The sequence below is a fragment of the Haemaphysalis longicornis genome, unplaced genomic scaffold (assembly GCF_048455015.1).
Source record: "Haemaphysalis longicornis isolate Haplotype H1 unplaced genomic scaffold, Haemaphysalis longicornis Haplotype H1 scaffold_4, whole genome shotgun sequence".
In the NCBI taxonomy this organism is placed as follows: Eukaryota; Metazoa; Arthropoda; class Arachnida; order Ixodida; family Ixodidae; genus Haemaphysalis; species Haemaphysalis longicornis.
The window spans coordinates 90,764,626-90,908,804 of NW_027526361.1; the positions used below are offsets into that span (position 1 = coordinate 90,764,626).

The following is a 144,179-nucleotide window of genomic DNA, read 5'->3' on the forward strand; positions in this document are numbered from 1 at the left end:
GCTGGAACAATCTGGGAAGTTCAAATAATTGAATATCTCTAAATGGCGGAGTCTAAGTAAAATTAAATTTGCCACGTTTCTTTAAATGGACGAAATATAAATTTCTTTAAATAAAAAAAAAATCTGTTAAACACCACCGCGTCTACCAACGGCTTCACACACAGAGCAAAACGGCAAAACAATGCAACGGGCTACTCGCTGCCTCCCCATTCTGTCTTGAGTTTGGATGTCTTGTTCATTTCCCTTGAAAGAGGTTTTTTTTTTTTTTTTTTTCACGCATTTTTTTCCTAGCACATCTAAACAGGAACTTTCATCCATGCAGTTAGACGCAATTTGCGAAAGCTGAAAGCGCATCTTGACTTGGTCACAGAATTAGGACGATTCGCGTCCTAATTATTGGTGGATAAGTAAAAAGAAACAAAAGTTTGTAGAAACTCTGAAGGGGGAATCGTCGGATACATGCACCATAAGCCACCCTGCTATACACCCAGCCTATTTATAGTTCGATTCACTAATATGCAGAAATGCATTGCTCGGAAGAATTTTTTTCCAGGGGTCATAGAAGCAGTTTGACATCAAGGTAGCACGGCCCCAGCAGTCTTTTTTTTTTTAAACTCCTCCATAAGGCCCTATGTATGACGATAGAGCGCTGTACAACAAGCCTTTAAGGTCGGCTTCACTACAAGGTGTAATGCTTTTCTGGGAAGAGATTTTTTAAGGGGCGATTTAGAGAGTGTGATAACAATATACTGAGGCTCTAGTGCCCTTTAAAAAACACGTGCATAAGACTCCGTCTATCTTCGTAAATTGCTATGCACCGAGCTTTTTTGAAAGTTGCCTTCAATGCTGCGCATAAATTCATTGCTGGGAAGACATTTTTCAAAACAATATAAGAAAGCTGATATCGAATTCAGAAAGTATACTGCTTTTTATTAAATACCTTCCATAAGACTTCATCTATCCCTACTGAAAGCTATCCTACAGGTTTCTTTAGGTCCGCTTCACTGCTAAGCTTACATTCATTGCTAAGAAGACACTTGTAGGAGGCTCTATCGCCATTTTTACGCGAAAACATGGATGCACTGTGGCATTTATAGTACGCAGCACTTTAGGGGCTCGGCCTGTCGGCATAGCTCGTCGAAGCATAGAGAAAGAAATACTGGTAAGAGTGGACACTCCCATAGAGCCCTGCGGCCGAATGACTGTACTGTAGTGTAGCGCACCGAGCGGACGGAGAGCCAAACTAGTAACCATACTTTCGTACGTTCACTTTCGGTTTCGCGGTCACCGATTTTGGCGGGTAGTTTGAAGGACTGGAAAGCGCTGCTCACAGCGACGGGCATCGGTACGGTATTCGGACGCTTTCATGCAATAATTAGTGCTTATTTGAACATATCATTCTCAGGCTTAGTGCCCGTATGCTTTTACAGAAAAAAAACCTTTTTCTGAAAACGTGAAATTGCAATTAACAGTACCACTCACACTTGGTTAAGAATTCTGTCGCGTGTTCACATGTTGCCGAGCCACATAAAAGAGACACACCATAAATGAAGAAATATTTATTGCATGGCAGTAAACGGAACAAGTTCAAATTGTCATCATTCTTTGCAACACACATATAATAATAAACAGTGAGTAATACACAACAGAGACAATACACAGTACTGAGAGGAAAATACGTTTCCAGGAATGAAAAAAAATGCACAAGTAAAGGTACCACAACCACACAAAGGATTTTTTCTCCACGGTAATTGAAAATGTAGAAAACCGAGAAACTCAGCCATCCACAGATTTACTTGTATCTACGACACCCTCAGACGCTGTTCGCTGTTGCAGTCATACTAAAATATCAACCATAACATAATCTAGACACTGGGATACTTGCAACTGTTTACAACCACTATCTCCGCAGATAATCTTCTTAGTCTGGCAATTTCTCCAGTTAGGATGTGAAAGAAGGGAAAAACTTTGGCTTTGATGGCCTCGCTTATTTGATGAACGCTGATGAGATCTATTGCCTCGGGGCAACTTCAAATCAGTAGCAGTAATTGAACAGAAATCCCATTTATGTGGAGATGCACACGCAAAAGGTTAAGAGGAAAAAAATCAACTTCCTATTGGTTCCTTGCAAGGGTGCATTTTCCCAAGAAGCCGGGTTACCTTCCGAAAGCGTTGCCTTCCCAGTAAAGGCAAAGGGCCAGGCAGGGATATTTTAGGTACGTGCACGTAGTCAACCGACAGGTTCCAGGCTCGATTAAGGCACACAAATTCATGCCTTCCGCTGTCAATACGAACAGTCTAATATAAGAAACAGGGAAGCAGTATATGCTTCTCGTGTATGAGACAATGGTGGCACATTACAGAATCCCATAAGCATTTGACAACGTAGGTCCCAACATGGTTCTCTTCATCTAGGCCAGTCCGACAACAGGCAGCACGTATGGTGACAAACGACATTTAGCATGACCTCTTACCCTGGCAGTCTTCATAATGTAAAAGGGTTTTTGTGAATGTACTGTTTTCACAATATTACAACTAGCAGCAACAATAACTTGCGAGTGGAGTTTGGAGACTATACGCTGCTGTTAGTGGTTTTAATGATATGAGGCATGTCAGTGATAAAAAACAGTTTGTTCCTTGAGTCAACGATAGTCTTTTAAGTGGTCACGCCTTATTGAGTGCCGAGACTTGCGTTAGATTTTAGGTGCTAATGGCAAGGTTCAATAGATGGAATACAGTTGCGGTATCCATCAGAAGCATCAATAAGGTAGCAAGAAGCATTGCAGGCAGTCATTAATACAACTGAATAACTCTGGGAGAACAGTTGGCACGGCCACTTTTGTGAGTCCTGTGAGGGCACGATTCATGAAGTGCTTGCACCATGTTTGGTATGAAGAATGCAGCTGGATGGTTGGCTCTGTCTTGAGGGCACCTGTAGACCTGCACAGGTGATAGGTGATATAGTACACAAACTGCTTGCAATAACAGATGATATGCGAATAGTCTGTAAATTTCACTGCAACTAGTATTCAAGTATTGCCTCCAGTGCATGCCACCTATTTAAAACACAAGTTCTCTTATTCTATTCAGCAATCATGCGGTCAAGCTATTAGCAACACTTAAAATATGGGTCTTTGTAATTTCGCAACACTGGTTAGGCACATTCTTAATGCAATTCACCTATTGCTTGGGTTAACAAGAATGATAACGCTGCTCACATAGCCTGAATCCCTTTGTCTTTTTTTTTTTGTAAAATCAGGACGAAGAGTGAGAGCGAGCTGAACGTTAAACAAACCTGTTGCCCCACGGGCTCGCGAAAGAAACGCATCCCGAGAACGGGCACCTGGCGAAAGTATATTTGGGCGCTGTGTGGGCACCATGGCAAGCAGCAGTGAGCGTCGTACTGAGTACTACTGGCCGCCAAAGGCCATGCCTTAAAAAGATATGACAAGAAACACACAGTTCCGACTAAATAGGTGCAATCTGCGCAATACGTGTTTAATGAAACTAGCCAAAATATGACCAGAGAAAAGAGAGCAAACGCTTGAAAAAACGGCAAGTGTGGAACAGTTGTATGCAATGCCTGCGATACCGGAATTGATATACGATGTAGAACGAAGACCAAAGTTGAAGGTTTCAATGCACTGCGCACTCACCCCGCATCGAGCAAAGCTGTTATCTGCCGACGAAAGAAGCGTTTTTACCGTACCTGGCGCGCCAAAGCGAAGCGACGAGCGCGCGTTATCTGCGTCGGCGAGCGGGTTCGCTTTGTACGCAGGCAGCTTGGTATGCACCCATGCGTAAAACTTACGATGAGTGTAGGGCTGCTGGTTATGCCCAGATAAGTCAAATTAATGCAGATACGGCTACTTCGCCGTGTACGTTAGCCCGGACGGCTTTGCAGCGCATCACGGCCATAATAGCAGTAACAGTTGGCCAAGCTAGCAATGGCTAGCTAGTATAATACAACGCAGCCTGCGGCTCACGTAATTCAGTGCAGCGACAGCGCACAACGCCTGCTTCGCCTACGGACCGCCGGCCGGCCGGCCACTTCCGCAACTCACAGCCGTCGTTTGCGGCACGTAAACGCTACGTGCGACGACGGGCGCGTACCGCTGGCATCCCTCAGCGCTAGATAAAACGGCACAACCAGCCTAAAATACCATTACGTCCAGCTAAAAAATGGTGTCTTACGCCTTTCCGGGGCGTTTCCAAAGCGCTTATCTTAAAGACGCAGCACCAGCTATGCCTGATTCCCTGAGGTTACGCAGTGCTCGCAGCGTTTGCAGTACAAGGAAACGTAAATATGATACGCCACACCAGCACTTTAAAGAAGAAAGTCTCACCTTTCGTTCAGGATGCAAAACCGATGTCGCAAATAAAGCGCTAGGCGTTTCCTTCTCAACAACAGAGGTTAGCACACAGAACAGGGAGGATTTGTTAGCACGAGGCTGCAGAAACGCACGTGCAAACGCTGCCGAAAGAGCCAAATGGCGGCTTGCGCTTGCGGCTTGGCGGCTTGGCCAGGCTTGGCGCAAAGAAGCCACAAAAATTTACATTGACAGCCATTCAACTTATTACACAAATAAAAATGTGTAGTCTAATGTGTAACAAAATTTTAAAAATATAATATTGTGTGTTAGCTTAATTTTAAATATATAGTGTTTTACCACTTGCGCCGACTGCCGGACGGCGCGCGAGTCACGCCACTCGGCCGCGATAAGCCCGTGTGTCCACTCTTCTAATTTTTTTATTTCTCTATGGTCGAAGTTCGCGGTATCTAGCCACAGTAGCAATGCGTAACACGGAGTCATGCACCCAAAGTGAGGCTTCGAAAAGATCCCCGCTTTCCCTGATGGGGATCGAACCTGGGTACCTCGCGTTACGAAGCGTGTTTACGTTAACTGTCGTAGTGGCTTAACGCATTGCAGAAGGATGTGATTCGTGTGAGTGAATAAACTTTTTCGCGCCAGTTTCGGGCGCTGATGGTTGGGCGCCCGCCCAATGGGGGGTTTCCTCTAGTCCGAAAAGCCCTGGACCGCGCTGGCTGCTCTGGCCTTTTCCACAAGACTACCTACGCTGGATTGAGAGGTCGGTGCTGGCCTGCTGGACCCCCCTCTGCTCGTACGTCGGGTGAGGGTTGGGGGTAAGGTATAGCGTTTTCTTCCAGTCCCACGCCATGTGGTACAGGGTGCCAGGATGGGGACGGAAACTACAGGTAGATCAGTAGGAAAACTGAACTGTCATAGCTCAAGTATTGTGCGAATTCAAACCTTTTAAACTGCATGCAAGGAAGCAGTGTCATATATCTGCTCAGACGGGTTACGCTTCTTAAGGCTTTTAATATTTTCAACACGTAGGGGATTTTGCTTTTCAACCCGACGAATTCACGTGGGAATAATCCAAGATGCTTCTTTGCCAAGACGAGGGGCTCGTCGACAAACATTCGATACAGGCGTACGTGTGCCTTAGCTTCAGCGGGTTTTGTAGCGTGACAGGCAGACATTTACCTACCACGTTAGAGTGACCCGAACAGTGCAGCCCTTGTTTCGTAATCTAGCATTGCGCAAGGTTATATCGTGTCTGGTTTTATTTTGTTTTTTTGTTTTTCCTTATGCAATGTCTCGAAGTTCTTAGCGTGCCACTGTGGCTGCGGGTTAACTCCGGTCGTGCGATGATGTAGAAGTTGTCTCGGCGTCGTGCGTTTTGTAAGCCGCATCAGAAGCAGGACCTGGTCGTGACCTGAAATTTGCCACTGGCGGCCATGCAGGTTGGCAAGCGAAGAAACGTTTTTAGTTTTGTATAAGTCAACAGCATAATGGCGGTAAAAATACTTCACGCGCGTACACACAGAAAGATGGCAAGTGATGACACTACATTTATATGTGCCATAAACGCCGAATCATATGGTTTTCGTATTGAGGTTTGTGGTTTGAAGATTTGAAGCCTTTACAAGGAGTCTCGGCCTTGACACGATTGCTCAGAACAGGCTTTCTTAGTCTATGGCTGCGTAAAATCCGCTTTTCTACCGCTACAAGGGAATCCCTGTTCTCTAGATCATTTTTTTCATGAGTGGCTCTGGGGACCGTGGCGCTGCGGACCATAGTCAACGGCTCATGCTTACATCACTTCGAAAGCGGCTAATGCGCTTATCATTTTTCTTAAGTAAATCAGTCTCTTCTTGCAGCTTAGATGCACCATCAAAATTAGACGCACCATAAGTGTGCGTAAAATTGCGTTAATTTGCTATCACTGTGGCCCCATAAAGGCAACTTGCAGAAGTTGCTACAAGAACTTACGTGCTAAAAAAAGGTAAATAAATTAGGATGGATTTCGTCCGCTACTAACATAGGCTACGCGCACGCTTTTTTCTCTTCTAACTTTGCAGGTAGCCAATCGCTGATTCAGACGCCACGGTCGCCTCACACATAGGAGACTCAGACACGCGCCAGCAAGCTGCGAGAGTCTCGTATGCACTCTTAATAAAAGAGGTCGTAAAAAGGTAGTAACGGCCGTATTTACTAACTCCTTACGAACCTTACTACCCCGCGGTTTTGTACGTAGGCTCTGGCACTAACAACTGCATGGTTAGTAAATTAACTGAGTGTAGGAAGTGGTAGCACTAGATTTAGGTCGTGCTCATGACTAGGTTGTGCATAGCCAGTTAGTAAACGCATGTAGCTCAGAAGAGTGCTATCGCTGGGGCTTTACTAGTTGGGGTAGTGGTGCTTACTGCCTGCTTCGGTTAGTAATTCTGACAAGGGCTACATTTACTACCTCCAGTTACTAAGTACCTAGTGTATACGGGGACAAGTAACTTGTTAGTATTCCATTAGTGAATGCTCCGACCTTTTTTTTAAGAGTGTGCCGGAACGTCTCCCCTCCAGCCCCTTAACTCAGCACCTCGTCCCTCACTCGACATTTGTCTCCGATGTTCATCATCGCGCCAACAACAGCCCAGACAGCAGTATCCGCAAACAAATATACTAAACCTGCTCTGTTCCTTTCACGCGCAGTAATGTTATTGTTCAACTTAAAAAAAGTAGGGGAAATATGTTCCACAATACTGATATAGCAAACCGACACGCACAACTCTGTGCATGAACAGTTATGCAATTTTCTCAATGATTCGCCTTCAACCTGCCTGTGACTCTAGGTGGTCCTTGCAAGCTGGGCGAGACTGATTCTTCGTACAAATGCTAGCTGAGAAAGAGAAAGCCCTTTATTTGAGCTCTGTGAGGTACGAAAGTGATCGTGGCGGCCGGTTTGAGCCCGGCAGCGCCATTGGCGGACCTAGGGGCCAGGCAGGTTCGGACCTGCAGGTCTGAGCTCAAAAGCGCGATCCTCCCGCTGCCCATTGGAGGAAATTTGGGGAGAGGGTCTTTCATACACTTCATACGACGTGAGAAAAGGTTGCGGGGGATCCTCATGTGTTGCACTTCGATGAGGGGAGGAAAGAAGCGTGGATGAGGCTGAGTTTGACTGGTTTTGCAAAGGTGGAGGGGTCACCACTTCTGCGCTTCGGAGGGTGGAAGCAGCACGTTGGCTGAGGGTTGTTTTCTGTGGAGGAGGCGGTAATTTAGGATCACTGGTTGATGTGAGAGCATCATGTCTCTGGTAGAGCTGGCACCACGATAGAGAAACGTGCTTGCCTAAGCTCCAATAGTAAGGCCTGGAGCCATACTGCGTGCATAGAAACACTGAAACACTGTGTGTTCACAAACGGCCCCTCACATTCCGCAAGACTGGCCAACTTTTGAGTCGCGTCCACGTGCGCATGACGAGCAGTTCCACCACTGAGCGAGTTAGTCTTGAGTGCATCGCGTGGAAGGTTCAGCAAACACAGCGAACGGGTCCTGCCATTGCCTTTCATTTATCTTTTGTGGAATGGCCTATAGGATTGCTTCCAATTCATCTCCTTCTGACCACTCCTTAGTTCAATCTTCCCTTTGGTGCGACAGACTATCCACGGCGTCAGCAGCGGTTCAAAACAAGCGCTTCTACAATAAAACATGTTTCACAGCATTAATTATGATTCATTTGTGCTCAAAGGTCTTAGTGTTACGAGCTCTAGGCACAAACTAAGAAACTTATGGAGCCACATTGATGCTATGGCTGCAAAATACGCTGCTGTAAAGAGCATAGCCGTTTTGAGGGGGCGCTAATACTCGCGGGCCATTAAATCCACGCGCCCTGAAGTCACGACCGGCGCTGATTAGGTGCGATGAAGCGTATCGGCATGGCGGGAACGGAGGGTGTATACCTCCGTGCCCCCTGTTGAACACAGCGGGCTTCCGAAATTATGAACGCCTCTGAGGAGCGCTGCATGGTGCGTGCGCCCTCCAGAAAGCTTATAGAAAGTATGCCGGGTACACTCATGCCTGTCGGCGCCACTCCGATGACGTCTGCTGTGACGTTAGGGTTCATTACCCACACGTGTCCGATGTGGGACGTAGATAAGAGTCTCCTTACTAGACAAGCAACAAACAGCGCTCATCGAATGGCCGGTTAGTGTGTCAGGTGAGTGTGTAATAATGAGGCGGTCATGAGAAAACAAATGTTGCATGAATTCGTTGAATTTCGTCATGAAGTGGTTACTCGCGTACAAACAGCTGGAGCTTGCCGGTGTTCTTGGGATACCGGAGAGGGCTGCAAAGACATGCTTCAATGTATGTGCTACTGTTGCGTTGCTGAATCTTCAAATACATTTCTTAAAGAAACGGAACTGTTTATTTACTGAAATTGACTTTCCGTGCATACCTTTTACCAATTGCCGTTCGCTTTCCTCAGATTTCTTCCTGTTATTGGTTCTTTCTTCATCGAAACCAGAGGAAACATGCGCAGCCTTAAATTTCCAGCCTTGACCTTAAGCCTCCTCGTGGGAGCTACCGCAGTGATTAAATGCTGCAACTGCGATATCCCAGCACGGGGAAGGAAGATCTTACTCGATAAATATAAATGCACTGCCGCATTGGAAAAAAGATTAGCATAAGTGAACGATCACCGGAGCAGCGAAACTGCAGCGCGTGACATGCACTGCTATTCGCGACCGCGGTGATAGCGAGGGGTGATAGCGCGGTGATAGCGAAACCATGGAAGCATTCCATAGTTTTGCAGTGGGGAGGGGGTGGCCGGCAGAAGGCCGCCCTTATCTAGTTGCGCGTTCCGAAAGCGAATCTTGTGTTCATATTTTTGGCTTAGCGATGCGCCGTCATTACTGCGAGCGTGGTGAAATGATCACATGAGAGCATTTCGCGGCGGCGGTGGTGTTTTCTGAGGCTCAACCTCGTACCGTGAGCAAGAGCTCGGCCAGATTACCAACTAGAAATCAAACATTCCAATGCATACCGCCTTCGCGCGGTCATCGTCTTCACTCTTCATTTGATGAAGCATCGTTTAGATTCTGGAAGCAGATTTTAAACAATAAGAATTTCGGTACCATAAGAGGGGAAAGCGCCACCTCCGGCTCTCTGTGCTGTTTGCCCGAATTTGCTGCGAAGTATAGGACTTGATCAGACCCTCTAAGTAAAGTATTATAAGCATGCGCTTCATCGTCATCGTAGTCATCATCATCACTCCATCAAATTAATTTTTATGCAGCACGTTAAAGATCCCCAGGTGGTCAAAATTAATCCGGAGCCCTCCACTACGGCGCGCCTCATCGCCTGCGTTGCGTCGGCGCGTTAATCCCTACAATCAATCAATCAATCATTTTTATACAACTGGTGTAGCAAGCAAGGCGACTTTGCCAGGCTAACCTCCCCAGTACCATTAAAGGCCATTTCTCTCTCTCTCTCTCTCTCTCTCTCTCTCTCTCTCTCTCTCTCTCTCTCTCTCTCTCTCTCTCTCTCTCTCTCTCTCTCTCTCTCTCTCTCTCTCTCTCTCTCTAGTTTACCAAGCAAGTGGCGATGTGCAGTGTCACCAACAAGTGGTGGGAGATGACCCCATTGGGTCAGCGCGCCAGTCTAGTATTTGTTAAGCGAACGTCACAATCTACAGGCAAAGAAGACAGAGGACCAGTACGAACGTCGACGCCATGCTAAGGAACCGATGGGCTAGGCGGGAGAGACATGCAAGGTCAAACTTAGCGGTTACACGTATTGTCAATACCTCGAGAGTTTTCCGCCCTTAAAGAAAAAGTGATCACAGTTGAATGCAACGACGTGTGTGTCTCACCAGCTCGAGAAGGTATACGTTGTGCTTGTTATGATAACCCAGACGGACATGGAAAAAAACGTACACTTTCACAAGAAGACGGTGCATGCATAATTACATGCATAATTAGAGTTAGGTTTAATGTGACAAAGTATGGACGTTTCACTTGCCCAACACAACTTCTTAAGTAAATCTACAACTTTTTTTTTTTTTGCGAGCATTGCCAGCATCGATATTTTCTTCATCCCGATGTAGGCTTAATTAAGAGAATTTGCTTCATGCCGACCACCCCTCCGCCGCGGACGCGGAATGTGCCAGGCACTCTCACTATCAGCGCGCTCGCCGAATCTCGCGTTGCGATTTCATTGCGCCGGCCATCGATCATTTACGCGATAGTGTTTCCGCTACGGCAGTGCCCCGCCATCGTCACAAGGCCGCAGTTTCTTAAGATGGCTTGATGGAAGCAGGCCCATATTTACTCCTGCTTTATGCGCCATGCGGGGCATTCTTTTCGGGGTCATGGGCTGTCTAAGCAAGTTCCCGTTTTGTACATCCGTGCGTTGCAAGGCCTTGTTGGAGCCTTAATTTGAGCACAGCAAAATAGAGCTCCACGTTTTTTTGCACATGTTAGCTGCCTTGCCGACTCGCAGTGCCGCAGTGCACAAGTTACGCCCTGAACTCATTATCCACTGCTGGCCTTTTCGTCCACTCCCTTAAAGCATTTGTTACGCCTCTGGCCAAGAAAAAAGGCCAGCCTGCACACGCGCCTGTAGGGGCGCTGGCAGAAAACTAGAACGCTCTAGAAAGGCGAGGTCGATCAGGGAGAAGTTTGCTACCGTTGGCTTATCCATAAAGCTGGCACTTCCATGTTTCGGATAGCAGGGAGACGTGTGCACCTTTTATTTTTCACACCACTACGATATTCATTAATACGATCTTGTTCCCAATCGCAGACCCTGCTCCCCTAGGTGTTATCGAACGCTTCGCTTTGCGTGCAGGGGTGCCTTAAAGGAGCCATGAAGAGAAAATACAACTTCATGTAATTTGAAAGAACTAGGATTCAGTATCTCACTCAGCTCCATTACAGCCCCAAGAGATGTTTTTTTAACGAAAAAAAAAGCAAGAAGTATTTAAAAACTTTCAAATTTTGCGCCACAGTGACGTGTTATGAGCAAGAATGACGTCATACGGGCCAACAATAAAACAATTTTCGGTGCGTTAACTGCCCGTTAGCATTCAAGGGATGCGGTCAAATGGAACTAGAGGCCCCATTACAGACGTCCAGTCATGTGTCGTCGCGACAGGTCAGTTAGGCGGCCGCAAATCGCACAAACAAGGTTCCGTGACGTCATAGAACAGTTGCGGGAAATTGGCTAGGGGGTCGCGACTGCTTCACACGTTTTCTTTAATATCTCTGTTATTTGTTCGAAGATTGCGATGATATTGGTATCATTGTTATCAGGACTCAGCAGTCTTTCTAATAAACCCAACTTGTATTTTGTCTTCATGGCTCTTTAAGGCGCTCCAAATACAAACGGGCAGTGAAAAAAGGGACTTTTCTTTTCTGTGTGGCTATTTCCGGCATAACTGACAGTGTAAATTTGGGAATTATAGCGAAAAAGTCGGTTTTTCACTAAATACGTGTGAGAGCCAAATTGAACAGGAACTTTTTGTTGGGAGGAGAAGTTCGAAGATTTTGGTGATGCGTGCTACTATGGGTGGCGTGATCGCCGAAATTGAAGCCAAAAAACGAATTTGGTAAAATATTAGAAACTAAATTTACTAATAGTAATAAAAAAGTTAGAGTCAGAAATTTCATCGAAAACCCCGCCCGATTATCGCCAACCCACTATGCAAATTTTAGTTGCAGAATATGCTGTCGTAGGTGGCTTCCTCCCCACACCAATACGGGCCAATACCTGCTCAGTAATGCAGGCGTCACGATTCTGCGTTCGTTTGGTTAATTTTTTTTGCATTGCACAAACATTTAAGTCCAAGGAGACTAGTGTAAAAAACGCCGGTACTTGGTTCTTTAGGTGTGTAAGGATTTGCAGAGCCTTTACGACCTCAACCTAACCCGATGTCCGCCAGTAAAGCATTGTAATGTTATAGGTTAACGGTTACAAGTTTCATTTATAATATGTTAGAATTATATTTCTCTACGACTATTCAGGAAGTTTAGGACTTTTTCCGAAGGAAAGTAGGGCGAGGGTGCAAACCGAGAGTGCAGCAAGCATGACGACGAATAACACCAACTAACCCAGAACTTGGACCTGTAGGCAACGACTCTACAACGCTGAAATTGGTTGTCGCGACGCCTATCATCCAACGCAATAGCAATGACGGCTGTGTGACTTTTCGACTCTTCGACGTGATTGATCTCAACGTAAAAAGTATAATGCAACACCATGCCACATAGCGGGGCACTCGTCACCAATCAGTGCACATAAGTGAGCGCTTAGAATGACGTGTTCTGTTAACCCGCGTATCTGTCGTAAATGCGTCACCACCTGCGGCAAGCTCATTACTTTGTAGCCAAACACGTGTGCCGATTCCTGCCCAAACCACATTGGGTTGCCGCAGAGCGTTCTCATGCAATGTTTGCTTACGGCCACAGGGAACCACCGCAGGAATAGGACCCCTGCCCCTCAATGATCTATGCATCTATCTTCATAAGCTCTTTGGGCCCGGCTTCACTGATATCTATGCGTCGATCAAGAACGATCCCAGGAGTAAATCAACCGCAAATCGGCATTTCTTAAAGCGGCGCGGACAACTTCGCAACCGCTGATATACTGTCACGGTCAGTCGAGGCGCCGCGCAGCCGAGTGCGGATGTTGTGCTGCGGGGGAAAGAGGACGTCCACGACGCGCTGTGCAGAGAGCGTTTCGCGGTCGTCGAACAGTGAAGCCGGTCGTGGACGATGCAGGCAAACATCGATTTCGGAGACAAACACGCATGGCTTGCCGCGTAGAACGGAATAAACATGAGTGTAGTCACATTTAGACGGGAACGCGGCTCAAAACGGGGGTTGCGCATGCGTGCCTTTTTCCGTCGTCTAATACGTGACATTCGTGAAGGTTAGGCAAACTTTCCGAAGGTCGCGACAACCGCGCCTCCTTGCACTTGTTTAGCGCTTAAAATATCATGTCCGATGCATAAAAATCAATTTTAGTTTAAATACGCAGGAATTTATAAATAATTTCTTGCTGGCTTCTGGGCGCTTGCGTCGCACCGGTGACGCCAGGTTTAGCGCCAAATGCAAACGCGTACTTCAGCGCGTGCGCAGTGCGTTATGCAACTCCTCCCCTAGAACAGGATGGGAGTGTATGAAGGGTAGGCCATGCGGAAAGGCAATAGCAACTGGAGTGGGGACTCTATGAGTTACATTCCGAACTGCAATATTTCTCAGCAAATGATGATGCGGACACAAGATATTTCATCGCATAAAAATTGACTTCAATATTGACTTCACTGCCTCTTATGACGCTCCCGGCGATCTCAGGCAAGTGGCTGCGGAAGTGATGAATCTCACCGGCGAATGAGGATATAATCGAGCAACGAGGTCTGGTGAACGCCGCGCAATGACATAAGCAGAAAAATATAAGCGACTGGACGGCTGTATAAACAGGGGTGGAGCAGCAGCCCTAGTATTACGGCTATTCGTCTTGTCGGGCACCTACTAGGAACTCAATAAAGCACATCTTAGGGCGCCTTTATTCGAACTATGTATGAGGTTTGACTGAACTTACGAGCATATTTGAGAAGAACGTCCACACAACACTATGTACTTTTGTTTTTATTTGATTGTCATGCTATAGAGGTCAAACTTAGAAATAACTAAATAAAAGTCAGAAAGGAAATGAAAGCTATCAAACTTCGCTAACCGTTTGCTTGTTCAAGCGAGGTCCTCGGAAATTATTTTAATAATCAGTTTACATTTTCTTTCAGTGCCAACATACGGCTCCAGGAAAATAATTATGCTACCAGTATAATGTCAATACTGCCCCTTGAGGTGGAGGCGTAACAAAATGTATTCATTCGGTATATCTTAACTTTCTGTAATACTTCGAGTAGATGTGAGGCTCGTTCCTCTTAATCTCGATAAGCCAAGCAGCGGTTAGCCGTTACGGTAGTTATAGCCACACAATCGCTACTCACGGGAGGCCGTCCCAATTACGCTACCCTCCCACAGTCCCAAGCGAGTTTATGCACTGACCAATTTTTGTAGTCGTATCCTAACGCCCCTTTTGTCAGAGTTACAGCTCAAACTGATTTCCAAATAGCGCATCTCTTATAATATGGCTACTTATATCATTGCGCTGCAGGCGAAGCGTCTAACTAGACGCTAACGGGTCTAACTAGCGCAATGCTCCTACATAGTGCGAAGAAACACGTGCACGGTAGAAAAAGGAACAACTTTGAAGCCGCTATCATCGGCTGTGGTAAAGCATGAAACATTTCCATAACGTTGAACTATAATATAGCTGTTAAGTGAAAATGCAGGTTGAAGGCGAACCCCTTCGTGAACACAGAAGACAAAGAAATCTCGGTTCTCAATTCTGGGGGATAAAATGCCAGAACAATGATTGTACGTGAAAAACATCCACCTGCTTTACTTGTTACCAGCACATGCAAGATCATTCGGGAACGGATAAGGATGCACACTCAGTAGATGTATCTGTTGTTTTAAGACGCATCTATTTAGCCTTTGCTACTCCTGTCTTTTTCTTAACGCAATTTACGCCACTAAATGCAGTCTTCCCAACTGACAAAATTCCGATAGCCGCGTCCTCACCTTCACTGTCAGTCAGACTCGGGTCCAATGCTGTGACGAACCAGAGAAACGCGCTGCGATCGCTCTACTGACAACCATCTTCGGGTGTGCACCCTTGGGACCTTGCCCAATATATACATAACATCGGGTGGAGCCACCGATGACACACTCCGCGCGTTCGTCAGCTCGAAACGAAAGCGCGCGGCGTCATTTATTCGACTTCGATTCATCCTGCCCCCCTCTCCTTCGCACCCGCTATCTCCCCCGGGCTCCAGACCCTGGGTTTCCCGAGTCGTCTTCGTAGAAGCGAACCCGCCACGTAGTGCGCTGCATTCTGATTTGGTTGCAAAGGTCGACCCCCTTTGTGTCTGCCGATGTCGTTCGTACGCACCTGACCGACCTTCGCGGTCACTCTGGCGTGTCGACGGCGTAGTAGTACTCGTAGTCGGAGCGCGGTGGGCGACAGGGTGGCGGCGTGCACTCTTCAGAAGAAGCGAACGATCGAGAGCGACGGCGGGAAATGAGTTGAGGAAGCAGACCGGCACCGCCAATGTCAGGGTGACGACGTCCCTTCACGCCTCACGCTCCACAGCGGTCACGTAACTGTTGTGCACGAGGTGCTAATGGGGTCGAGGCCAATGGTTCACTAACCCATAGTCGTATAGCGTCGAAGAGCTAGAACCGTGAACAACGCTGATGGTTTGGCGAGCTGGTGTTTCATTTTTTGTTTTAATCCATAGCGTGAACAACGAGTACGGCTTTAGTACGGGATAGTTACTCGAGTATGGGGTTCGAGTACGGCTCGAGTACGGGAGTCATTAACGAGCGGCAACAGCTATTCACGGTTCTTGAATTCACAGCGAAAACAACAAATAAACAAGGACGAGAAGGGCGGATGAGCATGCCAGCACCTGTGTGTGTAGCTGAACCTATCGTCCTTTTTTGTTTATTGTTCGCGCTGTGAATTCAAGAACAGTGAACAGCTGCTCACGCTCCTTAGCGGCCCCCGTACTCGAGCCTACATGCTAGCCGAACTATCCGACTTACAGCCTGGCTGTTAGGAAGGGGCCGCCTTAAAATCGTTGCTAACTAATAAAATGAATAAAAATAAAACCAATTTAAGACATAAAGAACGATTCAGTCATAAACCATGTGCAACAAAATTTCTTCCTAAAAGGTGGATGCGCCAATTTGCAAGAACCGTAGCGCAAGCGGGAACACCCATTCTTGAGCCTGCGAGGCATTATTCGAAAGAAAGAGACACTCAGCAAAAAGTGCGCATGCCAACAACTCCCCCGTTACGCCCCTACTTCTATCAGCGCCGGCATCAGCAGTCATGAAAAACTTTTCAGGGCAGTTAAGTCTGTTTAGGTCTATTGAAGGCGAAGGCCTTGCGGCACCTATGAAAGACGTCTTGACTGCTACATCGTGTTTGCGTCTCTTCGCTTTTGACGAGAATTACTTCCTCAGGCAGGCTGGCGACACTTCACGTCACAGTTTCCCCAGTATTAGAATTACCCGCGGCTCGGGTGTACCTTTTCTACTCACGTGCCGTCACGCTCCACTTTCACGCGATATGACGTCAGCGTGGCCCGGGCCACACTAGCGAACCCTTGTTCAACCGCTATCAAAGTGTTGAGGTTGGGTGGTGGCAACACATTGGCCTCCTTTTCACTTTTCTATAGGCTCATCCTACTTTGGACACCCGGATTCAATACCCATATGAACTCAAATTTTTATAAACTCTGTATACCGGCGGCCATCTTTAGCGCCGACAACAACAACACCGGTCTTGAGCACATTGGGGTGCAGCACAGAACGCATATTGTTGCACTGCATTTTTTCCACAATAAGGAGGCAACATTCTGGTTTAGAGACCGATACACGTTAAAAACAGCACGTGTATTTTATCCCTCCGCCAAAGCAACAAACACGTGGTGTCAAAGCGCGGGATTTCTGGAAAGAAATTCGCTTAATACGTGAGTCCTGCTTTCATCACAGATTATAACTTAATTTACACCCGGAAGAACATTGTGTCCGCCAGTTTTCTTAGTGCACCTCATTTTATCATGTGCTTCCCTGAATACTCGCAGTAACGCATGCTTTGCGGGCTATGGAGAGAGAGAGAGAGAGAGAGAGAGAGAGAGAGAGAGAGAGAGAGAGAGAGAGAGAGAGAGAGAGATGAAACATTTATTTGAAAAGAAAGGTCTTCATTGGGCTAGGGTATACCTTCCCTCCTTCTGGGTGCCCTGTTTCCTCTGCCCCGGTCTTGGCCCAGAGCTGCCTCCTATAGCTCATATAACTAGGTGTTGGTATTTACTGAGGGCCATATAATACGGCAACGCCAGGATGCATGCAATAGAGTGCATATTTCACCACACTTATTACATGCGGTCACCACTCAAGTATTCCCTGAACTTCTTCCCATCGGTGATCCTATGGAGGAAGAGCCGGTAGTGGTGGCAATGCGCAGGGGCAACTTCCGTTGTTGTTGTTAACTTGTAATCGGGTATAATACCTGGACGGCGCATTTTTCCCCAGTGACTTCTACCCTGTCTACTCCTCATATCTTGCCTCGAAATCACGTTTTTAAGCAGCGGCTAGGCATGCAGAGGAAACATTAGTGAAGATCTAGGCCTATCTTCCGTCCGGATCCTGCTTGAGGCGCGCCATGGGCTGTCGAGTCATTCAGACATAGCGCGTAGATGCGGACGCAAGTTCTTGCCTTAATGAACCTCTTTCACGGTGCGCCGGTTTCGGTCGAAAGGCGCTCATCACCGAATGACGGCCGTATCGACATAGCTCGTGAACCTTCGAGCGCTTCCGCTGCATCGTTCAGAGCCGCGTCATCGGATTACCGGGATGCGTCGCCCGCAGAATTCCATGGGCCCATTAAACGTTTAAGCGTGAGCACTTGATATGCGCTTCCTCCTGGTGATTTGAGAATTCCTTTAAGCGAAAATAGAAACCTCGGATGTCAGCAACCCATGACGTTGCACTTATGTGAAAAGCTTTAGGTATTGTATGCCTTCTGACGGAACGTATGCGGCGAAAGAAGGTTTCATTACAAACACACTCAGGAAGACGTTCCTGCAGTACACCTTGAACATTGCTTATTTGCATTGAGCATTCATTCAGCAATATCGCCCATTTCTACTTCCCAATGCCGCTCATTTGGATAACTATATCATTTCCACTTTTATTGAATGCCAAGTCCGTGTAGGTTGAGAACACTCATTTTTAAATGCTTAATCCGGGAAACATCTGGAAACAAATGTTTCAGACAAAAAATAAGTGCTTGTGCTTCTCTATGTGGATTGAACGACGCAGCCCGTCTGTAACGCTTGATGTGTCACGCCAGAGTCCCCCCTCAGACTTTGGCTGCAAACGAAAATGCTATCAATAAAAGGTCCCAATACCTTCATATTTTTATATGTCGGCTTATATTGCCCATTAAAATGCCTTCCACACCATTGAATTCATTTGCGCCTGGCAGTGAAGCCGACAGTGACGGCTTGGTGTATATATAAAGTCCCAACTCTTATGGACCTACTAATATACACGAGGGTCTCCATACTTTGACATGATACTCGTTATATTGCCCTGAAATGACCTCCTAGTCATAAATCTGTGTGTGGTAGTTTAAGAGGACTCGGTGTATAATGCTTTATAGGGGTACTTATACGTGTAACCCATAAACATACACATATAATATACGTATTATGAAGGAATGAAGTTAAATCCCCTGGTCATCATACTTTGATGTCAGACTTCTGATATTGCCCGTAAAAATGTCTTTGCAGTAAAAAAAAGAAACTATTCCATTCTATTGACGCCTACTTAAACGATGTTCGGTGCGTAGCACAGCGGCTTACGCATTTGTCCGCCAATTACCCCATGGGTATTTCGGCAATATTGTAGTGTTTATCTAGCGGATGAGTACTTTAATACTGCGGATGTAAAGAAAGTTGATGTTCACAAAGTTGCGAACTCTAGTAACTCAACGTTTTTAACTTAAAAACTGCTGAGATTGAGCTTTAGGTTGCTTTTTGTAGCGTAAGCTACAATGACCGAGGTTGAGCAGTTTCGCGTGGACCTTGAAGGGCCGTGCTGCCCAAGTGCGAGGAGAATTGGATTGGATAAGATTGGCTTGGCTTGGCTTGGCTTGGATGGAATTTGTATTTGATTGGATTAGATTGGATTAAATTGGATTGTATTAGATCACCACCACCACCACCACCACCACCACCACCACCACCACCACCAACATCATCATCATCATCATCATCATCATTAGCCTATCTACGCCCACTGCTGGACAAAGGCCTCTCCCATTATTTTCCAATTACCCGGTCCTGTGCTAACTGCGAACAGTTTATCCCCGCAAACTTCTACATCCCATCTGCCCATCTAACTTTCTGCCGCCCCCTGCAACGGTTGCCTTCTCTAGGGATCCACTCTGGGGTCCACTCTGGGGTCCACTAGGGATCCACTCTGACCAATGGTTATCTTGCCTTCGCCTTACGTACATGCTCTGCCCACGTCCATTTCTTTTTCTTAATTTCTACTAATACGTCCTTAAAACGCGTTTGTTCCCTGACCCACTCCGCTCTCTTCTTGTCCCTTAATGTTACACCTATCATCCTATTGGATTGGATATCCAAGCCAATTGGAGTACGGGTGTATAGAGAATTGGGTCTGCACATTCACCGGTCTGCGCATTCCAGAGGAGTAACGTCATAGCCGCGGAAGACGCACTGGCGGCAGCGCGTGCCCAGCTGTGGCGCATGCGCAAGGAGCAGTGACTGGACTGGACTGAACTGGACCGGACTGGACTGGATTGGACTGGGCTGGACTGTCTTGGATTGGATTGGATTGGAAATCGTTTTAGCAGCAGTAATCATGATAATCAGCTAATCCTAGACAACCAGGAAACCAGGTGAACCTTAGCTGACGCTACGTATATCCTGGCATAGCCGAGCTAAGCCACAGCTAATTTTTTCCCTGCTTAGACACAGCTTTCCATATTTGCGTTTTTGTTAATACACATTCTTGTATATACGCATCTTTTAAATATGAAATTGAAATATGGGCTTCTCCTGTGTGTGCTCTGCACAAATATGGGTCAATATAATTATGTAGTTTCTTGTGGCTTGCGCACTCTGCAAGCGGTGGCATCACTTCTTAAGCGTCACAGGAGGCATAACCTCGTATAAATAAAAAGAACTAGAGAATACACTTCATTACCTAACGTAGATGAATACGGTTTGCTTATACTGGAACGAATCTAACATGCACTATCGGCGTCAAATGAAACGCGAACACGAATATATGAACCGGAACGCGCAAAATTGAATAATACTGTTCGCAGAGTTCGTATAATTGCTTGCTATTGGTATGCTTCGAAATGCACTTTTCCCAACTTTGTTTTTGTGACTAAGCCACGCGTTATTTTGGCTTGCATGGAAAGGAATCGCGCCATTTGTGTGTTCATGTTAAAATCTTCGTGTTCGTGTTTCATTTGACGCCGATAGTACAAGCTAGTAGTTATATTACACAGTTCCCACAATTTGGCCGCAAAAAACAAACATTTTTCCCATTTACCCGGACTTGATAAGTTCAAGGCTGCTGTTTTGTGTTCCACTTTCCACAAACCTATCATTCCGACGGCAAGGCATCAGTCCATCTTGTAACCAATACCTTAGCTTCCGATAGGTGTCCGAGACGTACGAAAGGGTCTCCTCTGGGAGACGTGAACGTAGGAATGAGCAGGCATTTTCACTCCTCCTGAACTGTACAACCGCCACTCATGCCGTACACGTACGGCATCTTAATTGAACCGCAAGCCTGGCCTTCCAGCATCCCTTCTGTGTTTTTGGTGTAAGTTTGCGCAATTATTATTTTTTTTTGGGGGGGGGGGGTTGGAAAGGTGTACAGGGGGAAGACTCACTCAAAGTTAGCCGGATATTACATTGAAAACTGTCAGCGAACAGAACATGCCCGCACAATTATCACACAATATCCACAGGGAGCCTGGAGAACTTACGACAAACTTAGACCGCAGAAAAAAGCGAGTTGCTATAGGGAGTCAGTCAGGATTCCAAAGGCGATAACTTTTCTGACCCGGCGTGCGAGAAAGTACCACCATGATCAAACAATACAGAGTCAGAACGAGCCATGACACGACCACCCAACTTGACACCCAGAACGTTACTTGTAATATAGCTGTAGCGTTACGTTATACTAACATGCGAAGAACTTGGTCTTCCCTTCTAAAAATTCATTATGTGTCTTAAGTGTGCGTCTTCATTTAGTTAGGCAGGTCCACGGACGTTCCATTTTTCACCTTCGAAGCGGTGTCTGCCCAGAAGAGGGGAGTTACAGCATTGGCGTTATCATTGCAGGATACGTTTAGGCTAGTGGATGGTGGCGTCCTATGATCAATGTGCTGTCACCAGTGGTGCGCTTGCGTATTCGGCGCAGAAATCGGGGCGTGTATGCAACATCGAGAGGAAGCCAATTCAAGCAACGCTTGCAGCAAGAATATGCAAAAATATATGCAGGAGGAGGACCCAAAGTTAAACCGGCAAACGGAAAAAACACCCGACGACTTTCCTCTCCGCAAATGTATTGATAATTTTTTAACAGATTGGCTCGGCGCTGGAGGGTTACCTTTGTGACGTCAAATTAGCTCTGATCACGCAGTTCTACCTGCGGTTAATGAAGGATCTCCTTGACGGCTGAGGGTTAATAAGAGATTTTTGTCATGACTTGCCGAAATGTGTGCAGAGGGCGCCAGTTTTTTCAGCAAATCATTTCCGGATGACGTCCGCGTATACCTTGGTTGTTGTTCATTAAACTGGGTGTTTATATGCGAAGGAAATTTTAATGAATCCTGACAGGTTTTCTGGCCTAGAAATTTTGGTGCCCCTTTTTTTGCGTCGCCTTTCTGGAAGCCAATTTCAGCTGGCATGAACCAAATCACAGCAAATAACACGCCCGCTATAATTCAGAGGTATGTCGGTAGTGTTCGAAGGAACCGTCTAGAAGCACAAATCACCACGTCAATCGATGGCAGTGATAGTGCCTTCTGGGTACTTACCTCTAAATGAAGTTTATAGGCAATAAGAGAACTTTTACCACCACAGAAACGTCATTTATACGGTCTTTAAACATGCTTTACGACATGTTTTTATTTTCCTTCTTCAAATCACCAAGACAACCTCCACAGCGTCGGTTGTCTTAGTGTATTTGAACACTGGCCGCACAAAATAATTTATGGGCTAATGCTGCGTCTTCTTCTCTCTATTCAACAGTATGCGTTCAGACATAGGCGCCATTTAATTCACAAACGACCGCTGTGAAACTCAAAGTCTGACACCGACACAGAAGGCCTTCAGCTGCCAGGACGTCAATCGCATGGCTCCGAAAATAGATTCCAAAAGATGAACCCTCACTTTTTATCAGCTGGTTCAAATACACCGGCTTAGCTATACACGACGTGCGAAACAAAAGAGAGGTGACGGGAGGTCAAGGCAACCGAGACAACAACTTCAACTAGCCATGAATGGTGCTTACTGGGAACGGCTTGCCGTCGTTTCGGCCGCATCTGTTTTGCCAGCGACAGGACTTTCCGCGCAAGTAACCCGGCCTTCTAGTTGTTATGGCGAACAAGACGTCAAATCTTCAGTGGCCAGCCGACGCCCACGTCTCGGCGGACATTGCCGCTTTGACACTTTGACGGCTGCCCGATTGCCAACAAAACATTGCTTGGCAAGGTTGGGACGCTTCCAGCTGAGGCAGCTCCAAGAGCCGCGCCAACCTGTCTATATTGAGCTGTGCGAAAGTAATTAACGTGGGAGCGGCTTAAGTTGCGTGCAGTGCTAAGAAAAACACTCTATTATACGAGCTGTTTATGTCCCTGGGGAGCTAAACCACTTTGAATTTATTAAGCTTTTACCCTGCAGCCTTGTTTACAACTTAGAACAGGCGATCAGAGTGGGGACATGGAACAGGCAGGAGAAATGGTTGTACGCACAGTGACGTTATTTTCTAGCATCAGGGTTGAACGACGTGAAGGCTTTTAGAGACCTGACGAGTCTTTCTTCTCCCGCAGTTTATTTCTACACTTGCAAATTATAACTTATTGAAAGAATGTCTCAAGGCTTCACCACATATAGATGTCTTGGTCATTTTTATTTCTTGTTGAAACATTCCCTGCCAATACCAATTATTTTTCCGCCTATCTTCGTTGCATTAGTTTTGTGATCTCAGAAAACGCCCGTACACAAAGTTTCCGTGCAGAAGTACAGCGAGAAAACGGGTTTTGCTATTTGTATGGCCACAAAATGAAAACGAGGTATTGAGGTATCGGTTTCTCTAAATTTGGAAACCTCCTAACACAGTTTCAGTACTCGAATGGGTTAGCAACAATGCCGGCGATTGCTACCTGTCACAAAAGCTTGCCTTCGTTTGTGTCCAACGTAAGCCTACGTCTGACAACGCCTACCTGCTGTTGATTTTATGTGTGGATAACCACAAAACAATGAAGCAAAAGAGAAATACAGGAGAAATAGAAAAATAGAAGACAAACATTTAAACTTTGACTGAATTTTTAACGCTAACAACGTTAAGAGCAAAATAATTTGACCGCCGCTACCGATTTTTTCTCGAACTCAAAAAATTAAGCGTTCTACAATTGCAAATAATGTTGTACAATTCGTTTTTTCCCCTTAACAGTCTTGCTAACTTTGATATTCGAGTATTTTGCTAGGTTGCTATTCATACCGTGTGACGTTTGCCTTCCCCCATTAATACGTGGCTATATATATGCTCAAGTGGGCCATATAGGATTTTGGAGTCTTTCCCCTGTCCATTTTGTACGTTCTGCCCACACGCCATTGTGGCGCCGAGCAGGGACTCATGTCAAGGATCAAGCCTCACCATTTGCCCTACTTTCTGTAAAAGAACAAAAAAAATAAAAATACCTGCTCACGTTTCTTGCCGTCATTATTACATGTGATATTCGACCGGAATATTACCGCTGACGATTAAGCGATAAAGCCAGAGATCGATCGCCTTTAGCCACGCTGGCCTAATAACCAGCAGTTTTCCCGTGTAGTGCTGATAACCCCGCAACACGTTTGACGCGCACACAATTTGCGATGCGGGAGATAGTTTCCAGTCTGAAGTGTTTATTTCTAGAGAAGAGGTTTATCGTTTGTCTTTGAAAATCTATGAAAGGGGTAATTTTTGTCAAGCCATTCAGGATTTATTGCCAGTGCTATAAAGCACACAGGCTGAACTTTTTTAACTGAAGGGCCGCAGATTTTACAAGACTTGCATCTCCCTGGTTGTAGAAATATTACGCTTTGTTTGTTTATACATAATCAATGCTGTTATTTCTCCCTGCTACTTCCTTCCCATGTGTTCTGTGACGTAAAAGGGCACGTCACAAAGTTGGTGTACATCCTCGATGGCGCTATTTACCTAGGTGCTTATTTCACCTCATTCCACAGTACCTCATTTCTCGCGAATTAAAATACAGTTGGCATCTTCTTTGGCTAGTTGTACATTTGAGGCCCTATCACTTACTGAGTATAATCTGTCAAGCTCCCCTGGAATGATATCACCGCATCATTTACACTATCCGCAGTTATTAGGTCGTCTGCATGGGGCGTAGCTTAATATTATCGGTAAGTGTACGTTATTTGATAATGGGCAGAGTTAATGGCTTCGCCTAAATCCCCGCCGCTCCACCTCTGAGCGGAAAAATTTGGGGAAGGGGGGGGGGGGGTTAACCCGATCACTTTACTCGGAGATGCACAGTTTTGCTTTAATTTGAGCAGAATTGCAATTCTCTGATTAGTGCGGGCCCACAAATGCTTCCAGTTTTTTGAAACTCCCTTCACAGAAGCAACGGCTGCTCTAGAATCTAATCTTTCAGGGCGTACACCTCTTATACAAAGTATAAACAGTGTCTCAAGAGGCATATAAACCCCTTGTGACACTGCCAGCTCGTTGTTCTGCTTTCCTCCAAGTAGAGGGCTTTCACATAATTTTTAATCTCATAAAATATATAAATAAATAAGTAATAAATAATTGATTGATTGATTATAATGTTCCCCTCATTTTTATGCCATCTTCTCAGCTTCGTTCCCACCCAAAAGTCATCTCCTGTTCTACCTTTATGAATTTTGAATGAACGTGCTTTGCAAATTGCCTGCACTGGCGTTTGTTCCTTTGCCCCAGGTTGAGAGAATCCCATCTGTTTCGGTCTCTACGTCTGCTTTCATGTAATATTTTATAAGGTTCATTTTATTAATCACGGGGCATTGCCACACTCCGCTCGATTGTTTTCAGTTGACGGTGCATCGGGTTGTTAACGTCTTTTAACGTCCCGTCACTTAGCTGACATTGTTCTTTCCAATTACCGTATTCCTCAGCCGCGCGGGGTAAAATGCACGCATTTTTCCTCTTTACACAGCTAGCCTTGCGGCAGCCCAGACCTAATAACGCGCAGACTTCTTTGCGCGCCAGCATCCCGAAGCTGCCAAGCTCTGCTACCTGCCAATCCTAACGGCTGACAACAATATGTGCTTTCCCAAAGACAATGACCAACCTTTAGTAATTACCTAATATCCGGCAATATCTACCCATTCAAGGTTACCGGAAGTATTTTGAGAAAAGGATACTAGTATTAACCTTGCGCTACACACGCTGAGTGTCGTCGGTGAGCGCGTACGATGAGTTGTTTTTTAACTACTGTCGTCTCCCTCTTGCTCTTGTCACTGAACAGCTCACTACTTTTGGCCAAAGACTGCATCCGCAAGAGCACCGACGGAAGGATTAAGTACACTGATGTTACTGCAAGAAGCACCAAAGTCAAGTCGTTTACCGCGACACTTTTGCTCCCATAGATGATGTGCGAAATCTAGGTGATCTATGCATGGTCATATATTATTTTTGTTTGGTTTGTCTTTCGCACTTTGATGAGGAACGGGGCACGAGTTCTGGCCGTAGGACAGCGCACAACTTTACTTTGCACGAAAATTGTACCCTTTTACAGAACAACATCTCGTACAGAGTAACAGCTGAGTACTGGCGCATGACAAACGACCAAATGGAACAGTGCCTGAGAGGTGCCAGAGTTTTCCCGGGCACTACTCCAACGGCGTGGCTTCTTACCGTCATAGCAGCTTTCTACATTTTGATTTGGTAAGGCGTCGTGGACAACAAATATTGTCGGAGTTTTTTTTTTTTTTTTTTTTTTTTGCGGCTTTGGATCCCAAGGGTAGTGGAGTCCCTCGTATAGGCCTGAACCGCGCAGATGGAATTTTGTTATCGCATTTCGGTTGGTGTGGTGCTAGACGGGTCCATAAATGGTTGCTTCCGCGTGAGCTCGTCCAATCTTGAGTTGTTGTGGTGAATGACAATTTTCTTTCAGCTGTCAACCTTTCAGAACGGTCTTCCCCATTGTTTCTCGAGGGTGACAATGCTGATGACATGTCCAAAACAAACAAGACCACTGGTTTGGCTGTGACAGCCGCGGAATGTTGCGTGAAAGCAGCATGCACTCTCTCTTATAAAGCGTTGTCCGAAACATCACCTGTATGTGTGCGAACACTTCGCTAGAAAAGCAGCCGAAATTGCCGGATATGAAACGAAACTTGGGCCCAGCGCTAAGCTTTGTGGTCTTACGGCGCAAGCTGATTCCCACAGATTGAAGTGCGATGAGTGCGATATTAGACCTGTTACTCTGTTAGACAAGGTCAACCGTTGGGAATGCTGCGGAATTTAGGCTTAGGGCGTAAGGTCCAGACCAAGATGCGCCTACTGAGTTAAACTTGTACAAGTGAACTCATGCTGGTCATATTATACAGACTTACAGATGAAATGACCAAACTTTCTTCGTTATAACGAAGTTTTCGGTACAGGAAGATTGCTTTGTTTTGAACGATACTTCACTAAAAAAGGAAGGGTTTGCAGGTGATGCTCTGCCGTGGGAACCGTGCAACACTCGAGATAAGACGATATTCTGAATAAAAAGATCTCGTTGCAACATCGGTGTATTGTATACATGCTTATAGTCCACGGAGTGACCTGGTCGTTCCGAATTTTTTTTCTTTATTTCTGCAAAGAAACCGAGGAAAACCAAGCGAAGAGAACTAAGAAAACAAAGTCGAAGTCTAAGCCACAACAAGCACACTTGAGTGCCTAATGTGCGCGCCACGCCATTCACGCACAATGGACGTTAAACGGCATGTCCGGCATCCTGTTAGGCGTAACAAACTGCTGACAGAATGCGAGACCCCTATTTTTGTTTGTGAACGGTGGCCACAAACTGTAATCTCGAGACGTTGCGCGTCAGCGGCCTTCAAATCGCCTCCGCCTCGCCTTCGCAGTAAATCCTTTGCTCCGCGTTACCTTCTTTTTCGCCGCCACGTCACCCCAGAACGTCCCCTATCTGATTCCGTCTTTCCTTTTACGTAATGTGTCACGCACGAGGAATTGCGCATAAATTATTGACATTATTTTGCCTATTGCAGGCTTTGGTGTGCATAGGAAGAACGGCTGTAGGTTTCTCGCAAAGGCAGATGTCATGCACGATTCTCTCCGCGACCTTTTCACGCTATGCGCTAGACTTGTTGTTTGTTACACTGAAACAAAATAACCGAGTGAAAGAGACCAACAGCTTGCATTGACACGCAGTAGACGTCATCGGAATTGCAAATGCCACAAAAGACGCCGGCGCATGTATTCCACCTTTGCCGGTTGTAGATCGACGCTTGCAGACTGGAGATGCATCCGTAACCGCTAATGCTTCAGCGTTTTGGTACTTAGAGTGCACATTTACAAAAAGCGGCAAACTGTGTCGGTCGTTGTCGCATCGGATCCTTAAACAAAAAGCGCGTATATAATTATGTTAGAAAGTATAGGGTGTATTAATCCCCTTTTATGCCCGGTCTACACGGTCACATTTTGAGTTGTGCACATCTGCGTTGTTTTTTTTTATTGAAAAAAATCGCTAACACGAGAGGCTGCTTGCCCAACCACGCGCGCTCTTACTTTTTCTGACAGCAAAGGCGCGCCAACATGAACGTGACCTGCCATGTCGCAGGAACCCACTTGGTGAGCAGTTTTCGACGGAAACATCAAACTCCTTCATACGGTCAATGAACGTCGTCTGAGACCCCTTTTGGGGCTTCCATTGCTTGTTTTGGCGGTACGTCCTAAAGATTTCGCCGGCAGTGGAGAGCGTTTTGTTGTTGGACTTGTTTCTATTCTTTTCGCTACATGACGTGTCCCCTCTCCGGAATATTCTGCCCTGCCTGAGAGCCCCTCCTCACACGTACGTACAAGTGTCCATTGCCCGCTGACGTCGAAGGCTTTGGCAGAATGACTTGCTTGCGGCCATAGACACCGACAAACAAAAGACAGAACCTAGACAGGACACTATCCCTTGCAAAGCTTTCAACACTTTGGGCAATGACGCAATGATCGTATATTAGCTTTTCATCCCCTCTGACGCGCAAGCTCTAACGAAAAAACTTCCGCGATCACCGTTTACCATAGGATTTTTTTTCGCTTAGAGAATCGGATGTCACTGCCATCCAATTCATTAACTAAACATTGGGGCTAGTGTAGGACCAGGGGCATAGCAAAAGACAGCTGGCTGTCACATTAATCAATGTGACTTCAAAAAAGTTAATAAGAAATGCTTAATTTCCAATTACCGACTTCCAGGCACTCTTCAATGGACAGTGTCCTGAAGCCATTGGGCATAGCAACTTACCGAACCATTTGTGAATTGTTTGTAATGTTTGAAGACTAGCTGAACATTTATGCAGTCATGTAGCAACAGGATAATTTTTCTGAAATGGAAGAAGAAGAAGAAGAAGAAGAAGAAGAAGGAGAAGACTTTATTTTTCAGCAGACGGTGTTAAAATGCCTGCTGACGGGGCTGGAGCTGAAGGCATTGAGTGCCGGACGAGGGTTCCTGACCCTCTGGAGTTCATAACAGTGGAGTTCACAACGGAGACCACGTTTCAATTAAATAGGGGGCTGGGCGGGGGTCGGGCTGTCATATAGCATTGATAATAATGTAATGCTTGCTAGAATCTTAAAGACGAAGATTTTAACCGCCGCCTGGGCTACTGGTACCGCGCCGACAGATATCGTCCCTGTAGTTTTCCAGTCAGATTACTGGGAGTCTACAAGTTATCCTTTGTGTCTGGAGCAGCAACATCTTGATTGATTGATTGAGGGGTTTAACACGCTGATGCTTCACAGGTGATGAGGCGCTCCGTAGTGAAGGGCTCTGGATTAATTTTGACCACCTGGGGTTCTTTAACGTGCGCCGAAATCTGTCTGCCGAAATCTGCCGAAAGCCAGTACATCTGTCTGCGGATTTTGGGATCAGCTAATATAAGGACACGGCGCTATAAGTGACCGTGTTTTAAAGGAGTTGCAGATTTCTAAAAAGTTGATATAAATGTAGGACTTCCAAAATCATGTCGCGATAAGACTAGAAAACCAGTATGTATATTAAACGCATTTCTTCGAATACGCAGCTGGAACGGGGGCGGCAAAAAACAGTGGCGTTCGGCACGGGGTGACTAAACAGTAGAGGTGATAACAAACAGCCATCGTCTTGTATGCCAGAGGTACTTAGTGACACAAACATGATCTCGTACTAACATCTCCATAAATGCTACTCGATTTCCGGAATTGTTCAATATGCATAGACATCTTCAAGTGTCCACTATTTGAGCCAGAAATGCCGCAGAGGCGAAAAGGAAATACGCTGTACGATGAATAACGCATACAGCTATCTGGAAAAGGAATCAGCTGAGGTCACATGTAAACAGTAAGAACAGGAAAGTAAGTTTAGAAGGTACGTACAATCTTTGCTACATCGAAGATTGCCAGTTTTGATTTTGCATGCCGATTCTTCGCCATTTCTTGCCGTTCCTTATTTGATTTCCGGTGCACATATGGTCCTTCAAACCTGGGGTGAAAGAGTACACGTCTTTTGGTTTTGGTTTTGGTTTTGGTTTAGTAGAGCCGTATTCTTATCTCACGTATTCTTATTGCAGTGCACAATCCCCAAAAGGGCGCTTGTTGCCTGACTCCAGCAGTTCTGCCTTCCGTACGTTACGATCGCATTCAAGGCTAATAACAATGGTAATGATGGCTAATCCTAGGGACACACGAATTTTTTTCCGTGAAACATAACTTGGCACGTACTTTCGAGCCAAACAGCCGCATTGTCTCGGAATCGACAATTCCCCTAGTACGGAATCTTAGTTTGTTTACGTGTTTTGAAGGAGAAATCCCGGCGATTATCAAGACTTTCTTGCTGCTACATCGTGCTTGCGTCTCCTTCTTCGCTTTCGTTTCGCCGTCTGTTCACGCGAATTACCCTGACCGGCACACTGGCCGCAGTTTACACGGCCGCTTCCCCACAGTGAGAGCTCTCATCCGCGTGCACCTTTTGTACTCACGTTCCGTCACGTTCACCCGTAACGTGGCACGCACCCGGCTAACTCTTGTTCCCCCTCAGCCAATGTGTTGAGTTAGCGCAGTGGTAAAACATACCACTGGTCCGAAAAACCAGGTTCAAAGCACAGATGGATTCAAATCTGTTTTAATGCGTAGCATAACTTACCGAGTACCCCACAGCCAGGACCGTTTAACGCCCAGCATTTCCACAGAAAAGCATATTTCGAGGAAGCAATACTTTTAATCGTTATACTAACGTGAATGGGTATAATTGGGTGCACATATTATGAAAAAAAATAAGTGAAACAAAAAAAAATACAATTTTCGTGAAATGATCTGACAAAATCAAAAATATGCATTTTATACATCTCCCTCAAAACAGAAAAATGAACGAAGAAAAACGGCAAAAAAAAACGTTCAAAATACGAATAAAAAAAAGCGAAAAGTGCGAACCGCGTAACGCCCTGAATTTCCACAAAAATGCAGAATTTGCGAATGCAACACATGTAATAGCATAGATAAAGATAATTGGTCGGACAGAATTTCGAAAAATCCTGCTGCGGAACGCAAGGACGCGGGTTCGATTCCCGGCCGCGGCGGCCGCTTTTCTGATGGAGGCGAAAAGCGGACCCGCCCGTGTGTTCGAGATTTCGGCGTACGTTAAAGATTCTCAGGTGGTCAAAATTAATCTGGAGCACGGCGCGCCTCATCGCCTGTGTATCGTCGGCGCGTTAAACCTCATTATCAATCAACCAATCAAATAGAAATAAGCAACATACAAAGAAAATATTCTCACGAAAATGATCGCACAATATCAACAGTATGCTTCTGATACATCTCCCCAAAACGTAAGAATAAGGATATTTACGAATAGGGCCAGCGTTACGTACAGTCAGGGAAAAATGAAGCGCTATCCCGAAAAGAACGTTGGAAATACGTATAAAAACAGCGTAAATGGATTAACTCTGCTGTACGACTTGAATCTTCTGGAACAAACAACATAATTAGCGAAATAAAAGCACTTCATCGCTATAGTAGTGGTATAAATTTGCCTCACTGGGGGAAAGAAACACAAGAAAACCTAAAAAGAATAAAATAAGCCAACGTCTTTCGCTACTCATAGCCATATTGGGCTGTAAAAAGCTCAGACTGTAGACAAGCGGTGTAAGAATGCTGCGCATTAGTAGATAGTTCTCTGAATTTCTGCAAATTTTGTATCTATTTCCTCTTTACAGCGGCAGCCATTTTGGTATCGCTACTCATAGCCATATTGAGCTGTAAAAAGCTCAGACTGTAGACAAGCGGTGTAAGAATGCTGCGCATTAGTAGATAATTCTCTGAATTTCTGCAAATTTTGTATCTATTTCCTCTTTACAGCGGCGGCCATTTTGGTACCACTCCTGGTGACGACAACTACGGTCATTTTTCGCTTCTATAAGCAAAGAAGAGAGTACGCAGTATACGGATCTGCGGTGGCCCACTGTGCTGTAGAATAGAAAACCAGGAGGCCCCGTTCGCAAAGGCGAGTTTCAACGGATGCTGATTTTTATTTTTTCGCGCTGCTGCCATTTAAATTTTAGTTAACTTACCTGGCGTTGGAACTTAAATAGCGGAATGAGATGCGTACCTTGCTCCATAAAAAAAATTATTTACTGCGTCATCGTTATTTCCATCATTATCGTAACTACTCGCTCTTCGCTGACCAGCCGGTTACTTATTCCTCTACTCGGTAAGATTACGAGCAAAAGGAGTGCACATTCAGTGAACATGTAGAAAATACTGGAGGTAAATGAGAGAGCTGCAAAAAAAAAAAAAAAAAAAGCAGTGGCCTAGCTCGCCTATGCCAGGATATATGTAGCGTGCGCTGAGATTCAGCTGGTTATTCTTAGCTTTCCCGGTTGTCTAGGATTAGCTTGATTATCATGCTTACTGCTGCTTCAATGACACACACACACGGTATATATACGCATTATGTGACACATGTATATTTATCAAGCGGCTCCGGCGCAACGTCACCAATCACCTCAGAGCTAAGCTGGTTCCGCAGGCGCACGCCGGTGTAGCTGCGGTTCCACAGCCATCGGTTCCACACCTGACCTCCCCTCGCATGATCATCAAGTGGACCGAGCCGCCACGTGCGGAACGGAGGTCGGCGAAGACGCTGGGCGCGTGGAGTGTGAGAGACGCCAGGCAGCGAGCAACGTGTGACGTGACTACTTCTTGCGCATGCGGAGCACGGCTCTCCAGGAGCCACGAGAAACTGCTCAACCTCGGCCAGTGTAGCTCACGCTACAAAAGTTTATGCACAGTGAAAGGGGCACACTACATTCGATGGATAAAAGTGCGATGACAGAGCTTAAATTTGGATCGAGTGGCATCCACAGGGCGACTCATAAACTGTAGCCTATTATCGCAATGGTGCCACGAACTCGGCAAAGCGCGGCCCGTTGGGCGGGAAGGATCTTTACGAATAGGGCCAGCGTTACGTACAGTCAGGGAAAAATTAAACGCGATCAGAAAAATATGAACCAGAACACACAAATGGCGCGTTGAATTTTTCTCCTAGTACTTCCTGCTATCCCCTCCTTTATATCCCCCTCCCCTCCCCCCACGGACCTGGTAAGGTGTCGGCACCCCACGCCAGACAGTTTCGAGCCCTTTTCCCTCCCTCCCCCCCCCCCCCCCTTAAAACCTCATCGCATCGCATCGCGTGATTTCTTCCCACTCAAGTCGAATAAACGCCTGGCTTTATTACAGCTACCAAGTTGGGAAGGGTGGCCCTCCTAACATACCAATAGCGCGCCATTATTCGACCTCTACGAACAGTATTTTTGGATTTTGCGAGTTCTAATTCATATTTTCGTGCTCGCATTTTATTTGTGCATGACTGTACGTGTGTAGTGCAGGTGTTTTCCATTAATAAAATATACGCTCGGCGCGCTCGTTTACATCGCGCACCAGAGAGCCTCCGCTCGTGCGATTCAAGGTTGCTTCTCGTAGATGGTCAAGAGTGCACCGCACAGGGGTTAGCTTACCGCACGGCAATATGGCATTGCTCCTTGGGATCCAAGACATGGGGCTTAAAGTGAGCAGACAAATCCTCTGATCGACATTTGTTTCGCCAAGTAAAGTGGTTCTAGTTCCGTGGCTGGACATTAACCCGCCACATGGTTGTTGAAGCACTGCAATCTGCCTTTCAGTTAAGCGCCATTAAACGCTAGCGTTTAATGCCGCTTAAACACTGGCGTTAAAAGCTCACTATTTTAACCCACATGAATTTCAGGGACCTTAACATGAATGGCCTAGGCCATTCATGTGGGTTAAAATAGTGAACTCCTTGTTATTTTCATTTGATTGTTGCAGACAAAAAATGGGCGTGCATTCACCTTATGTTTTTAAAGCGAAGTTTTCTTGGTCTTACTGATGGTGTAAATGTGGTGAAAAGCCAACTTTACACAATGAGAGGGCACACGACGATGACGACGGCGACGGCGATCGTCCCAATCATCATCATCATCCTGAAACAAGAAAAAACGCTTCTCGTCGTCGAAATTGAGCCTGGGTCCCTCGCATTATAAAACCGACGTCTATGTGATTGCGCCATATCGCATTCGGGTCGCTCGGCATCTTCTTTGGGTTTATTGCGCGGGCTTTAGCTTTGGACTTCAGTTGAGTTGAAGTGGACTTGGGCTTTGAACTTTGGCAGTTTGGATTTTGGACGACGATTGGATTTTGGACGATGATCAAACGACGACGATGGGTGGATGAGAGGGGGAGGGGGGGGGGGCTCAGCTTTTTCGGGAGGGACTCGCATGCTCTCGTCCAGATATGGACTTCGTCTCTAGGAGTACACAACACGCTCTCGGAGATCAGCGAGGCGCAGCGAACGTCGCAACTGGAGCGCCTAGGGTCGACCCGCACGGGCAGAAGGGTACTACAGCGCGTGGGACTAAGCTGCTCCTTCGACGAGGAGGACGAGCTAGTACCGCTGCGCGACGACATCGCAAGCAGCCTGGTGATCCCGCCGCTACCCAAGAACGTGGCGCCGGGGCGAAACTCGGAGCGGAGGATGGCGCGGGCGTGCGCGCTCGCCAAGGGGTACAATGGGAGGAGCGATGCGGTGTACGTGACACCTACGCCGTGGTGGCGATACGAGCCGCCACGGGAGAAGTACTGAGTGCGGGCAGCGTGCGAGCCAAGACCGCCAGACAGGCGGAGGAGGCGGCCATAGCGCTGGCCCTGCTTCACCCCGACACGCGAACGGTGTTCAGCGACTCGAAGTCGGCCATCGCCAATCTCGCCAGGGGTACGGTCTGTAAGACAACGATGCGAGTCCTCTCCGGCATCGGGGAAGGCGCGCGCAAGAACGCAACGACGACCGTGCGCTGGTTTCCGGCCCACATGGGTCGGGAGCTGCGAGGCGGCTACAGGAACGTCAACGAGGCAGCCGACGCTGCGGCCCGTGATCTCGCCGCGTGCCGGGCCGCGCCAGCGACGGACGCCGACGTCGACGAGGAGCCAAGCAACGACGAGGACGACAACGGCGCAGAGCCGCTGACCACATACGGTGCTACGCTGTGTTGGTATAGGACAGAGAGGCAGGCCTATCCTCCGCCCCACCCGGGGCTCGCGAGGAGAGAGGCCGTGCTTCTACGACAACTGCAAACCGGGACGGTGCTTACGCCGGCGCTCGCGCGCCACGTGTGCCCGGACATGTACGAGGACGAGGTGTGCAGTGTGTGTGCGCGTGTGAACGCAGACTTGGCCCACTTGATGTGGGGATGTGCGGACCACGACTCAAGTGTGGGGAGGCCGATCCTCCCACCGGACATTGCGGACTCAGTGCGCTCTTCGGGGCGAGAAGAGCAGCTAAGGGCCATCCAGCGGCTCGAGGCTGCACTGGACAGGCAAAGGCGAAAGGGGAACCCGCACTCCCTTCGGCCTCCTCCTGCGGGAGCGAGGGCTAGGGGCGACAGCGGCGGCACTCCAAGTAGCCCGCGCCGACCAGACGCAGACCTCGGGGTCGGCCCGACGCCGCGGTGAGCGGTGAAGACTACGGGACGGTGAAGCCCTGCGTGGCCTGATCCGTCCCCGACTGCCGGTACCTCAATAAAGTCCTTTCTCTCTCTCTCTCGACTCGAAGGCAGTCTGCACTATGGTCGTTGACGCTTGGACTTTGATTGCAGAGGCTGTGACCTTGCACTTCGCCATTTTTTTTTTGAACGCAAGAAACCTTCTCGTTTCAACTGTGGTCATCGTTATACGGCGAGGCTTCTGATTTTTTGGCCAGTCTTCTTGCTATCGTCGTTTTTACGTGAATTGCAGCCAAAGAAAGAACAATCCTTCATTTCCTTTGATGCGTCGTTACTCAAACGGAATACCTGCAAGCTGCTCTTTTGCTTCCCGGTCCATTTAAATGCGTAAGCATTTCTCTGGAGACTCAACGATAAAACCTATCTGTCCGCCCATAACGCTTCATGTGCCCTATATTGGAAGCATAAAAAACTGCCATTAATAAAAAGCGCCACGCCCTTCTTATTTCTATTTCACCATCACCACCACCACCACCATCATCATCATCGTCGTCGTCGTCGTCATCGTCACAATCACCATCATCATCATCATCATCATCATCATCACACCACCGCCCCACCACCAAAACCACCCCATACAGCTCATTTGTGTCCCCTGCAAGATGAAGTCTCCTGCTGTTGACCTTTCCGAGTTCACTCCCTGTCCCCAAATTTTTGTATTTCATCCGTTTATAGTGTTTTTGGTCTTCTCTAAATGGTTTGTCGTATCTCGGTTTTCACTCCGTTAAACGGATGGTCCACCGGATTGTCCTGTTGGTCACTCGCATCACACCTTACGACTAATTGGAACTAGAATTCCGTCGACCTGAGTTTGCGACCCATTCCACAACGCAGTTTTTTCATGAATAAGTGTTAACCCCAGCACTGTTCTTTTCATTGCCCAGTGGGCCCACCTAAGCGTTCTTTCGAGGCACCTACTAAAACCCAAAGTTTCCGTCCATATGCTATCCTCGGAAGCATACATTGGTTGTACACTGAACGTTTTTTTGGGACAGGGGTAGCTTACTTCCCATCCTTTTTTGAAAACTTCTCAACGCAGCCCAGCCCATACAAATTCCGCGCTTATTTCCTTTTTATGATTTAGATAAGCCGTGGTAATTTGCTCAAGATAGTTATTTATTCACTCAGTTCTGCAAGCACATCGTTGTCTAACTTGAAGGTGCATTTTTGCATGCTTATTTAGCATTACTTTTGATTCCCTGGAGTCTATTTTCAATCCTGCTGCCAAGCTTTCCAATAAGAGTTCACTATGCATCCTCTGCTATCCTGTCTGGAGCGAGCCCATAAGACAATACGTATCATCCGCAAATCTTACCTGACCCAAGTGTTCCCCATTTGTTCGCAAGCGTGTTTTTATTCCAATTGAGTTTTATAGACACCCCTTCCAGACAGGTTGGGAATCATTTGGTAGAAACTGTGTTTCCGTGTATTACGTACACTCTTGCCGATAGTAAGCTTGTTAGTTTTCTTATGAAGAAGTACATTACCCGTACCCGCCGCGGTGGCTCAGTGGCTAAGGCGTTGCGCTGCTGAGCACGAGGTCGCGGGTTCGATTCCCGGCCGCGGCGGCCGCTTTTCTGATGGAGGCGAAAAGCAAAAACGCCCGTGTGTACGAGATTTCGGCGCACGATAAAGATCCCCAGGTGGTCAAAATTAATCCGGAGCCCTCCACTACGGCGCGCCTCATCGCCTGCGTTGCGTCGGCGCGTTAAACCCCACAATCAATCAATCAATCAAGTACATTACCCGTGGAACATACGTAGATGTCTTCAGAGTGCACTGTATACCGTGCCTGTACTCCGTGATGCCTTAAGAATTTTAGCACAGTGGTGGTCGCTACTGAATCGTCTTTACAGTCTGTATAGATTCCGGGTACAGAGAGAGAGAGAGAGAGAGAGAGAGAGAGAGAGAGAGAGAGAGAGAGAGAGAGAGAGAGAGAGAGAGAGAGAGAGAGAGAGAGAGAGAGAGAGAGAGAGAGAGAGAGAGAGAGAGAGAGAAGCAAACGGAAAGGCGGCGAAGTTATACAGGCTTAGGCTTAGAGTCCGGATTTCTGCTCGACACTGTGGAAGGGGTGCGCAGGGGATGGAAGAAAAGGCAGGCAAAAAAGAGGGGAAAGGAGCAGGGCCGCGCTCACACTTGAGTCCTTTGCTTAGTCTTTCGGCTAAGCCTGTTTCCTTCATAAAACGCAGGAGGGCTTTTGTTGCCTTCTGCGAAGTCGATTGTAGGGGTCGGTGTCCTAGAATAGTCTCTTGTGTGAACGGTTGATTGTCCAATCGGTTGAGCTCGGCGGCCAAACACGTATTTCTGATGAATACCGCGGGCAAAGACAAAGCACATGTTCAATTGCCTCTTCAACCTTGCAGGCGTCGCACTGGGCACTACTGGCCATCCCGATGAGGAAGGAGTAGGCTTTTGTGAAAGCCACTCCCAACCACAGTCTACAAAGTAAAGTAGACTGTGATCGAGACAGCCCACACGGAAAACGGCGCTGGAGTAGAGGGTCCTGGTTATGGAGGCGCGGATGCACAAAGGTCCTGCGCGCGAACTGACGAAGCACCCTAGCTGCATCAGTCCTTGAAAGCAGAAGCAAGATGTTCCTTTCACTGTCATGGCCTGTCCGGGCAGCTGCATCAGCCGTAACATTGCCGGTGATTCTACAGTCACCTAGCAGCTACTGAACTAAAACAATATGACTCTTTATGACGGCCTGGTGAAATAATTCTCGAATTTCTGTCACCAGTTGACAGGACTGCTCAGAAACTTTGCAGGCCGCCTTTGGAGTCGGTAAAAACAGACCATCTTTGGGGAGGAGCTTCCACAATGTATTGAAGAGCTTCTCGGATGGCTGAAAGTTCAATAGCCGTCGAGCTCGGGACATGGGCGACACGGAATCGAGATTTGTTCTATATACTCTGCGGATATGGATTTATCGATTATCTGGTTGAGCACATTATTATGATACATTGTTGAGAATCCCCTCCTAATCTTGCTTTATCTGACGGCCGTAGAACGTCTAAGGTGTCATTTATGCGGTTGAGTGCTACCTTGGTGGATAGCTGAACACATACTTTTTTTTAACTGCTTAATTGACCCTTAAAAGTGACTCTCTAGCAATGAATTTGTGCTTACGGTGAACTAAGTTAAAAAAGTCTTGGTGCGTGGTTTTGTATGGACACACACGGGTTCTTAATGAGGGGATTGATTGTAGGGTTTAACGCGCCGACGCAACGGAAGCGATGAGGCGCGCTGTAGTGGAGGGCTCCGGATAAATTTTCAGCCCCCCCTGGGGACCTTTAACGGGCACCGAAATCTCGTACACACGGGCGTTTTTGCTTTTCGCCTCTAACAGAAAAGCGGCCGCCGCGGCCGGGAATCGAACCCGCGTCCTCGTGCTCAGCAGTGCAACGCCTTAGCCACTGAGCCACCGCGACGGGTGGGGTCTTAATGAGGTGTTTAATAAAAAGATAATGAGGTATTTATTGAAAACTTAATGAGGTATTTCATGAAAAGCGTTCATGCCTTGACACTAAGCTGCTTATACTTGCCCTAAATGTTGTCTTCCCAGCAATACATTTGTGTATAGTAGTGCAGCCAACATTGAAAGTACTCGGAGTATATCAGAGCGGTGTATGCTTACGCGTTATACAACAATTCTAACTAGTGAGCTTCTGGAATTTTTTTAAACTAGGCATAGAGCGTGTGAGCATGCTCACACACACAGTCCGACAAAAACTAGCAGCATCCAGCAAGACTCAGGCTGCCTTGTTGGCCGTAGACACCAGGGAGTCCGACAGCAGCGGCGCGCGCTTAAACCTCAATACACAATTGTCCATTTGCCTGTCCAAGGCTAGAATGCCATCCTCATTTTCAATCTGTACAGGCAACCATGGTGGTGCCCGAACAGCTGAGGCTCGGGGACAAGACACCCGCATGTAAACAGACTACCAAGGTTGTCATATTCGTCGCACCTTGGCCTGACTTCACCGGTCGCGGTCGAAGACGTTTAACTACGCGCGCCCAAATAACGTCCGAGGGACATCCTTGGCACGCCTGTCCCTCTTTGTGTGACCCGCTTCGCACGCTCGGCCGTCCGTGTGGCGGGAAACTGCAGCTGCAGCACCACACAGAGTATAGCAGGGCTTGTGCGACACGTTACACATTTCGCCGCGCTTCGCTTCTTAGCGGTTGCAACTCCACATTCGCCCCTTTGTTGCTACCGGGGCGCTTGTGTTTGTCCTGAGCGACGGGTGGCAGCGAGCACGCGGGTGCTATTTTGTCCACGTCTGTTGGATGTGCTGCCAAAAGTGACCTTGTTGACCAATGCCACACGTTCTATAGCCGACGACTTCGATTGGTGGGAATGTAACGTGTCGATGAACACCGCGATAATGTCAGATGAATCAACTCGTACTAGAAAGAAAGAATGTACATAACATCCTTTTTGGGGGGCGGGCTCTTCTTAAAAGCAATTAACGCAATCGCTTTTCGGCGTTGGTGTGCCATAAGGGAAACAAATTCTGAAAAAAAAAACCGTACGCAAGAGAGAAATTTTTCTGGGCACCGGCCGAACCTCAGAAGCTACTGGCATGGCATGGGGAAGCCTTGGCCTTGCGGTATAGGCGGAACAGAGCTACCGAGCAATTTCATCGTCGGTACACAACCCGCACCAATTTCGTCAACCGATTCGCCATAGCCTTGTCGGAGCGTGCGTGTTTGTTGCCTCCGAGGTAATGCCAAGGTCGGGGCTTTCAAGTCTGAGTGCTTCGGTTGCGGCGAAGACAAGGGATAAAAGCTTCTTTTGTGTCTGTGTAGGCCCAGTGAACACGCCCGACGTCTGATTTCACGCTTCACGGGCGCTCATAAGCGGAACTAACTGGCAGCTCAATGCGTCAACACCGACGCACTTCTCCGTGTTTGATGAGTGCTAAAAGTGTTAATGCGTCTATACGTAGTTTGGGCTTCCTCAAACAAGACACTTGCCGTCCTTACCAGTGACGCGTTTTCTTATGTTTCGTATTTCAGAGACCGAGCGTCGAACGGCTTGCGAAAGCTCCTCGACGTAAATAGCAATATCCGTAAATATTAGCCTACGCTCTGCCGCTAACAAGCTAGTTCCTGTAAGGCAAAACTGCACCACGGGAAACTTCACTTGAAGTAACGTGCAACCACATCGTGTGTATTGTGTTGTATTTTTTGCCAGTACTCAGTTTTTTATTCGCTCACGTCTGCTGCATTTGCTTGCTTTGACGCAAAAACACCGTAACATAAACAAACAAATTCTACCCCCCTTATTCCGCAACGAATTAATTTGAATTAGCGCTTAATTTTGCCCTACTTGAAGGGCTTCGTGAGCCCACGAATACAAACGGTACGGAAGACGAAAAATCCTTCATTCGAACGTGAGATCGCACGGCCTCGATTCATTCGACCGGCCTGCAATCGACAAGCGGAGTGCACTTCTTCGAGTGCATGCCACCCTCACGACGCTCGTTGTCATTTGTATTGATCGTTGCTGAACACAAGTCATCTCCTTTGCTGTTGTCACACTAATCGCGTCCGCCCACTTGGTTGTTGCCGGGTAAATCGCAGCGTCGACGTATCTTGTTGAGCTGTCCTTGCCGTGGGGTTTTCTCAATGCCTTGACCCTGGCTTCCCTTCGCCCCTTGTGGTAAATTGATTTGTTTGTAGGGTTTAACGCGCCTACGCAACGCAGGCGATGACGCGCGCCGTAGAGGAGGGCTCCGGATTAGTTTTGACCACGTGGGGATCTTTAACGTGCGCCGAAATCTCGTACACACGGGCGTTTTTGCTTTTCTCCTCCATCAGAAAAGCGGCCGCCGCGGCCGGGGAACGAACCCGTGACCTCGTGCTCAGCAGCGCAACGCCTTAGCCACTGAGCCACCGTGGCGGGTCCCCCTCGTGGTAAACTGGGTGAATGTTGCGTGAGACGTTTGCAACCATGATGCATTCCCTCAAGGCATAGGAATGAATGAATGAATTTATTGACAAGGAAAAGGAAAGGAAAGACCACCAGCAGGCGTAAATTGTCACACCTAGGGGTGGGCACCGGAACGCATGCTGGTGTGGGAGTTGGGGCAGGGGTGAGATATTCATAGAGAGGATAGACAGAGGATAGCAGTGACATATTTACAGAAGACAGGGGGAGAGAGGGCATATTTACAAGTTTACGCACACTCACACACGCACACACGTCTGGTCCACAAGAGGGGAAAAAAAGTAGAAGTCTAGACACACAGTCACTGGGTCCGCAGTCACAGGGAGTGTAGCACCAGGCGGAGCCCAGAGGCGTCCAGGTATCCGCCCAGCGCCCCATGGACGCTGTCCCTCTCCCTGGTGTTGCCCGGTGGCCATAGGAGCTCGGCTAGCGGCCGAGCCCTTCCCCCCAGGGCTGCCAGCAGTTCCGGCCTCCCTGCCGCATACTCAGGGCACTAGGGGATGCGTCGTTTTTGGTTTTGGGGTCCCACGATTGGCCCGTAACCGAAGCGGTGCAGGGTAGCTCGGCCGGTCTGGGTAAGCTTGAGTCGCTCGATTTGGCTGGCTTTATGCGCCTCGGTGAGTTCCTGCCACGTGTTGTGGACACTTAATTAAAAAAGCTACCCTGTGGAGTTCTTGGCTTGTAGTTCTAATGCTAATTTGTAGATTTGCCGAATTGAAATATCGAGTTTCTTTATTTCAGGGATTTTTAGACCCAAATAAGGGGTGCCGTAGGTGATTCTTCTAATTACGAGGGCCTGTAGCAATCTGAGTGTGTGTCTTCTGTGTCTTCTGTGTCTTCTGGGCCTGTAGCAATCTGTGTCTGTGTCTTCTTCTTTCAACCCATGGTTTTTTTTTTTTTGCTCGGTACTCCCTTGATTAGGTGGGTTATCTGGGTGACAGTGGTTTGCAGTTTTTGGGGGGTGGCGGCCACAGCCCCGTCTTTTTGAAAAGTGAGACACAATAGTCGGAGCGTATCGACCTTTGGGATGGTAGCGCATTGAAGCGTCACTTCTGGGTCGGGGGTCTCGGCCTTGGTCTATCTCTTGTTCGCTTCTGAAGTATAAGAATTTCAGATTTTTCAGGAGCAATAGAAGGCCCACATCTTTTCAGATAGGTTTCCGTTCAGTCAACCGCTTCCTGCAGGGCGTCCTGTTGTATGCTTGCTGGGCCTTTGGTTGTCCAAAGCGCCACGTCGTAGGCGAAGATGGCATGCATGAGACCTGGGATGGCCTTTAGCTGGTCAGGTAGGTTCACCAATATTAAATTAGAGTAATGGCGAGATGACCGAGCCCTGCGGAGTGCCCTTTCCGGTGACTTCGAATTTGCCGCTCCGTAGTTTGCCAAGTCCCACCGTTGCTGAGCGATACGAGAGGAAGTCCCAGATGTAATTACAGGCTTTCTCTCCGCATTGGGTAGTCCTCAGGGTTTCAAGTAAGGCCGCGTGCTACAAGTTGTCAAAACTCCTTTCACGTCCAAGGCGAGGATGGCGCTTGTTTGTGAGGTGCTTATGTTGTCGATGACCTCTTCCTTTATTTGTAATAGGATTTCCTTAGTGGGCAAGTTGGGGCGAAACCCATACATGTTGTCTGGGAATCCTTTTCGTCTCCGGGTTGGTTTCTCCATGTGAGAGGTCAGCCAGTCAAGCACCATGTGTTTCATTAGTTTTCCAACGTATGAAGTCAAAGATATCGGCCTGAAATTGGATATCCCCAAGGGTTTGTTGGGTTTTGGAAGCATGGTAACATCTGCGTGTTTCTGCTTGGTCGGCAGCCTGCCGCTATCCCAAATCAAGTTTATTTTCCCCAAGTAATCAACCTTCATATTTTCTCTGGTGTTTCGTAACATCTTGTTTGTTATTCTGTCTTTTCCCGGGGTGGTGTTCCTCGTGAGCTTGGCCAGTGCAGCATCAAGCTCTGCCCTGGCGAATGGCTGACAAAGTTCTGGGTTGGGGTTTCCACCGCAGTCCGGGAGTGGGACGGCTGGTGACGTGTTTTCCCCAAGAAATCCTTCTTTTCTGCTTCGAGGACGTCTTTCTCTGCGTCCGGAAAATTGTGAATAGGCGTTTTATGTTTTTTTTTTTTGGTCGTTGACTTTGGCTCGGAATTCTGTGAACTGAGTGACATCAACATATTATTTGTTCCCCGAGTGCTCAGGGTTCCTAGTAATTTGCCACACAGTTTATTCCAATTTTGTTTTTCCAATTTATTGGCGTACTCTGCGGGTTCTTTTGTTGAAAGGGCGATGCGCCGTTGCAATTTGTTGTTGCATTTTTGTTTCCTCCACCTTCGGGTAAGGCTTCCTCACGCCTCCCAAAGGTGTAAGGCGTGCGGATTCACGTTAGGATTATCTGTCGTTAATTGAATTTCTTTTGTGTATTTTTTGGCCTTCTCCACCAATCGGCTGGTCCATTCCTCGAATCAAATAACTGATCGTCCTCTTCTTCTACCTTCTCTTCTTCTCTGAAGGCTTTCGAATCCGTGATTCTTGCCTTCCCCACTCTGGTAAGTGTCCGCTTATGGTGGTGTTCAGTGGTTAATTGGACAATATAATGATGACTTCCCAGTGTTTCATCCAACCTGGACCACTCTATGTGGGTGTTCCCCTCGAAAAAGTCAGGTCTGGAGTAGTGTCTCTAGACACGCTGTTGCCGATTTGGGTCGGGTACTGGATATCATTCCGCAGGGTCAGGTGGTGTTACTACCCCAATGCTACCCCCCCCCCCCCCCCCCCAGTGCTACGCATACTCCCCATGCATACCCCTATGCTACGTGAGGAGCGTTGAAGTCACCCACTAAACGCATCTTATCCCCTTTGGTCACTTTGCGGACTGAACGGAAGAATCTGTACAAGTCTCCCAAGTTGTCGGAGGGTTGACTGTATGTGTTGAGTATGAAAAGGTGCCACAGAGTTTTTTTCCAAGGGTGTTAATTCAACGAGCGTGTGTTCCATCCTGTGTTGGATCAGGCGCTGTTGCGTCGTTAAGCACTTCGAGGTGCGAACGGCAGTACGGGTCTTGCCCTCGGCTGTATGCGTGTCGTAACTTTTGAGGTTAAAGGAGCCATGAAGAGAAAACAAAAGTTTGTTTTATTCGAAAGATTAGGTGTTTCATAGTACCCCAAGCGCTTTCCCGGAAGCAAATGATGCTTTATTCACTGATAAATAAGGCAATTTAAGCCAAAATTTTAAATCTCCCGCTAAAATTGAACATTCCGTGACGTGTACAATGGCGTCATAGAGCCGGTCCATGAAACAGATACTTAGTATGTCGACTCCATATAGCACCCACACGCGGGAGTCGATCGAGACGGCGGCCATTTTAAAAATACTAGTAAAACCTAGTGCACCCGCAGCCCTAGTCATGGAATCGCCTGATCCGGAGAACAAAACTCTCGCCGAGGAGCTCGGGCTTGCATTTAACTACCTCACACCACAATAACGCTCAATGCTTCTAAGTGCACGAGCGGCAAGAGTTGTGGGATACGCGGTGGACGGGAAAGCGACCATTCCGCGATAGCCACAACAGACGAACGCCCAGCCGTCGGCACCGCTGCCTCGTCAGCCCCGTCGCGACGGACGAATATAGACTGGTACGTATGTGCCGTATTTTGATTACGGTTAATAATAGTTCAATTTAAGTAGCAGTATCACTTATGCCAGTTGGCCGGTGTCGTGTATGGAAAGCCGTTCGCGCGAGCTCTCTGCTTCGACCAGAAAGATACGAGCGTCAATGCGCGGTGTTTACGGCATTTTTTTCCCCAAGGTCAGAGCGATTTGACGAAGTCGGCAACGAGCGCCAGCATGTTCCAGGAGTGAGCTAACGTAAGGGTCCCTGCCGTAACTGAACAAACTGAAGTTTTCAGTGGTTGTAAACTGGAAACGAGCTCGTAACGACAGCAGCAAACCAACACCATTCGAAACTTACGCGACGACTGGCACTATCTCGTCGCTTCTTGCTGTTCCTTACTCCCCTCGTTTCTATTTTTACCTTTGCTGGTTGGCGATATGACGGCCAACCTCCTGTGAAGGGATTACGATACGAAGCAAGGTCGCGGCTGTGCGTGCTGGAACGGTTCGTTGGCCCCGAAGAGCCTCGAACCCGAAAATTCGTCTGCGCGACGGCGAGATGTCGAGCTCGGCCGGCGCGCTAGTTTCGTACGCATTGGCGCACACGCTTGCGAGTTCGTTCGGACCTTCAACCGTTTACTCCACCGTTCTTTGTCATAAAAAGAATGTGCAGTATGTTTCACGGGCATTTAGCTCGCTATGCAAGCTGTAAGCCCTGCCTAACATGCGTTTGCTTTTGCCGGCCTCCGCCAATCGCAGAGCTTAGCCCATGTGACGGCATAGGTTCTGTTGCGGGAAATGAGCTGGTGGGTCGCATGACCATTCCCGTTTTTCCTAATTATGTAGCTTATTTGAGCGAAGTTTGCGTTATAAGTGGTGTCGTTATGGTTCTAACGAGGCAATCTTTCGAATGAACCAAACTTGTGTTTTCTCTTCATGGCTCCTTTAAGGGTTTCCATTGCAAAAAAAAAAACAATTGACAGAACCCATGAGCGCATTCCACAAACAAAATATATTGGTCACCTGATCTACAGCTCTTCCCCGCTGGTGTCATCGTCTTCACTGGTGCTGCTGCTGCCGTCACAGCTGCTCCGGTCCCACAGTACGTCATCGCCGAGTGTGAGCCCACAATTCGCAAAAAACTGCGTCACAACCGTGCGCGTACTGGCTGACCATACGGAAAGCACTCACCCGCACAGAGTAGCCAGGGAGTCCCTCTTCACAGTGAGCCCGGCTGGTATGAGTTCTCGATGGTCCACCGACAGCCACTCCGAGTATTCGCGGCGCAAAATGCCCTTGAAGGTGGCCCGCCACAACACCGCGAATCACCAGAATCATTACCACCAACACCGGCGACAGGACGCTGCTCATGAGAGCGCCCCGAAGCGGCGAACAGAAGAGGCCAAGTGTATTACTGTGAGCTCAGTAAGAGCAGGCAAAAAGCATTGCAAACGAACGTTAGACATAACTACTATACGAAACAGAGTCGGAAAGTAAACCAACAGTTGCGACTACTCCGTTGTGTCCCTGATTACTCGTTTGGCTTACCATAACCGGCGGTACAAGGTTCTGTTTCAATTGCAGGTCGACCCCCCAGCTTCAAATTTTCACATTTAAAGAAACAGGCCGACCCACAATCGTGTAAATAGTACGCTAAGCCCTTGTTGTGCGTTCTGAATGAGAAAGCATGAAGGTCCAGTTTAACACCTGAGATACCTTGCTTCCGCCTCCCGTTATCGAAGGGCTTTGTAATCTTGCCGCATGGAACGCTTTGCTTTGTGATCCGCCTTACGTTTTTTAATATTTTTGATCTGTCTCATACGCGCTCCGCCGCTGTGCGTTCCGGCCACCATGTAATGGGAAAGCTAACAAGGTCGTGAATTTCTCTGCGATGTTTTGGTGCAGACGACCCCGTCTCTGTACTGGCGAGTTTAGGCTTCTGCAATTGAACGCTTTTTGCTACGTAGTAGTATAGAAGGCTCTGTACGAAACCTTGTCGCCACGCCCTCTATACCTACTACAATTTCTTGTCCGCGGACATTTCCTTGCTCGGGCACTCCCCTAGGAAAGCATGCGAAGAATGTATACAGGAGGTAGAGGTGAACCAAACAGCTTCGCTGTAATAAAACTGCCCCCGGCCGTATGGTACGCCACCAGCAGCGGAGGCGCCGCGTGCCGAAGTTGGCTCACTGGTTTAGAAATGAGAGCTGCATGTCATATGCTTGGAACGCCGGCTGCTGAACGCGTGCTCCTGGCCCAAGAAGCATACACGTTGTCATAGCTACAGTCTAATCTCGGTGGCACCACTTGAGCTTGAAAGCGCCTACGCCTATTCGCAACTCCAAAATCACGACGTAGTCTGGCAACAATGTTGAAAACAGCCTACATGGCCGGCATATATGCACGTTCGAGGCGTAACTTTCCTTTGCTTCTGGGCTAAGATTCTTTACAGAGAGCTTTTATAGGATAGGTTCTGACCAAAACAGCCTGCGTCGACAAGAAATCGCGTCGACAAATCTGACGGCAAAGCGAACTTTCTGGTGAATGCTCTGTAGCGCTCATTCTAATGCGGGTATCTTGAAGAAAATTGCGCTGAAACTGACCGGTAGGACGACTCTGTCATCACGCCGAGTTTCGTTTACCTCTCATGAGTAGTTCGTTCACAGTGAAGATGTAAAGGTTACAAAATTCCCGGGTGCTACCTATACATGGCCATCTGCCTAGGGAGAACGGTTACAGAAAACGGCTGTAACTCTAGTTATCGAAAGTATCACGAACGAAGATATGTTAAAATTTGAAGCTAAGATGACTCTAACATCACCCTGAGTTTCATTTACTGAGTTTCATTTACATTAGCTTACAGTGAAATTGTAAATACTGAGGAATGTCCGTCTAGGGTTAATAGGTGGACTGCAACGGGCGGGCAACGGACAGCCCAATGTTTCTCCGCTGGAATAAAACTTTAGTGCTTCGAAGTTTCATTCAGCTTTGTAACTAGGAAGTATGCTCGGTCGCAAAGTACAAATATACGTGTTTTGTTTTGTCTATTCCTTGAAGTGCGCCCCGGTCGACGGAGCCACAAACAGCTCCGCTCGTCATCGCCCTTCACAGAGGGAAATGGCACTAAATTGTTTTTATTTTGCAGCTTCTTAGTGTTGTCTTTGATCGAGGCAGAGTACTAGCGACAATGCACTCTGTCTCTATGAAACACTGAATAACCTGGAACGGCTACAAGGACTGCAACAACTGCAGAGCCGGAATCGTGTTTGCTGGCAACAGACGTGCAGGAGACCAAGGGATTATAAGGTATTTTGATCAAGTGAGAGGCTTTTGACTGAGCCTGAGTTTCTGAAAGATACGACACCTGTGCAAGATTGCAGGACAATCTTGTTTCTCCAGCGCTCATTTGCTGCTTCCGGTAGGTTTATGCGTATTTCTGGCAGTCCCCGATAGATAAAATCGGGCTGCAGAGATGCTCCGTTGTGGGCGAATGAACGACAACTCAGTGAGAATATGTATGTACCTTGTTGTACCACACTCCCTTTTTCCCCTGAAGGGCATCAAGCAAGCGGGTTGTGGTACCCGTGAACATCTCCTAATCAATCACACAGCAGTTTTTACATCTACGCATGGCGATGTTTAAGATTAAGAAATGGCTACAGAGATTCTGAGGGCTCTACTAAAGCGTAAGCATTCTTACGTCGCTACTCCGTTTCATCACCTTACGTTCCTGTGGCACATTGAAGGACACCCCAACCCAGACCGATTTCGAGTTTTGTTAGATTGGTTTTTCTTATTGTGTCAGTCTCATAAGGACTCCGGACCACGTAGATCTTTGTGACTACGTCAGTTTATGTTCGCATTTTTGTGTTGTTTTTTTATTAATCGCGTGACGGTGCTGGATTAGAAACATATTTGTGGTTTCATTAGCTTATTTTTGGTTGCAGTTCCCTTTTTAGTTTTGTGATCTTGTTTTATGTTTCCTGAGCTGACACTCAATTTACTAGACATTGGTGATTTTGTTACTTCATTTTCAGTTGTTTCTTATCTTCATAGGATTTTTTTAGTTGCCTGCTACTGACGGTAATTGGCAAATTTGGATATAAATAGCGAAATCTGCAGATTTGGCCATAAAACCCGTATTGGGCGACTTTTGGCTTCGTTTTTTTTTTACTTAGTGCTTTTTCTTACGATGATTCACATCTGCACAATTATAACATTCAAATTCCCTAACTTCGCAGATCACGTAGTCTGGTGCAGATTCTGTTCGTGCTGGCGTACTCGCAAAGAATGCTATGCGTAATACATATTAGGGACGCATGATCAAATCTTCACCGCCCCTCACGTACTCTTTGTCATTTGGTTGTCGCCATCCCTGTTTCCGAAGGAATCCATGGAAGATTCTTAAATATCCGATTTCGGGGGTTGCCGCGGCGAAACCAGACCTGGGCTGTGAGGCACGCCGTAGTGGAAGGCTGACTACGGAATAATTTAGACAGACTGAGATTCTCTAACGTGCGCCGAATCTAGACTCATGGCTTTTTCATTTTTTTTTTCTTTCTCCTCCATCACACACAAAAAAAAAACAACCGTAGTGGCCAGGGAGCGAACCCGCGTCCTTTTGTGATCAGCCGCCGAGCTCCCCAGCCGCTGGGCCATCGCGGCGGGTTTACATAAGGATACAACGCAATCCACCCACCCTTCTATTCTCTGCAGTCAATTGTAACCCTCTGGGCCTTCTTTTCCGCCCACGAAAGGCGTGCTTCCGGGCTTCAGCGTGCGTTCACCCGGCAGCACACACCCAAGTGCGGAAAGCCTTCACCCGAACCTCGTTTTTCGTTTTACGCTTGTCAGCAAGCAAAGGGGCGGCGGGTTGTTTTCCGACGTTTCTTCGATTGCTATGCACGCGGTAAATTCGCGTGACGCTCGTATCGAGGGCGGTCTTGTCGGCGCGAGATTTTTTTTTTTTTTTTCGTTTTCTCCCCTGGATGTCAGGGTCACCGTCGGGACAGGCTGTCTGCTCGCCTCGCTTGAGGCGGTACTACCACCGGGCTCAGTAATTGCCAGGCGCGCGCGAATATTGAAGGGGCGAAAGTGGAAGAAGAAAGGAGCGGGCGGAAGGGGGGGAGCGTCCGTTTTCATAGAGCCAGACTACCGCGCGCTCGGCCAGCCTGCGCTGCTCGATGTCACGTAACCTAGATGCGCACCGCTGATTGAGACGGCTGCTGGTAAGGAGAACGCCGGCGCCGCAGCTCTTGCCTTTCAATAGGGAGGAAGAAAAGAAAGTAAGATTCGGAAGGGAATAAAATGAAACGGAAGACTGGGGAAGAAGGAGGCGGGTGAAAGCAACATTCAGGCGTTGATACGGCAATGAAAAAGAAACAAGCGAAATGCGCGCTCTTGGGATCAGGGACGCGCACACACCGTCGGCAGGCATTGCAGCACGAGTAGAATATTGCGAAAAAGGCTTGACGAACCCGCCGGCTGGCTGCGCCCAGTGCACCCGGCTGACGGCGCGACAGAAGCGTGCAACGACTCGACTTGGAAGCGACGACGTCGAAGACAGCGGTGACCCCCCGGAAGCAGTACCTGCGGAAGCAACACGTGCCGCCGGAAGGGCGACCAGCAGCTGTTCGATAGCGACCGAATCGAAACAACCTTACGGGGTGAGTCGCGGCCTCGTATTCATGCCCTGCCCGACTAATCTCTCTTCGAGGCGGTCCATTCAGCGGGGGTGAGATGTGATGTCCCTTTTCGCGGAGGCCTTCCTCTTTCTTCCGTTTGTTCGCCCGCGGGATAAGACAAGAGGTTAGCCGCCGGACCTCCTCGGTGCATGCCGTGCCGGGTCACCGAAACGCTGATTTTCGCGAAAGCATGGAGGCAGTTCGAGCGGGATTGTCGGGTTGGTGCGCCTGCGTGGCTGCGTCGAAAGCTGAAGCGTAGACTACAAACTGCTCATTAGCGAAAATGCCGCGCCGACAGTACCTTCAGGGCCCCCCGCAGACAGCGCCGCGAGGGCCCGTGTAAGACTGCGGTAACACGTCGACACGAGTGACTGGCGCCTCTGGACGCTCCTGGCAGTGTCTCGCGGCGCTTAGCTGTGGTGTATGACCGTTTAGCCTCCTTCGGCTACAGTGAACCCGCGTTTATGTGCCGGGCGATTACGCGAAGTCTTTCGCGCCGTATAATTAGCGTCCGTGGCTTTCTCGCGCACACTACGCTCGAGTCCGCCGCTCGCTTTCTCTCTACCCTTCCGTTTCACGTGCGGCTTCAGCACGAGGCACAATTAGGGCCTCGCTCGAGGCACCTACGGTCTGGCTTGTGTGACCTCTGCGAATATCTGGGTCTTTTGTTGCCCGGCTGGAATAGGGATGCACGGAGTCGTCCTCCACAGGCTCTCTGGCGAGCCCAGCAGAGGTTCTTGCGTAGAGAAGACAAAGAACTCCAAGGACACACTCGTTACGCGAAATCTCTACTGCTCGAGCTCAATTTGCTCGGCTCTGCCACGCGCCTCTACTCATTCAACCTTTTGGTTCGAGGTTGTCAGCCTTTATACCTCTGCCGGCTGGGTCAGGCTGATCGTTTACCGCCATTCGTGACCAGCGAAGTGGTGTCACGTAGGCAGCAACTTTCACTTTGCGTGCGCTGATGGGCTTTAAGATTGGCTGCTTCAGAGAAAATGAGGAAATGGGAGGGAAATGCGGGATAGAGTCGGGTGAAGGTGGTTGGCCTAGGGGGAGGGGAGAGGGGGAAAGGGCGAGTGCGGTCAAGGAAAATGTAGTCACGATGCGCAGACAAAAAACGCGTAACTCACGACAGGAGAAGGAATTGAGGCAAAGTGGTAGTTTTTTTAAAATCAGGAGCACTTATCAGCCACCCGCTTGCTACCAATTCTTAAATGTAGCACCACTTTAAGTAGAACGCAAACTGTGTACAAAAATTAGTACTAACGGCGCGTGCCGCATAAAGAAGGCGCATGGTGGCTCCATTGCTTGTTTTGCTCCGCATCACGTGGCAGCACTTATCCTGAACATGTAATTAAACACCTTTTACCTTGCAGTGCAAGTCACGAGTGAGTAACGATGTCGTTTCGAGGTCAGTCAAGCAGGCACGAAAAATGAGAGCTTTCAGTTGTAGTATGGGTTACTGTGCAAGTTGTTCCGGATTCTAAATAATCGTTCCGTCCGCCTGCTCTTGACCCAATACTAGATGGAAGGAACCGTGATGGAGTGGATATCGGGGTGTATCCTTCGCTTTCACTACCCATGAGTCGTGCTTTGCTACACATGATTCTGCTTCTCCACCATTTTTTCCTCAGCAAACAGCTGCGGAATTTCTACCATGCGACCATCCTGCAAGGGTTCTTTTTGTACTTGTACGTAGAAAAAAAGGAAGCTGGTAGAAACACCAGCGCAAGAATGGACAGAAAGTTCAGGGGCACATCTCCACGCTTACGCTTGTATCTTTTTTCCATGCGAGACCTCGACCATAGGCTTCCAGGGGCAAAGTCCCTTATGGGCTGGGGCTGTTGGCGTCTCCTGTCGTCGTCGTAATCGTCATCTATTGTAGTTACGGTACTAAAACACAGGGGAACTCGTTTACGCCTCGCACTAGAAAGTAACGCGTACTAAAAAAAAACCCGGAACACTCGTTTACGCCTCCCGCTAGAGAGCTTCGGGCTTCAAAGACTAGATACTTTTACAGCACAGCTGTACACCTCTATCCTCCAACGGTTTTCGCCTCCGTTGGCAAAAACGCCAAGGCGCCAAGAATACACTTATACACTGGATGCTTCGCCGCTCCACAGGTTTCACGTTAGTGGAGATGACCCGGAATTTTGTAGCGTGAGCTACACAGGCCGAGGTTGAGCAGTTTTGCGTGGCTCCTGGAAAGCCGTGCTGCGCATGCGCGAGGAGCAGTGCCGCCTCACGACGCACAGCTGGCGCTCCGGAGCCGCCACCGCCGCGACTGGATTGGATTGGAGTGGCATGGAAATCGTTTTAGCGGCAGTAACCAAGATATTCAGCTAATCCTAGACAGTCAAAAACCTAAGAATAACCAGCTGAACTTTAGCTCACGCTACGTATATCCTGTCATAGCCGAGGTAAGCCACTGCTAATTTTTTTATTAAAGAAACTTTTATTGAAACGCATTTTTATTATTGCAAAACGCTAAAGGTTCTTTGAGACATAATGTCTCTCATTGTGTCACGAGTTACAAGAGGACGGACGAACAAACTGTGGGAAAGTAACCTAAGAAGGCTTACGCACTAAAATTGCCAAAGCGAGAAATAAATCAAAATTATAAAAACGGCGTCATGGTTCAGTGAGAGTAGTGTACATGATCTTCCCGTTGTTTGGTTTGCTCTTGTTTTGTGTCGTGCACTCGTTTGGCTTCGCTGTTCATCCACTTTCACACGGTTTATTGTGCCCGATTTCTTGTTCTATTCCCAGGAAGAAATCCTGCGTTCTGCTTTGGCCTTTCATAAAGAATATCTGTTTATGGCTACGTGGATATCAAATTGATTCCCTTTTAGAAGCATTAACCATGCGAATGACAAAAACGCGCTTTAGAATTAGCAAATATTGATGTCTAAGAGGAAGAAAGGGCAAAAATTATTCTCAAGTGTACGGAAAAAAATCTCACTGTGTTCCTCTAATAGATTTCCGTCCCTCTGGGGTGACCACTAATTCTTTCCTTTACCAGGATAAAATGTACTTATTCATGGCGCATTACAAAGATAACTATATTATAATATATATTTTTAAGATTTTGCGTCTAAGGGAAAAATAGCCCCACAATATTCACGAATATCTAGACCAAATAAAGGGCTTATGACGCGCCCTCCAGATCCATGTTTTGTAGTCAAACGGGTGGCTGAGGGTGGTAATCAAGGAGTCGAGGCATTTGAGTTGAGGTGCTTTAAGCGAACGTGTTGCGGAACCGGGCAGCCCGATAGAAATTTGTCGCCTACGGCCTGCATGGCAGTGGCGAGGCAGAAGGGCCGCTTTGGATAAGAATGGGGCAAGAAATTGGTCGCGTATTTGCTAATTTTAGTTGGAATGGCGTCGAAGGGCGATAGCATTTCCCCCGCGCAACCCCGTACCTCTCCTCCTCCCTACCTTTTCTGCCTGATTTCCCCTTCCCCACCTCCCACCTGAATGGAATAGGAATAATGTTTATGGTGGTCATATATGGATTACATTGATGAATATACAGGAGGAGGTCCCAGAGCAGGTGGCTGTAAGAGGACCTCCCCCTTGCCCCTTACGCTTGACTGTTCTTAACCTCCACTCTCCCGAATACCTTTCTCTACACACCACTACCTTCTACTTCCTTTCCTTCTTAATGCACTTCATCCGTCATTGCCTCCTTTTTCTACCTCCGTATACCCTAATTTTTCATCTTCTCCCCCCCCCCCCCCTCTCACTATTTTTCTTTCCTTCACTTCCCACCCTTCCCTCCTCCCCGTATTTCCATTCCAATACCGAATTTAAGTTCGTTGTGCGGACCGCCTCGGGCTACGAAACGCTTCCTACGGAGCCGATACTGCTACAGATGCCAGACGCCAAATTTTTAAAGACGAAAGTCTTTCCTGGGCTAATTAAACGCTGATATTTTGGTGTCTGTCTGTGCCTGACTTCCCCTAGATTTAGCCTTCCGGGCAAATGCTGAAACAATTCGTCAAAAAGAAGTTTATATGGGCGGAAGTGTTCCAAACTAATAAAGCTGGTGGCGCTGGTCTTACATGTCCCCATTACTTAGCGACAAGGAAACCTCAGGCACACTTGCGATGCAATGTGAGTACCTAAATGGTAGTCCCCGCGTTCATTTAGTTAAGAACATACATTGGACAGGATCTTAAAACAGCAAATCAAAATACAACGCGTCAAAAATGGCACAGAAAGGCTCCAGCTTGTGCGAGATAAAAGCAAGAACAAATAGAATAGAGCTTCCGCTCGTGCTGTTCCAGGCAGAACCGAAAAAGAAAAAGAAAAAAAGACGCGCGCTGTCTAGACAGATGGTGCGAGCGCAGTGTGAAGGCAGCAAAGCTGAATGGAACTGAAGTAGTAGTAGTAGTAAACGTTTATTGGAGCAAAAGGGAAAGGGAAAAGGGTGGTGGTGAAGCGTCCCTAGTCCAGGATGCCTCTCGACCGGGCCGACTCAATGGCCCGAGAAACCAAGGCCCTCTGGCGGGCCGGGTCCGGGCTGGTCAGCTCAGTCTCCCACTGCTCCGGGGTGGGGAAGGGGGGTGGGTTAGGGGAGTGGGGACAGGAGTATACGAGGTGGAATGTGGTGAGTGGGGTGTCGCAGTGTTGGCATTGACGGGGGTAGATAGTGGGTGCGATCTGGTGGAGGATGACGTGGTTGTAAAAGGTACCGGTCTGAAGGCGACGATATATTATGGCTTGCTGATTGGTTAGGGAGTGGTGTGGAGGGGGGTAGACTCGGCGGGTAAGGGTGTAGTGGGACAGAAGGGCATTGTACGTGTTATAAAGAGGAATTTGGAGGAGGTCGTCGTTCGTGCGGGGTGATGGAATCACTTGACCATCGGTGGAGAATGCCCGGAAGTGCAGAGCTCGGGCGGCGGCGTGGGCCGCTTCATTCCCCGGAAGGCCGGAGTGTCCGGGAGTCCAGACGATCGTAATGGTGGTCTCGTCAGGTAGACGCTGGAGGAGTGGAATGGCCTGGGGTGGGGCTACACCTGCCTGGTAGAGGCGGCATGCCTGCTGTGAGTCGGAGACTACAGTGATGTGCGGATGCTTGGCATGGGTGGTGGCTGCGAAGGCGATTGCCAAAGCTTCTGCCGTCTTTATTTTGTTGGTGTGCGTGGTGACAGCCGTGGAGATTCGGCCAGCGTGATTTAGGGTGACCAACGTTGTGCGTTGAGCGCAGTAGTCATAGGCGACGTCAGTGTAACGGACCTGGGGGTCATCTGCTAGCTTCTTCATGAGATAGCGGACCCGCGCTTCCCGACGGCCTCTGTTGAAGGTGGGATGCATATGTCGTGGTATGGGGGAAACGAGAATACGGTGCTTGATGGTAGTTGGGAGGCGTTGTGGTCGGTCTTGATTTAGCGGTGCAGGGTAGCCGAGCGTGCGGAGAACGGAATGGCCAGTTGGCGTTAAGCTGAGGCGTTAAAGTTGGGAGTTTCGCTGAGCCTCCACAAGCTCGCCAAGTACGTTGTGTATGCCCAGCTTGAGCAGTTTGTCCGTAGAAGTGTAAATGGAGAGGCCAAGAGCCGTTTTGTATGCTTTACGAATGAGGGCTTCAATTTTAGCGGTTTCTTGTGGTCGAAGATTGAGGTACGATGTGGCATAGGTGATTTTGCTGATCAGGAGAGCTTGGACCAGACGACAAATTTCCCATTCAGTGAGGGCGTGATGTCGGCTGCGGATTCTGCGAATAAGATGGGTTAGGCGAGTAATGGATGTCTGGAGTTGCGGAATGAGCGCTGTACCCCTGCCGTCCCGATGGAAGGGGACGCCGAGGACGTGGAGGGTGGTCACGGAGGGGATAAGGTCGCCTTGAATCGACACTTCAGGATCAGGTGTGGGAGGAGGAGGGCGGCCACGTGATCGGGCCCGCAGGATGAGAAGGGCTGATTTGGCAGGTTCACAGGTCAGGCCCCTGGGACGTAGGTAGTTGACGGTGGTGTCTACAGCTTTTTGGAGGGCGTCTTGCTGTTCTCCACTGGAACCAGAGGTAGTCCAGAAAGTAATGTCGTCGGCGTATATGGCATGTTGAAGGTTGGGTATTTTGTTCAGAAGAGTAGGTAGTTCAAGTAATGTGATATTGAAAAGTAGGGGGGATATTACAGATCCTTGCGGTGTCCCTTTAGGGGGTGTTCTGATGATGGCCGAGGTTAGACTTCCGAGCTTGATAGTAGCCGTGCGCTCTCGGAGAAACGCCGCAACGTAGTTGAAGGTGCGAGACCCGCAGTGGGTGGCGTTGAGGTTGTCTAGAATCGCTTGGTGAGTAACGTTGTCAAATGCGCCTTTTGCGTCCAGCGCAAGGATGGTGCGAGGCGTGGTGCGGCTGAGATGGTCTAGCACCTGCTCCTTAAGTTGTAAAAGAATGTCCTGCGTTGACAGTTTGGCGCGAAAACCAAACATTGTCAGTGGGTGTAAATGCTTTTCTTCGAGGTAGTCGGTGAGGCGGTGATGTACAAGTCGCTCGAACAGTTTGCCAATGCATGAGGTAAGGGCGATCGGACGTAGTGATGTTAGCGAAACAGGTTTGTGGGGTTTTGGGAATAAATTAATTTCCGAATGCCGCCACTGCTCTGGAAGAGTGCCCTTCGTCCAGTGAGTGTTGAACAGTTGCAAGAGGGAGTCGAGGTCAAGGATGTCGAGGTTACGAAGGAGGCGGTTTGTAATACGATCTTTGCCAGGTGTGGTATTACGTTTCAGATTAGTTAATATGGCCTGTAATTCTTCCATGGTGAACGGGGCGTCGAGTGCAGGGTTGGGATTCGTTACGAGTGGAGCGAGAGGGGATGGTGCGAGAGTTGAGCGGAGAAGGGGTTACGTGCCAGGGGCGGCTGGCGGCTAAGAAGATACACGGTGAATTTTTTCTCATTCAGGGCTTTCGACTTAAGAAGACTGCGTCGCATGCCCGTAAAATATCTCGCTGAGCGAAACAGCAGCGACAAAAGAGTCCGGTCGGGGAAATTGATTTTTAAAGCTATCCGCGCCGTAGAACTCCCTGCGGCGCTATATTGCGCCCTCAGGGTGCAACAAGACATTAATGCTTTCGAATTCCAATCTCGTTAGAAATACTTAGGTGTCTTAGGAGTTTTCTTTTTTTGGAAGCATTAATGGCTACCTGGCGCATGTTTTCATGCGTTTAATTGTGGGCGTGTGCATGTCCGTCATAAAAGAAGACCGGCATTTCAACACCGCTTCTCATTCAGATCCTATAGATGGAGAGGAATGCGATTATACGCGAAGCCATGGTGATAGAGATTATTAGAGCCTTCATTCACTCTATGCCCGAGTTTGGAGCGGGATCGAACGCCACAGCCTCTAATATGTGGAGCCGGATTCCTTTGTCGCTCGTCATATCACTAAACGTTTTAGAGATTATAAACCGGTAATTGTATTCACAAAAAGGTGGAGAGAATTCTTCTATTGACGACCATCCATGTTTTTCTTCTAATGTTGCCTTGGATTACTCGGAGATATGCAAAAGTCTGCGAATGTTTTAGCAGGACTTCACGACTTGAAACCTTGTCAATGTCGTGTTTGGCAGTGACGTCGGCATGACCGCGTTTGCTAGGCCTTGCGTCGCTTGCGATTCACAAATAGGCAGTCGAATAACCCAGCTGGCGGACCAGTAAAAACTATGGGAAGAAACGAGCCCTTTCTTGCACACTCTTAATCTGGTTACACATAAGTTCCTCTCAATGAGAGTAACTTTGTTGCAAAAAGTTCCTCTTATTTAGCAGTAACATGTGATCCACTTAAAAGTTTTAAATACTGAGGAACGATGCCCCACATGAATACGCAAGGCTGTATGTGAAATAACGAGCCAACTATTCTTGTGTCCGGAACGCTGTTTCACATAACGTTGCTGTTAATTTATGTGGAAGGATGTTCCTTATAACTGTATCTACCTTTTCGGCTAAAAAGGCAGTTGTACTCCGCTTCCTCTGCCACATTATGTAGCAGACGAAACACCCGAAAAAATGCCACACATAAAAGAAAACTTGAAAGTCAAAGTCACTGGGTACATACTTTATTTATTAACGTGCATTAACATAAAAAACATTTTTACAACTATTACGTGGTGCTTGTGTAATATGCACACAGAGAAAGGTTGTGACGGGAAGCCCTTGCCTGTCGTAACCTGTGCAACACTGCCGTTAACATTAAAACATTGTGACGCAACCAAAAATATACACCTCAATTGGAGAACGTAAGGCATCCAGCCCAGCCTTAGGACAACAGAGACTCACAGAAACGTTTCCCTGAGTAGTTTCATTATAGCCGAACTTAAATTTTGAACCACGAAATACACTACATACAACACAATTGTCATGTGAGTTTATCAAAATTCCACGCTTTTTCGACACATACACACGAAACAGCAATGCTAATCAAGAAAGATGCAAAAGAAACAGGGTAGAAACACAGCAAATTGCAACACGTCAGTACAATAGGTTCTGGCTCTCGCATCATGAGGGTCGTTTACTTATACCCAACACGAGTGCATTGCAGAAAAAATAAACGTTACAGCAAGAAGTTCTACGTTCTCAAGGATTAGTGAAGCATGCAAGAAATGTGAAAAGATGCCAAAACCAGAAAAATAATAGTGCTGGTCACAGGATAGTTAGCCTTCTTTTGTTATTCCCCAAGAATAATACTTCAACTGACTCAAACTGTCTTCCAAAAAGTACGACATACGCAAACCCTCGAAAGCTTCGCCTTTTGTCAGCACTGTTGCAACAACGGGACAGTTTTCCCTGAACGCTGGGACATGAGGCGTCTAGAATGAGGCAAGTGACCAGGCATAAAACAAGACCATGCTCAAGTGCACATCCTGGTTCAACCTCGATAGTTCCATTTTTCTACATTTCCTTCGAAATAACTGGGGCGGCTTAAATGTGCACCACTGTTTTCCAATATTAGCCTGCAATTTTCGAAACGCTGTTGTAAGTTAACAGGATTAATAAAAGTATCACGTTTAAATAGGCTGTACACGAACGTTTGAAAATCAACACAAGTAAAGGGATTCGGATGAAAAAAGAAATCATGACCCTTAAGGTTTACTTTTACAGGCTTGACAGACGATCTTGAAGCGCATGCCTTAAAGGAGTACTGACACGAAATTTTCATGTTACGTTTTTTTCGCTGCTATGCGTGCCTACTAGCCCACTAATCATAGAATGACAGATTAGACGGTCGAGCGCAGCGTAAACATTCATTTACGGCGGCGTTTATTCGTGCCAGTTTCGGTTTCGAGAAAAAACGCCGAGCGGCCGCCATGACAGGCTTTATCACATGGTGTCACCATTCTTGCCGTATAGCTGCCTCTCTGGAAGCGCGCGCGAGCGAGCGCACGCGCGCGCCCAGACCGGCCGAGGTCTTCGCCGTCCCCACAGGCCCGGGCAGCATGACGTCAGTCCCAAAACCATGACGTGTACACACGCCCGAGCAGCGCGCGCCAACCACAGCCAGCGCGTCGGCTTCGTCACGGGAGCCCCGATGTCGGCAGTTTGGGGCAAGTAGCAGATGATGTCACGTCGGCCCGCTCTGGGCTTTCTCGTGCGGGCGAAGATTAAAATGGATTTTAAATATGTTTCGCTGAACGGTTGCTGTTGAAACTTGCTGGGAGATATCTCCTGATAAAAAGGAAGCGTTTTACATAGTTATCTCAGCTTTGAAATTTCGTGTCAGTGCTCCTTTAAGAAGCTACGGGTACAGGGTATGCTGAATGGCCAGTAAACAATAGGAAATACTGCACAACACAGAACTCCGAAAACCACTTAAAAATTTTAGCCTACTCATACAACATCGGGTTTCCTAATATATCCCGTACTGATATTTCGATGAAGTTTTATAACTATTGTGATGTTTCACTAAGCCAATCTGATGCTCTGTGAACTGCGCAGTGGGTGGAGCTTGATTTTTTGGTTTTCTTTCGGCCGGGCTCGCAGTCTGCGCGTATTTCATGGTTTGCCATTCAAGGGACGCAGAGGCATCGTCAGTTTCAGCCATGTTGCTTCAATAGTACAGCCTGTAGGAAGTGCAGGGATAAGTAAGGTGTTCGCGCAGGACTTCTTTCATATGTGTAAGCGAGAAGCTCGGGAAGAGGACTACTGCAAGCATACTTTCAATTATCTTGCAAATAACGTATTCACGCGAGTAATGGGAAACTCACGTAATGGCCCCATATTGCTAACGTTGGTGCGAAAAGGGCGGCAGGACGTTTAGAAACACGTATGTAGAAGCTGTGTAAGAATTTTAAGAAGATTTAAACTTTCCACTTAGCTGAGTGACAAGTTCAAAGAGCTTGTTTTCTACTTACACTAAGTAACTTTAAACAAAAACGCTTTACACTTTCCTCACGTATCAGACTATCTTGTATATCTGGTTCGTTGGTGATCATACACGCTCTCAAATGCCTTCGTGTCACTGCCAACGATCAAGCAAATGAAAATATTTACTCTCGATTTAAAAAGGGAGCCCGTTGCTGAAGCTAACAGTGATAAAAATCTGCACTAAGGTTTACTCTAAGACCATGGGAAAAAGCCCCAAGGTAACCGGAATTATCTATTATGGATACGACGGAAGATGACCTGATCGAAGGAAGATTTCTAGACAAGCTGGGGAAGCGAGTATACGGATCAGTGATAACGCCTCCCCATGTTCGTTACGCAGAAAATTGAGTTTCCTTCGTTTTGGGTTAAGGCGAGTGGGTGCTTTTACCAGTACAAAACACTAGCAAAAAGAATGTTTGATACTTACGCATTTTTGCAGTTAATATAAAATGGGGAGTTGGCGAAGTAAATATATTTAATCTTTATAAGAGTGTAAATGAAGATCAATGTAAAGAAAATGCGAAAACAGAAAAGCAAAAAAAAATATCACCGTACGAAGCAAGAAGTCGTCTTTTGCCATGGATATCGAAGTTTGCCAACCATCGTGCTTCGCAGAAAACCTAACAACCAAGAAGAGCTAAGCTATACAAATATCAAAGGTGTATCTAGTTATTCGTCCTTACGTGATTTATTTAAAAAAAAAGGAGAGAAGAAAACAACAAGAGGTATTATTTCGATTGACGTGTTTCTTCACTGCCAAAATGGAAGCGTAAGGTGGGTGAACCCACCTTAGGTTTCCATGCATTGAATGCATGCTAATAAAATGCTCTAAGTGCATACTTTGCTACGTTGCCTCGTGGAAGGTAGCCACGCATAATCCATGGGCCGCCAACAAACGGCCTGAAGGGATTCAGCGCATTTCTGCCTGGCATCCCTTGGTGTCCTGCTGCCTCCTCAAGATATGGAAACCCATTCCATCCTGTCGCTCCAGTGGCTTCTTATCGCGCAAGTGATGCTTTCAAGTTCCGAGGAGGGAGTCAGTCCATGAAATACAATATATTACTTAGGTAGTTAATAATCAAGGTTGTCCAAAGAAAACAGAAAGCCAGGCACCCCTCAACTGAATAGGCAGTTCTTGCCCTAAGCATCGGTATAATATTTGCAAGTCACCGATTTAATAAAAAATAATACCTACACAAACATAATCTGTAGTGGACGCCACTAAGCGCAACCAACAAATCAAGGATATAGACATTATTATACGCGCATCGAAAGCATGCAAAAAATTATGCACAGTGCGCCGTTCGCAGTAACGTGAAGACAGCATGTACATAGTACAATACTAAGAAACCTTTAAGACATTAGTGCGCGCAAAACTTTTTGAAAATGTTTTAAAAAGCTGTGTGTTACCATCACGTTGAAAAAGGCCGTTTTGATTTAAGCGCGCAACCAAAAGTGTCCCGTTTCAAATTAAATTTGTAATTAGGCAAGCCTAAGCATAAGGTTCTAAAAAATTATCTCCGTGAGCTAAAACGCTTGAGTAAGGTTTTTATACAAGGCAAAAGAAACTTAAATGAATCTGCGACAAACTGTTTTTACGGTTCAAACTGTTATAGCTGCAGCATGGCGCGGGTCGGGCCGCCTCATAATGTACGTAGCGCGCACGGTATCAGGTCGGAAAGGCGCTTGAATACGACCAAGAAGCGACTGATCCGTTAAAAGCCTTCAGTCTACGAGGTAGGGGTTTCAGCATGTAATATCACGCGTAAAGTCCGCTCAGCATACTGTCAGGTACACTTTTTCTAGCCTACATGTTCGACGCCACCAAGTCAACACAACTGAACAATGGGCGCTCAGTATATTTCTCATCACTTAAAAGCCTCGCAACATACAAATTCTTGCTAACGTAACGCGTATACTTAGCTAGAATGAAACAAAGAATGCGTGTCTTACTACAGCTGTCATTGGAAAACAAGCATGGACCATTCTAACGCGCGCAAACATAGCGCACCGAGCCGCCATTGAGTAAAGACAACGTCGTCGACGACGCAAAGCGATCTGTATCGGGTGCATTCGCGTCAAATAAAAACAAATGTTCCAGCATTTCGAACACTTACATTTGCGCCGCGTTGAATGGTTGAGTACTGGTCAGAAAAACGCCTCCGGGTGCTCGGGTTACGGTCCCACAAAGACAGAAAAACATTCGTGATGAGCGCGGCTACAGCAGTTTTTTAAGTCTTCGCGAACGGCTCTATTCGCCAACGCTCTATTCGCCAACGGCCCGCCACCGTTGAGCTGTGAGCACCTTTCACGGCTCGGTGGCGCTGCAGTCTGGATTAATCGGAACACTCGGGAGTAAACGGAACCAGCGGTGGGAATGGTCCCACATAAATACATGTATTGATACCGTCTTCCACCTGAATTAGCAAGGCATAAAGCAAACAAGATTGTTGTTCCTCATATTTTGCTTGAAAACGGCCAGATCCAAGTAAAATCCTACTGTGTTCCAGATAAAATCTGGAACGTGTTTTTAACGGGAACTTATGTGTAACCAGTTAAGGAGTTTATTGATTGGTTTATAATCATGCAATTTATACGGTGACAGACTCACCGAGACTACGACCATTATTCTTAAACCAGTTTGTTGTACTACTACTTTGTTATGTTGGAGCTAATTCGTGGTTTGGGGTAAAAGGTAACATTGTTGTTTTGTGTCTGAGGTAGCTAAAGTACTGCAGTAGCATTTTTTTTTGTTAATCGCGGCCTGCTAACTATCTGAAGACTAACATGGACACTGCTACAATTAGTGTTGACCTCATAATACTTCGGAAACAAAGCCTTTTTCCTCGGCGTGACTGCAGAAACTTACGGCCAAGGGCAGCCTGTTGTAGTCTTCCAACATAATGGCGCCCTCTCAGAGAAGAAAAACTAGACAAGCGCAAAATGAACTAGTGCGGCATAAACCAGCGCTGGCCGTGTGCTTCCGTGTCCTCACTAGCCCTCTCATCACCTGACCTTATCCATTTCGCACTCTGTCATTACAAATGCTGGAACCAGAATGAATTATACTGCCTTCGCGGAGCTCTTGCTCTACACCCCTATTCACGTACTCTTGGTTGCTTAAGTGTAATTGCGCAAACGTATTATTTTTCTACTGGCAGGGACTATGATGGCTAGAAGTGGACTGCATGTTTATAGGCTTCTGTACTGTGAGTCAGAGACACGGCGTGCAGGCATGCGGGCGTGGAAAGGCACATTTACTCAGGAACAATGACCATATAAAGCAGTCCCCTCGACACAATGATTAGAAATTGGCCGGTACCTTGCGTGGAATGAGGCGTACCAATCACGCAATGAAAACTTCACGCCAGATATTAAACAACCGGCCATCCACAGACCGTTTTTATGAGCAACGGTATCCCTCATATTGATTGTTTGTTGTTCGTCGCTGTATTTTTTTGCAGAACTGACCCATGGAACTCACAGTAGTTTTAATGCTTTATATTTTAGTGTGTTTCAGTGTGTAAGCTCCGAGTTGAGAGCAACCTGCTCATTACCAAGAACTGTCAGATGGGCAACACAAACGACTGCCGAAGACAAACTCCGATGCTGTCGACGAGCCTTTGTATCCGCGTGCTCGGCACCCCTTCAGTAGAGCCTCTAGGATTTTGTTTCGGGGAGGATCGTTGTGCAAAGTGGCCGTTACCCTTCACGCACGGGCGGAAAAGGAAGTTGCGCCCGTCAAGTACACGCGACGATACTATTCCGACGTACACGCCTGGACATCCAGGATTGGCGACGAAATGCGCAGCAGATGGCCTCTTTTATTTGTCATTTTGGGCTGCTAAGAACTGCTCGAAGGCAACTCCGCATTTTATTTGCCCATAAAATTTACATTGTAAAAGCAGTTTTAAACGCCTACGAACTGCTCAGAACTGCTCAGCACAGGTAAATAAAAGAGATCAAGTGTCTGGCCTGGATTTGAAGCAAGACACGCACAATAATCGGTGGCGATAGCCTTTCTAATCATACTTTCCTGGACTATATATCCTGGAATTTAGGCTGCGTCCTTGGGCCTGGTTCACTCATTAAAACAACGTTTAACGATAACCACCCTGATCGATGCACCTTGAAATACTATTAGTTTGTAGCGGTATCGTCATCAACGCCAGCGCCCCATCGATCATCCGTTCTTCAGATGATGACGCAACACAGAACATCATGGCCTCCGCGCTGCTCAGCCGAACTCCACGGGCGCTCCCCGATTCTCGGTCCCATGTTGTCGTCCCCCCGCAACTCTGAATAAATGTAGGCCCTGCACATCGGCCGCCTACAAGTTTCCCAGTTGGGTGGTAGCATACGTCAGAAACCAAGACGCAGAATCTTATAATCGAAGGTAAGTGCCGGATATACAGAGCAGTTTCGATACATATTTGCGTCTGTTGCCGCTTATGGTAGCATTCTATAAAATGTAACCTAAATACTTTATGGCCTAGCGTTACAACCGGATCTCCGATTGCCATCGTGAGAGCGCAGGTGCTAGCGTTTGATTGCACAACCACTTGCGCTATGCGTAAACCCGATTACTATGATTAAAGAAGCCAGTTTGCTTTCCCGTTGCTTTCCTGCTTGCTTTCCCTGACGAAAAAGAGAGCTCTGAGTCGTCATCAGATACTTATTGCTCAACGGTACCAGCTTCGACAGACAAGAAAAGCAATATACAGGTGCGAAAGGTGCAAGACTAAAATTTCAAATAAAACAACAATGCAAATTTGTCATGCTCTCCTCTTGGACACGAGGAGCGAGCGAGTGAACTAAAAGGAGCAGAAATACTGAGTCAAAATCTACGTCATCCAAACGTTCACCTGGTGTTCACGACGAACACACCACCTGTGAAAGAATGCGACAGACGAAGGTTGCTGTAGTATGATGAGCCCTGATGACCTTGGCCACAATGAAGAGGAGGGGCAGGAGAAGAACGGAACGAAGGGGTATAGAGGGGGAGAGCAGAAAGTGTAATGAGGCGGCGAAGAGCATGATAATAACAATGATTAATACAAGGAGAAACTGCAAGAGAAAGATATTGCGCGCGGCGCTTCCCCGCATTATCGTGACAGGGAGAGTTGTTTGGGATGCTTTGTTTACATCGTGGACATGTTGCGGCGGTAAAATTGCGGTGCATTTCATGCCCCGATGGCGCAAATATTATAGATGTTGTTCATCGTAGTCGATAGCTTGTAGGGAAAACGTTCAGTGCTCTTCAAGGATTATGATGCCACCTTTTCTTTCTTTCTTTTTTATTTGAGCTCCTGCCGCGACTGAGCTCCCACCAGATTCATTTCGAAATGGCTAATAGGGGGAACCTTGGACGCATGTATTGTCGTGTATAATGGTGGCTGACCGCGGCCGTTCGGTCGCGGCCCCAACGCTCGTTCTTTTGTTTGGCCTGCTCGTACGGGCAGCAAATTGCATGTTTCATCAATCGTATCACATCGTACCGATCCCGAGCCGGGCTAATTTTATGGGTACACTAACATTCTCTCGCTCTTTATCACTTCCCCCTTTCCCGCTCTATCATGTGACGACGTTTCACGTAACGATGACCGCGGTGCCCCATTGAATCGTACGTGACAGCCATGTCAACACCTTGGTCATGCCAGCAGGAACACAGGCGTTATCGAATTTTCGTTTTATGACCTCCGCTATGCCCAAAACTGAGTTAATACCACCTGTTTAACATTGCCTTTCAGATCTTTCGCCTAGTTACACCAGTCATCCGGGATGCGGCGCTCTTTGACGTGAGGCCCTGAAAAACGAAATGGAGGTGGAACCATGAGCCCCAGGACTTATGTATACGGACTACAGACCTTTTATGGTGGACAATCAGATATGCAGCGCCTTATGGATATATGATGGGAAGTGCCGCCTGGCGGCGGGCTGGTTGGTTGAACATCGTTGGTTGGATTGCGCTGGTTAAAACACAAGACGGAATAAAAAGTACACATACAGTTGACGTATACTCTGCGCACTGACAACTATTTATTACAATTGAAATGACAACATTTATATAAAAGAAAAGCAAACAAAATATAATAAAAAATGTCCCATGGAAGGGAGGGGAAGTGACGATTAGTACGTCTGAATAACCTTTTCGGTGGCACGTGCCGGTTTAGAAACGATCGTTTCAAAAATTGCATTTCACGTTTGGTGAGTGTGATAGAAAGGGAGCTGACACATTCTCACTCGCGCCCTGGCAACATTGCAAATGCCTAGAAGATATCCCGCTTGAGTGCATCTTTCGATCTTACCAAAATGGTTTTGTTTTGTTGGACTGGGCTTCGCATTTGCACCTCGCACAGTGCGCGGCCAAGTTCCCTGCGGCAGTAACTTGCTGGCACGCATACCTCTGCTCTCGTAGCCTTTCGTTGATACAGCGACCAGTTTGGCAGATGTAATAACTACCGCAATCCAGTGGGATTTTATAACCGACACCTTGGAAACAGGTGGCAAATTTGCGCATGTGTCTGACCTTACCTGCTGTCTTGGGCGCACCGCTTTCTGTTTTGCCTCGACAGCCCTGCGCACCCCACGAAGTTTTAATGCTGCCGCAAGAACTGCAGGGAGGTCATGTTTCCCCCCGACTTTTTTTTTAACCGGTGTGAGATACCATTAGCACTGGTTAAAAATAGTCGGGGGGAAACATGACCTCCCTGCAGTTTTTACGGCACCATTAAAACTTGGTGGGATGTGCAGGGCTGTCGAGGCAAAACAGAAAGCGGTGCGTTTAAGACAACTGGTAAGGTCAGACACGTGCGCAAATTTGTCACCTGTTTCCAAGGCGTCGGTTATAAAATCCCACTGGATTGCGGTAGTTATTACATCGGCCAAACTGGTCGCTGTATCAACGAAAGGCTACGAGAGCAGAGATATGCGTGCTAGCAAGTTACTGCCGCAGGGAACTTGGCCGCGCACTGTGCGAGGTGCAAATGCGAAGCCCAGTCCAACAAAACAACCATTTTGGTAAGATCGAAAGATGCACTCAAGCGGCATATCTTCTAGGCATTTGCAATGTTGCCAGGGCGCGGGGGAGAATGTGTCAGCTCCCTTTCTATCACACTCACCAAACCTGAAATGCAATTTTTGAAACGATCGTTTCTAAACCAGCACGTGCCACCGAAAAGGTTATTCAGACGTACTAATCGTCACTTCCCCTCCCTTCCTTGGGATCTCTTTTTTCCATTATATTTTGTTGTTGTTTTTTTTATATATAAATGTTGTCTTTTAAATTGTAATAAACAGTTGTCAGTGCGCAGGCTATACGTTATGTGCATGTGTCCGTTTTAGTCCGTCTTGTGTTATAACCAACGCAATCCAACCAACGAGGAGAAGAGGCGACGCACCTAAGGCTGCCTTCTAGCAGAAAAATCAGGGGTCGTTGTTTCTAACGGTGGCACAGAACACAAATCGCTTTCAGTCAAACAAGTAGAAAGACCAAAGGTAAAACTGCAGGAACATTTATGAGCGTGGCTTAACGACGGCGCGGATTACATGCACCCGCATGAGCATCGCATTAGGAACATAGAGCCCCATGGGGCTACAAGTGCGAATTGGTGACGGTAACCCACCCGCAACGGTGTAATGACGTCAGGAGTGACTTTTTGGAAAATCGGTTCCGTGCATGACACCAGACAAACCCAAGCGGGTCCCTGGAGATAAATCAGAGGGCTGTGGGTAGACTGGCTCTAGAAACGCACTGTAAAACTACGAACGAAGCGTTGCAGGGGTGGCATCGGCTGGTCGTCTTTTGAGGCAAGAGAGGCGCGACCAAGACAAAATTTAATGATGACTTCGAGCAACGGAGGAAACATAATTGGCCGCGAGAGTGTTTAGGAACCTGTATATAAGAGGCATGGACGCTCGGTGAAGACGCAGGACTAGACGGCTGATCAAACGGTACGGATAGGGGAAAGTGGGGTATACACAAGAGTTGAAAAACTGGTAAAGGCAGTAGAGACGACGAAATTTGCCAGGAGAATGGAAACAAACAAAAAAAAAACTCTAGAGACCAGTCCTACAGAACGGGAAAACTGGAAATCAGGAAGGAAGGTTTCTATGGCAATACGCGAGGTAGTGCATTCGCTTTAGAAGCAAGAACGGGACACCTTGGAACACGGACATTAGTGCGCCCGTAACTAGAGGCAACAGGCTGAAACCTGTGTATGCTGCGGCAGCGATCGGGAAACCATAGGGCACATTGTCACGGACATCACAGATATACAACAGCTGCAGGACCAAGAGGACACGCCGTTAACTAAGGCTTTGCGATTTGTGGGGAGAGGGAGGCTCAACTTCAGGGCCGTAGAGTTGACGAAGAGGCGGCTGGAGTGGCGGTAGAAGAAAAGTAGCGAAGGGATGAAAACGCAGGAGGGGGCTTTGACAAAAAAAAAAAAAACTTCCGCTGAATGTCTAATTTATATGAGGAAACGCAGAGTAGGTTCATATGCGTACAAGTCTTACGGCTTTTCCTGGTAAGGCGTACGGTGGCGCCCGAGTTAAGTTTTGGCAAATCCACTGGGTGTGATGCATGCATATCGACGGGGTAATTAACGCCGTATGTGCGTCCGAGCTCCGTCCGCTTCCCTTATTATGAACGCGACCCAATGCTCTCTGCCGTTCTTAAGACAATATTCCAGTTCCACATAAAAATATTCGTGACAGTATTCCAGTTGACATAAAAATAACTATTTACAGATATAGATAGGCACCCGTCTCTCGGAGGCCGGCAAGAAGGGAGCGGTAGTGGGATCCCCAGAGCCACCACGGGAACCGCGCGATTTGTTCCTTAGTTTGATATCGACCGCTATCCGTGACGCATCACCATCAGACTGACATCCCAGGATTCACAAGGGTCCTGTCGACTCAGGGCGCGGTTGTAGAACTTCTGAGAAATATTTCTTTAAGGTGCAAGGCTGCTCCGTGTACAATAAAAATCTTGAAGGCTACATCTTCAAAACAATGCATACGGTGCTAATTGTGGCAAACCTTGAAGCGCTTACGCCGCCTCTACTGGCTAAGACGCATAGCATAATCATGACCACCGCAGTAAAATTTCGTACACGTACATGCAACGCCTCTCGCACGAACGATTGTCGCGCACTCAAGGCTGTGGACGCGGACCGAGTTTGCCTTTTTAAGAAAGCAGCGAAACAGCGCGCGCACAGTACCTTAGATTCCACCTCGCCTGTGTGGTGCATGTAGTAGGGAAAGGGGGCACAACCTTGTTCTTCCTTCTCGTTCGCACCTTTTCCGGAAGCCCATCCGGGTGATTAAGCGAAGCTGGTCTTATTACGCGACCTCGAGCGCCGCACAATTGCGGCTTCCTCGTTTGGCGACATTTAGCACCTGGCATCCCGTCCTTGACCGGATTAGCAGCTTTCGAACTTATGCATGGAACGCGACCTTGTGTCCGAAGAGAATCCGCTAATCAAGCCGGGTAAGACCTCGCTAAAACCCGGGTCAACAAACGCGCACCGCTTACCTTTCCCAGTGATCGGCTCGTAAAATGTCACGCGTGAGCAGCCCATGGCAAAAAAAAAAAGAAAGAAAGAAACGTGCATCTAGCGAACGAGGAAAGCCTGCGCTACGAAAAAGAAAAAAGAAACTCAACCATCCTGACTCCAGCGCCGCACTTCCGAGGTCACTCATATCGCCAGTGCTGAGAGCTGCGAAGACGTGTACTTCTTAATGAGGACACGGCTCAAGACTGCCTGCCGCATGCAGATGACGTCCGCCGCCGTTGCGGTGGCGGGCGTTATCCGCCACGAACGATTTCGCCCGCACGACCCATTGCTTACGTCGTGAATGCAGTCGCGTCGTAACGCTCGGACGCCGGCGGAGTCCTCCGAAACCCCTGGGCTGCGCGCGGAGCTTATTTGCGCCGTACGCTCGCCGAACGCGATACGGCGCCGTACGAGACACGCAAGCGCGGCGGCCTTGCAGCGGGGGGAAATAGCACAACAACCTCCTTCCGCAATCGGCGCTGGGTTTGCCAGCCATTGGAAAGGGCGGCGGTTGACTTCTCGGTGAAAGAACGTTTGAGGCAGCAGAAGCAGCAGCCGCCCCGCATGACTGCCGTGGCGGGAAAAATGGCCAGCGAGCAAACGCCCAATACTGGATAATGATGATGGGGCATGCCCAATGCGTTGGTTGGAGGCCGACCCCGAAAGTAAGATGCACTGGGTGTATTGTGAAGACGCGTAATGGCTCTCTGGCAAGATAACGTGCGCTTACGTTTTGGTCGTTGTTTTTTTTTTTTTTTTTCTTGCTTCCTTTCTTGCGTTCTTCTTTTTTTATTAATTGCGGTGGGAAAAGTTGGCGTCTAGGCATGGATAATTCGAAAAGGGAAGGTGGAACACTGAGTTTATACTTTTTTTCTATGATGAGTTCAGTGCTAGTTTTCGAAGGCGTACTCAGACAGCCTTCGTTCGTGAATCAATGAAAACGAAAGCGAGTATCAAGAAAAATACAAGGAATCTTTTTTTCGTGATAACTGATCAAGTTTTCTTTCACTGTTGAATAGCTGAGTTGGATAAATGGAGAGGTTTAGTTCGATGATGAGAACATTGAGCACACCTGACAGCATTTGCCTCATAGCGCTGAGCCTTGAGGATCAATTTTTTTATTTGCTTATCTCCCGGTACCTACAATCTCCCCAAGCGCCACCACAACTCATATGTAATAGTGCGAGAAACCGAGGCACATATAATAAAACTGAAAAATAATTTGCGCCAAACCATACATCAGAAGAAAATGTTAATGCAAACCTTAGAAAAAATCCCTCTTGCAAAAATTCGGCCACCTTCGCAATTGAGAGGCGAATATTGAGGGAACATCGGAGCGGTTGGTCTTCACTATAGCTTTAACTTACTTATACTTAGGTCTGCCATCTTATTCGTTGATCGGAATCCAAACTGCCGAAGTCCAAACCCAAAGTCAACTTCAACTCAGCCAAAGTCCACAGCCAACACCAGCACTACGAACCCAAAGGAAAGGCTGATCACCCCACTGTTTTGTATATTGCAGAGATGCTGTCTTTTTCTAGGACATTTCACAGCGAACGCTCAGAAAAGGCAATGATATCACGCCTTTCTCAATCCGATTTTTGCCATTCGACTATCCTGGTGAGCCACCCAATGACATGTTTGTGTTGATCGGTTTGTGCAGTCTGTGGCGATGCCGCTTATGTGATAGGCATGCTGAGCCACCAAGATCAACTAAGTCATATTGCCGAGAAACTGTGGCATTTGTACATAGTGTGTGTAGTTCGCTTGACCAACCACCTGACTGGTTCCCTCTTTTGAGCGCTTGTGTGTTTGCCCGCATTTTGATGTATTTGTGCTTCTTTTGTGTATTCTTTTGTTTGCTTGACTATATATTCCTCGCACTGGCACGTCTGAGCGTATTCTCCCATGTAATAAAGAAAAAATACCATCATAACGCAATCGAATGAACGCCGGTTCCGTAGCGCGAGGGACCCAGGTTCTATTCTGACCACGGGAAGCGTTGTGTTTTATTTTATTTTATTTTATTTTTGAGGCGCGCACTACTATTGCTGCTCATCGGCTCCTTGCCTCCTCGCCAGTTTCTCTCACCCTTCTTGGCCCAGTATTTCCCTCATCTCCACTTTGCTCTGCCGAGTTTTGAGTGTGAACTCATATATAATCGCTCAATATGTCCCCAAAATTCATAAATTTGTACACCTTGCCACCGAATTTTGATGCAGGTAATTGCTATAGAGCCCCAACAAAATGTCTTCTTACTAAGCTTTGAATGCATCTGCGATGCCTACAAAGGTAACTAATAAAGCTAAACGTGCATTTTCTGTAAAGGAAGATCGGCCCACTAACACTGCGTGGAGTAAATGGATTGCTGTCAGTTTTTTTTCAGACGCAGACGATGCTCTAGGCTTACGCTGGTTCGATGTGGGCTCTCGTTACTCCCAGCAGCAATTCTGCAACGCCTTTAATACAAGAGTGAACGAAGCATTCGGAAGGTCACACATAGAGTACCATCACGGCATCTCGAAGTTTGTTTTAAATATAATCTAGCCAAACAATACCTTAGTTGCGCTTTTTTGCTTTTTTTTATTTTTGTTACATTTATTTTTTTCCTACGTCCTCCTCCTCTCTTTTTTCTTAACGTCCCCCCCCCCCTCCCCAATCTCCCGAAATGCAACCCTCCGCGCTCCCCTTGGGCTTAGCGCTGCGATGTATAGCGAGCGCTGTGGTAAGCTCTCTACATAAAGGCGCTGCATTGGGGTTTGTTTGGTCCTCAGAATCTTGCTCTTTTTTGTTTTTAACGTAAAATGAATCTATCGTGGTTATGCTAATAAGAAACAGGAAGCGCGGAATTTTAAACTAAAATTGAGTGAACTTGTAAATGTTTGATCCTCTTGAATTCCCTCTTGGGCATTGGATGCCCGGAAACTTCTGGACTGTGCACATGTGGGTCAAGTGGTTTATTAGGGGTTCACATTCAAAGCCACAAGGCCCCGACTACTCCATCTCCTTGAGTGGTGTGTCATGCAGAAAGAATTCCTATGACACCTAAGCACTCCTTAATATGTAGTGATCGAGCAAACATTAGTGTCCAAATGGAACCGCGTCTTTTCATTGTTGTCATCATCCTTTTCGCTTACTGTTTTCCTGCATGCTGACATTCGTGGCCGACCGTACTCGACGATCGATTTCCGTGATGCCTTGAACATTTGCCTTGAGGAAAATGGCCAACCTAAAAGATACCTTGTCCAAATAAGCCACGTGTGGGTGGTGACGTGTGCTAATGGGCTCGCAAAGGAAACGCTGTTTCACCTTGGAGAAAGCTACGTGGGAAGGGCCTCAAATATCTCGTCGCAAACCCCACCCCACTGATGGATGCCGAGTTGAAGCTCCCGTGGTTTCTTGAGCTCCTGCACAACGGCCGTGTTTTTGAGGCTATTGAACGCTTCGGTACCGTTGATCTGTATTCAAAGAAAGCTTGTGCAGAATCGCGTGAGAACATAACAGCGCCATCCGCCACACCTAACAAGGAAAACACCATCGAAGACATATGTCGTCTTATCTCCGTGCACGGCATCGAGACCATCGTCGCCGTTCATGGCAGGCCGCCACTGCGACTCTTGAAACGTGGTTGGTCCCGTACGCACCCGCGCAGGACACCGTGCGGTAACAAATATGGCCAGAATTGCAATATTCCGGCGAAGCGTGCGTCACCACTCAAGCTAGCAAGCTTAGGAAGGCTAAAGAACAGTATGACCCTCGCCATAAACTGCTAATAAATGCTGCGTAGGCGCTTGATGCGGCTGTAATGGCTCCTAATTGTTCTGCAGTGGCTGGTACGCCTTGCACTTCTGATTAGGAAGCAAATGTTCCGGATTAAACACCTGCAAACAACATGGCGGATGGTGGTATGGTGTTGGTCGAGTCGGCTCCGTGCAAGTTAGCCCTCCGCGGTACCGGCAGGCACGTCATTTCCGCTTCCGGACATTTACTGCCATATCCCACCCCTTTTCCTGACAGGCTGTGGAGTTTGGCCACGATTTCACTTGCCTGGGGGTCACTGAGGGTTCGGACAGTTTTCAGCCCTATGTGCTGGTGCAGCTGTCTCAACAGGCACATGTCGAACTCTACGGGGACTTTACTCCGAAGCGACCTCATTCTGAAGCAGCTTTTGTAATGACTATCGCTGAGGACGGTTCTGGGCCAAGGTCCCGGAAGAAAAAAGCTTGCGGCTGTTCGGCCCAAGCCTTATGAAAAACTTGCAGGTCCGCAAAAACCGCAGGACGATGTTCGAGCTGCTAACTTTCCGCCCGTGTAGAATTTTGTGCTATCAGAAGTCCTTCCTCTTCAAATGGCTTTTTTAAGCTTTCCGGATATTTATCCAGTAGATGGAAGTGATAACTGTTGCGGTCGTTGCAAGTGGAACAGCTTCACATTATTGAAGGTCAGGCGGACGCATGGTGACATGCGTATAATTAGCATTTTCATGGGATCTTCTCGCGCTTCGTTTGGCATGTCGCGCTAGAGCACATGCGACAAGAAAATCTCTACCAAAGTGTGAAACCATTCCATTTCCGTGTGCTCTTTTTCGCTATGAGACATATCTTGCCGCTTGATGTGGATGGGGTTGAACTCACGCGTATGTTCATTCCGCAACTGGTCGCCACGCTTCCTCTACTTACGGGATATTACCCACCAGTTCCCTCGCGCAGTACTGTAGCATCGCCTGCCAGGTCGCTTGCCCGTTCTCTTTGTTTATTCCGATGCTCAGAATTGTCGTATGTATGGTTTTTCTGGGAAATACTATTTTATCGTTGCGAGCGCCGTTTTCCATTTTTTCTTTAACATCACCTGGAAAAGTCTAATCATGTATATAACTGGCAGACGCCTATTACAGACAGCCTATATCCGTATTCCTGTTTTAGTGTTAAATAAAGAAGATTTGATTGATTGGAGGGTTTAACGCGCCGACGCAACGCAGGCGATGAGGCGCGCCGTAGTGGAGGGCTCCGGATTAATTTTGTCCACCTGGGGATCTTTAACGTGCGCCGAAATCTCGTACACACGGGCGTTTTGCTTTTCGCCTCCATCAGAAAAGCGGCCGCCGCGGCCGGGAATCGAACCCACGACCTCGTGCTCAGCAGCGCAACGCCTTAGCCACTGAGCCACCGCGGCGGGTTTAAATAAAGAAGAACCTTCTGATGCTTTTAGGCTTGCCAAAGGTATGTGCGCGTCCCGTCCACAAAAACCACTTTTATGGAAACTATTGACTATAACACTACCATTTAAAACGTGGCAATGGCAAAAGGAAAAGATCTTTGTACCTTTCTACCCCAACTGCATGCTATGCAAGAAGCCCGAGACCATAGTCATTGCTGATATGACATGTTTTTCCCCTTTTTATTGGGGGTGGTGTTTGTAGCACACACTAAGAAAATATTTTCTGAATAAAGTTTATTCCATCCATCCATCCACCTCAACCTTGCTATTATTCAGTTTCTCTCGGAAACAAGTTGCAGCATTTTCCCCTATGACCTCTTATTTCTGTTTGGCTTGCACAGACTCTGGATATTTTAGATGATAGAACGTTCACGGCCACTCTATGAATACCGAGCGGCCGTGGAACGTCATGCCAAGCCTGCGCGCTCTACAAAAATCCCTTTTCAAAAAAAAATATTTCCCAATTACTCAATAAAGGTGTTCCACCACCACCAAGTGCACCCTGTACATGAACACACTGGATCTAGTGTTTCGATTGCTATGCCTGTTAACGCATTACTTTTGACGTGGCATTTCGACTTTTGTTGTAGCTTTGGTTTTGTCATGCTACGTCTGCTTTGTTGTTGGTTGTACCCGATATGCGACCATAGTTTGCTTCTGTCCTGCGGGAAGGGGGGCGAGTTATTTGAGTATTCTGTGACTTTTTTTTTAATTCTTTAAGCCATGAGCCATTTTGTGTGCCATCTGTAAGGTATCTTTCCGTTAATCTCTTGGCCACGACACCAAATTCTTGACCTAGGGAGTCAACCAATGCTTTCGCATAAAAAGATCGCAAATCCGCGGAAAAAATGTCCGACTGTTTGCAGGCTGGTACTCATGGGTTCACGTGGTGCGCTCATGTTCGCGGGTTCCACTGCAAGTGTTCTTAAACGCCTACTTCAGTAAAAATGAGAGACGGATTTACGAAGCTGCCCATCAGCATGCCGGCGATCTGGCACACCAGGCTAGTCAGGAGTTCGGCGAGCAGTGGCGTGTCTGTCCCCTCTTGCCCTGCAAAGAAATCACGCAGCAGTACCGCTTGCAGTGAACAAGGTACCCTCCTCCACACAAAAACCTCACAAAAGAAAAAAAATACCACCTTCGAGGTATGCAAACCAACACCTTTCCCCACCCAACTAGAGCCCACATTCTGGCCCCCACCCTGTACTCCTAGAAATGCCGCTTCTCTGAGGCTGCTCCGGGCATGCTTTACCGTATTGTGTGGGGCTGCGATAAGAACCCCAACCTAGCCCCCCTGCCCTTACCCTCCCCTGAGCACTGGGAGAGAGCACTGTCCAACTCGGACCATGACGACTGCAGCTTAGGCTGGTGAAGAGGGCCCAAGAAGCCGGACGGTCTAAATGGGTCCTGGAATAAGGACGCTTCCCCAAGGCGAACTGCTTCATCGGGACGTTTATTCCTCCTCCTCCTTTACGCTGCCGGTTAATATTTTAAAGCAATCCGTGTACACTACAATAAAAAATGAAGGAAGCTCACACTAAGGCGTAAGACTTGAATGTAGCGAAGCTGTACGCAACCTTCACTGCCTTCATTTGCTTCTTCTTTGCTACCGCAACTACCTTTACTCCATCATTGTTGCTATAAGTGTGAGCTTCTATCATTTTTTTTGAAGTGATAATCATTGAACATTACCTTGGAGGGGCGTACGCTATGACGTGTCTTTCTCGTTCCGAGCAAGTGTCGCCACGATTACGGCGAATGCTGCAGTCTCTCTCGTTCTGAGCAAATGTTGCCACGATTACGGTGAGCGCTAGAGTTTTTGCTTTGGCCAATCTTGGCCAATTTCCCTAAGTGGGCATTCTTGGCTTGACAAACGTGCGCAGGGTACGCTGGGCGGTCATCGCGAGGCACGCACACATGAGCGCTAGGCATTTTGTTGGTTTTGTTAAATTCCGGGCGGTCGCCGTGAAGCCCGAGCTCACGTGCGCGCGCTCGGAAAATTTCTTGGTATGTTTAAGTGTCCACAAGAAAAATTACGATTTGCTAAACAGCTTCGCTGTTAAAACGCACCTAAAATGCGGGCAGCCCAGTTTTGAAGGCCAGCGTCGCAGAATCGTTGCTGAACGCACCAGTCGACTGTTAGGTTGTGGCAACTCACTGTAGATCTCACATTTTTTACACGAGTACAAGGGGCACTGTGCTACTGTCGAACCTCGTTATAACGAAGTAGTACAGGGACAGTAACTTAGTTCGTTATATCCGATATTCGCTGTAACAGTAGAGCTAAAAATCGGTTCAAACCAATCGGTAATCTGGCTCCCGCAAAAATCCGTGATACAAAAACGCATTATTTTAATATGAAATTTTGAATCTACTATAAACCAGGCAAACCGTATCTTTCACCTTGTGGCATTTCAAGCTCAATGAACCAGAACATGAAACGGGGAATAACAATATAACAAAGTTTTTTATTTGACAAATCAGGCCTTCGTTCCTATTTTTTGGAGGAAGGATGTGATTTATGTCTGGTTGCTATTCACAGTACTGACCAGAATGAAGTTTTCAGCAGTGTCCACGAACAGAGCTAGAGGCCTTTTCTACTTCTGCAGTTTCGGACGCCGGGAGTTTTTCCAAGTGGCTTCTCAGCCAACTGGTCAAATATTTCTCCGTAATATGCAATAGTGCAAGCGGCTCTCATGGTTTGACTTTCGTTATAAAAGAATAAGTGTCATTGAAATGAGGCGTGGCAAACCAATGCTAGTATTTAGTTCGCTATAGCCGATAATTCACTATATCAATGTTCGTTATAACGAAGTTGAACTATAACATGTTGGAAATTTACCTTCACCGGGCTCTACACGCACTCACGATGGCGAGCGCGCACAGTTAATTATAAAAAGAAAGAAAATTCTGTATGCAATTCCGAATCGAAGACGATGCAAAAGTGCTTCCACATTTTGCGGTAGTGTAATATGCAATGGAAACTGTAGAACTATGTGTCGTAACTAATAATGTGCAGTAACTCCCGGAGTTAAGGCTACTAGTTGATGCGCGGTAAAATCGGGAAAGACACGTGCTGCACCTTTAGCAAAGAAGAAATGCTGAGCTGTGGCTCCTGTCGCCTCACAAAGTGGGTGCGTGCTTTGCTTTGACGATTCCCTGCATCACATTTGGCTGATGAAACGCATTCCACTTACAAAGCCCAATACATAATCTTGAATCTGGGCCCCTAGAGTTCAGAAATAGCCTTCAACAAGCCATCACCACGTGCTTGTTGGGCACATACACGTGCTCACGCACAATATCACAATATTCTGCGGAGTTTCTGAGCTTTTTGTAGGTGCCGAAACACACACGTCATGCTTTGGCTCAGCAAGCGGGCTCTGTACTAATTTCGACAGCTTTCGAAACACACTCGCCTCCGGGGGGAGTGCCAAAGCAAACAGTTCGCGTTCGTAAAGGCACGCGCGGTGTCCGATTTCCATATTTATGAGCGGAACCTGAGACTCTGCCCTGCGCAACTCGTGATGTGGACACCACGTGCACCTTACCTTGAACGACAGCCCGTGTACCCCTTCAGCAGAGGGCTTTACCGCTACCCACGCGTCACTTTTACGGCTCTCCATAGGCTGCGCAACGCACATCCTACGAGTGACGTGCCACGTTTCTGAAAAGCGAATTTTGGCTCACTTTCGTTTTTTTGTTTCTTTTTTTTTTTTGTTACTCCTGCCAAAAATAATAAAGCGATACACCGAAAGCGAAAACATTTGCGTAATCGGTGCTGGTGCGAAAGTTTCGGCAGCTTCTTGCACTCTACGCCTCTGCTTCGGGGCAAGTCGTTGCAAACAGGATGCTGACGACGATATGGTCATAAACGGGCCAAGTTGCCCTTGCGGAATGTCCCATCTACAGTGACTCCTCAGTGCCAGTGGCCGTGCTGGTCCGGTTGGGAGGTAGGTAAGCAGTTCGGACCGTTGGCAAAGAAGTACGCACCACTCATAACAGGCTGATTTGTCAGTTCGCGTCATTCTTTTGTGTAACAGATGAATCAGGAAAGCAGTGTTAATGATGGCCTGCAGACCTCAGAACTCTCATGTACACTCCCTCTCTAGAGCTGAAAATTATAAATAGCTTACTCCGATCGCCGTGTCTGATATACCTCTTTCTGCCTAAAAACTTGTTTTATTAGGCTAACACCCACCTCATGCGGGTTTAAGCTCATTAGCTCATTCGCAGTCTACAACGGCGTTGCGATCAAACTTACATTTCAAGTACACACCTCACGTGGAAGCAACTTCTTTACCTGCCAGCGACACCTTTCCCAAATTCGGCAACGTTTGCCCCGTCACTTATGACACACTCAGCTTCTTCGAAGATATGACCCGGGGCATTGAAAGCCGTGCTTCTCGAAAAGTTTATTTTCTCGTGAGTAGGTGAACTCATCGATACGAGCGCAGAAAACCACGCTTCTTTTCCAAGTGGTGGCTTCTATCTCCCTTGGTATTAATATTAAAAAAAAACACAGAAATTATTTAAGAACATGTATTTCCGGCAAAAATGTCGTATTCGCTGTCGCTATTGCTCGAAGTAGGCCCAGTCATGTGCACTTTATTTCCGCTGGCTGCTAGACGAACTATTAAACGTTTTTACACGGTGTTGGACTTTCGTTAGAATCTGAGGGTGACAACACGGGTTCCTTAGCGGGAAGCGGTGAAGTGTTTGTACCGCGAGAGATGCATGTAAATAGCTGTGTTGGATTCTGCTGTGAATGCTGCCCGCGCCGTGGACGCATTGCGGTTAAGCGAACTTTACGGCGAAAGCTAAATTAAGGAAAAGCCAGCAATGCCCGTTGATGCAAACGATCTAGCCATGCATGTCCCTGACTCTAACTCCGTAACCAACATAAACCTTCCTGTTACGTTTCATATGATGTACAGTTGCGTAAGAGCATAGAGGGAAGACGAACGTGGAGAGTGCAACGTCTTAAACGGCAGAGGTAAGAAGTCCACCGTTACTCACGTTGTTTCCGGAGGTCACGTTGCTTTGTGTAACTCAACTGGAAGTTACCTTACCGGACGCGACGCTGTAATTATCCGTTACGTCAGAGTGGTTAAGCTGTATTAGAGGCAGAAACGAGCAGAGTAGTTGTGCAAACGATGTTTTTTCCTGCTATTAACCAAATTGACACAGTACATGAGAATTGTATGAGCATGTAATAAAAGGGTTCTTGGGGAACTAAGCCGCTACGGAAGCCGAAACAAGGACGCAAGCTTTAAAACGGTGCGTTGAATACAAATCGCTAGTAACAACTGTTTTTTTTTTTTTTTTTGCACGAAAAGACATCCGTGAATTTGGGAAAGACGAAGGGTGAGAGTGATACGAAACAATGTTGCTTCGCTCATACCGTTCGATTCCTTCGTACTGCCTAAAATTGTTTCGAAATAAAGTAATCTACACAAGAGGAAGGGCATTTGGATAACAAAACAGTGCCGAAAAATGTTGGGCTTCGATTTCGGGCAATACAAATTAGAGCATTAATTTGGCCAATTTTATTTCTCACCATCGATACTGTCACCTCGGGAGTCCGTTCCGGGTGTCCTCGCCAGTTATACATGATGTGCCGAGAGAGCTCAGCAACATGAGTGCAGTGCAGTGCAGTGTGATCTGGTATGTTGTGTGTAATACTATCAATGCCATACGGCAAGGGCTACACTGCCAACTGCTGCCTCAAAAACTGAAAGCGGCGTGCAGCAAAAAACGGAAGTAAACAGATACTCCATTTGTTTTCCCTGAAGAAAGCATGGTACGACACCGACGCCATGCTTAGCCGTTCACTTTTTCTTTTCTTTTTTTTCACCAACACTTTCTGAAGTTTTGGCAGCAACCAAATTTTCTATATCTAGTTTAAAACTCAAAATGAGTGGGTTTTGAATATTTGCATCCTATTTTCGGATATAAACACACAACGTGCGCCCGCACGCATGACGTACACACTCGCACATGCATACGCACCAAATGATTACGCGAGACTTGGGCCTAGAATTAAAAACAAAATCACAGAATTTCCCGCCCTTAAAGTATTTAACAATCACTGAGCGAGAGGACGGCAATGTCGCACTGTTTCCCTTTTGAGTACTTCACTACTTGACTCACTCACGAGTTAACGAGTGACTGACTAAACACTCAGGCGAAATATTAAGTGTTTAGTGAGTTACTCCTCTAGATTGAAGAAAGTTGTTCAAGAGCATGCAAAAATACGGCGATTATCAAAGTTACTCCGAGTCAGTATGGCGCTCGAATAAAACACCGAAAAATATGGCGGCGAGGGAGAGTGCGGGCACCCGATCCCAACAATGGTTACGCACGCATAATTCAGCGTGGTTAAAGTGAACTAATATATAAAAGACGTAAACGTAAGGCCGAGTCCTGTGTGCCTCCTTAAGTCTTTGTTTCTGTCGCGCTGTATTGTTAAGATGGATCACCAACTAGTCCAATACCACACTTTGCGAGTAAATAAGAGTGAATTAGAATACATGTATAGTCTGTTAAAAGCGTGGTGATATCCATTGGGAGAGCAGTTAAGTGGTAAGTGATGCGCTCCGTCAGCCGATACCCTTATTTGGTGTGCTTATTTTAAAACCAGAACAAGTTCTGTGCAATATTTAAATTTTTATAGAAACATATCTGCGCTCGTTGTTTCTTGCAGCAGTACACAAGGGTGTCACTGAAAATTTTCGCCGAGATTCACTTGGTTCAAAAAGCTACTTTATTTTAAGAAATTCGCCAATCAAAACGCAAAATCAACTTGTGATGGTTCCGCACAGATACCAGCGACGTGGGCACATATGTCAGATTCACCTATAACAGCTGCACCAAACCTTCTGAGATATCGACGCAAACACACATTACGATTTCATCGCAAATTGCCCTTTATGCAAAATTTTCGTTCTGAAGACTAGCATTCACCGTACTCGTTATTTGTTTTCAAACTTCACATTTTTACTGAAAATGAAAGGATAAACGATGCTCTTTCATGTCTTTATTTTTTTCTGGGAATCTTATATTCGCTTCCATAGGCTCTAATTACGACGCGACACTTGCCTAGAGCTTTTCCCGAGTGCAACCACGACTTATGGTGAAAGCAACGGGTGCAATATGACTCAGATTTCCTGTGTTATCATGATAAGTCGATGGCCAAAGGTACGAGTAGTAAAAGTGCAATGGTCTGAAAAGCTAACGCATCACCTCTTCCTTTCTGTCTCCCTCCCCCTCCGTTAATCCCATCCACTAAACGATCTTATAGTGATAACCCCAGTTCGCAAGGAAATGCCCGAAGGCACACCGGTTTGGTTATTTACGAAGCTTCTCCGGGCGAAAAGGAAACTTGGGAACCAATCCAGGCTCTAAAGATGGTTGGGTAGCCAAGTCGTGGGTATCACCTGTAATGTTGGCCCAATGCACTATGCCGACTGATTCACCAAAGACAAGTAAGCGCAGCCTACCACAACTTAAATCGTATTGCCGTTTCTGTTCCCCCTGGCCCTCGTATTGACGTTTTTAGAGTCCTCCCTGTGCGTTGCATTCCCAAGGTACATCAAACACAAATAAAATACCATACTAGACATGTCCTCTCTTATAAATGAAAATGTACCCTGACTGTGTCTTGTATACTGCCCTATCGCAAAGTGAAATATGATTGTAGAGCGTATTATAGAAATGTATTTTAAGTTACATACTTTATATGTATTTTATACGAGACGGGTATTCAAGTCACTCCTATGTCGCAAGCGGATGTCGCCGGAGCTGCTTATACAATAGCTAAGTGCTTTCCATTGTTAACGAGTGCCTTATCACCTCCCTGTGGGTGTGAGACGTTTACTACCCACGAACACAACAGAGCCCAGCATTCGAGCCATATACAGCCACGCTGTAAAGTGCTATGGGTCATCTAAGCAGTTCTTGCGAAAATGCGGGAGCGTTGCTTGTCCCTGAGTATGTCGCCGAGCGTAGTGTTATGGCGAAATGTTATGTATGAGTTTAAGGTCGCATCCTGCTGCCCCCAGCTCCTCTTTGCCGTCCTGCCTTGCTCGATGCACCGTTGTGTTCATCGCTTGTCTGTTGTCGGGCCATTGGCTGTACACGTCGCATGCTGCACCTTGCCGTGCTTTCTCCATAGACGATCGCTCTGCCTTTCGCGTTGTCGGGTGCTCAGTGGGTAAACGTAGTGTCGCTGCAAGAGGTCGTTTCGAACGTTCTGCTGCGTTCCGACAGCCTCGTTCTTTGTCGGCAGTGAGCTGGTGCGCACGGACACGCCTGTCTGTCTCGCTCGATTATGTGGACGCGAACGTTACTACGCGCCTCAGAACTGCTTGCGCCATCTAGTGAATATCCCGCAAGGCAGCGCTCAGCGGAGCCACATGGCATGTCGCCGCTAATGGAAATTGACGTCCTGTTCGCCTGTCATGGGTTTTCTCGGCGGCGGGGATTTTGCACAATGAGTCGAGTAATGCTCCACGTAACAAATAACTGTCGTGGCTATTTTGTTTTATTCACGCGATATATTCACTCGCATATCTCGCGGCCGGCTTCCGCACGACGTGCAAGTGCGGCGCTAACCATACCAAGGTCTCCGTGCCGGCTCAGACTCGCTGAGTTGCCTGATCCCGGCAGAGCATGTCTCAAGCACGGCGGCGGCGGCCGCTGCACCCGACGGAAACTGCCAGCCATTGCGACACGCGTCCACACACGTGCCGCACGCTCCGAAGGCTAACAACCCGAAGCCGCTGCGAAGTGCCCCGTTGACACAGAATCGCCCCCCTGTCGATGCGCCACGTATTGTGGTTTCACCGTTACTTCGACCTTCGTTTCGTTCTCTTTTATGCAGCGATACTGGGCAACCGCTGGTCCACTTCTCGGCGGCAGCCGTCAATGTCGAAGCACTCGCTCCTCCCCTTTGCGTAACCCTGTCCGTCATAGACAAACCACGCGAAGCGAAGGAGAGAAATGCGTTCAGAATGGAGTCAGTCAAGCCCCCGGCGCGTGCGTGCCTCGTCTCGGTGCATTGTCTCATGTTCGCTCCTTTGCGCGCGTACGCTCACAAAAAGCAAACCGCGCACACGTTGTCCGTCGCTCTGCGCGATTGGGAAAATGCATTTTCTGGCGTCTCAACCGTCGATCATGTAATAAACGGAGGGCGGGGGGCGAGGGTGCGGCGTCTTAGGCGTCCGCTAGAAGTGCGGCGCGCCGGTCTGGCGATTGTTTACGGGCGCAACCATCAGCCTAACTCCCACGGCTGCTGCGGCGGCTAGCTATTGCAATACTGGGAAAGCAAAGCTAACGACCCCATACAAGGGCTTACGGAATTGTGGGAACTCACGGTCAATGCTGCCTTTTCAATAGAGGCATAGCCGAGCGAACTCTCTCAGGCGCTTACGGCGATTTCTGGTAGACCTGCAGACGTACTGCTCTCAAAACGCGACGACTTTTTTACGAAGGTCAGACGCTAACAGAACAATGTGGGATCGCCCTATATGAGAAGACTATAATTGCTAACATGCCCTGTTTGAAAATCATACGGCTTGGACACCTGGGGTAGTAAATAATGAGGGATCTGAAGTTAAGCACCGTCCGCCTATATCGAGGCCTTTCACCTCTATTTGACTTAGAGCACGTGACCAAAGTGGTGATCAGGCTTTCTACGCCGTATAAGGTACCAGTAGACTCTTGGTATGGACAGGCCCGCCGCATGAAGTTGACTCTGGCAACGTCTATAGTGCTCTTCAGTGAAGGTAAGTTAAATGTACTTCTTGAGAAATTTGGCTGCATAAGAAGGGCCAGCCCATTTACCCGTTTAAATTACTACACTCCGGAGATGCCGTATGTAGCAACTGTTGTAAAAATATAAAGTGCTCGGTGTAACGTCTTTGGCTCCCACAGACATTAGAACGCATTATTGGTAGAAACTTAGTTTCAGCTAAGCAAAGAAGTTTAAATTTGGTGTTCAGTCACCTCATTGCCTCATTTAGTCGTTCTTAGAAAGAGGGGCAGAAAAATGACTGAAGGCTTCCTCTCGTAAAATCCAAATGTGCGCCGAAGAACAGGTCTGGCAAAGCCTAAAAGTAATCGTGCACAACCAAACAGAAAAAACAGCTCATCAGGATAAGTAACTTCCCGGTTAGTAAGACCCATGAATGCAGCTTTCTGGATCAAAATATCAACAGACACAGCATGAAGTTTAGCAAACCTGAACTCGCTCTACTAAGGTGAATAATGCGAGTGGCAGAGCTTGAGCGGGGGGAGCGCTGTCTGGTTATTCCTGGTTATCTTGTCTTTCATAATTAGTTTTAGCCACCAATTCGGGTATCATTGGATGCACGTTGAGCTTGTCGACGTCAACGCTTTTCTAAGGCTACACACGAGCGGGGCCCGAGCATCGATATAAGTCGAAGTACTCAACCCACCTTTCTCTAAAACTAATGCGAGACGGTAAAGGAGGTAGAGATGATGCGCTCCACAAACACGGGGAGATAATGGAACGTAAGCCAGAACCAGGCTATATACACGCAAATCTCCTCTCCATATTGTCGTATTATGTGCATTATCGGCAGCTATCACGTCCTCCATTGGCACATACAGCAGGCGTCGTGCCTGGCGACGATCATTGATCTAGCCGCTTTAGGTAGTTCCAAAGTAGTGAGAACACCGCTCACCAAAGGAGCACCCAAGATCGCGCCTGCTGTTTCGTCAACATTATTCACCGTCTCGTTCCGACGGAGTCGCAGGCCTAGGTGCACCTTCTAGGCCACGCCGCCGTGGATCACGCTAGCAGACAACGCACTCGGAACGCATCCGCCTGCAGCGCCGGACACTGACCGCCCCTGGGAGTAGCCGAGCAACGCTTTTTCTAGCCACGTGGCATTCTTCCTATCTATGACCTTGATTGAGAGGCTTCACATTCCGACAGAACAATGTTGTATAGCAACGCTTTTTATATATAGTTCCCGCGCTTCATTTTCTCTATTACCTTCATGGTCAGGCTTCACAGACGACAGACGTGGTTTTACGAGGGGGCACCTAGCGCTCATGCACTAAAAATTATGGGATCATCGATGGCTATTCGTTCTAGTTGAGCGAGTAAGCCTCATTTGTGTCAGCGTTCCCAAATTGATCTTGCTTGTTATCTTCACTGTGTGTGCATAAAGTTGTTATCTTTCTGAACCTGTCCCTATTGCTGCTCGCGGAGACAGTGCAAATACATCCACTTAAGCGCCTTCGCGCCGAACCATGCACGAGCGCAAGAGCCCTCTGCCACGCTCCCTTACAGCGCAGGCGCGGGGCGTAATGACATCAGGCATCCTTTTAGGGGCGAAGCTCCTTAAGTCATGGGTCTGTCCATCCCTTGTGTCTCGTGGTACGTGACCGCCGCATGCTTTCGGAGATGTCGCAAAGTGGGCCGCGTTGCACGCGCAAGAAGCGGCTGCAACCGGCAGAGCAAACTCGGCACCGGGAGCGCGAGCTTGTCTGTGTTCGCCAACGGAGGCGCGAGCGCACGTGCACTGCGAGGGGGAGATCACGCAAGAGATCACGCCACGAACGCAGGCAGTCGTTCTCGGAGATCGAACGAGACGCAAGGACCTTTGCTCGTTTCCTCTCGTCTCGTTCGGGCACAAGTTCGCCCTAAATAAAAGTTCTTTCTTTACCGTTGTGTCCCATCCTACGTGACAAATTGTGGTGGAGGTGCGGGGTAATCCTCGATGGCGCGGGGTCTTTCACCAGGTCTGGGCCTGGGAGCATTGACTCCGAAAATAGAAGTTGATTTGTACAATGTACGCACACAGTCTTACGTCTTTCTTAATGATGTAATGGGCGAACTTTCACGGGAGAGTTACGGTTACCGATGATCTTCCCCTCTCGAGCTTCGCCCCACTTATCATCATTCATTCCGTGGATATGGCGTGATTTTTTTTTTCCTGTACTATCGTTTATTCTCCGGCTTTAGTTCGCTGTAGAAAAGTAACGACATTTTGTTCCAGGCACTTCCGGCGCGATTTAAAACGTTAAAGAGAAAGACAACTCATGTTTGTCGAGATATATGTTTTCTCTATCCCAAAGGAAATGGCATCACTTAAAACAATTTTACTCGAAACAGCCTTGCTGATAGCGCCCTAGAACTTTTGAAATTGAAATTTTTCGACCTACCAGCCATACGTGGTCCGCTACTGGAATGCTGGCAACCACGACAGTGAGTCATGCGCTACAGAATTTTAACTGTCCCCTATTCTCGACTGCACAAATTCCCGGGGAATCGGGCAATTTGCCGGAAGTCTTTTCTGATTGGCTTTCAATTTTGGTCACGTGCTTCCTGTTGACAAAGCGGTTGTGTGTGCTGTCGTCATTTTGACGTTTCATGACGTTTACGGGCACCATTTCTAAAGTTTGCCTTATTTCTCTTTACTGAAAGCGCATAATTCTTGGCCGGCAATGAAAAACTGGACTAAATGCACCGTACATGACAACGTAAGCCTGTCTTTGCTATTCAACAACAATACTGCTTGCAATACTCACCATATCTGTGATTGGCTGAGACGGCGTGACGTAATTCAAACAATTGGCGGGAACGATTACGTCACGAATTGTCGACTTCAGCCTGAGTAAAAGTGACGTAATGTTACGTAACAGTTTGAAAATGGCGGCCGCTTTTGCCTCGAAATAGGGCAAAAAATTTCCCCGACCTTCGGCACCGCGAAATGGCCGCGAATTTGCAGAAGGCGCAGTTTCGCATGACGCGCGGTTTAAAGCATGTTTTCTACCAAAACAAAAAGTAGTTTCGACTGTTTCCAAGTCAGCAATCACGGAGCATACAAGTAATGAGAAGTATTTTGCTTTTATGTGTGGCAATAAAATAAAAATTATTTGCTTTACGCAACCACAACTTAAGAGGGAAGTACAAGCCTCTCCATAACAAAGAGAACAAAATGCATGGTATTAGTACAAACTCCTCCTAGTAGGCTGCTGGGTCACATGATCGAACTCAAGAGAAAAATAACAAAGAAAAGTGACTCTTTTGTTCATTACAGCGTTGTTTTAAGTTGAGCTTGACGAATGAGTGAATCGGCGACATCGGTACGCTCCGCGGTTTTCAGGCGTAGCGCTTTGCTGCTCTTATGTGTCATACAAGCGATGGTCGCGGCCGTCTTTTTATGTGATCAAGCCATAAACTTGTAACCTAGCAGCAGACAATAGCGTGGTGGCGGTCGCGGCCGGGAAGGGGATAATGCTACAAAACTTGCATTGAAGCAGAGAGCTCAACAATGTTATTAAAAGCGATTGAAAGAAATAAATAGATACGATAAAAACGATTGTGTGATGTTCTTTAGCTCAGCATCCCCCTTTCGCTCAAAGAATTAAAAATAGAGCACAGGACGAGGACAGAGAAACACAGTAGACTGGACGAGCGCTCACTACCAACGAGTTTATTTTGAAACCCTTCTCTGCATATAAACTGTGCGCGCCTGCGCACAGAACACCTGAAGAGCAAGCCACATGCGCGCTACCGATTACGGCATAAAAGGCGGAACTCGCTCTCCCGTAAACACACCGACGTGTCCCTATTTCTGATATAGTGGGCCTCCAAAAGTTCGCGTGCCACCGTGACTCTGCTGCGGCCCAGCACCCTCAACTCATGAAACAAAGGCACGCATTTACATTCTGCGCAAGGCGCAGGAAGATTCGCACCGCTATCACTTGTGAGTGATAGCTCATGTTCACGGGCACGGTCGTTGACACACCGGCCGGTTTGTCCTATACAGTACTTGCCGCAGTACAGTGGCAACTCGTAAACAACAGACATTGCACAATCCACATAGCGCCTGGTGTGCTTCTTACCACAAGCCACCCCTTTTCTTGCATCGCCAGGGATGCGCGCACACAACTTCCACAGTTTTCGCGGCGCTGAAAAAACGACAGGAACATTGTGCCTGCTCGCCACCTTCTAAAGGTTATGTGTCACCTTGTGGATATATGGTATCATCTCGGGCCTCTAGGTGCTCTTTTGCCTATCTTTTTCCCTCAACCTGCCTTTTAGTTTCTGCAGCAGGGATTCCGCAGTCGCCACCAGAGTGGTATTGGATGCCCTGACGACCGCAACCTCTGAATCTGTTGGTGAAAACTGGTGGGGGCCGCATGGTCGCAAGACTTTTGGAGGGCGGATTCTAGACAGAGCGTAGCAATTGCTCGTTTTACCATGTTTGTGTGGACCGAATTGAACGGGAGCAGTGGTTTGCGGGAGCGTGGGTTCTACGCCCAGCATACATGAGTTTGCAGCACAGAAAGTTTAAGATCTAGAAACTGCAAGTGCCCGTCGGCAGGCAGCAAGTGTGTGAAAGCCAAGCCTGGTCCAGTCTCATTAAAAGTGTCCAACACGTCTTTAAAACCATCACTAAAGTCATTAAAACCATAACTAAAATCGATAAAATCCAGCTTCTTAAAAACAACTAAAAAATCATCGCCATATCGAAACATCTTAGGCACTTTGCTTCCATTAAAAGAACTCTGCAGACGTCTGTCTACAGCCGACAAAAAATATTGCAGAATACCGGCGCGACACATGGCCCAATGCAGATACCTCGTTTCTGAACATATAATTTGCTGTCAAAGGACACTACCGTGGCACCTAAATAAAACTCCAAGAGGGACATGAAGTCGTCAACGCATATTCCAGCACTATTTTGAAGCGGTATGTCTCCATTCTCTTCAATGCACTTTCTAACAGCAACAAACAATTCCTTGTGTGGAATGGAGTAAAAAAGGCCTTCCACATCCACCGAAAATAAATATAGCCTATAGAAACATTGTCACGTGAACTGTGTTTCTTTGTCCTCGTCCTTTGCGATCTTTTTAAATTTTTGAAGCCATGAACCAACTCGCCCAACAAAGCATTCTATTAAGTCCCCTTTCGCTCACTTTTGGATCAACGTTACTGGATCGCCTTGTGGTGTTGACGACAATTTTGACCTGCAGCAATGTGTTTCCTTTACCAACCTCAGCTACCGTCTGAATTTTTATAATACGTGCCAAGGGTTTTTATATCTTTTATGCACAATATTTGATACCTTATTTGTGATATTTATGAGTGAAGCGTCAAATTACACTGCAAGTCGTCATAGCTGTAGGTGCATTACGTCACTGATTGCTTACGTCGTGCTTGCGCAAAAAAACATGGCGAATTCCCTGGGAATTTGTGCAGTCGATAATAGGGCCCCAGGTACTTCAATCCTTATCCCCGGCTAAAACCACAATAATGTGCAGTCTTTCCTATTCCTTCATGCGGTTTTTGAATCACGCATTGCAACCAACGGAGATGTTTGGACACGTACGGTAGGGTCAGGTTTTGACACTGCATTGCGCAACCTTTCAGACTTCAGAAATTTTAGTGCAAGATTAAAATGATTTTCGCCTGTTTATATGGAAATTCCTGGCGGTTACCCCGCCATATAACACGCTGGTTTTCATATAAGCTGGAGGACATGCACTCTACGAAAACGTGTTACGCCACGCCCCACCTCTAAACCGACCTAAAAGATACCATACCCCTTCTACTTAAGAAAATAATGAGCAGAATAATGGTCACAGAACACTTTACAATAAAAGAAAATACCCAGCCATCTGCTAACATGAAACCTGGGGAGCGGCGAAGCATGTAGTGTATAAGTGTATTCTTGGCGCCTTAGCGTTTTTTCTAACGGAAATGAAACCGTTGGAGGGTAGAGGTATACAGCTTTGCTGTAAAAGTATCTTGTCTTTGAAGCACGAAGCTGATTGTAGTAGCGCCAAGACCGCGCAACATGCATCCAGTACACCCTGCAGGCAGAAGAGAGGCAAGAGCACGTGCAATCGGAAGGGTCATTGACAACAGGGCCCGCATGGTCTATACTGATGTGGCTGACTACGCCAGAAGGGGATCGATGACTGCTGTTGTGACAACCACAACGTCGCATATTACCAGCATTGCCCTACCCTGCACGACCACTGACCAAGCAGAAGAGGCTGCCATTGCCCTGGCCATCTCTCAGACGACCGCAGATACAGTTGTCACAGACTCCCAACAGGCATGCCGAAATTACCTGCATGGAAGAATATCCAAATGTGCCTTAAATATTCTTCTTCAACGTCCGTTTCACCGACGAGTCAAAATACTCTGGACTCCAGCCCATTCGATCCTCCAGGGCAACAACACCGCCCATAATACTGCTCGAGAGCTATCCCGCCGGGCACCACGAGGGATAGAGGCTGCGAGCCCATTGCTCACTTACCACGAGATCAGTCAGCATTACAGGCTCGAGCGCAGGCTTTACCCCCCGGCCCACGAATCCTTAACGAAAGCCCAGGAAAGAATACTTAGGCTGCTTCAAACGAATACGTTTCCCCACTTGACGAAATTGCGCCTAATGTACCCGACGCAGTACTCCGCTCTGTGTCAGTTTTGTGGCGAACCTGGCACGCTCTACCATATGGTGTGGGGTTGTCAGAAAAATCCCAAGTTGGGCAGAATTCCTCGTCCGTTTTATGAGCAGTGGGAGAGCGTGTTGTTTAGTTCCAGTCCGGAAGACCAGCTTCGGTTGGTTGAAAGGGCTGTCGCAGCTGGCACCACAAATGGGGTCCTGAAATGAGGACACCACTCCACATTTTTTTTGCTAATAAAGAAGTTTACTCTCTCTCTCTCTCTCTCTCTCTCTCTCTCTCTCTCTCTCTCTCTCTCTCTCTCTCTCTCTCTCTCTCTCTCTCTCTCTCTCTCTCTCTCTCTCTCTCTCTAGCGCGAAGCGTAAACGAGTGTCCTGGTGTGTTTGGTTTATTTTTAGTGCGCGTTACGTTCTAGCGTGAGGCGTAAACGAGTTTTCCTGTGCTTTAGTACCGTGACTACATGAGACGAATGACGATTACGACGGCGACGACGCCGACGACGACAAGCGACGCAACAGCTAAACCCTAAGGGGCTTCGCCCTAATAAATCCGGGCTGGGAAGGAAACACTGGCATTGCTAGGGTTCGAACCCTGGGCGTTCAATCCAGAAGCCACCACATCACTTCTAGGCTATTAAGGCAGAGCAGTGGAGCCCTCTTTAGCAGTTGCATAAAAGCGTGGAAGTATTTCAAGCATAGCAGAAGGTGGCGCTGGGCTTGCACCCACAAGGAAGCGGACTTGCACCCACGGACTTGTGCCGGGATTGCACCCACAAGAGAACGGAACCTTGCGGTGTAGTATTCAGTCATGGGCGTGGCTCGTCTTCCTTTTCTCATGCCTTTGCTGATCGCGGGGGCCGTGGACATACATACAGGTTACTGCGACGATAATTGGAACACTTTAAAAAACTTTTCCTGAGCGAACCGCCGCTCTGTTCGCGCTCAAACTTCACGCGAAGGTCGAATTTTGTGGTCTATTTTGTTTGACACCGGGAACAACGATGGTACTTGCCTGTTTATTCTGAAAATAATAAAAAACGATTTTCGCCTAAGGGAAAATGGCGGCCGATTTGGACGTGCGAGCCAGCGCAAGTTGATCTTTGAACGACCGCGCCACCTGGGGTATGCAGAGCGAAACGGGTGGTGGCGATCCACACTCCTCCTGCGGCGGGATCAGAAAATGTGAAAGCAAGTTTTCTGATCGTCTGCTACCTCATTTGACTTCTTCCATGGTAGGAAGGAGAAATGGGATAACATACGATCAGCAAATGCAAAAGCAGGTGAGGAAACAAATCCAACGTTTATTGGCAACGATGGACCATGGTAATATTTCATTATGATGGGTATCAACTGTTATGCAAGTAATTGGGAACATCGTAAACGAGGGACAAAATAGATGTTCTGATCGTCTTCCACACCATTGGGCTCCTTCCTACCGTGAATCCCAACGTGCGTTTCGCTCTGCATACCCCAGGTGGCGCAGGCGTTTCAAGATCAACTTGCGCTGGCTCACACGTACAAATCGGCCGCCATTTTCCCATAGGCGAAAATCGTTTTTATTTATTTCAGAATAAACAAAAAAAGAAAGTTAACCTCGTAGGAAAGAGTCTGGATCCACGGGGTGGATAAAAAAATTAAAGCCGTTCCACTCAAAGTGAAAGCTGTCGGAAGTGCAGAGCAGTGATTCACCATAATGGGCTGTGGTGCCGTTATCCGCTCACTGCTACCAACAATCACGCTCTTAGCCTCCCTGTCTCACGCTTCTCTTGATGAATGGAACGGAGGTTTGTCCAATGCAATTCGAATTTCCCGCCTTCGCAGTCCTCCTGCACCCCCTGCCTGGAACAGCGCGAGCGGGAGTTTGTTCTTTTTGTGTTTGCTTTCATCCCACACGCGCCGGCGCCTTACTGCGCAATTTGGAACGCGTCATTTTTGGCGGCCACTTTTTTCGCTTACTATCGTAAAAACCAACCCAACGAGCGTTCCTAACTAAATGGACTCGGGGGCTGCCCGTTACATACGCAGATTTTGCCTCAGATGTACCTTCAGTTTTCTCTGCCCTAAACAACGGGAAGATGTACGACAAGCTCCAGCGGTTCAGGAGTTTAGAATGGTTATGACCATGTAAACCACTTGTTTTTCGAAGCCTCTGTTTGGGTCAGTTACGCCGTGACGTCCTGGGACTCTACCTGGATCCGTTATCTCGCCGCACAGCCTGATTCCGGCAGTCGCTAGACACTGTTACGGCGAATGAGCTACGATGACAAGAAGAGCCCCTAAAGTGCTCTGCATTTAAAATGGGATGGATGACCAGACAGCTAACGCGGCCCACAGCCAGTCGAGAGTCATCATCCCGATCCCATTCACTCGGCCGGATGCCGTGTCGCTTGCGTATTCTCTGGCGAAGAAGTTCTAGCTTTTATGCGGACAGGCAACACACAAAACTACTATCCACTAGAGGAAATATATCCTGCCTGCACCTTCCGGATGCCATATGGTCTAAGCAAGCCGGTGAAGCCATATCAAACTTCGCTTATGCCTCAACATCGCTTCCACCAACGACTACCGGCACAATAAGCGCGGAGTGACTTCCCCTCTTGTGAGACTTCGTGAGTACCATCAGTTAAGCATTGTGTGCTTGTTCTCGCTTCACTGCGCCACGACTGTCCACGAAGATGGTATTGCGTCTGCGTGCTGACGCACGCCTTGCATGATGCCCTCGGACCATGGCACTCACTAACGCTGCGTCGTGTGCTACAGGGATCTTGTCTTTCCTCCGCGAATGCGGCTGGGGCGAAATTGTCTAAACTCTTTGCCCTAATCTAACTACCATGTGTGCGTTAATTTGGTGTTCCTGCGTCTTTTAGTGACTCTATGCGCTTGTTGTGCGCTTTTGCGCATTTTTGTGCTTGTGTTTGTGTCCTCGAGAGAGAGAGATGAGAGATGAAACTTTATTAGGCAGCTCAAGTCCGAGCCGCGGAGTTATCAGTCCACGGAGGAAGGGGGTGTTCCACGGTCCTCCGACGGTGGTGGGCTTGGCGGAGGTGCACAAAGAGTTTCAATGTGGGCACCCAAGAGGGACCACAGGGCTGCCCGTAGGTTTTCAGGGGGAGCTTCCCAGCTAGACCACGAGTACGGAATATCAGGGGGGAAGGGGTTGGTCGAAAGAAATGTGGAAGACGAGGTCGCCCGTACACAGCGCCAATATGTATGTTCATTGTCCGGATAGCCACCGCATACCTGACAGTGCGGACGGCCTGGTGACTTTTGTATGTAGTGGAGGAACAGATCACAGGGGAGGGACAATGTCTGCGCCTGTCTAATATATGTAGCGTGTCTCCGTGACATAAATTTAGATGGGGAGGGAAGTACCATTCTTGCTTTGCGGAGGTTGCCGAGATGTTCGCGGCGCCTTTTATGGTGCATTGCTCTATCCTCTTTTGGATTGTATTCCTCAGGCCACGGCTGAGGGCTGCCCGGGAAATGAGCGTCGCGGGCCAGAGCGTGAGCTCGTTCATTACCCTCTATGCCTTGGTGGCCAGGGATCCATTCGAGGAAAACGTGTAGGTGGGGATGCGCGTGCATATATGTTGTCAGGCTAGTGTGGACAGGGGATGGAATGTCATTCGAGGCGAAGCTTCGAAGTGCTCCCTGACTGTCCGTGCGGACTGTAATGTGGGCGGTCCGATGCTGGTGAAGTGTAATGGCTTCTGCGATGGCTTGAGTCTCTGCAGCTGTGGGCGAGGGGACGTTGACGTGATACCGTACGTGAGCTGTGCAGGGGCCAACCGATGCCGTAGTCGTTGTATGGTCCACAAAACGGGCGTCCGTGTAGTAGGTGTCATGGATTGGTTCGGGCAGATGTTGAGCGCGCGATGCTCTACGTTCTTGATCTGTGGCTTGACTCATGTGTTTTGGTATGGGTAGCACAGTGATTCTTGGTATGCTTTCCCAGGGTGGCGGCGAGGGAGTGATGGGTGGGAGGTGGTCGGTGGGATACCCGAGGGCGCGAAGAATCTCCCGCCCTTGCATTGAAGTTGTTAGTCGGTGGTGCTGAGCTTCATGATAAACTGAGGCTTTTTCTTCAAGCGTGTTGTGGAGGGCAGCGTCATTAATTAATGCTGTGGGAGCGTAGAGAGGCACTCCCATTTCTATGCGGATGCATTTTCTGATGGCTGTTTCGATTTTGTTGGCTTGTGTCTTGGTAAGGCGCTGAAAAGGGTATGCATACATGACGCGTGAGAACACGAGGGCTTCCACTACTTTGCGTAATTCGTGTTATTGGAGGCCTTGATGGTGTCGCGTCACGCGGCGGAGCATTTGGTGAATTTGGTTAATTTGAGCAATGATGGATTTGACCCATTCTGTACTTTTACCGTCTTGTTGGAGGATGAAGCCCAGGACCTTGATGTGGCTACGGCGAGGGATGGGCAAGTTGTTTACTGTCAGATTAATTAGGTTGCGATATTGGTTATTTTTCTTGGTTCTGTTGTCTAATACCACTACATATTCTGATTTCTCGTTTGAGCAGGTGAGTCCTACGTCATGTGTTTCGTCTAGTTTCGCTCTTTTTATTTCCATGCGGAGTTGCAAAACAAGCTCGGTGCTTGGCTGACTACTTCTTGACATCATTAAACTTCTCCTTACCTGTCCCTCTTCTCTCTCTCTCTCTCTCTCTCTCTCTCTCTCTCTCTCTCTCTCTCTCTCTCTCTCTCTCTCTCTCTCTCTCTCTCTCTCTCTCTCTCTCTCTCTCTCTCTCTCTCTCTCTCTCTCTCTCTCTCTCTCTCTCTCTCTCTCAATCTTGCGTCACTCATGCGGTGATCGTCCCGCATCGTTCCACACAACGCAATACCAAGAAGATGAAGCATACTAAACAACTACTGTTCGTGTCAGTATCCAAGCGATTTGTACCTGTTTTCCCTGTGGAGTTCAAGTCGACCCGTAAGAGACGGAGACCGACCACGTGTGCCGTGTGGCTACGGCCCGACAGGAGTTCAAGGCATCGGTACCTTCCAGATTCTTTCGCAGGAAGTAATATCAAGAACAAAAGGAGATAGAGTTGAGGGGCTATCAAGACGGTAGATTTAGGGATGGGGTATTAAGCTAAGGCGGCCATAGAGGTCGGAATTTTAAGTTACTGAGGAGGGAGGCGAAAGTGGAAAAAGACGGAACACTTCAGTGGGGGGTGGATGTCACGGCACAGTCGACAGCGTGAGTAGAAGAAGAAAAAAAGAAAGGAAAGGCCGGGAGAGCCCGGTTTGCTCTCCTGCACTGGAGGAATGGGGCTCAGGGAATAAAACGGGGGAGAGAAGAGGAAGAGATAGGAGTGGGAAAGCGCGCATTCTAGTCCCATTTCGGGCACTATAGTCTTTCACGCAAGTTTGTTTCACTCAGGAAACGTAAAAGGGCTTTCGTCGCCTTCTGCGAGGTCATGGTAAAGACCGATGACTTAGAATAGTTTCCACCGTAAATGGTCGATTGTCCAATCGGCTCAGCGCGGTGGCAAGCACGCTCCTCTCCGACGAGTATTCGGGGCAGCGACACAGCACATGTTCTATAGTCTCTTCCGCCCCGCAGGTGTCACAGTGGGCGCTGCTGGCCATACCGATGAGGAAGGAGTAGGCTTTAGTGAAGGTCACTCCTAACCACAGTCTACAAAGTAAAGTTGACTGGGGTCGAGACAGCCCATACGGAATACGGCGCTGAAGAAGAGGATCCTGAATATACAGACGGGGATTCGAAAAGTCCGGTGTGTTCCATTGCTGCATGGTAATCTTGCGTGCAAGGGAGCGAAGTGTCCTGGCGGCATCGGTCCTTGAAAGCGGAAGCAGAATGGTGCGGTCGCTCTCATGGCCTGTACGGGCAGCTTCATCCGCCAGCACGTTACCGATGACTACGCAGTGACCTGGAAGCCACTGGAAAATTACGTCATGGCCGGCTGTGATGGCTTGATGGAATTTTTCTCTTATCTCTGTCACCAGTTGGTGTAGGGGGCCGTAGCGCAGGGCTGCGCGTAAGCTCTGTAAGGCAGCCTTGGAATCCGAAAAGATCGCCCAATTTTGAGGAGTAGCTCCGATGATATGATCAAGAGCCTCACGAATGGCTGCAAGTTCTGTAGCTGTCGAGCTCGTGGTATGGCCAATACGGAATCGAGTTGTTACAAAATCTGCTGGCACAAACACTGCACCTGCCGAACTGGATGACGTTACTGAGCCATCTGTGTACACATGTTTCCGGTCGTTGTACCGCTCATGCAGTAACAGCAGCGTAAGCTGTTGAAGGGCCAATGATGACAAGCCGGCTTTTTTTCGAATTCCCGGAACACTGAGACGAATCTCAGGTTGTGCCAGGCACCACAACGGGGAGGTCGGTGTTGCCGCAGGGGCGTACCATGAAGGGATTTCAGCCCTGTGCGTTGTGGTAATGGCTGAAAAAGTAGATCGTGGTCTACTTTGAGGAAGCTGCGCCAGATGGTGAGAAGGCAGCCTCGTGAGGAGCCTGATGTACAGCGTAGTGTTTCAGTAGCCACGTACGTTGCTATTGGGTGTTCCTGTGCGATGCAAATGGTGCCCACTGTTGATGCACAACGCGGCAAACCAAGCCAAAGACACGTGCGCAGAGCCTGCGCTTGGACGCTCTGTATTACCCGCAGGTTAGTGGTACAAGTGTTGGAAATTGCTGGCAAGCTGTAACGCAAGGCGCCTAAAAAAAGTGCCGAGTACAGTTGCAGCATTCCTCTTAGAACCAATTCGGTAGGCCTATGAGAAAGGTGGCTCGGCAATCACCGCACCGCCACTTTCGACCATTCGGATCGGTAATTAAAGGTAGTATGCCTGAGTATACGTAAGGCGGTGACAAATTATCAGTCCCTCTTTTAAACGAGTATTGGGTAACTGAGGGGCTATGGCGCTGCTTCAAACCGGCGTATGCGTCAACCTTGTCCCTTGCGTTCCTTTTTCGAATTTCTGTAAATAACGGTAATGGCCCCGTGCGGGTAAAGGAAAAACTTAAGGCTAAATAAACATTGCGGGTTCGTAGAAAATAACAAGCAAAGGCATTCCGCCTCATTAAAACTAATGTTCAGTGCGCACAAATTGCACACACTACCGAGAAGTGATTAACTTGGAACTTGTGACATCGCAGACGACAGTTGCTGAATAATACTTAAGAATTGCCTCCCATTGTCCGCTCGTCATATCCTGGTACTGAGCTACGTCAAAAGTTCCCCCGCAATCTATCAGCACTCGCAAAGGATTGTTCCCTTAACGGATGTCTCGCTAACTTAAGAATCTATGCGTGTTGAGGTCCCCGACCTTGTTCTTTACAAGACTGCGAAAGCCTGCCGGAAAAAAGCAGGCCTGCATACCAAGTGAAAAACGCATCAGTTGCGGAGCCTCGCAGAAGACGCGAAGGCGCTAGCAACCTGCGTGAGAACGTCGCGCGATCTTATCAGCAGGCGAAGGCATCAAGGGCCGAGGAAGTATGCAGAGTCCGCTTGTGGCAGACATGACTTGCATGAGTTCCTTCCTCGCTAGTGATGTCACAGCAACTGCGTCAAGCGAAAGTGTGCCGACTCGTGTACAGATGAAATGAGAGCAGGGAAAGTGAGTTCTTTACGCGAATGTCCCATAAAGCACGTCTGAAGGTCGCACCGGAGGCCTTCGAGGGAATGCTGTACCGCTTTACCTGTATAGGGAAACTGAGGCAGTGATATCTGAGCGTGCAAGTAGGTCACAATAAGTTTCTCTGAATTGCAACAGCTGCTTGCCTTCAATAAACGCGTTAATTTGCTCGTAGGCAGAAAATGAAATCGTAGGAGCACACATGTCCTCCCCTTCCCCGAGAAACGTTATTTCAATTTGCGAGGTTAATTGCCTTGTCTGCGCTACACATCATTAAAACAAGAAATCCACTTCCGAACTGCCTCTTCCTTCTTCTCTTTTTTCTTTCCTGCTGGCCCTTTCTTTTAGGAAAGCGCTATCAACGGTTCGGTGGATTGGCCACCACACTGCACTGGCCCTTCACTACAGCGTTAATGTTTTTGAAAAGTTTGCTAAGAAATGCCATTGCTCAAAATTCCTCACATTTTTTTTTTTTTGTCCCAAACATTCCCCTCTTTCAAACTAAAAATTGTCTAAGAAATGAAGCGCTGTGACCACAAAATGCGGCAAGGTGTGCTGTTCGGAGATGCGGAGAAAAAAAAAAAAAGTGCTGAGCGTACGGCTCTGGATGAAACGATTGGCTGAAATTGAGTCACAATAGCTGCAAAAGTAACGCAATTGAAGCCAAAATAAAAGCCAGACATTGTGCTTTCTGAGCTCATAGTGCCCACTTGCAGGCACCTTGGACAAGCCAGAAAAAAAAATTGATTCGGGATCCACCATATCCAGATAAATCAACTTTGAAGGTCAATCTGTCCGATCTGATTCAAGTTTTAATACGCCGATTTATGGCTTAATACGTTACAGATCAGCTTGATTGAGGCGCCCCTACGTGGAGGGCTAGTGAATGAATGCACTGCCAGGTGTCTTTAAATGTCCTCTGTGTAGTCAATGCGCTCGCTTGAAACGACGAAGAAATAACGTATCTATAACACCCACAGTTTCTAAGGAACTTTGGAATAGTAGTTTTTTTTTTATTTCTGTAATAGAACTGCCACCCAGCCGAGAAAGCTATGATTACAGGCGGCCACTTGAAAGCCTATACTGGCCTCCAAAGCCGGCATGACGGGCCGCGCTCATTAAGACATTTCGGTTACGTTTTAATCACTCCCTGCTGTGGCTCAGTGATTAATTTTGTTTGTGAGCATGATGTCACGCCTGCAGTTCCTAGGCCCTTCAGCTTTTTTTTTTTATGGAGGTGAAAAACGTGCACCATTTTTTGAAAAAAACATATCGTGCACCTCGTAGTAATCGCCCCTCTGCGTCGCATGAGAGTACCTTCAGAGTGCCAAGAAGGCTTAGTAGTCGGAGAGTCCTAGATATCAGGTTAAGCTTGTTATTTATTCTTCGCCGCTACGTCGCATAACAAGGAATTCAAGTAGTGGAGGACGCACACCATCGGTTTGATGTAGTAAAGCCGGTGTCGAAATTGAAACGATAACGGCGTAGGCATTTCTGGGTGTAGGCGACGTCAAGAAGAATGTGATGTTATAATGTTTCGACCGGACGACTGAGATCAGGGCCGGTCCACTCAGTACGAAAGCGATCCACAATATTTATCTGTCGGCTGAGCTTTCAGAGTAATGTGTGTCCGCAGTTGTCTGAAATAAGTGTTGACATCACGTCTCGAAAAAAGGAACGATGCTACGTCAACTTTGAACAAGCTGTAGCAACAAGTTGCCTCTCGAAAATTCCCACGTATTCCAATGCAGCAAGAAATCCACTCATATATTATTCATGTAGGGCTCCTGCTTCGTTTGTAGGCACATCACAGATGGCACATACTAAAAGATTGTTGTGAATGTAAGCCGCGATTGGATGTAGAGCTTGAAGAGCCGTACATGAATGGATAAAAATGGCCAATTTAGATGAGAACGCAGTCTTCGTTTTCAAAAGCGTAGATCTTCTGTGCAATGACAGCGCAATTAAGTTTCAAATTTTAAAGCCCATAAAAACCAACTAACGAAATAAAAAAATGGATGTTATACACAGCCCTCACAAGATGAAGCAAAAATAAAAAACTCAGAAAATACCAAGGGAAACATGAAAAAAATTGTGAGAAACCACCAACGGCCTTCATCTGCACCTTCTGAAGCGTAACTGGCGAAGTTAGCGCATGTAACCGACATGATAGTGTAAGGGGGGAGGAAGAAAAAACTCAAATGAAGAGAACCATTGTATGTGCACGCTTGCGCATCAGTAGTCAATGCTCGGTATTCTTGTACATTTTTGGGTGAGCTCCAACTCACCGAATTGCTTGTGGAATCTGAGCGCTGATTCCTTTTTATAGTAGTTAAGCGTAGAATGTGTCGTAAGTGCGCAATTTATATCTAAATTAAATATTTCAGAGATGGCAATGTGACCCAGTTACGAACCAGGTCATGCGATATTTATGCTAGTTCAAAGTAGTGGCACACCGCTCGGCCTAATAGCCCAGCCAATAAGCAAAAGCTAAGTTTTTAGTCGTGATTCGCCGCAGCAAAATTTTGAATACAGTAGCCTTTCTTGGACACGCGAAAATTTTGGCCTGTCTGTATGCCTATCTGTTTTTCATTCCCTCGATTCAGCCCACGATGGAAGTATTCTTCCATCGTGATTCAGCCGCCCGGCCAGACGTTTACATAATTCCTGAACGAGACGCTAATGCAGGCATTGCGTCATGGTGCGACTTTTCTTTTTCCTGATTTTGGAAGCCCTACGTATTGAAGATGTTAGACGTCTTTGCAAATTCTCTGAAAGGCAACTTCGTTTCGTTTACTAACGACACTGACCAATTTAGTATTTTAATGTCGCCGTATAGCTTCTTGCCATTCGCATTGAGCCCCATCATGCCCTCGTTTTGTTTTTTTTGTTTTTTTTTTTAGGTTAGCCTTCCCTCATTATGCAGTTGTTTACCACGAACCAGCATTCGCGGGGGGGTCCTCGAATTGGACGGTGGGCAGCGCGAAGCCGTAGTAAGCTACCACACTACGCTGTCTCTAAGACTCGTGGTGCAGCTTCCCGTATTTTCCCGTTTATAACTGGCTTATGCAAAACGTTTATGCGCAGTAGAGGAAGGGGTGACAGGGGATGGGATGAGCCGACGTTGGCCTTAACGTCCTGCTTTGAGGAGGCCTAACGTCGTCACACGGTGCCCGCAGCTCGACATTCAACAAGCACGACGTTGCTTGGGACGTCGTAAGGTTCAACTTGAAGGTTACCTAGCGCTTAGCCTAAGCTTGGGACATGCGGCCAAACGTCACGCTTTGAGGTCCAACGTCAGCAACCAGTACCAATGGAAAAAGTACTGCCGGCACTCATCGCATTTCCAGCTCTGTATACCGGTTGACGTCGTAAGACCTCAAAACGAAACGTTAGGCCTAAGTTCCTGCGCTGCTGCCACTCTAGCGAAGTAATGCATACCCACGTAGGTGCACATAACCACAGTGGCGTATCTGTTACCGCTTTACAAACAGAACTATACGCTGCTGCAGCAAGTGGTGCTACATACGGTGCCGGGACATACACCAAAAATTAGCAGTGGCTTAGCTCGGCTATGCCACGATATACGAGGGTGAGCTAAGATTCAGCTGATTATTCTTAGCTTTCCTGGTTGTCTAGGATTAGCTTGATTGTCATGCATACTGCTGCTTCAATGACACACACACACGGTATACGAATTATGTGACACATGTATATCTATCAAGCGGCTCCGGCGCAGCGTCACCAATCGCCCCAGAGCTAAGCTGGTTCCACAGGCGCACGCCGGTGTTGCTGCGACGCACGAGCCGTCGGTTCCACACCCGGCCACCCCTCGCGTGATCATCAACTGGACCGAACCGCCACGTGCGGAACGAAGGTCGGCGAAGACGCTAGGCGCGTGGGGTGTGTGAGAGACGCCGGGCAGCGATCAACGTTCTGTGCGCCGAGTGACGTCACGGCTCCTCGCGCATGCGCAGCACGGCTCTCCAGGAGCCACGCGAAACTGCTCAACCTTGCCCAGTGTAGCTCACGGTACAAAAACACCAAGCAATCAATTAATCAATCTCTTACACTGCAAGAACTATGAGGGTCGACCAGGAGAGAACTCTGGACCCTGTATGCGCACTCTGATGCCTAGACGATGGTTGCACACACACAAAGAAGCAGACAGGTGCAATTCAGTATTGGCAAACGCTTTATAAGCAAAAGTACATATGCGGCTTTTTCACGAGTTGCGTGGTTGGCGAACACAAGCCGTATGTAGTTTTTTATAATAATTCGCCTTATGGTTAGCTGATGGCGACACTCAGTAAGTGTACCACACTCAGTAGGCGTATCATTCGGTTTCTGTATCACACCGCGGGTGGTGCAGGATCCCAGCTGCATGCACAAAAGCGTTAGCGCGTTAATCTTGAATCAGATCCCCGTTAGCTAGCGGGAAACGTGTCATTGCATCAAACTCGCGGATCAACCTATAACGCCCTGCATGCAAAACAGGCTAGCCCGCACACGACGAGCGGTGCAGAAGGCTGCTTTCACAAGCTACTATAGGGACGGCCTCGCGAACTCTCCCTGGAATTGCGCAGTTACGCCTCCTAAAAGTCAAAAGTGATCGCTTACGTGTGTATAGCGATTCTGTGGGTAGCTTAGCGATAGAGCGAAAGGTAGCCAAGGCTATTTCCACAGATAAACAAACCGAGTCGCTAACGTCTCGGGTAGCTCTAGCCTGGAGTGGTTCTTCATTTTTTAACCCAGGAGAAAGCGTGATGAGAGAAGAGCGACCGCAAGTCGACGCGCACAAAAGAAAGCGGCGAGCTAGCGGAAAGTGTTCTGGATTTATCTTTTTCGTGTTTCTTAGGCGAGTACTGCATCATCCCGAAGCACGCACGGATTTAGAACAAGGCTAGTTGCAGGATATGAGGGCTGACTAAATAGTTATAACTCACTGCGAGCCTTGACACCAAACGCGAGTGGCATACAAGGAATTGCCGCGGGCACGTGTTTTCTGAGTTAGAGGCTTCGCGTGGTGTTCGTTCCTCGATCTACCCGGGTGTTTTGCATTGCCGATTTTTTTACTGCTTGTATTGTTTGCAGGTTTACCTTGCGGTTTCTTATCCCGCCTTTTCTGTAAGCGACGTCGATACATTTTTTTCTTTGATTCTTCTGTCATCAAATTACTAAGTTGGATGACCAGAATATGCTTGCCGCACTAGTATTTCTTTCATGACCATTGTGAACAACGTGAAATTTCCATTATAAGTGTCCAGAAGATGTTTTGTGTGCGGTAGATGCCCTCGAATTTTTCCTCTTTTTGTCCGATTACTTTGCATGCAATAATGATACGCGCGTCTGGTGAGTCCTGTAGGGCGCTTAAAATAAAATTAAAATCCCTTCCCTCCGGCAACACTGGTGCAAGCGAAGCTTGACCTCAGTGAAAGCCAAGCCGACCAAAATCGAAACGCAATGACCACAAAACTAAAATGAAAGCACTTTAGCCAAATCAAAAGGCAATGACCGAAATGAGAACGCGAAACCACCGATCGATAAAAATGAAAACCTTTCATTTCGATGAGATTTACCCGAACGCGAATATTTGGCGTCGCTATTGTAGACCATTCTTCTGCGGTTACCGGGATAATTTACGTTCTTCGGTAGCTGCCCGCTTCTCCACGGAGGGTACCACTCGCGGCCTGCAGACGCCGCACCAGGAGGTGAACTTCCTGCCGAGAGCAAGCGCCCGCACCTGTGGTGTGAGGTGATGCGAACGACGACAGAGATCGGCTCCCATCGTGACGTGGTATTTTTTATTTATTTTATTTATTTTCAATACTGCCAGTCTCGGGCGAGACCATAGCAGGTGGGCATTCATACAATTTCAGCAGGAACAACAGCGACGGCCTAACATTGGCCAACAAGCAAAAACAACAATAAACTGTACAATAAAAGAGTACCACACACTTTCACTTCACGTGCAGAACCATTGAGTTGTTCAGCATCGTCAACGTTGAGGTTTCCCTCAGGGAGCCCTTGCGGGGTGTTACATAAGGGGAAGGTCAAAACAACGGTATAGACACAACAATGGTGTAGACACAAGAATACAGACAACAATACAGACGTACAGACATGTAAACAATGTAAAGACATAGACATACAAAGTATTTGCGGAGTGTAGACCACCGCAGTTTAGTTTCGAAAAAGCATCAAATTCCCTCCACCCAGTTCACGCTTCAAAGCGAACGCGACGGCTCCCTTCCCCCCCCCCCCCCCTCCCTCCCCCTCCCCACTTCCTTCTTCTTTGATGTCCAAGTGACGAGTAGAAGCAGGAGCTCTCCGCTCACAGGAAGACGACGCACACCGGTCGCCACCCTCAGTTTAGTTCGGCTCCCCCCCTCGACCGAAAGGCCTCAGCTGTGTAGAGCGACACTTGTGCGAGCGCGCCCGCGCCACCTGGAACGGCGAGCGAGAGCGTCCCCCGAGAAGGGTAATAATCCCCGGGAGGCGTATTTCCAAACGCTTCACTGCACAGCGCCCCACAAGGCATGTGTCTTCACGTGATACGGAACGTTTTAAACGTGGTCCTAGGCTGCACCCCGAACGTAAAGTGACCTAAAACATACCAAATCACCACTTATAACAAAAACAACACGACGAATCCAGTTCTTCCACAATTAAAAAATAAGGGAGTCAGTTTAGAAAAAAAAAATGCGCTAAAAAAGTCTAAGTAGTCCCACTGAGGTTAGAACCCAGGCCGTCAGTGCAAGCACCCAGAACTCTACCTCGAGGCTACAGAGCCCGAACGGCAGCATCATTTTAGCAGAAGCTCAATAATAAAACCACACAGGTCAGGTGGGGCGCTGTGCAGCGAAGCTTTCGGAAACACGCCCCTGAGATGGTTTCAGTCTACTATAAGCTCCAGCACAGGCACAGTAAACACTTTATCCCTGACCAATCCCCCCAACTGGGTACACCCCTTGTCAAAATTTTTTAGGCCGGTGGTAGGCCTTTTCGACCACAAAGAATTAGAAGAATAAGCTTTACCTTTAAATTTCTCACAAATATTTTACGACAGTAAGAAAGAAAGGTATTTTCTCTTGCTTTCCGGTACAAAACATTTCAGCCTCGCTCGGTACGTAAGCTAGTGCATTGAATTTTTTTGCGGCCTCGCATTTCCTGCTTGGCATACAAAGTTTTGACAAAGATTGTACCGGCCAAACACTTTAACAGCGTCGCCATCATCAACATTGCCATCGTCGTCATTAGAGGACGTGGATAAAGTTGGCTTTGCCGCAAGGCGTATCGGCGTACGCCACCGCTGACGGCGTAAGCCTCGCTTGAAGACAGCGCTACGGTCGAGGAAACATGAAACGCGAAATACAGAAAACGTTTGCTCGAAAAGCTGCAGATTCCGTGCTTGAAGACACTATACAGCTTTTATGCAGTAGAAAGATGTCTATGATCGAGCGGCAAATTTGTCATGCTTAGATCGAAGCACATTAAATTGAAATGTCAAGATAGCGCGGCTGCCCTTCGAGGCATTTTCATCCCTCACTGAATGGGGTTTGAGGACGGCGTCACCGAGCGTAATTAGCTCATCGGTTGACGCCATTAAAAACAAGGCAAATTTGTCAAGGACGTGGAGCCAGCTCCGCGTGGCTCTCGAAACACAGCGACGCAAAAGTGTCGTTCACTCATGTGCGGCCGGGTGCTGTCGAAGTCGAAAGAATATAGTAATGAACAAATAAAATCTCTGACGAGAATAGCAGGTGCTGTTGTTAGGGCACTCGCCCGGTGAATGGGGATCCTTAGTCCAGGTTCCTCTGGCTGCGGCTGGCTGTGCGGGCCCCTTTCACCAGGTCAAGCTTGAACGTGGGTCCTTGCTGGTCAAACACGCCGTCCACTGTTGTATGGAGCGGTTAGGGACTGGTTTCAGATTAGCTCTTTTCTGGCCCTACCATACCTGATTGTATGGGGTGTCGGGTGTTAGTTGCACGTAGCTTGATATTCCGTTTGATATACGGCACGAAGAAGGATGCGGTGCGTATATGTGTTAGTCTGGAGTCGTGTAAAGGTGCTGGCTTCCATTTGTGCCGGTAGTCTGCCAAGATGTCCGTGTATATATAGCTCAGGATAGGTTGCGGGTTATGTGGAAGAGAGGATGATTCCCCCGTGAGAGAAATGGGCCGGTGTACAAAGCGCGGGCAGCGGCTGGTGCCGCCTTATACCCCTCAAGGGATTCGTGTCCTGGCACCCATACTTCGGAAATGCTCGCTCTTGTTAGAAAGAGTTGAAGTGCCTTTTTGGAAATGCGACCTTGTAGATAATTTCTGCAAGCTGCTGAGAGTCGGTAATTATGGTGATCGTGTCTTGGGTAGTCGTCAGATTTGGCGGCTTCTTTGGTAGGATCAATCTATCGTGTTTTGACCAGCCGCGGTGGCTCAGGGGCTAAGGCATTGCGCTGCTGAGCTCAAGGTCGCGGGTTCGATTACCGGCCGCGGCGGTCGCTTTACTGATGTAGGCGAAAAGAAGCAAAAACGCCCGTGTGTACGAGATTTCGGCTCACGTTAAAGATCCCCAGGTAGTCAAAATTAATCCAAAGCCCTCCACTACGGCGCGCCGCATCGCCTGCATTGCGTCGGCGCGTTAAACCCTACAATCAATCAATAATCTCTCTTATTTTGACTGTACAGGACGTTATAATTCATGCCTCCGTTCATTCACTACACAGGTTGCATGTTATAGGATGGTGCGGATAGGGTAAAGCGTCCACATAGCAAGCAGGTATTCCGGTCCTTCTTATATCTGGCGGACATGGCTCGCAGTCGGGCAATACTTCTGGCCTCGTACTCCGAAGGCATGTTTCTTGGTATTGGAGCCACTCGTGTGTGCTGTCGGATCTTCAAAGCTACGTTCGTTTCTTTGCCTTCAGTTGGTGTCGTCACAAAGCATAAACCCGAAGGGGCCGGGGGGAGGGGGGGGGGGTGCTTTCTTCTTCCAATACTTGGAGTGAGTCGAGTTGAGTTCAAGTTGTCCAATCCTAACCAGATGAAAACCTGCGCTTCAGCCTAGTTGTCTGAAGCGCGCGCGAAGTGGTCGGTATTAACTATGAAATGGGTGGACCTCAAACTATAGCACTAAAACGCGTGAAAAACATGTGTGACGTAATTAAAATAGTTGGCGTGTCACCTGCGAACAGCATATGGTGTTCTCTCTTCTGCCGCCCACTACACATTTAGCGTATGCATAATGGCTCTACATAAGCTACAAATTGCGTCTGACGCAGAATGATCTTTTTCGAAAGGAAGGTTGCTACGCACAGCGGACCCGTGTGCTCTTAGGTGTGATTAGCCATGGCGAACCATGCTGAACCATTACACACGTGCCACAACCAGCAACTTAACCATTGCCTGTACTAAGGGAAGGCGCTTTGATAAAGCAATATCCTGAAAACGCGTTCGCCAGGTTTACGTTTGGAAGCAGTAACAACGGGGTCCGTTTGCTCCGCTCTGCTTTTGCCAGAGGGACCGCCATCGGCAATGCCATGCTGGATGCGCAAGCATTCACCGGTGTTCCCCGCGAGACTTGCACTGCGCCCGCCGGCCTTCTCGAAGATAGATGGCAGGAATAGAACGCAGCATCGATCAGCTCTGCATTTCTCCTATATTCGCTCGCCCACCCAGCAGTGAGCGCCATCCAATGATTTGGGTTTCTGGGGCAAGGACATCCGCATACTAGGAAGTAAGAGTAAACAAAAATGGTGTGGGATAACACGTACACGTTGGTTGCAAGTACGCGAGGTTGCGAGCGCTTCGCGAGGCTTGGGTCGTAAAAAATTTCAGTGCAGCTTCGAGTGTAGCGTCTCACCCGGCGTGGTAAGCACAAATAAGCTAAAAACTGCTTGAAATTCACACCCTGCAATGAGGCAATGAGGTGAGATCCAGTGGTAGATACCAGGCCTGGCGCACACTACTTTCTATGTAGTGAAAGCGTTTGCGACGCAATTAAAGCATCGCCCGCAGGAGCCCGCGTGTTTACGATAGCAATCTGACTGCAAATCAATCTATCCTCGCTCAAACGGATAAGGCGGGAAAAAATGGGCAATCTGCTTCTTTACCCTGGCGAGCGAGCGTTACTGCATGCTCGTGGCTCCTTACGTGGATATGTTCACTCAGAGAATATAGCGATTTCAGTACGATGGTGTCCTCCGTGGGAAATTCGGGACAGTTGAGGGCACACGTTTTGCCTCTGTGTACTTTGTTACCATCTTGAAAGCACAATGACTACAAAATGAAGGTAAATATTCCGACATACCGGCATGTTCGCTATCTGGCTTTTTACGTAACTATATATAGCCGCGCTTCTTTCTCTGTTCCTTAATGCCAACTCAAAAATACCTATCAGATAGGCTAAAGAACGTTCCATGTACCAACAAGCTATACAAGGTCGAGCTGTATGCGACAGCCTTCATGTGCAGTCAGACTCGATCTAACGAAACCAGAGTTTAAGAATTTCTTTGTCTAACGAACAAATTCGGATTTCCCTGGAGCTGCCTATACGGCTCAATGATTTTATGAACTCTAACTAATGAAATAGATTCAGCGCAATTCCCAGTTAATGAAGTATTCCGAGCTCCGCAAGTCCTCAACACAAGCAAGAAGAATAAATCCAGCCCAGTTCCTGGGAACAGCTTCGCCGGCTCAACGCGGTGGCAGCAGATCTCAGCTTTCACGGCTATCTGAGCACCGAAGCAGACGCAGACGCCGACACGATGGAGGTATTGAACGATTAAGAAATTGTTCAGTTAGTTTCCGGCGCACAAGAGATGTCGGAGGGTGCTGACGACCCAGAAACTGCTGAACCTCCTGCGCCCACTCCAGGCAGGTGATAGACTCTATTCGCTTGCTCAGGCACTTTTCTGGGGCTCTCGAAGGAACCGCGAGGACACGTTGAACGCGCTTGCGTGCTACGAAAAGTCGGCACGCCCAATGCTAACGAAGCGCACGCAGGCAGTGGCTTTCCTGGGCAGACTTTCTTGCCAAGAAATAAATTCGTTACCCCAGCAACCCCAGCGTTTATTTTAGGCCAGGTTCAGACTGTTGTCGCAACTGGCGTAATATCTTTAAATAATGACCTCATTTGACGTCTCAGCGAACCGAACTGCGTGAAACGCCGTTTTTTTTTTTACGCCCATAGCGCACGATATGACGGTTACATCGGTAGTCTGAACATAGCCTTACCCACCGTGGTGACTCAGTGGCTAAGGCGTTGTGTTTCTGAGCACAAGGACGCGGGTTCGATTCCCGGCCGCGGCGGCCGCTTTCCTGATCGAGGCGAAAAGCACAAAGTCCTGTGTGTACGAGATTTCGGCGCACGTTAATAATTCTCACGTGGTCAAAATTAAATCCGAAGCCCTCCACTACGGCGCGCCTCGTCGCCTGCGTTGCGTCGGCGCGTTAAACCAATGAATCAATCAATCAATTGCTCAATCAATTGACCAATCCAACAATTGAGCAATCAATCAAGTATTAATTAATTAATTATTGACCATCCTATTTTCAGAGCGAACATTTAGCGCATTGCTAAATTAGCGGCAGACGAGCGCCGCGACCGCCGAAATTACGATGTCGTGGTTGGTGCTGGGATGCGCCTCCCTTTAGACATAGAATTTATGGAACCAACTGCTTGTAAAATGACAGTCCCAATTTTATGAAGTTCTCAATTTAACGAAATATATGACAGTCCCCAGTGACTTGTTAGATCGGTTTGTAACGGTATATGAGTGTTCCTATTCTTACCAACCTATAACAGCGTCCTTCCTGTCTTTCGGTTCTTCTGAATCCAATTTATATTGTAATCTTTTAATTTACATTATTTTGTTTATTTTGTATTATTACCGATTTGGTAATTCCTCTCGCGTTGGTAGCGGCTACAACAGCTCTTAGCTAAACATAATAGTAACGCTGTTGAAACTCATCAATATCCTTTAAAATTGTCTGTTTGAAAAAAGGCCGTGTCTTGTGTGTTTTGGCTCTTCTGTGTTTTGAAAAATGTAGCGCTATCTGGAATACCGTCTGGCTGAAAGGTAGAGTTCGCACTCGAATACTAACCAGAACGCACATTTTCGTGGTGTTCGTTGGCCACAAGTAAAACAACGACAAGTCTTAGTCTTAAAAACAAAGTGTAGTCATCGCACGCAGTAAAGACATCTGGAAAATGTCTTCGTTTTAAGTCCACAAACCGGCATCTGGGAATTATAACGCTCAAGTTCAATCCGTATGTTCGCGTTATAATCCGCCCTAAAAGTGTGGTCGACGTGCTCAAATAGCATGCTCCTATAATCACGCCGTTAATGTTTGTTTGCTTACTATAATGATTATTTTTTGTTTCACTTTTCAAGTATGCAACCTCATTTTCAAAAAAAAAAGAACTTAAACCTGCGGATTAACGTGGAGCAGAAACACGCAGCCTTCGAAGGGCGCCGCAGTTAACGTCAGAGGATTGATTCAAAACAACTTGAGCTATTTGACTTAAAAATCTCGTGCAAACCGGCGTTGTTTTCTTTTTGTTTCTTTTTTTTTTTTTGCAAATTAGCAGTCACTAGCGCCATTGAACCCGTGACTTTGACATCAACTGGAGAACGCCTTAAGCACAAGCTCAGCGCTTAGGCCACATCTTTTTGAGACTAAGTTTCGCATAAACTGTGATTATCCTTCACAGATGGGTACAAAACGTCATAATTCTTTCTCTTGCCTTTTAGCATAACAGCTTCCGGACGGTGGTGAAAGGCCAAAATGGCCATTCATGCAACAACAGTCATCGCATTGCTGCTTATCACGACCCAGTCGGTGTTGTCATACAAGATCACCAAGCTCAACCCCCTCGTGAAAACTCACTCAGGTCTGGTGCGTGGCTTCAAGGAAGATGTCTTCGGGCTCACCGTCGACACGTTCCTCGGAATCCCGTACGCCGAGCCCCCCGTCGGAAAGCTGCGCTTCATGCGCCCCGTGCCGGTGAAACCGTGGCTTCGGGAGTTCAGGGCCCTCTTCTTGCCACCGTCGTGCGTCCAGCCTTCCGTCTATTTCAACAGAATCATCAACATCACGGGTGACGAGCGAAGTGAAGACTGCCTCTACCTCAACGTCTGGGCGCCGGCGCCCGAGTCTTGGGGGCCTAAAGACCAGCTGAAGGCTGTCATGGTTTTCTTCCATGGCGGAGCCTTTTTTTTTGGCAGTACGAACTGGCACTTTTACGACGGCTCGCGGCTCGCCGCTCTGGGTGACGTTGTGATTGTGACTGTCAACTACCGCCTGGGACCACTCGGCTTTATGAACGCCAAGGGACGCCTGGGAAAGCCACTGGGAAACCAAGGACTGCACGACCAGCATCTCGCCATGCTCTGGGTCAAGCAGAACATCCGTTACTTCGGTGGAGACGAAAACACAGTCACGCTCTTCGGACAGAGCGCGGGCTCCATTTCCATCGGCTACCACCTCGTATCGCCTTCCAGCAAGGGTTTGTTCAGGCGCGCCATCATGCAGAGCGGTAGTCCTTACTGGACCGTGGGGCAGATGGAAAAAGAGGACAGCTTCACAAAGGCTGCTGTTAAGCTTAGGTGTGTTGATCGTGGTGCAGAGGAGGTCACCGACTTCGACTCGGCCTTGAGCTGCCTACAGGAGAAGAACGCCTCGGACATTCTTTCCGCTCTGCAGTCGCGGAACGGAAGAGTCCAGCTGACCTACCATCCGAGTCACGGTGACGATCTCGTTCCGAAAGACGTGCCCGATGCCATCAGAGGTGGCTTCGTCAACGACGTCGACCTGCTCGTCGGCGTCGTCAGGGACGAAGGGAGTGTCTTCATAGAGTACTACATGTCGCCCGTCCTGGACTTCACGGATGTGTCCAGGATGCAGAAGGGAACCATGGACGTGTACTTCATGCTGCTCTTCCGATTTCTTCACCAGAAGAACGTCCAGGAAATACGAGACTTTTACCTAGAGACCGCCACTGAAGAGCCCAGTAGCTTTCTGAAGAATACATCTAACGCTATGGGAGACTTTGCCTTTCTCTGTCCTCTGCAGTTTTTCGCCGAAGACTTCGCCAGGAGAAACAACAGCGTCTACTTCTACGAATTCGCCCATCGGCCAAGCTACTCTTGGAACGCAGAATGGGCCGGCGTGACACATTTTGAAGAGATCCCCTTCATGTTTGGCTACGCATTGGACAACGAGCTGTTCAACATCACGCAAGAGGAAAGAGCGCTCGCCCTTTTCATGATGTATACGTGGACACATTTTGCCAAAACTGGGTAAGTCAGGACAAACGGAAAGAAATGAACCTGTGAAATAGGACAGATACTTGCGTAGTTTTTATCATGTAATTAGCGGTATATTACAGTTAATTGTTTTAGGCCCAGTTCCTGTAGCCTTCTTCTATGCCTTCAGTTGAGTACGAAAGGGTACTTCATAGTTCGAGGACTGACATCGCGCGGTATTATGCTGAAAAGGCAAGACATCGTGCGGTGGAATGGCTTGCGGTTTCAGCCCACATTCTGAGTAAAGGTGTAAGAGGCGCATCCAGTTTATTCACAATTAGGGCGGATGACTATACACTCAATGGCGTGTTTTGGCGCTAGTTTTCTTAATGGCCTGCACGCGCCAGCTGCATGGCCCGTTTAAAGAGACAAGTTTATCAACCCTTAAAGAGCCATGAAAACAAAATACAAGTTCCGTTAATTAAAAAGACGGCTTTGCCTGATAACAATGATATATGTTTTATCGCAATCTTCAAAAAAAATGGAAATATTAAAGAAAGCAGGCAAAGCAGCGGCGATCCCCAGCCACCTTTTGGCAACGCCTCTATGACGTCATAGAACCTTGTTTGTGCGATTGGCGGCCTCCGAGTAATCATCGCCATGATACATGACCGGATGATTGTAGTGCGGCCTGAAGTTCCGTTTGATCACATCACTTGAATTCTAGCGTGGCGGACACTGATAACTATGTTTGTCGTGCTGGCAGCCATTGTGTTCCTGCTGCCCGTAATGAGTCACTGTCGCACGAAATTGAAACTTTTTGAATATTTCTTGAGTTTTTTTTTCATAAAAATACCCCGTTCGTAACAGAAAGATCGCTTAGTGAGTTACCAAAGGCTAGTTTAAAGTTGAAAGAAGTGGTATTTTGCCTTCACGGCCGCTGTAAGCGTGCCTCCCCCTCTAGCGTACGCCCTAACTATGCCCGCGCACTGCCGGTGTTGGCGTCTTGTATCTGCTCTGCTGTCGCAGGCAAGTCCCGGACATCAACGGCAAACGGTGGCCGCCATTCAGCGCTTCTAAGCCGAGCTACGTGGAGCTGAACCTGCCGGACTCCCAGATCAAGTCGCCTGTTTCGAACGGGCGTTGCGAGTTCTGGAGATCTCGACTGAACGGGGAAAACAGGACGACAACGAAGACGACGACGACGACGACGACGACGACGACGGCTCCAGACTGAGAAAGCAGCCTTTAGCTGCTCTTCTCCCATCGCTGTACATAGTGTTTCTCATACATTGTCGAAAAAAATCATGCAAAAACGTTTTGTACATTTCTGTTTCAACGCACACAGTAGCACAAACCTGCACCCAATGGCGACGTTGCTAACTTACTACTACGGTTTTAGTATACCCTTATTACAACACGGCTGACGTCATGTAGCGCGACATTTGAAAGCTTCACAGTTGTTAATATTTCTTCCATTAACCCTGAAACGCCGAGACAATGAATACAATAGATGAAAATTCTAATGCTTTAATACATTATAATTTGTGACTCAAACAACAACAAAACACGAAGAAAAGGTTTTTTTATCTCCCGAGGTTATAAAATTACACAATGTATCATATATGGTACACTGGGCATTAAGACTAGCTAGCAGTGAAAACTGAAAAAGCAATTTGCTTTTCAAAAGTCAAAGTTTTCCTTAAAGCATCTTTTATGAGCGTGTTTTATGATGGAGGCGAAAAGCAAAAACGTCCGTGTGTACGAGATTTCGGCGCATGTTAAAGATCCGCAGGTGGTCAAGATCAATCCGGAGCCCTCCACTATACGGCGCGCCGCGTCGCCTGCGTTGCGTCGGCGCGTTAAACTTTACAATCAATCAATTAAAAGCGTCTTTTAGGGCAACTATTGTAACTACTACTACTAAGCCTCTCTTTATCTCCCGCCCCCTCTTACTCCTAGCTATATGGACTACTCAGGTGAACCTAATTCTGATCTGGACCGCCCTTTCACTCTCCGGGAGCTGGAGGCGGCCCTGGTTGGAAATGCTAAGCGTTCTGCTCCTGGAGAAGACGCCATCACATACACGGCTCTCCGCAACCTCCCCGACAATGCGAAAGAGTTCCTCCTCCAGATTTTTAATCAAGCTTGGGACAGTGGCAGCCTACCTAGCTCCTGGACGTCTTCCCTTATCACCATGATTCCCAAACCTGGAAAACCTCCTTCCATCGCTAACCTTCGGCCTATATCCTTAACGTCATGCGTTGGTAAGACCCTTGAGCGTATGGCTCTGACTCGCCTCTCTGAATTTCTCGAAAGGAGGGACTTCTTCCCTCTTTCTCTCATCGGATTCCGTCGCCGTGTCGGTGCTCAGGATATGTTTTTGCTTCTCCAGCACACCTTTCTCTCTTCCACCCCCACCCAAATCCACGCTCTGGTGACCGTCGATGTCCGTAAAGCCTTTGACAGTGTGTGCCATGCCTATATCCTGGCACAGCTTGCCGCAATGTCCTGCGGCTCCCGCGTGTACTCCTATCTCCGCTCCTTCCTCTCTCACCGAGTGGCTCGCTTTCAAGTCGACTCTCATCTGTCCGACCCCCACCACATCACTCGGGGCACTCCTCAGGGTGCTGTTCTTTCCCCCACCCTTTTCAATATTGCTATGACTCCTCTGGCTTCCCAACTATCTGAAATCCCTGATCTTCATCACATTCTTTACGCCGACGACATCACCCTTTGGTGTTCATCTGGCTCTCTTGGCCATGTGCAGAGCACCCTGCAACGTGGCTTGGATATCATCGACTCTTTTCTCACCGCTGTTGGTCTTTCCCGTGCTCCGGAAAAGTCCGAGCTTCTCCTTCTCAACCGTTCCTCTTACCAGCGCGCCCACAATTCCCTCACCTCTCTCCATATTTCTGGTTCTCCCATTCCTGTCGTCACCAAATGCGAGGTTCTTGGTTTTCCTTTGCATGCAGCCAAGAACATACAAGCCCTACACAGCGCCGTCGCGACCTGCCACTCGGTAACCCACCTTCTACGTCGTGTGGTCACTCGATGTGCGGGTCTTCACGAAGCTAATGCCTGCAGGGTTGCTCACGCCCTCGTGCTCAACACGTTCTTGTACTTTATCCCTTACATCTCCTTCACCAACACTCAACTCAATACCCTTGAGACCGCCTTGGTGGGACTCTACAAAGCAGCACTGAACCTCCATATCACCACTTCTACAGATAAGCTTTTTGCCACGGGCCTCTTTCATTCCCTTCGCTCTCTCCTCAATCTCCATCTACATTCCCAGATTTCTCGGCTCTCCCTTACCCGTCAAGGTCAATGGTTACTGGTTCAGGCGGGTATATCTCCGATTTCCGTCTCCCCCATTACCCCTCCCGACGCAATTTCGGCGCCCAACCTTCGTATTCTCCCTCTCCCGTCAAACGTGTCCCCTGTCCTTCATGCAGGTCGTCGTCACTCGGCCGCGCATCATCATTCTCCTCTTTTCGCGACCCAGGGAATTGCTTACACAGATGCCTCCTTTGTGGCGCCTCGAGGCTCGTGCGGTTACATTCTGTACCACCCTCCCCTTGCTGACGCAGAAACCCACACTAGCTGCCCGTACCTACACCCTCCGGAAGCAATGTCTCTTGAGGTTCTCGCCATTGCCCATGCCCTTCAGTCCTTTGCTTCTCTCCCCCCCGTCCCCGAATACACAGTCTTTTCTGACTCTCACGCCACTATTATACAGATACAAAATCGCTCACTACCTTCTATCCTTCAACAAAAGGTCGAACGAGCGGTATCCGCTCTACAGCCATCCATCGTTTTCCTCCGTTGGGTCCCTGGACATTCCGGGATTGACGGCAATGAGTTGGCGCATCAACTCGCCCGCGAAACTCTTCACCGGGCACCGTTGATCACCTGGCCCGGGCCCTCGGAGGACGGTGCGAGGCTCTCCCTTCGCCGTACCATCAAGGAGGTCTACCTTCAGCTCCGTCTTGACAAACACCTCTACCCGCCTCCTCACCCATCACTCACCGTAACGGAGGCTCGACTCCTCCGGCACATCCAAATGAATGCCCTGATCACTCCCTCCCGCCTATTCCCCTGTCGCTATACATCTGACCCCTCTTGTCCCAACTGCCCCACTGCCTACGCTGATTTACCTCATTGCCTATTCTACTGCCCGGTGGCTCAGCTATCCGACTCCTATCCATCACCATCCCTTTCCATCACCACCTGGACCGACTGGCTTGGCTCTGAAGGAGAAGAAGAACAGCGCAGACTGGTCGCCCAGGCGGTGGACATGCTCGGCCTGTAACTTCGGCCGAATAAAGGTCTTTTCTCTCTCTCTATCTACTACTACTACTACTACTACTACTACTACTACTACTACTACTACTACTACTACTACTACTACTACTACCACCACCACCACCACCACCACAGCTAGAAGGACTAATACTATACTACAGCTACGTTTGCTACTACTACAACTAGTAGAAAAGGAGTACTACTTTTTTCTTCTTTCTCGTTTTTCTATTAATCGGAGAGTAGAAGTAGCATCAAGTGCAACCTCGGTGACCAACGGTACACAATGAGGTACACGACATCAAGATGGCTTCTAAAATTCGAATTAGTGTACACACAAATTAATTGATTGCAATGTTACCTCAGTCATTAAATATTTTATAATCTGGTTTAACAAACCATCACTGCAACTCACTTTACGACCATATTTTTTTCTTAACCCCGTGCAGCAACCGTAACAGTTCTGGAAGCGGTGCCGTCTCACACGCAAGATTTAGTTTAAAACTTTAATTTGTAATTAATTTAGGCAATCAGTCAGCCAGAACTACGAATTTTTACAGTTGATTTATTTTACGTAATATTCTTGCTGTTGATAACGCACCAACTTCACGTCAAAGAGGTCCAGAAACAATTCGGGTGGAACATGTGTCTTTTTTTCTCTCTCTGTTAATTATTCTTTTTTCAGGCGATGGCGAATTTTCAACACGACCGCCAGACAAAAATACACGCGCAGTATGGCTTAGAGGTTTCGCCTCAAAATTTAAAGGGACTCTGCAACACTTCAAATGAACGCTTTCTCTCTTTCCTTCGCGTCTGGAAGCACTGCGAAAGCTACAGTTATCGCCAGCACGTAGCAACACTGCGTGATTTGCTCGTCGCAGCACAACCGCCTCCCGTTACTGCTTTGCTTTTGTGGCTTTTTTAAAGTGGCTATCTTGAAAGGAAAGGAAGGAAAGTTGAAAGGAAGCCGGTCAATAGCTCCTGAATTGCTGTAATGGCGTAATTTGAGCGTTTGAGGACCAGAAAAGAGAGAGAAAAAAATTGAGCACGTTTTGCCGCTAGCCGGCGGGCATAGAGCAGTAATCTATATATATATATATATGGCTGAGGTACTTTGCACCCCTTAATCTAAGTACTGGATGTTTTTGTTGACTATGTTCTGAAAGCAATTATGATTTATAAAAAAAAGTTTAGAAAAAGTGTTGCAGGATCCTATTAAGTCTGCGTGACACTGCCGCTATTTTCCTGGAATGGACGTGGCATGCACTTCTAAGACACATTTCCGCTTATGAGCAGTGACAAATCCCGGACTGAGGAGTAACTGGCGGTTGCAGGAGGGAGCTCTTACTCGACGCCGAAGCCTTTTGCGATTGACTTGCACCAACAACGCAACTTCGTGCAACTTCTCGCGCGATTTCGCGCTCGATCTAGGCGGGCACGGCGGCTCCCGCCGGTGCGGGTTCCTAGCCGGCGGTGGTCACGTGGTCCCATCCCTGGTGTGCCGCCATGCACTACGACGGAGGCACCGGTGCGCTCGGTCAGCGTTTGTACAGCAGGGGTCGATTTGAAGGTGGTCGTTCGGGTGGCAAATAACCAAGCAGAAGTTACATATTACGGGTTGTATCACGGTTGTGTGATGCAAGAAACAACGAGGGGAAGGTGGCTCTGCTACCTGTATCTCTAAATTACTGAAAAGGGCCGCTGTGCAAGTTGGAGGACCCGCTAATCGAGGATCCCGTGACCACCTCCATATTGATCCCGACTATACATGCTGCCCCCGAGGTCACAGATCACACCGTGCTTTGTACACCCAAGAAAACGAAGAAAACGAAACACGAAGACAAGTTCCTGACATTTTGTTCGCTCACAAAACGATATTTGTCTTTTCGCCCGCCGATCTAGAACGCTATCGTTTTCTGGCGTAGTTTCCAGAGCATCAAGCTACAACTCACAATTTGCGGCTTTGAGAGGTTGCCATTTTTTTTCATATAGCCGAAATTTTGGCTTTAAGCTAATAACGAGCTTGCATTGAGGACTGTCATGGAGCTCACGGCGCTTCCACGATTCCGTGTATAGCGAACCTTCGTTTGTCCGCTTTCTTTTTCCGGCCTTTTCCCTAGTACATTCACTTTTTGCACCATATTCCCCGTAATTATGTTCAGGAATAGCATCCCAGGCATGGTTAAAATTAACGATCGAATTAAAATTGAAGTCAAATTTAAAATCACAGCAGGGTTATAATTAAGACTTTTCTACTGCATTCCTCCTAGCCTTCTTTTTTTTTTTTCTTGTACTCAAGTTCATTTATACCCGTTGACTGTCCTCTCCATCTTCTTCCACCATGTGCGAACTGAATTAGCGTGTAATACATTATCGTTGTCCTAATTATCAAAGCCTATCCTTTATGCCCCTCGCTGGGTGCGACCTGCAATATCATTCGCAACGTGACCCTTTAACGTCATTTTCTGTAGCGTACAATTCGAATACAATGCTTCGAAACGATTACGGGCTGCGACAATGCGCAGATGGTGTACTTACGAGGTAATTCCCAACATTTCTAATAAGGCTTGCAGCGCCGCCATATTCTAATCCTTCTTGTCGAACGCGTTTGGTACTGGGCAAATTAGCTGGTAGCTTGACTGCGTCGTCTGGTAGCATTATCGGGTCGGAACGAATTCCAGCACCGTATACTGCAACCTTCACAACGTTTATACGGTATTTTGCTTAATTAGGTAAGGGATAATGAAATTGCTTAATTAAACCTACTTATGTAAGCCGCTTTTCGGTTTGAGTAGCACACAACAAAACTGTGGACGAGGGTGACAACAAGGGCTAGCTGTCTTTGCAACCTATCCCATTCCGCGTGGATAAGTGCAACCGGAAATCAAGAAGAGCTATACGGCTGCATTCGCTTACTTTTGGTCATTTCTTTGCCCAACAATGAGTGCGAATGCTGAGTGAATGAAACTCACGACAACTAGCTTACTTTGAGCGAGGAAACGAGCTGAAGTGTATAAATTTGTGTGAGTGGTGAACTTCAGTGCGTGTGAGTTGTTGGAGTGTGTTTTCAGTTCCCAACGTTCGAGGTGTGATTGATGGTCAACTGAGTGGGTACGAGTGCACGAAGGATGGGGGCGGCGTGGAGTAATCCGGTAGGTTTGAATGTTGGAGCGCTTTCTTACTTGTCTTTGTAATTGCAGAAATGAGCTGTGGCTTGCTAGAGTCTTTTAGCGCGACATTGCTATAGCTGTGCCATTTGCTAAAAGACATGTGCGAAGTCAACCGAGCCAAAATTCAGAGTTTCTAAAATGTACATTTCGCGTACATTTCAATCGTGACGTAATTGTACTTGCAGAGTTCTGACTAATTGTAGTCACAGAAACCGACGCCCCGCCTTGCCTGTGCTGCCTCACATCCGGGCAGCCAATCAGGTATAGCTCTTAATGGAAACTTTAAAACGGAACATTAAATAAACAAAATTGAGAATTCTGCCCAAGAGCTGAAGACTTCCTAGCTAGCAGAAAAGAGGTGTGCGTCTCCGTTGCTAGGCAACGCCTGCGCATGCGCAGACACGCTCACCTGCTGAGCGCAAGAAAGAAAAGAGCGCGTCTTTCTTGCTCGTAGAAATGTCTCTGGCGCTACACTGCGCCGCTCGTCCGGCTGTCTCTGCTCGCTGCTGTATCTTTAATGTCATGTGTGCAGGGGTTTTGGCGTAAACAGATAAAACAGGACCATCGGTTGATCGGGAGGCGGGATGCAGTGCTAAACCCGGGTTAAATGTGAAAGTTAAGCGTTTCACGTCGTTTAACTTACTGCCCAGTTTTCTTTACCCAACTAAGTTTTCCTGTAACTTAATTGTATGCCGTTAGCATCGCTTAACTACTGGCAATAGTCTAGCCGTGAGGAATGTCGGCTAGGGAAGCTGCACATCTCAGCCTGGAACAAACTGTGCGCTGTGTGAGTGGCTTCGCTAATTCGTGTATGCAGAACCTCCTTTAACACAACCTTATCCTTGCTAAACCGTAAATCAGCCAACACTTGCCATGATATTGCACGTTGCTCCGGCGCTAGTCTCAGATTCACCACGTGAAACGACGCTACATTTTTTGTGGGAAAGCACTATTACCCTACCTAGGCTCACTACGTACATGTAGAAGCTCGAACACTTGATGAAGCCTCCCGTATTTTCCAGTTTATACCTCGCCTGTGCAAAGGTTGATGCATGGTGCAGAGGGTGCGGCGCGGGTATGCCACGGCCCGGCGTCAGGCCAAGCATGATGCTTTCTGGTGCAACGTCGTCATCTGGTATACATGCAGCTCGACGTATGCAATGAGTATGACGTTTCTCGGCATGCCATAAGACTAAATTTGAAGGTCACCAACCGTTAAGCCTAAATATAGGACGTGAGGCCTGACGTTGCATTTCGAGCCGGAATGTGTGACCTTTTGCCTAACGGCCTATGTTCAAGATTAATGTTTAGTGACCTTCAAATTTAGTTTTACGACGTGCCGAAGCGCAGCACAAGACGAGGGACAAAACCACAGAAGGAGACACACATAGCGCACTGATGTGTGTCTTATTCTGTGGTTTTGTCCCATCGTCTTGTGCTGCGCTTCGGCACGTCGCTATTTACCAACTCGCTCAAACTACTACTCTGCTGAACTTTATTTTTACGACATGCCGAGCAATTTGGTACTCATTGCATGTCGAGCTGCGGGTATTGGCTCACGACGTTGTACCTCAAAGCGTGACGTTTGGCCTAACGTCGGGTTACATAAAATCTCTACCTATCTTTTAAATGCAGAGCATTTCAGTAACTCACGATGTCACCCGCGTTGACGTCCGTAGTCGTAGTCCACACCCCTCCCCCTACACTATATAAAAAAAATACTATCCGGCGCCTGGTTTCGATCCCTCGACCCTGCGGGCGGAACGCAATGTACGTGGTGCTCTACCCACTGCGCCACAAAGCCGACACAGAATGGGAGGCTACGAACGCCCCTTATATCCTTGACTCATTTAAACTACGTCAAGAAGCTGCTGATACAACGCATTCACTACGACCAACTCCCCAAACACTAAACGTTAACGCAATACACCCACCCCCTATGCGACGCATTTACTCGAGTCCCCCTCGCGGGGAGATGGGCCCAATCTCTCTCTCTCTCTCTCTCTCTCTCTCTCTCTCTCTCTCTCTCTCTCTCTCTCTCTCTCTCTCTCTCTCTCTCTCTGAGCCCGAATATTCGCCACAAGGTACGCTTTATACGTTTAAAGTACTTCAGGCTGCGGGTAGCGGTTGACGTCATAAGAGTGCAAAGCGAAACTATAGGCCTAAGCTCCATTGCTCCGACGCATACCCAATAGTTGGTGCCGTTATTCTATCAAACGGATGCATACCCACAGAGTTGCACATGTCCGCCGAGGGGTATCGGTCGAGACTTTGTAGACAGGAATGAATTCCGCTGCAGCGTACCTTGCTACAGACGATGCCGAGGCGGGCAACAAAACAATCAATCAATCAATCGATAAATTACAGCCAATGCACTAGGGGGTTCTACCGAAAGAAATCTGTGCCCGTAACGTAAATTCTGTAAACATACTCTGAAGCCTAGAGAACTGTCCAATACACACAGAGTAGCCCGTATACCCACAATGTAGTATTCGATGCTTTGTGGTTTTGGCAACCAAATCGTCTGCGCATTTTTGTGTGTGTTTACGCTTAATTCTTCAAGTCCTCCATCACGAAGTTGGCGTTCTTTACTTATGCGCAGGCACGACGTGGAACTTTTTTAAAAGGAAGTTTCCGTTTTTTTACGTTGCATGGCGTTAAACTTTGGTATACAGCACTGGGCCTTCCCGGTTAAATAATTACTGGGTTATTCGTGATCTTATCGGGATAGTCAGAGAACAACTTGCTGCGTGAAGTTTACCGACGTGTCCACTGAAGAAGTGCACATTACAAAAAACAACGGCAGAACATTGAACAAAATATTCAAGCCTTTTTATCGATTATGGCATTTCCTGTTCACACAGAAAACGCCTGCGACGCCACCATTTGGCCATTGAGCAGCAAGAATAAACTGTTTCGTAACTTTAAAATGCATTGTTATGTTAAAGGGACCATGAAGACAAAACAAAAGCTTGATTTATAAAATAGATTGTTCTGTCCCGATAACGAGGATACAAATTTTATCACTAACTTAAAACAAAAATCGAGGTATTAAGAAATACATGCGAAGCAGCTAGCGGCGACTCCCTACCCACTTTCCGGCGATTTCTCCGTGTCGTCAGAGAGTCTTGTGTGTGCGATTCGCTGCCGCCGACATAAGCCACCTCCAAGAAACATGAATGAGTGATTGTAGTGGAGCCTCTAGTTCCGTTTGAACCCATCGCTTGAATGCTAACCCACAGTAAACACAGTGATAAATGTATGTTTTTAGTGCTGACCCATATTTTTGTCACTGTAGCGCGAAATTCAAAAGCTTTTTTTTTTTCGTTTTCTTTATGTTTAGAGACATCTTTAGCGGCTGTAATGGAGCTGAGTAAGTTACCAAAGCCCATTTCTTCTAAATCAAACGACGTGTTAACTTGTGGCACATTTAAGCATCGAATGGACGCAGCGAAAAGCGTCGACATTGACCTTTTTAGAGGCAAGCGAAACGGGGAGCGGGCGGGGGTCACAGCGAATGTTAGGCTCCGTTTTTCGCGCACGTCCTCCGCAAGTCCCTGACGCAATAGCGGTTTTGCTCTTTGCACGAGGCGCAAGCTTGGAGGAAAGTAGGGAAATTGCTCTCTCGAAAATTGTCGTGCGCGAAGCGTATAATAGGAGCGTCCAACGGCACGACCCCGCACTCATTCTGAATGGGCGCATTCTACCGTTTGAATTTCAAGTTATGAGGAAGCGTAAACTAAACGAGCCACCAAATGAAAAAAAAAAAAGCTAGATCTGCATTTGTGCAGACTTTCAGCACCTGAATTTCAGCAAAATAAAAGCAGGCGTATGTGCGCGAAGAATTCATGCGTTGCAGATAGAGTGTGCATCTTCAGATAACAATGCTTCTGAGAGAAGGGTTTGACGTAAGAAGGTAGCTGCGCGCGGTGCATTACCAGTGAGCCTGTCTGCTTGAATGTGGGAGAGTATGCACTTGTAGCAGCCGTTACGGCGAGAATAGTTACTTTTTTCCTTGACTGCAATAATGGGGAGGAGGGGGGCTCACCATTAAAGATAACCTTGAAGCAATTATGCTGTGCCTCTGAAAGTACCAACAAAAAGTGATGAGTTATTCGTGAGTTACCCACCGTAATCAAGATTTTGAAAAGGAGTAACAAACGTCACAAGTCCCTATTTTCTAAACAAAAATGATGCGATACCATACGCCAGAACTGGGCAGATGCAAGAATGCTATAGTTTTATTCTTAGTATATAGGCTACACACCGCATGCTGCATTACTTTTATCTTTTGTATACATTTCAAAAACACCACGGATGCACTTCTCTTGCGTTGAAAAACTTAGAGCGCCGTTCTGTTAATTACAACATGCACCCAGGAAAGCCCTCTAGGTGGAAACCACGATCAAGCGGTCTGTGATCATCCCACAAAAATTCCCTGGACGAATTCTACGCCCCGCACTACGACAACTGCTGATGCATGGTTTCCGAGTTCGGATGCACTGAATGTGGCCTACAACCTCCGCCAAGAAGTCAAAAAATGAATCAAATCGATCAAACCTCACCATGCAGCGGCAAATAAGATTTCAACAAACTCACCTCAGTGTCCCTTTAAGCTACCAACCTTCCTTTCTTCGTTTCCAGGCTTCCCAGGCTCTGACAGGCGTCTAGAGGTAATTCTGTGGGTTGTGATGCTTCATTCGCATACACAAACCGAGACATGCGTCACCTGGCAGCACAAAAATTTGCCGCATTTCTGCTCGTTTCGCTGAAAATATCGCTGCCATCAGTGAGCTAGAAAGATCTTGGGGGTGTGTGGGTATGTAATGGGCCATTGCAGAGAGAGAGAGAGAGTGAAATAAACGTTTATTGATCCCTATAAATGGGATCAATACTCACGTACTCACCTACGGGGCAAAAACTTGGAGGTTCAACTTAAATTGAGGACGACTCAGCGCGCAATGAAATGGAAGATGATAGGTGTAACATTAAGGGACAAGAGAGCGGAGTGGGTCAGGGAACAAACGCGTGTTAAGGACATATTAATGAAAATTAAGAAGAAGAAATGGACGTGGGCAGGGCATGTAATGCGAAGGCAAGATAACCGTTGGTCATTGAGGGCAACAGAGTGGATCCCTAGAGAAGGCAAGCGTTGCAGGGGGCGGCAGAAAGTTAGATGGGCAGAAGAGATCAAGAAGTTTTCGGGGATAAATTGGTCGCAGTTAGCACAGGACCGGGGTAATTGGAGAATAATGGGAGACGCCTTCGCCCTGCAGTGGGTGTAGATAGGCTGGCGATGATGAGGATGATGATGATAAATGGGAGAGAGAGGGGGATCGTTATTCCTCTAGCAGAGGCTGATATTCTGGCTACAACCTCCGTGAAAGGCATCCCTGTTCCGGGATTCTTTGGCCTCGACTGGATGTCCTCGCTCGGGTCACCAGGTTGAGCTGGTTATTCGGGTCTGGGCTGTTCAGGAAAACCCCCCACTGCTCGAAGATGGGGTTGGGAAGTGGGTGCAAATCCGGATTGCGTTGGCCCGCCCACACTATACAGGGTGTTTCAGTGAACACTTTCAAAAATTCCTGAAGGTAGGCTTTTCAAGAAAAATAGGAATTCTCTTAAGCTATCAGGTTCGGCGGACGTCAGCAATTATGAGAAACATGCGAATTACATAGTTCTTAACTAAAACTGTCTAATGAACTTTTTAATTAGCGAAGTTTGGCGGTTATTCCCAATGGCGAGTTTGTAGCCACGGAGACGATGATAACCGATCAGTTTTTAAAGCAAAGAAAAATACACTCTGTAGAGCCCTGCAGCCCTGCAGCCCTGCAGCCCGCGCACACGGTGCGCCAGAAGTCTAATGCAAACTCAACATCCTCTGATGACGTGTTGCAGTGACTGTGTCGCCCAATTCAAGAAGGCTCTGGTGATTCCCCACGCTAGGGAATCAGCTGATATCAACGCCATCGCCTCCAGTATTTTGCAATAATCAACGCTCACCTTATACCGCGGCTAGCGTTATCTTTTCTTTCGTTGGTACGCGCAAGAAAGAGGCTAGCCATTGCCTACAACACGGTCGCCCGTTTCGGGAGCCCTAGTGGGCGTTGGCGGCAGTTTTGCTTTTCTTTTTTTTATTCTCTCGACCACATCTGACGTGAATATCAGACGTGCAAGATGTGAAACGTCACCATCTGTTCATTTTTTTTCGTTAGGTTTATCTGCTGTTCGTTTATAATCGCTGTGTGTTATAAAGCGAATCAGACAAAGGAAAGGTTTGTTTGATGGGCGAGGAGGGCTTTCGCGGCTGTGGCTGCATGCTGAGGCTTCCTAGCTAGGGAAAATTGCACTTACATTTCGAATTGGACGCTACATTCATTGAAACACGTCACCAGCCGACGTTGCGTTCGCTCAAGACTTCGAGCGCTCCTCGAGCGCCGAGTTTCGTTTTTGAGCGAAAAACAAGGGCACGTTTCCTCGCGCTACAGGGCTTTAAACACCGACTTTTTCGTTGTTTTAAAAACTGATATGAAATCGTCTTTTCCGGGGCTACAAAATCACAATTGACAATAGCCACCAAACTCCGCTAATTAAGAAATTCATTAGTAGAATTTGATTACCCACCTAACTAATGTGCACATTCTTGATACTATCTGGCGTCCGCCGCAGCTAGCAATCTCCTTCTGAAGAGGGTTTGTTTCTTTCTCGAAGAGCCTATTTTTAAGAATTTTTGAAAGTGTTCGCTGAAACACCCTGTATATGGTATACAGAGTGCCAGGCTGGGGACAGTAAGCACACAGGGAAGGCTGTTGGGTAGGGAAGATGAGGTGGAAAAGGGTGGGATGGCGGCATACCTCGGAAAAACTGGGCTCCACTCACTCACACTCACGCAGAAAAATATATTTTTCCTCACGCACTCACTCACACTCACGCTTAGCAGTCGCCCTCACCACTCGCACTCACTTGCGCTCACGCTCACCGCTCTCCGTCACCACTCGCGCTTAAGCTCACCACTCGTCATCACCGTGCACTCGCACTCACTCACGCTCACCATTCGCCGTCGCCACTGGCACTCACTCGCACTCACCACTCGTCGTCTCCCATAGCACGCGAGTGTGTACAGCAGACCCTCCATGAGCCATGAAACCCAACAGCATTAGCGCATTACGGCGTCGGAAGGTCATCCAAATTATATTCCTAAATCAACATGCCACCAGAAAATTAATTCTGGGGTGTCCCATAGCGGGAGCTCAATGACGACATATTTTCTTCGAAGCTAGAAGAAGAAGAAGAAGAAGAAGAAGAAGAAGAAGAAGAAGAAGAAGAAGAAGAAGAAGAAGAAGGTTATTGTAAAAGAGGAAGGTTACATGTGAAGATATATCCGGACGAGGGTCCCATAGTTGATACTGCACCGGGACCCTCGATATATAATTACATAGAAAAAATACAATGAAAGCAGCTAAAGACAATTTAAATAATCACAAGTCTCAGAGTTACACTTACAGAGCCAAAGTAACAACAGAGAAATGCGAACCAAGAACTCATGTCGTAACATTACCAGACAGACTAAATTAAAAGAAAAGAACGAGAAGAAAAGAAAAAAGACAAAAAGGATGGAACGAAGAAAAACAAAAAGAAAGAAAAAAGAAAGGAAACAAAAAAGGAAAATAGGAAAAACTGGACACACTGCACTGTATTGTATGTCAAATCACAATTTAAAGCAAAACAACAATTCAGAATGTGCAGGAAGAACGAATAAACGAAACAGTGCATTTAAGCGAAATCTCTAAAATATTTATGCCAAGAGAGGACAAAAACTAACGCAGTTCAAAGGGCGAGTATTGCGCACGTTTAAAAGAAAGTGGGAAAAAAATGAGCAAAGTGAATTGGAATGTAGCTCACACTGAAGAAAAAAAAATTGTATCCCAGTAGCAATACAAAATCACAAACACACACATATTCCATAAAACCGCGAACAACCACGCAACAACAACAACAAAGATAAACACACGCAAAATTACACATTCGCACAACTACTGTGAACGAATCAAAACTGCAAAAGAAATTCTTTAAAATGCTTTTTAAATAGTTATAAAGAAGAAAGTGACTTAATTGCATCCGGCAGACTATTCCAGCTTGAAATAGCGGGAAAATGCGAAGACATTGGCGCAAATATAGACGGAAATGGCGCAAGTAGCGCGAGTGCACTCGCGAGTGGTGAGTGGGGCTCGCACTCACTCGCACTCACACTCGCCAGTCCAAAATGATGGCGAGGCTCACTCAGCACTCACTCATGAGTGGTGAGTGGGGTGTGTGTGTTGTGTGCACTCGTGAGTGAGCCGGCCGACCTATGGATGGGTATTAGGTATGGTATTAGGTATATTAGGTATTAGGTATCGGTAGTTATGGGTGGGTAGGTAGGGGGGGGGGGGTATTAGTCTGGAGTCACCGCCGATTTGTAGCTTCGTCTCGGGAGTGGCGCCAATGGGGTGGTGCGAAGCGAGTTTGCGTGTATAAGCGAGAATGTCTGCATAACCACTTAGTAGGTGGGGTTGATCTTAGGGAGGGGGTGGGGGGAGGAATAAAGATTGGCCACCGTATGCAAGGGCTCGGTGTATGATGAGGATGATAACTTTATTTTGCCCAAAACTTTGTGAAGGGAGACAAGAAGGGGAAGTGGGAGTCTTCCAAAATTCTTCCCCTTCAGATGGCGGCCCACAGCCCCTGGGCGCGAGCGGCATATTCGGCCAGTTGGACGACCTTGATCTGTATTTCGGGGTAGTAGCTATGCACAAAGGTCTCCCACTGCTCCGCACTGGTAATTCGTAAGTGTGCTCGTAGAGTTCGGGGCTGAGCATCACAAGCCCAAATCATGGGAGTGAGTGAGAGCTCGGTGTATCATATCGCGAGCCGCGGAGGGAGCCGCTTCATTGTCGGAGTTGGCGGCGTGTCCAGGAGCCAAGACGATGCGGATATCAGAGGTTGCCGAAGAGTTTTTTGAGGATAAGTAGGGCTGATGGAGAGAAGCGGTCAATATCGTAGTTTCGGCTGGCTGTCTGCGAATCGGTGAGAATAGTGACTGCTTCGGGGCGGGAAGTGGCGGCCAGAGCAACGGCTTTTCCCTCGGCAACATCGATTGAGGTGGTAGTAGTGACGGCATTGATGCATTGGCCAGTATGCGTAACTACGTAGGCTACGCGGCCGGCGCGCCCGGTATCATCCGTGTATAGGGCGGCGGGGTCGTGCCCGTATCGGGCAGTCAAAGCTCGAGCACGCGCAGCTCGGCGGCCAATGCTACAGTAGGCATACATATTGCGAGCGATGTTGCCACCAGGATGCATTCTCGCATGGCTAGAGGGATGCGTTTTTGTTGTTGTTCCCTCGGGGCTATCGGGCGGTGTCCTAATGCTGTAAGGACTTTTCGACCTCTGAGAGTCAATTGCGGGCGCCGAAGTTGAGCTGGGTAACGCTCCTCTCGGAGCTCTTCTCACGTATTGCGAAATCCAAGGACGAAGAGGTTTTGGGTCCAAGTGGCGGTGGTGAGGTCAAGCACGGGTTTGTACGCTTGGTGAATGATAGGGTTGAGTCGGGCCTTTTCTGTTGTTTTTATGGCGAGGTGTGGGAAAGGTAATGCGGTTGATATGCAAAGGAGAGGTGGATGGTTTACATTGTTGTAGCGTTGATCATCAGGGATTGGTGGCGTCCCGGGTCCAGGATGCCATAGCATATTCAGCTGCTTATCTGTCCCGGATCAGGCCGCTCCTGAAAAAAAGTAAAGAGTACCTGCGCTCAAACAATATCTTAGTCATTTTTTATGCTTTAATAAAATTTGGGGGGGGGGGGGGTGACACCAAAAGTCCCCCCCCCCCCCCCCCCCCCCCCTGGCTAGGCCTCTGGCATCGAGTCTGGATCAACAGCTACAAATGTGTGTGAAGCGGCCTGATTCATCCCAACGTCACCGGGGACACACCCACCAAAGATCATGCGCCTCGTTCACGAATTCTGAACGCTGCCGGTGTCACTGTTTTCTTGAGCGCAATGAAATTGATCCAAACAATGAAAGCTTAGATGCTCTGTCATGTGAAGTGCGGCAGGCTAGGCACCCGAAGTGCCCTTCCCCATGTGAAAATGCGCGAGTTATGCAAGTGCGTTGTTAGGCAAGCGGATTTCCCCCCGGGTCGATCGTACGCTGCGTCGGCGCAAAAACTTCGCCTACATCGTAGCGGCAAATCCTAACATCTCGAATGGTGGTGCCCGTTCACTGCCACACAGCCCACCCTCCATTCGCAAGATCCCACATCCTCCCATTCATTGAATACACCGGTGAGCCACGCCATCACGCCTCCAGCTACGCTCGTCATTGCTAAGAAGTGTGCACACAAAGTCAAAGTCGCGGAGCGGATAAATCATCGGCGACAAGGACTTTTGCAGTACTCTCCTGGCTCACAGTACCACAGTATTATGGCGTGCAAGGTCTTTTGGCGAGTTTAGTAGGTGACAGAACGGTGGCCGGTAAGTCCCCCCCCTCTCCCCCCCTATGTAATACCCTCTTCTAGAGGGCCTTTAGGGGTAACCTGAATAAATAAATAAATAAATAAATATCACGGTGGCAAGCGTCGACACGGGCGAGAGTACGCGCATGCGCAATCAGCCCTAAGCAGCATGAACATCGCCTGCTTCGCGCTTTACATTCTTAATTAAAAAGGTCGTAAAAGGGTAGTAACGACCGTATTTGCTAACTCCTTATTACCCAGCGGAACGACACCTAGGCTCTGGCCACTTGCAGCTGCATGGTTAAGAAATTAACTGGGTGTAGAAAGTAGTATACACTAGATTAAGGTCGTGATTTTGACTAGGTTATGCATGGCCAGTTAGTAAACGCATGTAGCTCAGAAGGGTGCTATCACTAGGACTTTACTAGTGGAGGTAGTGGTACTTACTGCCTGCTTCAGTTAGTAACCCTGACTAGTGCTACATTTACATCCTCCAGTTACTAAGTACCTAGTGTGTACTGGGACAGGTAACTTGTCAGTGTTCCGTTAGTAAATACAACAACCTTTTTTAGGAGTGTAGCTTATATAAAGAGACATAAACCATGATTTTTTTGTTTCATTTCCGACAACTGTTTTTAGGCCCGCCAGTAGCAAAGAGGCGTGGGCCACTAAGACATGACACGTTTGGATCTGCTTATTTTTCATCGCAGTTATTACTTCACGAGTGCGTCAAAATGCTAGATAAGCAAGCTGCCACCTAAAAAACACACAGAAGTTGAATCGACGTTATTTTATATCGCATCTGCGAAACCTTGAAGCGACAAGTGGGCGTCGCCTCAAAATATAGGTCAATTTCTTGGCGCTACTTCGGGTCTGCGCCAGCGTCTGAAAAATGTTTCTACAAAGTACACATTGGAAGGAAGTTCAATGCGCTCTGTCGCCCTGGACAAGGCCTTTACCGTGCCTGGGCAGGGAGTGGTGATACCGGGCATGCAGGCACAAGGTCATCCTTGAAACGTACCCCTTTCTTCACGGCTTTCAGCAGCTTACCGGCGGATACCGGCGGACCACTTCGACTTCGCAATGCTCCAAAAATTTTCGATTATATTTGGGCTCGCTCTCTTTGGCGCCAAGGCAACGTCATGGTGCCCAGTTCTCGAAGCCGCGCTGTACCTGCGTGAGTATTGAAGGTCCTGGTGCAGGTAAAACAATCAACCCTTGAAAGGAGCGCAAAGAAGGTCAGGAACAGTTTCCTCATCAATTACGGAAATGCGAGCGTTGGAGCGGAAACATCCTAAGATGGGATATAGCGCAGCCAGACCTTCATTTTCACACCCCAAACATGGGACTCTTTTATCATACGGACCTCATCATGAAAATATCCAGGTATTATAATTACAGTTGACTCGTTCATTCCTCGTACTGCAGCTTTGTATATCTTAATATTGCAGCTCAATGAAGACTGTCTCTTGCTTGCGGAAGTACGCGTGGAGACAATGTAAAATCAGGAGTGCGTCCAGACGAAATGACTCCGCCACATCGTCCGTATTTTTTTTTTTTTCATTTTTTGCTCATTTTTAACCCCCCCAAGAAATATCACAGAATTTCTTTGCCTGATTCAGTCACGTACACGTGAACGGCCGACCTCGTCCCGGTCAATCCGCATTCTTGACTCGCACGTCCCCGACACACGCGCGGAGACAGCGGTGTAAAGGAAAAGCCAGCCCCGCAGTGCAAGGACGCCCAAGGACGCGTAGGGACGCCTGAGTCCAATGTTCCAGGAAAGCGCGCGCATCGAGGCAAACACATTATATACCGAGTCCTTGCAGAAAAATAATTGCAGTGTTAAAGTCAGCTTGCAGTCTTAATTAATGCGTAGCATTCTTTACCGAGTACAGACAGAGCACCAGCCGTGTAACGTCCCGCATATGCCCAAAAATGCATAATTGGCGGGGGAGAGAGAGAGAGAATGTTCTTTAATGAAGTCTGGCGATGTTAGCCGGGCTAAAAGGCCTATAACTTGCTACGCCGCTGCAGTTGACGACGTGGTGAAGATGATGGCGGTGATGTTAAAGAACTTAATGCGCACAGAGACTATGAGTTATTTACAGAGACTGGTCTACACCCGCGTGTTGCAGGTACTCTATCAGATCTTTTGTAGCCCTTAAAGAACGTTTGGGACATGCCCACGATTCTAAAACGCCCTTTAGTTTGATGTCCACCGAAACCGGCAGTCCCAAAGACACTGCGAGGAACACTTTTTGCGCGCTAAATCGAGCACTGTAATTGGCGGAGTTAACACATTTAATCTTTGTAGAAGCGTAAATGGGGTAATTGGTCGAGCGTAATTTTAAAAAAATACAAAAAGTAGACAGCGTAAAAACATATAAGTAAACTTACGAAATCAAAAATATTCATCTTATACGACTTCCTCACAAAACGCATACACAAAATTAAAAAAAAATACTCTTAGATGAACGATTAAAACAGATATAAAAAATAGGGAAAACGAACCACCCGAGTGACATCCTGTATTTGCACCAAAATGCATAATCGGTGGAGTCAAGCTACGTATTAGCGGACACCCCTTCGAATTACTGCACGTTTTGTAGAGTATGAGCAACTTTTCAACTACGCACCTGAAGCGGGATAAATTTGTAGTCGTGCCAAACGTAAACATTTTGTCGAATCCAGCTCAACACCGCAGACACCTAAGCACCCCTAAGTACCGTTCTTACACTGAAACTTCGAAAAAAATGTAACAGGTGAAGTCACTTTCTAATATCGACATTGGCTTTGCAATATTAGTTTGATGTGGTTCTGCGCGCACTATATCAACACACGTAAAGAACTCAAAGTGGCCTAAATTAAACAATTACAGTCTACTTCCACGCGCTTGATAATCCGGGTGTAACATCCAATTTGATTTCAGTCATATGTTCTCCTGCACTAATACACGTCACGTGTTTTAAAATTACCCGCGTAGGTAGAACATTCCCCATATTTTAAAGCAATAAAGAAGACTAGCAGGTACCAAACTCGACTCCCGCTTACGATGCTTGCGCAGTTAGCGAAACTCTTGTTTACTTCAAAACAATTTGTTTCTCATAAGAAAGAGAGGAAACTGCGTAATTCCCAGGAAACCTATCATCTGTATTTCATCTGGCACACGCAACAGAATAAAATAACGTCCTTTTATATATTCTTGATTTATTAGTTTCACCATTACTCTAAATCCTTGCTCACAATCTCTGCGCCAACGCAATCTCCCCCTCAGACCTTCTAAGAATGTTTAACGATCTAAATAAAGCTGCACGCACAGGTAAAAACATTTGTTTGACGTCTTACTCGCTTATTAACGAAAAAAACTCAACTTTGCTTGTGGTAACGAATATATCTACCCAGTGACCAGCCGTAATCTTTACAAACCGTAATTGCTAGCGAAACTGCGCCCTCCTAAACTGAAAATGCCTTTTTCCTTGCAATAACTCCGTAATCCTGTCTCATATCTTCCCATCCATCTCCTCCATAACTATCCACACTGTGACACTCGCCTCACTGCGTACCGCCTAGCCTACCCATGCCCTCAGATCCCCAATCCAATATCGTCCTGTTCCCGTGAACAGTGAGAGTCTGCGCTGACCAGCTCTGCGCGGAAGCGACAACACGCTCTGGTGCAACGAGCCCTGGCATCGGCATTGGAACCGGTATCATTCCCGGCCGCGGCGGCCGCTTTCCTGGTGGAAAAGCGAAGACACCCACGTGTTCGAGGTTTCGGCGCACGTTGAAGATCCCTAGGCGGACAAAATTAATCCAGAGCCTTCCACTACAACATGCCTTATGGCCTGTGCAGGGTCGGCGCGTTAAACCTCATAATCAATCAACCAATAAATCAACCAAGGAACCGGCATCCTGGACTTCGAAGTATGGCCATTATCCCATTACCTCCCCATGACCAGAATGGCAACTTTACCTGCGGAAATTCAAGGCAGAGAGTCGCAAGAGGCTTCAAGATACCGCCCCGGTGGGTGTACTGGGCCCGCTCAAGACGCTCACACGCTTGGGGGAGGTGGTAGCTAAAAAGATGTATGCTAACACGGCCCTAACCCCTCATGTACTACATAAATGGACCCACGGAGCCAGCTCGCACATCCAACGCTGCCCGTATTGTGACGAGAAGTGAATCCCTAACCTGTATCATTCGATATCGCACTGTGCACACTTCAAGACCGGTCGCGAGCCACTATTGGACCTCGGCTCTCCACCCGCAGATGAAGAAGCGCATTTGCAACGCGTTCGAGAGGAACCCTCAGTGCTTGAGAAAGTTATTGAATACGCACAAACCAGTGGTCTCTACAAGTTGGTGTAATGACCTGGACCGATACCTATAAAAAATAATCGCACCTATCTCAACACGAAATTTGCGAACTATATGTTCACGGACTTTAAAATGCTATCCACCATTTCAAGTATTTGAACCTTGAACAGTGTTCTTTTTTCGATTATCCCCTCCCTTCATTCGTGTCCCTCTCCTTCCCCAACAGGGCATTCATGGCCCCTCTGATAATAAAGGCATTCCTCCTCCTCCTGCATAAAGATACTTTCTTCATCCTACTCCTCCTGCTCCTCCTCAATCACCGAATAAAGCACTTACTTTTTTAGACTGTTTGGGTTGTTCCCCAGAAAGCATATTGGGAACACTTTCCAGGTATTGAAAGTAGTCACCAAGCCGAGTTAGAAAGGGTAATTTATTCGTATTTTGGTGCATCAGCTTACCTTTATGTGCTGACGTACGAATTCAATTCGATTTTACCGTCCTGTCGTCGAGATACACGAAGCTGTTCGCCCGTAAGACATGTAAGAGAATAGCTCGGATTTCCCGCCACCCGTGCGCGGTTGATTCCCCGCTGACCAGGTGATGGCAACCAAGGCGTAGGCTAATCAAAGCTATTCCACGATATCCTACGAGTAAGTAGTTTTGTGACTCTGAGCCCTGTTTTCTAACTCTACACGCCAAAGATCGCTACTGCGTCAGATATTATGAGGCAGATATATGCGTGTCCTTGCTGGGCATTCTATGGCGTTTCCGCTGTTTGCAGCTCGATCTCGCGCTTTTCAATGCATTGCTCGATACGAGCAAAGCACTGTCTCCGCCTGTAACCCTTTTAATGTGCTACACTTTCGCCGATACAAACAAGGCCAATTACAAAAGCGCATAGAACTTTGATATCTTCATATAAAACCCCTTAGATTGCCCCCGAAAAAGAGTATAGTACCAAAAATGCATCTGTGTGTAGTAGTGAAGCCAACTTTAAAAATGCATCCAAAAATGCATCTGTGCGTAGTAGTGAAGCCAACTTTAAAAAAGAAGCTGTGTAGCGTTTTGTGGGAGTGCATAGGGCCTTACAGAGGTATTTAATGATAAGCCATAGGGCTTCCACAATATGATATCAGACTGCCTATATTCCCAAGAAATGAAGCTTTCCCTGTAACAAATTTGTGTTTAATAGTGAGGCTGATTTTAAAGGGGATCAATGTATAGCGCCTCATAAGAATACATGAGTCTTATGGAGGTATCTAATAACAAAACCTAGGGCGTTCACAATTTGATACCTGACTGCTTATATTGTCACTTGAGAAACGTTTTTCTAGCAATGCATTTGGGTATATTAGTGAAGCCTACTTTAAAAGAGCTAGCCCCTTTGCCTTTCTTAGGGATACAGGGTGTGTTATGGCGGCATTCATTACGCCTTCATACTTTCATATCAGACCACTTAAATAGCACACAACAACATTGCCTTCCCGGCCATTCTTCTGAGCGTAGCAGTGAAGCCAACTTTTAGGTAGTTCAGCGTGTTGCAGAGCAACTTGCTCATTTATCTTAGAATTTAAGCTTGGGAATTCCTGCAGTTTTTCGGGGAAGCTTTTTCTGTAGAAACCACCATTCGAAGCACAGAGACTACTACAAGCATTCGGAGACTGCAGTTAGCGGCCGCCGGTACCGGCCGGCCTGCTTGCGTTCCCGCATGTAGACTTCGCGTACGGCCGGTTGCCGGCCATGGCCCCTCTTTTTTAGGAGCGATGCCCCTTAGGGGCTCGGGCTATCGGCGTCTCATGTCTTCACGGTACTAAAACACCGGCACACTCGTTTACGCCTCGCGCTAGAACGTAATGCGTACTAAAAGAACACACGGGGATGCTCTTTTTCCAACGCTGCGTACTAAAACGTTTATTCTCCGTGGGCTACCCCCCCCCTTCACCCCCCAACGGCTTCATATCCGTTGTCATAAACGCCAAGGCGCCAAGAATGCACTTATACATTGCCTGCTTCGCCCCTCCCCAGGGTTCACGTAAATGGAGATGGCCCGGGATGGGGGTTTTTTTTTCGGTTTTGTTTCTGAAAACGTTAATTTTCGGGAGCCATTCGTGCGCATTTAAACTTCTAACGCACTAATATGCAGTTATCCCTTTCTTTGGTTGTACTATTAGAGAAGACATTTTTTTACTTTTTCGAAAATTTGAGTGCCGTAGGCCTTTACAGCGCAGTCAACCAAATTATGTGATTTTCAGTGCGGTTGTCACCGACATAGACCTGCCCGTCACGATACCGAATGGACTGCGCAAGCGGCCAAATCAAGGTCAGCGCAAGCACACTGCAAGGTCACTGGCTAGAACGCTGCCGTAATGAACAAGGAGAGAAGGTGGCAACTCAAATCTTTAACGGCAGACTTGAAAACATACGCTGAAGTGCGCTGCCTCCCGAGGAAAAGTGACAAAAAGTAATCAAATCGGAGTAGCATGTGCGTTATAACTTCGCTCCTCGCTGCGGCATCACATTCCGCCGACGTCCCCAGTAGTGATGTGAGCGCTATGCAGTGAGGCAGCAGTGAGTGCGAAAGCAGTGGATCCTGTGAATAAAGTAGTGGATCATGTGTGCGCAATGAATCGTGCACTATAATGGGTGATTTTAACACCGATATGACCTTACAAGAAGGAGCGTCTCTTGAACTGGAAACCTTGTTATCTTGTCATGGTTGTGTTAATCACATTATGCTACCAACTAGACTTGACACTAACAGTGCCACACTTTTGGATGTCTGTATATCGAATTTTTGTGATTGCGATATATCGACAGGAGTGCGACTGTGGATATCAGTGATCATTTTCCAGTTTTCTTATTTATCGAGACTCATTCTGTTATAGATGATCTATCCCCACAACCGCGGTTCTTCCGTAAGGTCAACAACCGCACAATCGAACGTTTCTGAGAACTACTGGAATCGTTAGATTGGGAAATCGTCTATCGGGAGAGCGATGTAAATATTGCTTGTAATGTTTTCCTGCAATCCATAGGAGAATGCTACGATGCAGCCTTTCCTCTACAACCTGCAAGTAAAAGAACCAAAAAGATTCGGAAACCCTGGGTGGATCCAGATCTGTATAAACGCATAAAAAAGAAAAATTCTATGTTACACAATTTTATAAAAACGAAGGATCCCGAAATACGCAAGACGTACAAAAAGTTTAGAAACAAGCTTCAGAGCGATTTTAAGAGAGCGAAAAGAAAATATTACGAACCGCTATTTTTTCACATACGAGGCCAGCTTAAAAAGATATGGGGCACTGTTAACAAAATAACAAGTAGAAAAACAATAGCACAGCCGCAATTCACGCATTTAGATGGAGAACCGGTAGAGAGCCTTCAGCTAGACAACTGTATGAATACTCATTTTATTGATGCTGGTGCGCACCCAACACACACTGATAACGGCGGCCGCGACGCGACTGGCATTCCACGATTGTCCAGCTCTATCTTTCTCGAACCTACGAACGATACCGAAGTACGGGACCTTATCGGAAAAATAAATAATTTTGCAGCGGCAGGAGTTGACGGGTTTTTATCGAGTGTGATTAAGCGCGTGGCACTAGAAGTAAATGACGTATTAGCGTACATTATTAATCTGTATCTGTCCACCGGTGTGTTTCCTTAGGAACTTAAAGTTGCTAGAGTGACGCCGATTCATAAAGGGGGAGCACACGACAATGTATCAAATTACAGGGTAATATCTTTCCTGGCAGTTTTTTCCAAGGTATTTGAGGGAGTAATCTATAATAGACTATCGACTTTCTTTCTTAAACGCAATGTAATTTCGAAGTATCAGTATGGTTTCCAAAAATCTAAATCAACAGAGCAAGCATTACTGTACATTGAAGATAAAATAATCGCAAACATTGAAAACACGCAGTTCACAATTGGACTGTTTTAGACCTTAAAAAACCATTTGATTCGATAGATCATAATAATTTGCTAAATAAATTGGAGAGATATGGAATACGTGGCGTGGTAGGTAACCTTTTAAAAAGCTATTTGACTCAAAGAAATCAGTTTGTTCAACTAAACTCCGTTGCATCAGACATATTAGAGCTAAAACAAGGTGTCCGAGCAAGGCTCCAAGTTAGGCCCGTTACGGTTTATAGTTTATGTAAATGACATCATAAATATAGAAGGTCCGCAAGAACTTGTAATGTATGCGGATGACACTAACGTATTCTTCACATCTGATAATATAATTAAACTTCACACAATAGTAAATGTTTACTTGGCACAATTATCAAATTGATTATTAGATAATAAATTGCCACTTAAAGCTACAAAGTCAACTTAGATGATATTTAGGCCGTTACAATAAAATTGTCGAGAAATAAATTCCGATTATATTCAATGAAACCAAGTTAAACCGAGCGATAGAACAGAAGTTCTTAGGTGTTTGGTTTCAAGAACAACTTTCGTGGAATAGGCATATTGCTCATCTGTCCACCGAACTCGCTAAAAGTATAGGTCTCATATATAGAATCGGCCATTTGATACCACTATGGTTGAAACAAAACTTATATAATGCTCTCATTTATTCGAAACTATGCTACGGGATTTTGGTGTGGGGGACCACAACTAAAACTAATTATAACAGGCTCATTGTATTGCAAAAAAATAATTGTGCGCATATTGTGAGCATTTGTGTGCGCGCCACGATAGTGCTCGCTTCAAGGACACATGGAAGGTGCCTGCTACTTTCGTGTCCAATCCACCTTGCACTCCGTCTGCTTCTCACGACCATTGACATCACCGTGTCGTACCTCATCTGGGGCTGGTATTCTCGGTTGCCTCTCGGAATAAACGTGCCGTTTCGACTGACTGTGCGACGTCTCTCCTGGGTGACGGCTGCCTTTGACGTCTCCCTCAATATATTTAGATTATCATGGCTGTTACGCAGATTTGAGGACAAGTCCTTTATTTACTGAATATTCAATGCTTCGAGCTTGCCAAATCTATTACATGAAGGTTCTGCACACCATTTATAAGCAAAAGACCCACAATCAAGTTAACCATAAATCTTCTGACTACTATCTCAGGCATACAATACGGCACACTCCCAAAGTAAAAACGAACTATCGTGAGCAATCTTTCCTGTACCAGTCAACTGAAATATTAAATAAATTGGGAGAAAAATTAAACTTCGACGCCATTGAAATTACGTTTAAAAAACAGGTCAGAGAAATGTTACTTAAGCAAAAAGCTTGCAATACTGATATATAATTAAGGGTCTGAGATATATATGTTTACATGTTCCCCTAAAGGTAGAAATTGAAAACAATTACAAACAAAAATACATTCATACGTAATTGTGACATAGTAGTGTAACTAATGAAACTTCATGAGTACGAATTACTGCGTTATGTGTACACTGTGATCCTTCTGTGAATTTTAGACCTATGCTTTGTATAATACATAGGAAATGTAGTAATGACTTTGCTTTTTGCTATTTCACTATTATGATTGTGCTATTATGCTTAAATTTGTGAACAGACGTGTTATTATGTACGCTGTAAATCGGGTGGCTGAGGCCCCTATCAGGCCCCGTCCGCCTTTAGTCTGAGCCTCCCCTTGGTTTTGCAAGAAATAAAAATCAAATACTCAAATACTCAAAAACGGCGGGCGCAAGCACCGAATTCTCGTAAATGACACGACAAAATGGTCTTGGCCTTTATATTCCTCGCTGCTCAGCCGAAAAAATACAGAACCCTAGGGCGCTTTGTCATACGCTACGCTGAAGCAATTTCCAGACTCGGCCATCCCATACGAGCACTGCGTGAACGTGCAGCAAACAGATATTGGTCGAGGGGCTTCGCTTCAAGTACTGAATCTGACAACGCCCGTCGGTTATTTTCCCGGAGAATGCTTTGAGACCCGCTTTTCTATGGGGAAATCGACATCAGATCGTCACGTTCGAGTGACATATGAATTCGCCATATGATTTAGGCGATGCAAGTGCAACAACACTCCTGGAGGAGTTGAACCCGGGAGCAAGGGATTCGCAGCAGGACACACTGCCGACTGAGCTGCGAGAAGGTGTCTATGAAAGCTAAAAGCTGGTGCTCAATGGTCATTGCTGCCATAGCTTATATAATGTCCGGTCAGCACATGTGTCACTACCTCCCGGATCTTGTCACAGCTCATCCACACGAAGTACAAAACTATCGAATCACGCCGAAGGAATTCTTTTTCTTCTTCGAGAGAGAGGTGTTAATAATTATAAGCTAAATATCTCCTAACAGCCACCCTCTTTGAAACACTTCAAGCTTTGTACGTGCCGCCCAGCCTGTCTGGAGGGAGAGGAGACATTTGGGCAACTTAGTTTCCTCTTCCCCATCACAGGGATCGCAGTCCGTAGCAGCATTCCGGCAGCGTCCTAAGCTGTTTTGTTTCTTTATCTTGCTCTTGCTTGTTTCTATTCCAACCCAAATCATATGGCCGCAGCTTGGTGCTAGCGTTTCCTTTCCTAAGTTCCGCAAGCTAGTTGCCATGCGGTGCTGCCGCGCTGATGTCAGTGATTTGCGTTTTCGATGTTGTCCTGGCATGGTAGTCGAATGCCGAACGTTGCAGAACCTACACGCAGTGCAACAGGAAGCGATAAGAATGTGTGCCTTACCGCCAGCGCAAGAAGAAGCCCCTACAAAAGCGAAAAGATTGTGAGCATCAACCGAGTACATCTACATAAGCTCCGTAAAGTGCCGCGGAATGCATCAAGGCTGGAACGCATGCAGCTGCAGTAGTAGGTAGGCGGCCTCCATGGTAGGCGGTAAGTATAGTGTCAAAGCCAAGCCAAAAGAGTAGCCAAAAGATAAGCCAAAAGAGTACCGCCAATCAGGCCCGCAAGTCAGCAACGGCGGCCATTTTTCAGCTTATGCGTGTTGCGAGATTGCCGCTTCTGCGGCCTCGCCGCTGACTTCTACCGGGCCACTTGTTAACAACACTTCCGAAGATGCAGCAAAATGGCGTTTTCGGACCCACTTCTGCTGCTGAAATGGTGCTACACGCGTTATCTTTGATTCGCATTCGGAACGCCGTCAGTCGCGCGCAGCCGCAGAGCAGGGAGGACACGCTAAGTCGACCAGAGTTGACTGACTAAAGCGCTTAAACAACAACATGGCGGCGCCTGTGTAGCGTCGCCGTGTAAACAAATGTAACGTGATGCCAACTGACGAATGATCATGGCGGCGGCACGGAACAATAGGAGAAAAGAGTGTCTATACTCTATAACCTTATCTGGGGATGCTGGTGGTGAACACCTATGATGTCCAGCACTTCCCCTGCACTCGGGAGGCGAACAACGCAGATTGCTTTATTTAAAATTTATCCACGTACACGCGGTTAAACACGCTAATATACGTCTCCAGACAACAAAATCCCTCGCTGGCGCCTTTTCTTTATCTCCGGACATGCTAGGAAAAACAGCGTTCTATTTAGCCATTCACCCGTTCATTCCTGCTTTTTTGGGGGGGGTACAGAAACCCGATAGACAGCCACATTACGGGAGTCAAGATGCCGGATACCGCTTAGTGCCAATGTGAAATATTCCGCGCTCGCATCGCGGGCGGGCATCGTCTGTATAGCTTCCGGGTTTCTTGGCCTT

The 144,179-nt window shown here is 47.5% G+C and overlaps 2 protein-coding genes across 7 annotated transcripts in view; one reads left to right on the forward strand and one right to left on the reverse strand.

The window, feature by feature from the left end:
* LOC144179056 (acetylcholinesterase-like) overlaps window positions 1–15,069 on the reverse strand; it is a 74,123-nt gene extending 59,054 nt beyond the window's left edge. The window contains exon 1 of one of the 3 annotated variants that reach the window (XM_077707241.1): window positions 14,954–15,069. The gene's annotated coding sequence lies outside the window, so the exon portion shown is untranslated. The remainder of the gene's footprint in view (window positions 1–14,953) is intronic. The other 2 variants (XM_077707240.1, XM_077707239.1) reach the window with 2 other exon arrangements.
* Window positions 15,070–50,149: 35,080 nt separating this feature from the next.
* On the forward strand, window positions 50,150–115,550 carry LOC144179054 (acetylcholinesterase-1-like). 4 transcript variants are annotated; one of them, XM_077707236.1, is made up of 4 exons: window positions 79,712–79,865; window positions 85,578–85,700; window positions 112,746–114,293; window positions 115,269–115,550. In XM_077707236.1, the coding sequence occupies exons 3-4, from the start codon at window positions 112,780–112,782 to the stop codon at window positions 115,474–115,476; spliced, it is 1,722 nt and encodes a 573-aa protein (XP_077563362.1). In that variant the 5' UTR covers window positions 79,712–79,865; window positions 85,578–85,700; window positions 112,746–112,779; the 3' UTR covers window positions 115,477–115,550. The 4 variants fall into 4 exon arrangements, with proteins under 4 accessions (XP_077563361.1, XP_077563360.1, XP_077563362.1 ...); XM_077707235.1 differs by lacking the exons at window positions 79,712–79,865; window positions 85,578–85,700 and adding an exon at window positions 50,150–50,756; XM_077707234.1 differs by lacking the exon at window positions 85,578–85,700 and having other exon boundaries at window positions 79,710–79,865.
* The last annotated feature ends 28,629 nt before the right edge of the window (window positions 115,551–144,179 follow it).

Bases quoted from the DNA above. Each gene is read 5' to 3' on its own strand.
- LOC144179054 (XM_077707235.1), top strand. From the start codon at position 112,780: ATGGCCATTCATGCAACAACAGTCATCGCATTGCTGCTTATCACGACC. The intron at 114,294-115,268 runs GTAAGTCAGGAC...CTGCTGTCGCAG, and splicing joins ACACATTTTGCCAAAACTGG to GCAAGTCCCGGACATCAACG.